Source organism: Haemaphysalis longicornis, unplaced genomic scaffold (genome assembly GCF_048455015.1).
Source record: "Haemaphysalis longicornis isolate Haplotype H1 unplaced genomic scaffold, Haemaphysalis longicornis Haplotype H1 scaffold_16, whole genome shotgun sequence".
In the NCBI taxonomy this organism is placed as follows: domain Eukaryota; kingdom Metazoa; phylum Arthropoda; class Arachnida; order Ixodida; family Ixodidae; genus Haemaphysalis; species Haemaphysalis longicornis.
In genome coordinates this window covers 1,009,559-1,139,045 of record NW_027526266.1, presented here as the reverse complement: position 1 = coordinate 1,139,045, position 129,487 = coordinate 1,009,559, and the positions used below count along the sequence as shown (strand labels likewise).

Sequence of the window (129,487 nt, the reverse complement as noted above, 5' to 3'; positions counted from 1 at the left end):
TTTTTGCCTTTTCAGCATGCTCTTTTTTTCGCATTAGGGCCAGCTTCCTTTTATTATTGTTTATCAATTTTTATGGGTGGGGGGCTCACTTAGACAAAAAAGAGCCACATTTCTGCTTCAGTAGATTGCCAATAAAGCCTAGAAAGACAACCACAGATGCAGTAAAACAAGTATAAACGTCGTAATTGTTTTACTTTGTTTTTTTCATTTCAGCATTCTATCCTAACCATTAACTTTCACTTTGCATGTTTTGTTGCGTTTTGAATAGTGGGGCTTTATGTCCTGTCGCTGTTACTTTGTCTTTGAGTGTAACTTTTCATAATGTCAAAGATAAACTGGGTTTCCAGCGTGACGCGTTCCACGTAACTACCTGCAAGACCATGGCGAAAGTGTCAATTAAATAATAAATGCTAAAAACATGACCATGTATGCTTCGAATTTTTAGGAACGTGACGGCGATGGCCGTGTTTGGCTGAGCGGTGAACGTAGCGAGATATACAAGACGAATAACAATTGAAATTTATTGTCGCTTGACAAGCGACAATAAAAGGGGAAGACAGGAACATGTGACTTAAAAGACTTAAAACTCCACAAAAATGACAAAAAGACAATACAAGTACCATAAAAAGTACTGACCTTCATTCTTAAAAAACGGTCGACGCACTTACTAACAGAACACTAACCAGTTACTTGTCCCAGTATTGACTAGGTACTTAGTTGCTTTTACTTACTGGTCCTGCATAACCTAGCAGAAAGCTATGCGTAACAATGTGGATCTGCTGAGTGCACAGCGCGACATGGACACATTATTCACGCACAGATCACACGTGACAATCAACAAATGAATTAAGCAAGAAATCCAACGGGATGCACGGGGACAGCCAGTATTCCTTACTTACCTTAGAAATACATTTGCTCTTCTTGATTTTATAAATAGCAGCGCAAAGTCCCCTGAGAGAGTCGGTGGGCTTGTCGTAAAAATCAAATATTTTTGCGATAATTTTAGAATGATGCATTTTAATGTGAGCATATACAAGCCAGCATGTGGATTTGCAAAAACTGTTTAATCGCGATTTTGTATGGAAGCAGAGCTATACTTATTAATATTCCATAATTCATAGAATTTGTTATTTCAGTGATTGTTAGTGTCAAACCAGCTGAAGTTACTAAGTGCACGGTCTAGACTATCAACGGTTTTCACACTTAGTGGCAGGACCTACGTACCGTAATTCCGTAGAGAGTTAGTAAATACAACCGTTACTACCCTTTTACGAGCTTTTTTGTTAAGAGTGTTCGACACGGGCGCCACGGCACCTGTAGCGCCTGTGTGCGCGCCCTGCGCATGCGCTAGGAGTTCGCAAATAATAAAGGACGTTCACTCCAAAGCAACGCATTTCACTTCTCTTCCGTCTCTGCCGCCGGTAACGTCGCCTCCGTGAATGCAGCAGAGACGGAGTAAAAGTGAGATCGTCTAACATCAGGTTTGAGCTTGCGTTAATTTTATAGAAACAGTTGCCACTCATGTGCTTAAACAATACAACTCACCCAATCACCATTCAGAGACCATGCATTCATATAACCTGAGCAAAAGAATATTTCTTTGAAGTAATAAAGGTTGTGGTCAAGTACATTTCACTTGTCTGGTTTCAGTCTGTGTAGAGCCACGTGTGTGAATTCAAGTTACGTGGCATGGGTAATCGTTGCGGTGTCGTTTCAGCTTCTCTTTCAGACCAACTTGACACGGTGGATTGGCAAGCATTTTTCCCTTCCGCTCAAAACCAAAATTTTACTGTCTATAAAATATTGAAATTAGTATCTTCACGGAAGCAAAGTTCAGAATCTTGTTTTGTGCTAAGTCACGTTGTCCAACATCAAACTTTCCAAAGCCCATCGTGTACAAGATTTCCCGTAGAGTTGTCTGTACACTGCCATCTTGAAACCCTTTTATAAACGATGTTATCAAGCGTGATTTTAAAGCTATTATGTCCTAATATGCTTCAATCACAGAAACGACTATTTACAGTGTTCCAGGCTACTATGGTGCCTTCGGGAATGACGTGACAGATTTAATGGCAGCTAGTACTGCACGGAAAGACAAAGTGAATACAACGGTACAATATCTGACCTCAAACCGCACATGAGACTACTTCGTAAAACATGGCAGGCAGGCCGTTATAAACAGACATATAGACAGCAAACTACAGGTTACAAAAGGACCCTTCGGAGGATACAGAAGTGGGCCCCACAAGCCGTAATGGCGGAAGCCAGGTTACGGATTTCTATACTCAAGCAACACACTCCAACTTACTCTCTAGGGCTTTGATACCAGTGTGTTGCAGGTGTGGAGACGGCATCTGAGTAGCTCCCATTATATTTAAATGTAAAGCAACTGGCACAACACGACGCAAACCCTGCAGTACAAGCAACATATTCCACTACAATATCTTATTGTTATCTTAGATAATATATTAGATAATGCTGTTAAGCTTTAGACAAAGGTTTTGCGCCTCATTTCGTTCTCTCACATCACAACCAGACACTTTACGCCAGCCGTCCTCATTGCTTTTAGTTCATTTCACATTTTTTTTACTTACAGACTTTAGTATAGGCTTTCACGCAACTCTTATGAATTAATTTTGGACGCACTTTCCCCATACTCGGAATCGAGCTACAACCAGTCATGACCATCATCATTGATCCCAACTGTGTAATCGCAGCATAAATATAGTAGCACCATAACAGCTTGACAGGCGATAATTCACTAACATTCGGGGTACGTAGCCATCAAAATACTTCGTGGAGTTGAACCGCGAAACGTAAGTGTAGAGTAAGGCCGGGTTCAGACTGTTGCCGTAACTGCCGTAATAACGTTTAAGAATGACGTCATTTCACGTCTTAGCCAAGCGAACTGCGTGACACGCCGTTTTTTTACCTCCATAGATCCCGATATGGCTTTTGCGTCAGTAGTCTGAACATAGCCTGACGCACAACCACGTAGGCGCTTATCCAGATAACAATAAATCAGTTTTCTGGAGGTGTTTGTTTGTCGTTCTGCTGGTCATTTGACCTTCTTGTACGGAAACCTACAGAAATATACAACTTATTTATATTTAGTACATTCCATTGGAACAAACTTTGGATTTACTTATTTGAAGAGGTGCACTAAATAAGTATTTTTCCAGTATTCCAACATAATTCCGCGAGAAATAAGGGCGTCGTAATTTTTTCGCAAAAAAAGTTAACTTATTTTGGGTTGGTAACTTTGAACTTTCAAAAGATTGTTTTCAAGGCCTTATTGCTCTTAATAGCACATTTTATTATAAAAAATGATGGTAAGCTTAAAATACATCTTGTTCCGCATAGAAACGGACTTTACAAAGGTAACATAAGTAGACCAGTAAACCACTGTGCGGGTTAGCCAAAATTAGAGGCCAAGTTCAGCGCTACTCACTAATATACAAATTGCACCTTCGCATGTTTTCTGTGCATCCACCACAGCCAAACGTCATTGGTTCTCGCTGTAGTGCAGAGAAAAATAGAATGCATCAGTGATTGGTTTAGTGCCGTTCATGCTATACAGGCAACGAGCATGTGTATTTATTTTGCTTTGCTGCCTTCCCAGCCAATAAAGCACTAGGGCTCACGCCACAAAGATTACTTTTGAGAAAGTTTCTTTCCCGAGAAAATAATAATTTGCTGTAAAGGATACTCGTTGCTTTGAAAGACGTCAGGTAACTGGTTTTTTAGCTTACCTTGTTCGCTACTGATAATGGTACTCTTCATATCTGACTTTGTAAAAGGCATCGGCTTGACGCCGCGACATTCCACAGTGCAGTGGAGTGTCTGGTTGTGCACGTGGGTTACCACTACGCAAATTATTCGGCCGATGCCCTGCAAAACTCCGGTATGTGCGCTTGAAATAAAACATTCGCGCTCTGTCAGGAGCACGACCGGCCATATAGATAGGGACCTGCCCATGGCTGTCCGCGACATTGGTAGCCAGCTTGCCAAAAAATCTGCCGTGTAGGGAAGGCGCACTCCGTCAGCTGGGGTGAAGTTTAATCCCCAACTTCAACTCACCGGCTTCGCTTCGCTCGCAGTGGGGCCTGCGACTGTTGGCATAAAATGTAGCGGTCGTACCAACCAATGCCGAATGTACCGATCACCACCTATAACACCGGCCAGCAACCAGAATTCAAGGTTACGTCTGGCCCTGTTTCTTAGCTATGAAAACGCCAACGTACACAAGAAACCCCGCTGCTACCATATGCCCCTGGTTGAATAGCGTTCTTTATTTTCGAGCATTTTGTACATTTAAACGTATAGAAACTTAGTCGACTTCGATTTACATCAACGAGCTTTCGACACGAACTTCGTCTATGCACCGACAAACGTTTACAGTGAATGCTGGAGTTTGTATAAACCCCCAAACAGCACCATCCTGTGCATGGAATCGCGGTCATTCTTGCGGGAAAGCAATGTTTTCCAGCTAAAGGAGCACAGATCGACAGCAACATTTTCAGCGGCGCTGCGGAGTTTGCTCCGTAACTGGAGCGCCACGTTTGTAAAAGGTCCGTCGGGGGGGCTTACAAGCCCAACAAATTGCAAAGTTGAGTATGGCAGCCGTCTTACGTCATTTGTTGGGGTGAGAAACACAGCTATGTTCGGAATATCTTTTTTAAGCAACTGCCCCTGTACCAAAGCGATCGGTACCCGATGAAAATAAATTACCTTTCCCGTGCGGCTGTCAGGCTTGCTCAGCTGCAAGCGACAATTACCATCGCGTACGATAGAATTCACGGAAAGTACGGTGCAAAAATATTGCATGATATTTCAGGATATTCTTTGCCGAACGCGTTTCTGTTCTCTAGGTTTGACGCCGAGCCTTGCCTAAGTCGACTATAACCTACAAACATTATGATCGAACAGCGCAAACTTAACGGCACAAGAAAAGGACACAACATGAGCACTCGTCTTGTATCCTGCATTCGCCCCGTTAAGTTTCCGCTGTCCCATCATAATGAATGCATACCAGCTATCCCGGTCCTCAACCTTGCTACAAGCTACAACCTCGGCATCACACTCAGTGCAGCTACTATTTCAAGTATTACTATTCACGCTGCTGCTGCATTGCCTCAAAAGCTGAGTGCCAAGACTGCACCCAAACTTTTCGACGCACGCTAGTTTTTTTTTTTTTATTGGGGCTATGCCTCGTAAGCAAATAATAATTATTCACGCCCCAAGTGCTTCTTCCTGTTTTCCTTTTCCTTTTTATTCACTATAAGCTACAGTCAGCGCATATTTCTTCCTCCTGTTGTTTTTTCTGTGGCATGCTGTTGAAAAAAAAACGTCTTAAATGTTTATTTGGTTTTAATTTGTCGGAAATACGCACGATATCAAATGAGTTGAATGCCATGGAACTCGTTATCAAAGGGTAAGCAGCTGTGGAGTATTTTTGCGGGTGATAGCCAGGTGGGTGCAAGCTTTCGCCAGCCTAGCCAGGCAGCAAATTCTCTTTGACAACATTTATTTTAGCGCATTGTCGAGCCCACGCAAGGTGTGAACTTCTCCCAATGTGACTCGTCAAACATTGATACCAATGGACAGAGAAAGACGAAAGACGAATAAACAAGGATGTCAGGCCAAGCAAGCGCGTATACAGCGGTGGATTGATGAATAAATGCAGCGCCAGCCAGTCTAGTGGTGTCGGAAAAGGGAACAATAACAAGCAATGATAAATTTGGCACGCGAAATCAACGAGCATGGTCAGGTCGGTATCTATAAAGTCGGTCGTGGTCCGGAGCAACAGCTTCGTTCGGGTGACCAGAATACTTACATAAATTATGGGGGCGAAAGGGCGCCTGAAGTGCCTTGTTTTAACCCCAATGCACATCCGAATCAATACAGGAACAGCGAAAATGTCTGAGTAGCCAAGCATGACTGTGGTTCCTCTAAGCACGTTTTTATTTCAGAATTCTAGCGGGAGGTGTTTCAGATCCAGATCTCTCGACTGAAAGCACGTTTAAAAGCCTACCTTGCCAATTAAGGGGCCTTAATCAGCTAATGTGAGCAGGCACTGCTGCCACTTTAATAGCATCAGCCCTATTTCTGGTTATCACGTACACATATTGACTGAACGCTTGGACAATATAAGTTTCGTGAATATCAAAATCTACTTGCCGACTTCATTCACCTCACACTCGCCAGAGTATGTTTGTGCGGCTGCTCACGGTTGCGACGAAACAGTTGAATACTTAATATATTGGACATTTAGCTTTGCAGCTGGTGCGGTGGTACAGTGGTTATGCTGCTAAACGCAAGGAGGGCGTTTCGATCTTGGTGCCAATGACTGCTTTTACAATGAAGGCGAGAACATAAAACACACGGATGTCATGATTTCCACGCAAGCAACATGTGCAGGTGGCCAAAATTATTCTGGAAGCTTCCGACACGGCACTTCTCCACGCCGGAAGGTAGCTTGGCTCTTTAAACGGAATTACATTTTTTGGGTTTGTTTTGACGTTGAACAGCATTGTCTACATCGTTTTCCGGAAGGCAGACGCAGGAGAACGCTGACCCTAGCAGGCAAGATTCTATTTATCTTGGTAAGCTTTTTTCTCTTATTTCATCACCGCCGGCTTGGAGCGCAAAGCATAACATGGTGGCATGGGGACTGCAAATCAATCCAACATGACTGTCATGTCTTCTGCACTTGGTGCAGCGATTGCTCCACGCAGAGGAAAATAACCTGTCAGCTAAAATTCGTTTGTTGCGCTTACGCATATCGGCACAGCTTCTTATTACGAATTTATTCTTTTCTGCAAGAACAATCGGCAATTGTTTAATAATCTCGTCAGACCATGTTCTTCGTAGTTCGTCCTTCACAAGGTCCCTGGAAATAGCAACGACGAAGTCTAGAAGCAACTGGCCTAACTTTCACTCGGAGCCTTACCTTCGAAAAAGAATTGCAGCGAGCACCAGCATTCTATAGAAGGAAATTTGAAAAACGGTATGGACGGGTTAGGCCCGAGAACTGGTGGCGCATTCATGATTGCACGGCCCAACGACACAATATCCAGTTAAAGTGCAAGGATTCAGTCGGCTTCTATGAGGGCGATGTCCATGCCAACGTAAAAACGTCAAGAAGTACATCTCGGGGTGACTTGCCTCGAAGGGTAACTCTCTACAGCATCCCCGCCTAAAATATTGTTATAGTGCCGTCGATGTTTGTTCATATTCAAAAGTTTAACTGCGCGAAAGACGAATACAAGAAAGGACACAGACGAGCGCTGTTTGTTCGAAGCGGGACGTCTCGGTGTTTGTTAGGTTGCAATGAACAAAATATAAGCTGCAGACCTTCTGCCTGCCATAAAATGTTTGATGCTGCTAGACAAGATGTCCGGGAAACTCAATATACTAATGTTTGTAACGCCTATGAAGATACCCTCTAATTGCCACAGTTGTTTAAGGGAGCGTGAACCTGCACACATATCGGAATTCCCGCTTGCTGTCATATATTTTGGAGGAGGAGAGGAGGGTGGTTTCAGAAACAGTGGGAGCAGCATCCTTTTCCGTAGGGTGATGATATATCTAAGCCATTTCTTGCTTCGTGGTTCCAAATCCTTCTCATTCAAGCTATTTACAAAAATGCCTGAAAATCTTGCTTGGGCGGTTCCATTTGATGAATCCAGAAAAGGGAGTAATTTACTGCAAATCTCAGCTATTTCTTCTCAATATTCCGAAAACATGTAATGATTTCTCCCTGTATCACAAGTGCATAATATAACTCGATTCGATTCGACGGTGCTTTATTCATCACAAAGAAACAACATGCAATGGGTATATACTGAAGGAGGACCCGAAGTCAAAGACTGCAGGGGAACCTCCTATAATACGAGCATCAAGAAATAAATGTTTCAACAGACAGTGGTTACAGTATCATGTTGAAACAGACAAAACAGATATCACAAAACTGAGATTACACAATTATAGTAAAAAAGCAAACAAAACTTGTGAAAAAAGCAAACAAAATAAACTCAGATTGATTGAAGATGACCACGTAAGCTATTCATGAAGGAATAAATATTGGAAGCACTTTTCGTAAGTGAGACAAACAGTTCCATTCGAAAGCAGCAGAAAAATCGACAGCTTGTTTACCATAATTATATTGAACTTTAGGAAGTAAAACAATGTTATGCAGGGCAAAACAAGTGCAGCTCTGAAAAGGAAGCTGGTTAACAATCATAATTTTGATATGGAGCCTACGCTTAAAAATTTAATTACTGTGATGCAAAGAGAATAATTCACCAAATTAGTAACCGACAAAATGTTATGCACACTAAGCGGAGGTAAATTAATGCAACGAAAATGACTATGAGTAATGATCCATATGGCTTGATTCTGGATATGTTGCAACGGGGACAGGGGCGTTGGATATGTATTTCAATTTAAAATCTTTAGACAGAGATGCTTGGGGGGGGGGGCGTTGGTATTTCCAGTTACGCTTTTTCCGTTCATTGGGCCGGTAATTTAGAAATACGTCCTTCTCTGATGTTTAGCGCCATCTTGTGGCGACATACCTAAAAGTATTTTTTCTATTAGTATGAGCGACACTTACCAGCAAAGACCAATTCTATGTATCAAGAGCTCTTAGAGTTATTGGAGAATAAGAAAAACGCGCAATATAATTCGAAATGCAGATTTGTGCCTAGCAGACGCAGATGCAGTTCATGAAGATTCAGATCAGTGCAGATTTATACGAAATGTTAATGCTCCCAAACATCCTAGGTGAGCATTTTGCGGGCTACATATTTAAGCAAAGATGTACTTAAATGTCCAAACGGATTCCTAATACAACATAAAATTTGGAAAAAGGCCGTTTCCTTGTTTTATATATCGGTAAATCTAGAGTTGGTGATCCCCTAGGCCATAGTGAAACAGTGCTCCCAAAATTTAGAGTCCCCTTTCAACAGGCACGGCTTGGATACAAGCCCTTCTTTGTACGTACAGACCTTTGCACTGCTCTGTTTAGCACGATGCAAATCAAAGGGATTGCTGCAGGCATTGTGACGATGAACTACACGGGCAGGAAGGTTCGGCATGTGGGGTGTAAGGTTCCTATGTGCGTGCTATAGATGCCTATCTATGCCCCGACCTCGTGCGAAATTATCTGACGCTTTATCGGTATGGCACAAATGGTCAAGTTGGCACAAATGGCCCCAACAGAAACAGCACCCCAGCGGTGGCAGAGATACGTTTCTGGGTGTGCGTCGTATTGGTGTACGTTTGTTGACTCGCTGCACACCCAACGCAGTGCCGTGCGGGGTGGCTGCAGGAAAGTACAGTTTTCTGTGCGTCTTAATAAGTGCTGTTATCAACCAAAGCACGCTGTAAAGTGACCACAGTTGTAGGCATTTTCGCTGCTTGGTTTGGCTAGATCTCGCATCAGTAAAGATTGACTTCCTTGCCGGACTGAAAGCGTTAAGGCTCAAATAACGCCGAGAATTTCCCTGCTGGCTCCACCTACGAGCACAAGCTGTGCTCGAACCGAAGTCGCTCCACAAAACATTGTCCTTTTATATGCAGGCAGCGTACGCAGAAATTCTGGCCACATTCCATCCATTGCTCGAATTCCTGACTGGCTCGTTTACCATAGATGGCGTTGACAGCCTTTTCTCCGACTTTGTTATAACAACTTTCTGACTTTCTGCGCTACAGGTGCGCCAAAGTGACGTCTTCCATTGGTTAGGTGGTTTGTCTTCACTTCCAGATGCTAAGTGGTTTTTGAAAACGCGTTATCTATTGTTCCCGAAAACAAAGAGCGTGCCTTGTGAAGGTGAACCTCGTCAAAGATGCTGTACGGTTGAGTTATTATAGTCACCTTGCAAGTCCGAGTCTTCAGAAGGACGCCTATCCTTTGCGATTGCATTGCCAGGTTTAGTTTGCTTCGCATTAAAATTTGCAAGCCATACTCTTTTTGGAGACCATTACACAACATGCACTGTAGGCAGAGAACGTCACTATCTGGGCAAATACGGAATATCTGGAAATCACTAAACATTCAGCCCAAAATTCTCTCCCGTGGGTAGAGCAGCTGGATAACCTGTGAGGACTCCGCTCTTTTGATACAAAAACCTCAAGTGCAACGCCGTAAAAATCACGACCAAATGCAAGTCTGAGGTGAATAACCGTCCCCCTTGACGGCACACCAATTCCGTAAAGGACACAAATCAGCATTCCTATACCCAGTCTTCAAAGCGACTATAGCCTTTTTCCTCAAGGAAGAGGAGCAAATCGTTCATGTGATTCATTGTTCACATAATGCGCCGCATAGCCAACAATGCCTCTGCGACAACAGATTCTATTTTCATAACACTTGCTCAATACCCTCCGCCTTACTTAATTCCCACCTCAGTGGAGAAGCGGCATCGAAGGAAAATCCTCAAGCGGACGGCTACTATGATTACTCTCATCCTTCGTCTCAGCACAAGTAACGGTGCGCTTCTTGAAGTCAAAGTTAACACGGAAAGGTCGTACATAAAACAAATGCGTAAAATGATCACTGTTCACGAAGCAAACTAATTTCAGCGGCTAGTGCTACGCCGCGAGGCCAACTAATTATATAAGTAGCACCAGCTACGCATCCTGTCCGTTGCCACACCTTATAACCCCCTTGAGATCCCATTTCACAGCTTCACGACAGGAATCTAATCGACAAGCCATGCTGCAACTGGCACAAAATGACTGTATTATCGACCATATTGGACAAATTCATGCATTCGACACTCGCGGTTGTAGAGATTTAGGTTATCCGAATCAATTGTGAGCGTTATTTTCTGCAGGGCTCTGCGTCTTCGCCACTTGTTCCCTTAATCACTCATTCGAAAGAGGCTTGTTGATGAGAGAATTCGAAAGAGGATTGTTCTCATGAAATTAAACACATACACTTTTAATGCACTAAATCAACATATAGCGGCAATACTTTATTATATTTGCACTACAAAGCACGTTACGAGTGGTGGTGGGGAAGTTGAAAAAAGTGTGAAAGTGCGGTGATTCCGTCGGCTATTGCCCTCCGGGAATATCACCGGCCAAATCTTCACCATCACAATTAGGAACAGCAGTTCGAAAAAACAGCGACGAAAGACTCTATAGACCTGCCATCTCCCCAGGGTTATTTAACGTGCTCTTGAGCTTTATACCATTCAACCTGATGTGCAAACATATGTGTCTGCAGATTATATTGCCTTTTCTGTTCTTAGCAGGATATTCATTCGCTGTTTCATTCTCTTCAGTCATATTTGAACGCCCTGGAGTTATGGCTGGACACTGAAATTTTCGTTATTATTATTAAGTGCGCAATTCTCGTGTTTCCCCTTACACAGCCAATATCTATCTAATTATCCTATCGAGAACAATTCTTTCGGCAGGTGAATTCGCTAACGTACCTTGGAATGATATATGACAGTAAATTGAATTGGTGCCTACACATTGATCACATTAAAGCAAAATGCTACCGCGCTTTCCCTCTTTTTAGGAATCTTAGTCATAAGCGAACAGGTCTGGGAGCCGATACGCTCTTGATGATTTACAGCATGTATGTTGGTTCACCCTTAAACTTTGGGTGAGTTTTGGTGTCTGGGTCTGCGAACTATACGCTAGTGCCTTTAGTGAAGCTTGAACAAGGGTTGCGCTTCTGCTTAGGCCTGCCCGGTTACGTCCCAATCAGGGTGTTGTACTTAGAAGTCGGAATCCAAAGGCTGAACTTCAGATTCAAACAGTCAATGCATTCGCAAAGTTCCTTGAGTCCCCGCTGGCCAGACCACTGGCTGTTTGTCGCCAGCATTCTATGTCGTTTTTTGTGCCCATTGGTCTCACCTCCGGCGCCCACAGGTCATTTTTGCAATTCGTTGCTTACTCCATTAAACACCACCCTCCTTTCAGTTCCCGCCTTGCAGTTACCATCCACAGTAGTAAAGGTTTCGTTCGCAATGATTTTTCTGAAAGTTTCTCCCGACTAACATAATTATTAACATTCTCAGGGCTCACCAGTCCGAATAAAACCGCTGATATGCTAGCCAAAACATCTTCGGCTTGAGGATTGTAGAGGTGCTTCCTCCGTTTGCTGCCATGTTGCTGGCACGTTATCCCAAGTAACCGTTGGCCCAAGACGCCTCTGATCACGGGCTGTACACTTCACCTCAACTCGAATATCAGGTTCCGCTGGAAAAGAAGTTTCTGCCATACTCGCTTGTGCGAAGTATCGCTTACCTCTTTTCGCTGTGGCGTGCCTCCATTTAAACAACATCTATATCGGGCAGATTTTCCAGCCTCCCCCTTGTACCAAGTTTGCCACGAAATTGAATCCAATGAACATTTCTTCCTTTTGTGCCACCGATGTTTTAATCATCGGAGAAGGCTGCTGGAGACTCCCCTGCGACGTCTTGCACTGCCACTGACTGTGGAAATGCTTCTGTCATTTCGGGGCACTATGCTGGGTCAGTGCCATGGGGACGTGCGCAACGCCATTCACTTCTTTATTTCGAAGACGGCTCGTCTGCCGCGCTAAAAGTTAGGCTTACTTTTACCGGGTTTTCCTACTCTTCTCCGTGTTTTTTTTTGTTTTTTTTATATCCCTCTCACCCTTACTCTAGAACTTACACTAATTTTTTTATTCTGCTCCACTATTATGCGTAATTCGATTGATTACCATGAAAAAAATAACTCTTCCTGGTCAATCCTCATAAGATAGTATGCGCCATTTTTGGGCCCCCACCACCACCACCTTTCTCCGCATTCTTCACGTAATTTATGTAACTAGGGTAGTTCTACTGTACAGATGGCGCAGGACGAATCACGTAGCACGAAGCTAAATTTATTGTATACCACACAACGGTCCCTGTCCGAAAGATGAAACGAAAATCATATCTATAAATAGGTCGGCCCAGGGAACCCGGTTAGAGAAAGCATCTGATTGTCGTACAGTGACTTTCGTCCGCAGGTGTATTAACTCATAAAAATCGTGCCATGCAGCTGTCTTTGTCCCAGGAAAACATCTGACTTCGCTACTTGGTGAGATGCAGATCGATTGACAGTGGGTTGCCCCAAATCCATTCATGAAGTTTACGCAGTTTTTGAACACTAGCTTTTAGAATACCTCAGTGAACTAACTGGGGAATCGAAGTCAACGACTGAGCCAAATAAACACCGATTGCTTTACGCTTCTCTACGATACACCAATACATGACATCAGTAAAAAGCGGACGTAGTCAAACAAGGTAATCTTAAAATGGAGGCAAGCCTTGCTTGTACATATGTCCGCAAGTCTTGCGTAAAGTGTTTACTCCTGCAGCATGCCCTGGAAGAAAGTGTGGCGACTATACTTTAGCGCGAGTCGTTGTAGGGCAGGGTGGTTGGTGTAAAACTTCGACGTAGGAAGCCGGTCTCTTTTTCTTCTGCTCTCATTGTCAGCTGAATCTGCTCTCATAATCACCATCCTCGTTGACTGCTGAAAGGAAATTTCTGCGGTCATGACGTGATTTCCGGATTTCTACCAAAGTTATTTCTAGTTTCTTGACGTGATTTTCGGATTTCTAGCCAATACACCTGATTCATTAGTACTTCGGACCCCAGAAACTCCTAGTACAGGTACTATGCTTCTTGTTTTAAAAAATGTGCTGTTTTAGAGAGCAAGTTGGTTTGCTACTTTGAATGCAGACAAATACCTTTGTGGTGGCAGCAATGCTCATATCCCGAATTCGTTCTTCTTAGACCAAACTCCACCTTTATCTATCTTTACAGCCTACCTGTGCGGGATGTATGTCTCGTGGTAATGCCAGGCCATTTCCGGAATTTCTCCTACACGGTTTGGCATGTCCCCTACAAAGGCCCCAAAACAAACCTTGAAATTGGTTTCGGGGCTTTTTTGTGCCGGCCTATGTAAGCCAGAAAGTACTGGCCATATCTACGAGCTGAAAAGTTAGCGAGAAACCCGACAAACGACGCAATTATACTAAAATTCCTAATAATAATGGAAGCTCGCTCCTGTCAAAAGTCTTGTAAAACGGGGTTTACACATGTATATATGGTTTTTGTACAATTACAATACCTGTTCAATGTCTAAAGGTGCATGCGATCAAAAACAGAAATTTGGAAAAAGATACTTTAGAACTTTTTTCCTTCCTTCAGCACCATAACTTTTTTTCAAAACTTAAGCCGTATATAGATCATACACCTTAATAGCAATGTACTCGTGAAATTTGAAGCCTCTAGAAACAGCACTCTGGCGGCACCAATTTCAAAAACAATTATTTCGCCTTTTAGCAGAGTCGGACGACGAAGTAATTAAAATTGGTTTTGTACGTTTTAGTACGTTTTGCTAATACGTAAGATGAATTAGACAAAACAATATGAATATATCAACCAGTAAAACATATTTTGGATATTCTTATGACACCCAATCCCCTCCAAAATATGGACTCGCACCATCAGTATTGAACAAAACAAAGCCTAAAACATATTTTTGAGATTCTTATGACACCCAATCCGCTCCAAAATATGGACTCACACCATCAGTATTGAGCAAAACAAAACCTAAACCATTTTTAGCGATTCTGACGTACTACATACATCCGCAATAGGAACATCGATATCTCAAGGACTGAGCCAAGTAACAGGAATTTACAACAACGCAATTTTTCTCTGTTCGTCTGTTAGGGGTATACATTCAAAAAATCGAGCCTTAGTGCGCCAGTACTACACGAAAGAAGTGTACTCCCGATATTTCACGTCCTTAGGTTTAGCAGTTTCGGCTGGGGGCCACGGCACGGTCGCCTAGACTGCTTCTCTTCGCTATGCAGGTGCCCGCAAGCATACTTGTGTTTGTGTTGGACCCTCTTCTGCTAGCTGCCTCGTCAGATGCTGTGATGGCTGATGCGGCCCCCTCTCTTGCTTGCAGCGCGTTTTATTGGTCACTGCTTCCAGCCTTAACGGCATTGCCATTCCCCGGACGGCGATTGCGGCAACAGGACATGCGATCGCCATCACTGCCCTGAAAGCGCCACCGTTTTTAACCACCACTAATGGAACACCTTTAAAAGAGCGACAGCCCAGCCGCGCTCCCTGTGTGCTCCGTTGCTTCGCCAAAGCACGGTCTCCCAATCTGCTTCTCTTCGCTACGTAGGGGCGTAAGCCATACGCCCGTTTTGCCAAGAGATCAAGCAATCACGTTTCGTTTGAGCTGCGCAGCCCTCAGGGTTCGCTTGATGTTGCCGTCGAGTGCTTTCATGCAATCTTCGATTTACTTTTGACATTTTCCGGAGATGCTAAAAATAATCCGGAGCCCAACACTGGTTTGCAGCTCCCCAGGATGTTGTTTTTATTAGTAGGCGACGTTGAAACCCATCCAAGTTCTAAACTCACCATCATTTTTATTGAACCTAACTAAATCGCTGACGACATCAAAGGAATCAAATAAGAGCGGTTGTTGGACGCTGAAAAAAAAGGTGGAACTTGATCAAAGCTTGGAACTGAACTGGCACGTTGCCAAGTTGCGGCTACGTCCATGCATAATGGAACACGAGTACTGTAAAATAGAGTCGATGAACTTGAAAACATAAGCAGAATATCAAATGTAATCCTTTTATGGCCTACCAGAGCTTAAAGACGAAACAAGCGAAATATTCGAAAAATTGTCAACCAAGAAACTTATGACGCGCTTGGGTTGAGTTCGAACGAATCCATCGTCTAGGCAGGCAAGCTCTCCAAAAAAAGGCGGCCTGTCATCTTCAAACTTTGGGATTCGCGACAAAAAGCTCCAATGCTAAAGGAATGCAAGTTTAAAGATACCAGGTACTCCATCGGACAAGACTTCTAGAGCAGAATTAGGGACGTAAAAAGAAACTTTGGGACAGCGCAAAAGAAAACCGGGATAAAAGAAAGAGTGTCATTGCCCTTAGTTGAATTGTATATAAATAACCACGCCTTTAACTGCAGTGAAGAAAAAAGAGAGAGGGAGCGACAAGACAAAGAAACGACGAAATACGACAGCGACCAACAAACCAGCTGCGCAGCAACGCGCACAACAAAGAAATAGCCTTGCTGAACCTGAAAGCATGAACTATTGTTAACAAAGTACAGCCGCTTGAAAATGCTTTGCTGCTTTATGAACCGGCCATCGTAGCTATGCTCAAGGTTGGCTATCACCAATTGTCCACAATACCAAATTATTGCCACAAAACTACGCGGTTACTAGAAAAGATAGGCCATCGCATGGGGGAGGCCTGGCATTGATGATTCGACAACCTATTTTACAGACTCGTATTCCGGCAGTTTCTAACACTAGAGGCAATTTTTTGCAAAACAATGTGCAACAGGGTGACAACAGTGGCCATTTTTGTCTATCGAAGCCCCTCTTCTGACTGCGAGTGCACGACAACAATTCACGGTTTCCTTCAACATCACCTCCGAGGCAGCAGTCATCCTTATGGGCCCAGATATACTCCTCATTGCAATCAAGTGCGCTCATTGATTTCTTGCTAATTATTAACCTACGTCAGGTTATACAGCAATCTAATAATGTTCAAGTGACATCATGTACGTAAATCTTTAAAGAAAAATGGCGCAAGCGCTTTGGACTCGTCTGCCCTGACACGTGCAATAGCAAACTTTATATAAAAATCAAAAGAAACAAAACAAACTGCTTGAAACAAACGCTGCCTTCCTTCAAAAACATAGCCCGGGTAGATTGTGGAAACATAGGTGCAGCCCAAAAACTGACACCAGCGATTTCTCACCTGAAGAAAAAAAGCTAAAGCTAATCCCTAGAAAACTTCACAAAAAATAGCGCAAAAACTACCAACAACCCATCTGTTGGCAGCGTTACGATGGACTCATTAACTTTTAATGATAAGGAAATTCCTAGCCTCTTGCAAAACGTTGACCCTAAAAAGCTTGCGGGCCATACAATATACCAAATAATTCTCTCAGGCGATATGGGGAATGTTGTAGCAGGTATTTAAAACTGGTTTACCGTTAATCTATTTCATTATCAAAGGTTTGTGATGGCTGTAAAAAACAAAGATAAAACCTGTATATAACACAGGCGACAGTACAGGGCCTTCTAACGTCAGGCCTAACTCTCTCACCAGGACATCTTGTAAAATACTCGAACACATCATTCTAAAGCATATAACATTGCTCCTAGCGGCTACTTGCCCATTATCACCTAGACAACACGGCTTTAGAAGTGTACTGTCAACGACTACGCAGATCACAGAAGTCTTACACGACCTCGCTTTTCCTATCAACAGCTGCACACAAACAGAACTAATGCTGCTCGACGTTTCTAAAGCCCGTTCTACATGGGGCGAAGTTCGCCTGCGAATTCGCAGTTGCAGCGCCGCCCGTGCGGTAAAACGATTTAATTTCCTATTTTGACTGCTGCCACGTATTGCCAAATGCTAAGCGGCGTTCACAAGAGAAGCTTGACTCTTCTAAACATTTGGAAATTCGCCACATCAACGGGAATAGGAAGGATTGAATACGTACCATCAGAGAGCCACGCTCTCACGTCCAGTGGTCCCCCAGAGCTCCGTTCTTAGCCCACTTCTTTTCCTTGCATTTACTAACGGCATATCGGTCAATATTTCATGTGACATCAAACGTTTCTCAGACGATTGTATTATCTGCCAGGAAATTAACAGTCCCAGAATCCTCTCGCCCTTAATCATTTTTTAAAAACAGCTTGCCAACTGGTGCAACATATGGCAAATACGTATTTATGTTAAGAAAACCGTGCCTTTAGTGAAGAAAACAGTGCCTATGACAATAACAAGAAAAACCGAACCCATGGATTTCTCTGCCCACATGAATAAGATGCAACTGATCAAACTAAATGAACACAAATATTTAAGGGTAATTCTTACATCTGATCTTAAATGCGACTCGCACATCGCAAACAATGCATCCGCTGCTTTGCGCAAGCTGTTTTATATTGGAAGATTTTTGTGGCTTGCGCCTAAATCGACCAAACTCATAGCTTACCCCACATACATAAGATCAGTACTAGAATACGCCAACGCCGTATGGTTCGCGTATACTTCTTCTAATAATAAAAAACTGGAAAGGTTCACAGACAACACCCCAGATTTATCTGGAATAAGTATATGCGTACGAACCCACTAACTAATATGGTATCTGATCGTGGGCTTTCCTTCTTGAATTAGAGCCAAACAAGGGTGAATAAGTACCTGTTCTAACTCTTGCATGGTACTTTCAGATAAGAGCAACAATGTGTGGCGGGTTGACCTCTTCAATTTGCTTGAAACCTTTTTATATCATTCCCTGATTTTCGCAACGAGCCAGTGCAGCCTGTCGTATGCTTTTCAAGTTTACAGACAAACTGTTAGGCCAATAATATCGGAGACATCGCTGGAAATAAGGAACAAATCGAAAGATGAATACGTCAAATGCCCCCGCACAGAATGTGAATGGACTGCTGTTGCAAGAGGTTTTCTGCAACGGTGGAATATTCCAAACTGCATGCTGCCTACTTTTTGCTGCCTACTTTGCTGCCTACTTTTTGTGCACACACAAAATACGCAACCAGTTCATGCTTCCGCAAGTTCTTTTACCACTGTTTTCTACGCTCCTGCAGGCATTAAGGTTGTGAATACTAACAAAACTTTTTTTTCAGGGAGCGCAGACGGAAAACACGTTACAATCAAGGCTCCCAGCAACTATGGCTTTGAAAAGTTTAAGTTTAACTATAAAAGGAGCTTCCGCAACCTTCTGCTGGTCACGTGCGATTCGGCACATAAATTCCTTTACGGTGTGGGGTGAGAGCTACGGACTGGTTTTCGGCAGAAGTGCACCCCATCATGCCTTGAAATGGGGAGAACTCAGAGTTCCTCAACCCTCCCAACTTCCTGGGGGTGGCGTTGCACCTTACATCATCCTTAGGCACGACGATTTTCTCCTAAAGCCTTACGTCAAGCGGCCGTATCCCAGACGAGCCCTAAAAGGTGACGAGGAACGAGCTTACAATCACAGGTTGTCCCGTGGGGGGCACGTAATAGACAATGCTTTTGTCGTTCTCACAAGCCGGTGGCGGATCTGAGGCGGCAGTTCAAGGCGACAGATGAAAATGTGACTAGATATGTGCATGCATCAGTAGCTCTCCGCAACTGTCTAATCGCTACTGACGAGGAGAAAGTGCGACATTCTCCTCAACGGTTTGTAGACGCAGAAGCCTGGAATGGAGATGTGATAGATGGGGAGTGGCCCAAAGAAGGTGAAACTGTTCCCAAGTTTTCTGAGGCAACATACATGGGATCAAACAGACCAAGTCGCTTTGCTGCCGTTGTTCGCAATCGTCTTATAAGTATTTTATAAGCCCTGAACAAGTTGAATGGTAGAAGGGTTTATCCACCAAAACAAGCCCAGGTACAGAAAATAATGGGGGTATCTAAGAGCTTGCACGAACCGGTTATTTTTATGAACACTGAAATGACTTTTGTTGCCGTCCGCTATCCACTCCTTCAAACTGTGGCGCATTGTATAACATTCTGTGTGCCATTGTTGCCATTTTTAAGTGCGAAGCACTTCTTAGTCGGGCCTACTCCTGCTTCCACCGCCGTCCTCCGTCCGCAGCCTAGCAACGGAGCTAGCTACCGTGCCTAGCAACGGCGCCGGATTTCCGACGCGTGAGGGCGCTCTCATAGCGCCTCCTCTCCCCCCTCGCCTACTCTCCTAAAGCCCCTTTACTACTCTCCAGCTCGCAACACCCTCTCTCGGCGCGCCAGCCAGGCCACTACACTATATAAAAAAAAAACAGCATCCGGCGCCAGGTTTCGATCCGAGGACTTTGCGGCCGCAGCGCGACGCTCTACCGACTAAGCCACGGACGCGACTTTTTTTTTTTTTCTTAACAAAACCAGGTTTATTTACATCATAAATATGTACAGGGCAAGACACAGGGCAAATATGTACTGGGCAAGACACACTACTATACATGCTGCTGCCTTTGTTACATTGTTGATGCCACGTTCCTGACTGGCGTGTTACGCTGTTCAATAGAAATCACACTCATACACTATAGAGAGCGCATTTACGGGTGAAAAAGGAAAAAGGGGGAGTTGTGTTTCGTTGCGGCCTAGTCTGTTGCTGGCTTCATATCCACTTAAAGTGTTCCAGCTCCTTTGTTTTAAAAGCTACCGTCGCACGGCAGCAGCGCGCAAGGGCTTGTCCTAGTTCTGAGTCTGAGTCGGGTGCCCCGAGCGCACTGACGGTCCACTCCATCTTGTGGACGAAATGCCTCCACGCTGGCTTCGGGGTGGGGGTACACTCCACCGCATCCACTCGCGCACGCCACAGTGAGTGTAGGCCAAGTGTAATGACGCATTCGCACAGCTCCGAGTGTTCTACCGGTACGTCCAGGTAACGGAGACCTGCCCAGTCAATGTCCCAGTGGACGCCCAGAAAACACTGCACCTCGTCCCAGAAATAACGTGCAGTGTTGCATTCTAGGAACACGTGCTCCGCCGTCTCCAACCTCCCGCACAGGAAGCAGCCCGCACCGCGCGGCAGAAAGAAGCCACGTTCTTCCTGTCGTGATCCCACCGGTAGCACCCCGAAGTGGAAACGGCAGAAAAAGTTTTTCGTCCCAGTCGGAATCGGCAGGCACATGATTCGCTTTAGTACGCCCCGCTTAGCCGCCTCGACTGGTGGCTGTCGGTACAGGGGTGGGGGAAGGAGCTTTGCGAGAAGGTCGCGGTATAGCCGGCGGGGCTTAACTGCTAGGAGGTAGTCCCATGAAAACTGCTGTTCCAGTAGGGTGATGGCGCCAGCGATTTCTCTATAGAAAGGGGCGGCTCGCGCGCCATGGTGCAGTTGGACAGTTGTGACCTGCCACTTTGATATGTGGGCAGAGCCGATTGACTGGAGTGCTCCACGGAGAAAAGGGTCGGACTGGTCTCGGAAATATATAAAACGTTGGACTGTCAGCTTAATCTCCACGTGGACCAGACCTAGGCCGCCGGCATCTACTCCCCAAAAGAGATTTGTGCGTCTCATAGGCTCGTACGAGGAGCGCCAGACGAAGACCGCCCACTGTCGGTGCAACTTGTTCACCGATTTCTTGTCGATGGAGGTGACTCGCGCCGAGTATAGGGTAGCCGGGTACGCGACGCTGATAACAGTGTTAGTAACGCGCCTTATATCTTTAACGCATTCAAACTACGTCGTCAGCGGGTGCTGAAATAAATACTGTCGTTTCACTTTACTTTGCGTGTGTGTGTGTGTGTGCGTGATTACATTCCCTCTCGAACATCTCTCGAACATACACGTTAATCCACCAAGATTTCCGCAGAGGGACAAACGAGGCGTGTTAAGCCGAACGTGATCACGAGGGGGTGTTAATGTAACTAACGGGCAAAATGCCACCAAACTTCAACAAACTCCCCCTCATAGCATCACCCCGTGCTTCGCACTTCCTCATACTCCCCTTCGGGGAAATGCGGGGGAATTTTTTTTTCTACACTATGCGTACGTTTGTTGGTCGCCTTTTGTGTTCTTTGGCGAGTACAAAAACTCTGGCTTTCCTCTTATTTGACATTTTCGCGTCACGAACTTCCGAAATCCTTCGACAGCCTCCGGCAGGGGGATAGCAGCTCTTTTAAAACAAATAAATAAACCAGTGCAATGCAGCTCCTCCCTTTAAGCTACACAGGAATGAAAGTCAAAATGTGCTTACCTTAAACTTTCGTGAGCAACTTTCACTTTGAGTGGACGAGAAATGCAGCCTCTCCAAAATCCGTTTTGTTTCATCTTACAGTTTTTGCTGGCGCTTGGGTCATGCGCGGTCAACCCAGAGGATGGCCTGTCCCGGATGTGGGCGCACAAACGGTGTGCGCATGCGCGTTGCTGGCACGAGCGTTGTCGGGGGCGATGGCGGTCACTATCAGCGACTCTCCTCACCCCTTGCGTAGAATATAAATGTGTGCAGCGCGGCGAAATGGGGGCTGCTCGGCGCAGCCACGAAGACGCACTGGACTTGCCGCCGCTCGAGTGAGATGGATTAAATATCTTTACGTTCCTTGCCCTTTCGGGTGTCGTTTTGAAGGCACGAATTCCCACACGGACAAGGCGAGTTCGGCTGCACTGGATTTGCGCCCCTCAACGACCGATCCTGCATAGCCTTTCACGCGCCAAGCATCAACGCACCTATCACCACACTACCACGGTGTCTTCGTGACCACGCGCAGTGCCCTCAGTCGCTTCCGTCATCTATGCCACGCCTGCTTCCCGTTATAGACAACGTACTCTCGGCTACAATGCCTTCACTTCCTGACGACTACATAAGAACCCGGCCGACGTGTTGTCAGTTTACTGGGCCTGGGAGAGACGCAGAAATACAGCCTCTCCAAAATTCGTTTTGTTTCATCTTACAGGTTGGTACCGCTCCATCCTAGCATTGTAAACGATCAAACATTCTTTCTGCTTCTGTTCCCATGCCCACCAGTGTTATGCATACATATTTGTGATTGTGTGGATACTATGAACTATTAGTCTTATGTGGGGATGTCGAGCTTAATCCTGGGCCTAACGAACACGTCAGCTGCAACTTACTATCACAAGAGCTGGCTACCGTAGTTAAGGCCATCAATGAGCATGTTGACTCGCGTCATGACGAGTTCAAACGCATGCTGGATGATTTAAAGTCCAGCCACGTAAAGCTAGGAAAAGTGTTCAAGACATCACCACGAGAGTAGTTAACGTTGAATCCCGTGTTAACCTGATTGAAAAGTCTAACAGTACTGAGCTTCAGCAAGCGGTCGCGCAAGCGGCGCAGAGGGAGAGCATAGAGATGAACTCCCGATTAGACGACCTAAAGGATCAGTCTCGCAGAGAAAATCTATTTTATGGCCTGGCTGACACTTCGACCAAATCATGAGCAGAATCTGAAGAAGCAATTAGAAATTTCGCGTCCTCTACACGTGAGGTTGAAATACCCTCGGACAGCATTGCAAGGGCGCATAGACTGGGCATTTACATTGAAACCAAATGTCAGCCTATAGTCAAATGTTTGTCTTCAAAGATTAGAAACCACGCTTTTTCGAGCAAAAGTAAACTAAAAGGTACGGGTAAAGGGATTGGGAGGATTTTTGGAAATCATCGCGCAATTCAAGAAAACGCTTCTGGACTACGGCAAAACGAGAGGTCAGCAATACTCGCTCCGTTATAACAAGCTCTATTTTACCAAAAATGTTTCGCCTACTGTTCAAAGGCTGATAAAGTGTACGACTTTAGCCAGGTCACTGAACCTTCTGATTCCCGGACATCAAGGGCTCTCGGAGCGTATATCAGGCCTTCGACTGTATAGCAATCACATTGTAGTAATGCTGGTACTACTGCAAACACAGTCATTTCTATTTACCAATATCCGTAGCATTCTGAAAAAGCGTGACGGTCTTCCTTCCGTAATCGATGACTGCGCCACCGACATTGTAATTCTCAGGGAGACATGGTTGTTCAGCAGGATAAAAGATAGTGAAATTTTTCAAACCGCACAGGAGTATATAATTTACAGATACGAACGCGTGACAAGAGTCGTTGGTGGCGTCTTAATCGCTGTTTCTGCACAATTGCATTCTCATACCATTCCCATTAGTTGTCCTCTCGAGCTTGTTTGTACATGCATTCATTTCGGCCCACAAAGAAGTGGTTTTATGTGCCTGCTAACGCGCGCCAAACTCATCATCCACGTTTTGCGACACATTGTACGACGCGTTCCACAGTTTAGTCGTTCCGATATCCCACCTCCCAAATCTTCGTCCTGGGTGATTATAACTTTGCTGGTATTTCCTGGAAGGGAACTAGTAACCCACCTGTGCCCGTTCATCTGAAGGCACAAGTTTCATTAGCCTTTGTGAGGATCTCCACCTAACCCAACTCGTAATAAAACCTACACGCGCTACGCCTACTTCTTCCAATGTGCTTGACCTAATCCTCACCACTACCCCCGACACCATTTCCCCTGTGACCTACCTAAGTGGTCTAAGCGACCGTTGTATACTAGTTTGCTTAGAGTACCAAATTTCCTAGTAAAGAACAAAGCACAAAGATTATGCAGGGGCGATTTTGCTGCTACCAATGTAGAACTTAAAGCGTTTACAGGTTCTTTCACCAGCAGTTTCGGAAATCGCACAGTATCAGAAAACTGGAATGCATTCAAAACCAAACCTGTATCACTGATCCACAAATTCATACCCGCCCCTACCATACGTTCTAATTTCAAGTCTCCGTGGTTTACGTCTAACCTAAACAGGCCCTGCAACAAGAAAAAGCGCCTGTACCGGCACGCTGTGTTGACAGATAAGGCAGACAGATGGTGCGCTTATCGCTGTTTTTGAATAAAAACGGGCACTTAAAGAGAGGATATCGAAGTTTTTCGCAACCATCTTGCCGTCTTTGCTTCAAACTAACCCGCGTAAGTTCTGGAATTTATTTAATGGCTCTAAAAAAACTACTCAACCTTTGCCATGAACAAGGCACTGCCATTCCTTCTAACCAGTGTTGCGATGTTTTACAGGATGCATTTACTGTCTCATTTCATAATAATTCTTGTACCGTTTTTTTTGTCCAACACTTACAACGTGTCTTTGCCGCCAAATGATTTCATTGTTATTGACTAGGTAGGAATTGAGTCGCTCATTATTATGAAGAATTCATCCCCTGGAACTATTGGAATTTCTGCGCAAATTTTGAAGAACACTGTAACGTATTCTTGTATAATTTTGTCTCGCATCTTCACACAGTCCTTGCAATGCTCTACTCTTCAGAGTGATTGGAAGGCGGGAAAGGAGGTTCTAGTGCCCAGGCAAGGCAACACTTCTGAGCCCTTTGAACTACAGACCCATTTCACTAATTAGTAAATCGTGCCAAATTCCAGAACACATTGTAGTCCCATCTCAGCACTTTCTTTTTATTAAACAACTTTTTTACTAAATTCCAGCATGGGTTTGCAAAGCACTACTCTTGCGAAAGACAGCTTCTACTTTTCACTAACGATCTGTACTCCACCTGTGATCAGCCTTCTGTCACCGACTGCATCTTTCCCGACTTCCGCAAAGCATTTAATTCTGTGCCGCACCACCTTCTTCTTTATAAACCGAGCAAGCTTAACCTAGACTACAGCCAACCTAAATGAATAGAAGCTTTTCTAGCAAATCGAACGCAGTATGTCACTGCCAATAACTGCAATTCACGCATGCGCCATGTACCATCCGGGGTTCCCCAAGGCTGTGTATTGGGCCCCTTTCTTTTTCTTATTTATATTAATGACCTTGCTGACCACGTTTCCTCTTCAGTTCGACTTTTCTCGGATGATTGTGTTATCTATCATTAATTAACCAACCCTGTAGACTCCTCTTTACTACAGCCTGACCTCAATACGTATCCTCGTGGTGCAACTGGCTCATGAACCTTAACCCAAACAAGTCCAAATATATGAGGGTTTCTAACACTACTAATCGCCATAACCTGCCTGAATACTTTCTTAACTCAACACAATTCGACACCGTGCTCCCCGACAAATACCTTGGTGTTCACATAACTAACGATCTATCACGGCATAAGCATACTGATTACATCACTAACAACGCTGGTCGAAATTTTTCGCCAGCTCCAGTGTCCTTAAAGGGACACTGAAGTGATATGTAAACATTGCGGGATTACTAGCGCAAATTGTAGTCCGGAGTCCCCAGGCCATGTTTCGACCACTCTAGGCGCGTTTACGCGATTTTATTTAGTAGAAAAACTAATTCGAAAATGCTGTCCTCCTCTCTTTACGCTCGCCCATTTTCTGTGGCGTTTTCGTGTGACGTCAGGAGGGGATGAGGTGGCAATTGGCTGGCTGCGCTACTGCACGGCTCCCCGGCCTTCAGACAGAGTTAGTCGGCCCAGCGTTTCGTCCGCCGGCCGCCGGCGGGTCGCCGCAATCAAGGAGGTTAAAAAAAATTGCTTGGTCGCAATTCGTTCGCTTAGTTGAAACGAAGCCAGGACACGTTTGTGAATGGAAGAATGTGCCTTTCTTTACTTGGTTTGTTTGTACACTGTATCTAGCTCCAAGTCAAGGTCGCTTCACACAGGCGCTGCACAAGCGCACATGCGACGCTTCGCTGACTGGTACGCCAGTAGGAAAATATAAGGCCTCTTGAAGGCGGGAGAAGAGTCAGCGAAGTTAATATAGGTACTAAATAAATAAAATCAACTGATATTTTTACCGTACAGCGTAAAACTAGGGCGCGGGAAGCACTTTTTCGCGCTGGGCGAACAAGAACAGCGGTCAGCAGCACGACTACGCATCTGCGAACGCTTTTCCGTCTACGAAATGCAATTGCTAGACGTGAGCTACTGTGGAAACTCGGGCGACGCTTACTGCACGAGCGCAGTACAACAAATAGCCACCTAAGCTGCTTGAAATGCCAAAACTAAATAAAAGTGTAAACCGGTTGTGCAATATATACCCTATATTAGGAAAGCCTGCGGATCCGGCTTCGTGGCGGAGTGGACTGAGGCGTTATGTAGTTCACCGCAAATGTTTTGCAAGTCACGAGTTCGAATCCCCGCGGGTACGTGCTTTTTTTTTTTGTAAGTTAACTTTTATGTTTTCCGCCGATGTTTTCTATATTGAGTTCACCTTTTATTGGGCCGCAACGTTCATGTCTACACGAACTAGTTCACAAAACACGCGCAGGCTGGCACTGGCGCGCTAGCGACTTCTCGTTGGCGTGCTGTTGCCATAAGCACCGACTGCTTGCAGGCAGTGGGCACAGGCCAGAATGAACAGACCCTTGGCCTAGTGCGAACACGCTTTTTACGATACAGGCATGAGGGAGGCAAGCTCCAAATATGGGGGAAAAGCGCATGACATTTGGGCGTCTGCGGGTACGCGGAGGGCGTTCATGCACTGCGTAGGTCTCGGCTAGTGAATGCTACGACTACAAGCCGTCCTGGGAGGCTTATCTTGTGCATTTTACAGCCGCCAACATGGCAGAAGCGCGGTACGATGATTACTGAGATATTGAGAATGCCCATCCAACAACACCATTGGTTATGTTTTACAGAACCGAAACCGAAACTTGTTTGATTGCTAACCTTGGGCATCGTCCAATCACGGCGCCCCTCCTCTCAACGTCACAGCCTTAGTTGGTGCGGCCGCCGCAAACCGCGCATGGTAGTTTTTCTTCTTTCGCGCTTTGTAAAATAATTACCGATTTGTCAACCGGATAAACGATGAAAAGTGTGCTAATTTGAGCCAGTCTACGCAGTGCAAGCAAAAACGGCAGCTTGACAAATTCACTTCAGTGTCCCTTTAAAACTGCTTCTTTATAAGGCTCTTGTCAGAAGTAAGCTCGACTATGCTTCAGCGATTTGGGACCCTCACCAGCTATATCTTTCTTTTATAAATGAATCGATCCAGAACCACTCAGCTCCTTTTATTGTCTCCAACTGCTCCCGAACCCTCGGCGTATCCCTTAATAAATTTAACCTTGGGCTTCCTAACCTATCTATCAGAAGAAAAGTATCTCGCACCTGCCTCTTCCACAAAATGTATTTAACCAGTCCTGATACTAAACAGGACCTTCCCTCACCACCTGCTTATATTTCTGAACGTATTGACCACATATTTCAAGTTAGCATGCTGAGCTCTCGAAGAAACGTGCACTTCAATTCATTCTTACCAAGGACAGCCACCGACTGGAACCCCCTTCCGCCTCCATTACGAGCAACCTTGACCCATCATGGTTACGGCCATATTAAACTGTATACATTTTACCCTCTCTTCCCCTTAAGTATTGTAATAAATAAAAATCCAGTTCACTTAGCTTCCTTTTATACAGCACCCCCCTCTTTTTCTTTCTCTTTTCGTGTTACAAATGGTTACATACACTGATGTTTGGCTTCAGTGCATTATCATTTTTTGTGGTTGCTGTTCCTAAATGTTGCTGCGATTAAAATACAAAAGGTTACAAAAAATTGCTTCAGTGCAATATGCATGTTTTTTGGTTCCTGTTCCTCATTGTTGCTGTGATTTCCTTTCTCATTTACACGTGTTTTTTTAGGTCCTGGTTCATTGCAAGTAAAAAATTAAAAAAAAATACACATTCGTTTTCTGTAACCAAGATTACTTACCTTTTATAACAAATAAAAAAACCTGTGCAGTAAACTGGTTTCATAACTGTGCCATATTTTACGCTGTACAAACTCATGCACCCCTCCATTTAACTACGACGATGGTTAAATGTTTTCTTTTCTTCTGACTGTTCATGGAATGCACATGTGGAGTATGTTGTCGCGAAAGCTGCGAGAGTGTTAAACTTTATTCAGCGTAACTTAAAGGAGCCATGAAGACAAAATACAAGTTGAGTTTATTAGAAAGACTGCTTAGTCCCGGTAACAATGATACCAATATCGCCGCAATCTTCGAACAAATAACGGAGATATTAAAGAAACCGTGTGAAGCAGTCGCGACCCCCTAGCCAATTTCCCGCAACTTTTCTATGACGTCACGGAACCTTGTTTGTGCGATTGGCGGCCGCATAACTGACTTGTCGCAACGACACATGACTGGACGTCTGTAATGGGGCCTCTAGTTCCATTTGACCGCATCACTTGAATGCTAACGTGCAGTTAACGCACTGAAAATTATGTTTTATTGTTGGCCCGTATGACGTCATTCTTGCTCATAACACGTCACTGTGGCGCAAAATTTGAAAGTTTTTAAATACTTCTTGCTTTTTCTCGTTAAAAAAAACATCTTTTGGGGCTGTAATGGAGCTGAGTGCGATACTGAATCCTAGTTCTTTCAAATTACACGAAGTTGTATTTTCTCTTCATGGCTCCTTTAAGATGTTCGCATTAGCGACCTAAAGAATGTTCCTATTTGACGTGTGTACGACCAGTCTTGGAATACGCCCGCGCTGTCTGGGATCCGGCGCAGGTATCAGTGATTAGATAGAAAAAATACCGAACAGGGCGGCAAGGTTCGTCCTGGGGCGGTATTAATGGCGGGAAAGCTGTACCGCTATGAAACAAGAATTGAATTGGGAGCTGCTTCCATCAAGTAGAAGAAAATTGCGATTAAAACTTCTATATTTATTATTTAATAATAAGACTGGAATCAACAAGAATATGTATTTACAGACGCCGTATGATCTGTCAAATCGAATTGATCATCCTTTAAACTCAGGGAATACCGTCCCAGGACAGGACTTTTTGGAAATTCATTTTTTGTCAAAACGATACATGAGTCGAATGGGCTCTCAAATGTCCAAGTGTATGCTGTGAAGGAAAAGTTGTTTTTTTCTCACCTGTAACCCCCTGCTATAACGCCTTCGGGCGCTGCAGGTATACGTTGAATAAAAAAAAAAGAATAAAGGATGCGAATCTTTCTCCCGACGAATTCATTGGTTACCGTCTGAGCTTTCCAAATCGCATCAGCCATATTGAAATGGAGCAATCAGACAGACACCCGCTTCACAACGTGAGGGTCTCTGGTTCGATTGCGGCCACTGAAACGCTTTTTTCTGTCACTTCAACCTCGATCATTTATCCTTATCGTCAGCGAATGTTGACTATCCTGCAGGGCGGTTTCACGTTAAGCACACCACCAGTGATAACACCAAAACTTCGCTTTACGGGCAGTACGATACATGCGACAGCAAAGGTGTGAAATTTGGGGTGGCCAGCCCTTTATTTTAAGAGGAGGTACGTTAAGTTCCAATATGTTCAGAAAATTCCCTCCATAAAGTGGAATGATACAATGCAGCAACCACAAATAAAGGCTTGAAAGTAGCAACGCACATTAAACGGTTTCTTCACATTTCAATTGAACATACAGAAAGCGTGACCGAACAAACATTTTCTTGTAAGCAGAAAAAAACTTTTAAAAAGTAGCGAACTAGTCGGAAGACAAGCACGAAGTAAGATGGTGAGGTGTACCACAATCAGACGAAATGGCCACAATTTTTCGCTCAGCTACAATGAAATATCCACACAAAAAAGCATGATAAAGACAAACACAGAAGTGATTCCTCGGACTTGGAAATGCAAAAGACATTCAACTGATTTTACATTTTCAATACTTCGTACATTTTGGTATTGTACAAGAAGGGTAAAAACAAGGTCTACAGTTAGCAGCTGTGCTGCAAAATATGCATGCCTGGTTAAAAATATTCTTCAAATCAAGAAGCAAACATGCCGAAAAACATAAACCGAGAATCGCACATATAAACGAGAAAAAAATTTATTGCCCAAAAATCTGGAATATATTAGAAACAGGATAATTCGTATCCATTCTTAAAGAAAAGCACTGAAAATGCATAGAAATCTCAAGGTAGACAAACCGGTGGTAGGTAGCAATCTCACTGCGACACATCTGCAGTTGCGCAACTTCTATCGGTGCATTATTACTACTGCAAGATTTCTTGCTTCAATAGGTTTTCATGCCTGTTGAAGTTCAATGAGCGAAACGTAGGATTTCTGCATGAGAAGGCTTGCTTTTCAACTGGTCAACAGACTCTACCAAAAAATGAAAGAAAAGGTTGCACCTGTTCCGGGGCTGATGTTCTTGCTGCAACACGGAATGCATCGCCTCAATGTACGCATCCTTTACTGGTTCCGTATCACCACAGGTAGCCGTGAACCTTTTCCTACAGGTATTCTAATGAGATATTAGTGACATCTGCTCATAAAGACCACCGTCTCGAGAACATGTCGAAAGAGCGCGGCATTTATTTTTTCTGTTTAGGCTGGCCATTGGAGCATTGCTTTGTTGTGGCCGCCGTCGGCGGTTCCAATGGAGTAGCTTCTGGTAGAACCTCCTCCACTTCACACTGCTGCACGCTGTGAAAAGAAAAACCTCCACGTTTTGGAACTGAAGCAGTACAACAAAAAGAATTTAACATTAAAAATACGGCCCCTTCAAGCGAAATATTCGGGAGTTGTGCACATTTTTTTTTTACATTTTGTTTTCTGCAGTGTCGCACCTATTCATTCACATACCTGCCGTAAATGTCGTCATAGTATTCAAAGTCCGTTTCTTTTGAAACATTTAACACAAACTATTTTGTTACAATACCATAAATTACATGAGCTGCAAAGAAAGCATGTAAGCAATACTTACTGGCCACATTTGGTATTGCTGTATATTTCTAATGACCGACATACAAAGAGCGTGAATGCTTGTTCTGCTTATAAATGCATAAATACCGGCAAATATGTTCCAGCGCTACATGCACATGTTTCACTGATCTGCTTATTCATTGTACCAAGTGTACCAAATGGAGGCTCAGACCTACAAGTGTAGTAAATTTACTTGATTTTAGCATGGAAATGAAACTTCCTGCATCAATCTAAGATCACTTCAATGTGGGCAGGCCGCACGTACTCTACAACGAAAATAGTAACAAAGCTAGGGGGAACACGAAAGGTATTTGGGACACAGATAACACAGCAGGGCGCGGCCGGGCACTAAAACAAAAAGAAACCAACAAACCCAATGCCTAGTTCGCGGCAATATGTAAAATGTTTTTTCCCGTATTGTAGGTTGTGCCAAGAACAGCAAAGGTCTAGCGACCAGCGTGCACAAATTGCATAACATAAAACCCGACTTTTCAGTTGGGCCGTTACTCCTCGTAAAACTGCAAGGTAACTCCCGATATATGGTGGCGCACATCTCGTTCTTTGCGAATAAACGTTCTCTAAAGAGGTTTGTTTAAACAGGGGGCAGTGTTGAATAAATGACGAGGAGCTTTTACATCCTCATGTTGGCAAATTGTTTTGAAAAGGTAAGTACATACTCTACGCGAACTCCTTGAGGTCTGGTGACATCTGTAAAGTTTGTACTAGAAAGGTAGGCAGGACGCACTATGATTTCTCAACATGTTGAATTCTTCCAGACAGATGTACTTATAATTGATTAAAGAAATGGAACTTAACAAAGTTTCCAAAAGAAGTATTACAGCGAGCAATATTTCATTGAGGGGGGCGGGGGGTCGATACACTACCGAAACAATTTCTTGATTGCACTTACGTGTTAGTATCCCATAGTCCCATTTGATTCGCAGAAATCAGGTAAAAGTTCGACGTGATGACAGGCTTCCACCTAAACTGCCACACCACCACCTGGGCGGGTTTGCGCGATTAATGAAGCAATGTTTCCATCCGTCAAGATGTCACATCGCGCAGTAGTGATGATTCCATGCTTCGGTAAACAATAATTTTAAAGTGAAATGAGAACTAGCTCAGGAACTGCGCAATGCTATTTTCTTTGTTCAGTGCGGAACGTGTATTAGGGTGTAGGACAGAATAACTCAGTGATTGCTTGGTATTTACATATTGGGGAAGGTTGAGTTCGTGAAAGCGCATTCTTAAGGGCGGGCATTTACTTGGGCTGCGAGTTGTCAGTCGATTGTGCGCATATTTTCCGAGGTCACTATCGTCAGCAATAACCACATAATCTGAGTTTTCATGTTGCCGCACATATCTCCTGGCATTGTACGACCACACCGACTTCCATCTGTGTTTGTACTTGCGTTTCGTGGGCATTGCGATGAGTCTTTTCAACGTTGGCCACAGGTGCTCCTTAATAAAAACGGGGGCCGAATCGTTGAGCCCGATAGCGGTGTTCGTTAGCCTTATCTACTTTGGCTTCTTCAGCGTCGCTTCCCGCTTCGCTCGGAATTTCAACTGAACAATGATGTTCAACACGTCAAAATTCAGCGTAGGAACACTATGGCAGGTCACAGTGTCCGATTCCGAGATAGGCTTTTGAACAGCCGTGGAAATTTTGGGAACAATTTTCATTACGTTTTCACCGCTAGTTTTGGCACTGACCTTGATCTCGATGTTTGCGTTACGCGAATATTCTTCTACTAAAAGCAGCCTCTTTTCGTGGTCAGCTGATTTGCACTGCAAAGTTGCGCACTCCGCAAGAAGAGCCTCTTTTTCCTTTTTTAGTTAAGCACTGTTTTCGCGTTCGCGTTCAAGCTGTTTCTGTAATTCGTCGATACTTCTGTCAAAAAACTGATTGATTATAGCGTTTAACGCGCCGACGTAACGCAGGCGATGAGGCACGCCGTAGTTGAGGGGTCCGGATTTATTTTGACCAACTGGGGATCTTTACCTGCGCCAAAATCTTGGCACACGGGCGTTTTTGCTTTTAGTCTCCATCAAAAAAGCGGACGCCGCGGCCGGTAGTTTTGTCTGAAAATTCTATATTTTCACTCACAGTTTGTTCCTCATTGCGAATTTTGCGCCTACCATCCCAAAGTACTCTTTTAAGCGACTGACGCCAAATCTCGGTTTATCCTCATACTTCATTCAGTTTCAGTTCACCCTGATAATTACGGAAGAACTTTTTATACTGACAGTTCATCATTTGAGATTTTATTTCATCCTTTCATTTGCCAAACTCTTTCGCCATTTCTATCAATAAACACGCTCAACTTGGCACTGAACTCTCCCCCACGGCTGCCGCTTTTCTCATGGAAGCGAAAAGCAAGACCTCCCAAGCGTTCGCGACTTCCGCACACGTTCAAGTTGATCAGGTGGTCAAAATATTCCGTAGCCGTCCACTACGCCCCGCCTTGTCGCCTGTGTAGCGTCGGCGCGTTAGAACGCCTCAACAGCGAAGGAGAACAGAAACAAGTTGACGAGACCAGGAAATATGGTTGACACCAACCTGCAGCAAAAGGCAGAAGAATGCTTAAACAATGCGCGCGAAGTGCCGTCGCCACTGCCAAGTGAAGCTACGGACGGTGCAGGCTGCTTTTGTAGGCCCCAGCAATGCGCAAGTGCCGCAGTTGCAAGTCGTCAGCTTCCAATCGCGCCTCCCTGGTCGCAGCCCGATGACCTCATAGATCGTGCCAGCACGTGCGACGATCAAGAGCGACGTATATGGACCGGACAATTATCAGTTATGATTCTCCGTAAATAGTTGCGGGTGTACTTAAGAGAGAGAGAGAGAGATAGAGAGAGAGAGAGAGGAATTTTATTGGTATAAAAAAACAGAGAAAGGTCGGCCTGATGGTAGTGTATCTGGACAGCTATTCTGTGTGTGGGAAGGGAAAGGGGAGGGAAGAGCGTGGATAGAAGACAAGAGAGGTAAATATGGCGGAGAAATGAATAAATGGCTATGTACAGAAGATGCATACACTTATACTGTTCATGTGTTATTAAAGTTCAGCTGGAGGGACCTCAACTACAATATCTCTGAGAGGCCGCTGCTGCGCAGAAATGTCAGCACAGCTTTAAATGCCTTGTGGGAACGCTGCCCGTCTGGCCAAGGTCCCAGCAGTAGTTCCTCCGACACCACACGACGTAAGTGAATACTCCATTTCACAGTCTCAATACCTCACAAGGGGAGGAAGTTGCGGGACAGCAGCTTATGGCAATACTAGAGTGTTTTTTCTAGCCATCGGTTGGTGTTTTCAACCCAGATGGCCAACGAGGTCCTTAGCAGCGTCTTGATAACGAGTTCACATAAATTTTCACAGCGGTACGTGTCACTGGAAGTGGAACACCGCATTAAAAGGTAGCTTAAAATGTGGGTACAAGCGAGTTGGTAATTAATTATAACTTTCTTGAGCGCAGTAGAGTCCTTGTATCCCTCGTCCTGTGTTCTCTCTACTGCACTCAACAAAGTTATAAAGGGTAGCTGGTGAGTTGCAAAAGTACCGAACTCGAAGAGTACCTCGCATATTTTTCCACAACGACAGATCTCTGCTGACTGTAGGGCTTTCTTGACGAATGTATAGACCAGGTTACCCAGCATGAACTAGTACGCCCCCTAGTACGCCCCCTGAAGCTTTTCCTTTAAGTTTCCTCTGAAATTCTCGCTTGCGTGTATCTCTAATGCGCACAAAGCAAAGTTTTGCGCTCCTTCGAACGAGACAGCAGCATGTTTTTTCGGTAGAACCGGGACTGCGGTGGAACGGCTTCTGGAAGAACCTTGCGTTTGATTCCTACCTTTTATTCGACTGCTGTGAAGTGAAGCAAACCCACGATGGCCCTGAAGCTTGCCTCGCGCTGGCTGCCGTTGTTGGGAAAGGTTTCGCAGTCAGGCATTCCGGAGGTTTTTTTTACCTAAGCTAGTAGTAACACAGTTTTTTTGTTTCGTGAAGGATTACACTTTCAAAGCGGCACACGAACTTGTAGGCATTACCTGCACTGTAATTTGTCCACAGGATAGTAAACCTAACAGCAGCCACCAAGTCCAATATAACATCGATGGTGCATGCTGACCAGACGGCGTCAGGGTGAACGTCTCCCAGAGTAGAGAGGATACCACCTTCGCACGAGATGCGCCCCCATCTCCCACCGTGTGTGGGGAGTTCCCTATTCTCGCGAGATCTTTTGGGAGCGAACGAATCGCACCCCATATCAAACGGGGAATCTACTGGCCTTGCTTCAGAGTGCATCAAATTAACTGAAAGGATGACACTTCACTAAATCTTCATGAACTCACATCTAGCTAGCAGCAGCCGCAAGTGACTGCAATAAAGCATGATGGTGGACGAAGGGGTGCATACTTAATGGGAGGCTCAGTACAAAGATGACGACGGTTCATTGCGAGTCATTTTCTTCATTCAGTATCCTGAGTGTATCGCAAATAGGAAATATCAGTTGTACCGACGTCTTGCCGCCGAAACCAGAGAATTCTGGTAGAGGTCAATATTCGTTCTGCCGCCATAGACAACTGGAAAAGAAGCGGGCGGAGGTGGAATCTTCAAATTATTCGGTGATGTCCAAGTCCCCGACAAGATAGCTGGAAGTGTTTTCAAAAATAACCAAGGTACTGCGCCGAGAAGATGATGCCTGCGGATTCACTGCTTTCTCTTAATAATAGAGTGACCGTAAAAGTCCAGGCCAAAGACGGCGACATTTGACTCGAGGGTGCCCACAATCTTCTCCGCACCGCCCAACCTACCCGAGAACGACGTCGCCGGTTAGAGGCCAGGATCAACTATTTCGTGGTAAACGATTTGAGGCTACTACAAAGCGACAAGTTTTAAAAGACGTTTGGTGGCTATGGCCGCTGGAACGTTCAACGATAAAACTACACTCGCCGTCAACAAGAACTTTCTTCTGCCTTTCGTGAGTGCTGCAAAGCTGACGAGTAAGGCCACTTGTATGTAGTTGTCTGTAAATAGTCTTGTGCAAAATCTTTCAGCAAGCGAAACTTTCAAAGGGCAGTGGCGAAGACGGGCTCACCACAAGTTTAAAGCTTTTTTTCTTTTTTCGCCACCAAACCCACCACGGTTGGGGATCCCTTCAGTTATATAGTGAGCGAAAGGGACACGTGGCAATCACTTTTCAGTGGCTACATGGTAGTCACTGTGTTCTGAAGTCATTCTTTTTGAAAAAGGAGACGATACTTGCCGTTCGGTCATGCCTCCTCGAGTGGTTGGGGCGGTTATTGGTTGTGTTCAACAGACAGTCCACGCCGTCCAAGAGCCGAAACATTTTAGAGGCCTACCATACAAGAAAGAAGGGAGAAGGATGCGTGAGTGACCCATCGGTGTTTCTTCATAAACCAGAGATTGTATATCTTGACATGTGTCTGTAGCGTTGTGATAGAGCTGTCTGTAAAGATTGCAATAATTGTAGGAATGCGCATGAGTGACCAGGTAATAGTGTACTTCTATTTGTGTGATCCGTCCAATAAAGTTTGGTTGAGAGTTTGCGCTCGTCCTGTTCTTCCTGTGTGTGTTGTCTTTTTCGCGCAAAGCCCACGTTTATTAACCATGCCTTTACCATATGTTTACCCTTTATCTTCTATTGACAATTTTTCACAATGACAATGTTCTTTTCAAACACTCCTTCTAGTTGGAATGCGCATCTTGCTGAGAGGTCGCACCTGCACTTTTCCATCCGTTTTTGTGTGTCTCACCACAAGAACCACCTTGCTTATGCTTGTATGTGTTCTTTAGTGCATACTCTCCACACTACTTCAGCGCTGTTGTTGTTCAGAAAATGTTTTTCTTTCTGTGATGACTCTTCTCTTTTGTAAAAATCTACACACTTATTTTTGCCCATTTTTTGTTTCCCTACCTATATGTTGTCTTTTGCACACATATTCATGTACTCCGTGCAACCCCGAGAAGGCCTGCACTGTTAGTGAGCCATTCTAATAAATAAATAAATAAATAAATCAAGAGGCTCGAAATATTTTTTCATCTGGCCACTGTCATTTGCTACAATTACGAATTTTTTGCACAACCGGCCTTTTCATTTCTACAAGAGTTACACGCACAAATTCCTCACACACTGTTTGTAGTTGTGCATTTGTAACAAATCCCATCCGTCTTCAGCAAAAACACCGGCATGCTCATCTTACCCAGCACTTTTTGTAGGAGAATTCACCCTCCAGAAAAAAAGACATCGTTTTGAAGTCTCAGCAGTGGCTATTCGCTGCCACTGTGTCTTTCTTAACTCCCCTTGATATCGGAGTCACACGTCCGTTACCGTTTTCACTTTTCGGTTAGAAATTGTCGTAATCATCTCAGCCTTGGCAAAAGGCATGCCTCAAAAAACTCCGAGACTGTTGTCTTTACCACGCTGCTGGCGTGTAACAAAAAATATTTTTCTCCTTGAAACAAGCGAGTTGACTCAACTGGCACAGCATTGTTCCCTGAACAACGAAGTTGCTTTTTTACGCTTCATATGCGTGCAACCAAGTTGCCTGAACGAAGTACTGTAAAATGCTTTAGAAACGAGGCAAATTTCCTACAGAGCGTCATGTGTGTCCGGCAAATGCTCCTCAGCGATCAAACTTTCCGGTTGTGCAGTGGTCTGAGTCATGCTTTTTTCAGAGGGCCAGCGAACTCAGCGGGCTCTTGGTAGTTCCCGCAACTATATTTGAATTTGGACAGAAACACGTGATGTATGCGGTAAAGTTGCTCAGTGCTATGGCAAAAGCAGTATAAAGCCCATTGAGTCGCAAAGCCGAAGTAGGCGTCAGTGTGCGAATCGCAGAAAAGGCCTCCGTTTACATGCCAAACATTCTATACTAAGAATCTCGCACCAGAAAACAAAAGTCGTGAACCGCGCCGGGAACTGAGCAGAGTCACAGGAAAAGTGCCAATTGCATCAATGAGCGTAATTACGGCCTTTGGCAATCCAACAAAATCAACCCCGCTGAACTCTCCCAGAATCGCTACAGCCACAATTACTTGGGGCACGAACCTTGACTGAACAATCAGGAGCGTTAAATTTGCGAGTTATTTCTTCGCCATTGTAACTCATGAAAGCTTGTATGTTTCAAGTAAAACTTCTCGAAAACACAGGAGATTGAGAAAGGCGAGAGGACAAAGAAAATAACGGGAAAATAGGCACGTTGTTACGGTTTCACCTCATCAGAAACAGCGCAACCGGCGTAGTACAGAGAAGGAGGCACAGGGCACGGCGCTGACGGCGGTATATCGGTGACAGACAGTATACTCCAGAATCGCAACTGGACTTTCTCTTCCGCTTCGCTGTCCCGTCTTTGTGCGGAGTATTGCGTCTAAATATACAAAACAGACAATCCCAAAAGCATGCTTTACTTTGCTTACGTTTCTTTGCAGTTTTTCCTAAAATGACTTTTAACAAATATTTTCCTACAGTTCAAAAAAGTCTAATTAAGGGGGAAACTGCATCTTAAGGACTACCCAAAATAAATAAAAAGTGTGCTGTGGAACGCAACTTATTTGCCTTATAATAGGAGGGTATGGGCAGAGGTTGCCAGGACATCAATCAAAGAAATTGTTCAAAAGTAGAACGCAAAGACGTGGTACGTCTCTAATTCACAGGCCATTTTATCGCAACAAAAGCATAAAATTGGGGGACAAGTACGCTAGCAGAACCATATTTATGCACGAAGGATGGCACACCTTGTACCACAACCAAACTTTGTTTTCTTACAGAAAAACCTGGTAAATTATCGATGTTGTATGCAGTGTATAGGAATTCCTTCATGGCTTCAAAAAGGTTGCGATCGTACAGACAATTTGGTTGCTTAAATTTTGTATCGCAAATTTTCAAGGAGTTCATGAATAGGTTGCAATTTTTTAGCAAAGGCATTAGGTGCGGGCTATGTGACTCACGGTGCTTGAATATTGCCGAATTCGAATTTTCCTTTGAGCAGAAAACAATACTTTTATTCAAAAATTCTAAGCATCATACAAAAATTACCAATTTTTGCTAAAAAATTTTATCCTAAGAGCGACATTTAGGTATGCACTTCAAAGAAAAAAAACTCGGGTTGTTCAAGTAACGTCTGTTGCTCGTTTGTGAACAATACTTGTCAAAATGACAGCCACGTATGTCTTCTCTGATGCATTGGTTTCTATCGTTTTCGGTGAAGCACCTTTTATCCTTTCACTCATTTGTCTTCGGGAGACATGCTTTATATGTGGCCGTGCATGTGACATCTTCCGCTGCATTCAGAATGAAGAAAATATGAAGAAATTGGCACTACTTATCTTTTTCTCCATCGTTTCTGCTCTGCTGTGAGTACTTATTATACCTATAATTCTTGTTGATGCGAAAACTCAAAACGTGAAATGAGCACCTGATAACTATACAACTTTACACATCCAGATCCTAGCCGCTTCATCTCGTTCGCAATGCATGAACCCCTGCACCACATTACGTCACCCATTAAAATCACGAAGTTCAGCAGCCCGCATTTATCTTCTATTGCGCTGGGCCCAGCTAAAACGTAAGGACCCTTAAAATTTTTGATCGGCAATACCGAGTATCGTAATATTTTATTTACGCACAGAGTACGTGCATTATATATATATATATATATATATATATATATATATATTGTAATGAACAATTGCAGCAGGGAACGGTATGTGCGGAACCATGGCCAATCTACGCGCGGGTATGTGCTGCGGACCTGCAACAGTCATCATCAGTGCCTGTCTGTGCGTCTTGCAAGGTTATCTCTGGCTTCGCCGTTTTTTGAAGAGACTGCTCTTCCTCGCCTCTCGCTTGGACAACTGATCGAATTAAACACCATTGGAAGTGGTGGAGGTGCGGGGTAGCTGGGTGACACATTCAGCATACGTCAGGGGACCGGTTAATGCAGCCGGTGAAGCCAGGGGAAGAGCAACAGTAGCTACCTGGGGAACAGTAAGGGGAGCAGGAGCTGCTACCACTTGGCGCTTAGTTGGCAGGGCCTCGGTGACCTGTTCCCGGATGGTGCGCTGAAGAGACGAAGGAAGGCATGAAGGCGGTGCCTCCGTCCGCTGGCGTGGCTCTTGAACGAACGGCACAATCGATAGTTGGCGTGCTACTTCCTCGCGGACGAAGTCCTTTATCTTTGTCTCAAGTGAAGAGTGCTCGGAAGTGAAAGTCAAAGCGGAGAGTTCTGCATTTGTCCCCAGAGATCGCCGGACCAGCACTCGTTGCCTGCGCAGCTCATCAAAGCTTTGGCAGAGGCTAACGACCTCCGTCACGGTCTTCGGGTCCTTGGCAAGCAACATAGTGAAAGCATCATCATCGATGCCTTTTAAAATATGCTTCACCCTATCTGCTTCAGACATGGCCACGTCGACGCGCCTGCACAGATCTACAACTTCTTCGCTGTAGCTGATGAAATTCTCCCCCTGCGTCTGAGCTCTTCTGCGGAGGCGTTGTTCTGCTTGTAGTCTGCGTACGGCCGGGCTGCCAAATGCTTGAAGGAAGCGGGTCTTAAAATCGCCCCATATTTTGAAGTCACGTGCGTTGTTCAAAAACCACGTCTGAGCCAATTGCGTGAGATAGAACTCGACGTTGCTTACCTTGGCGGGATCATCCCACTTGTTGTGAGCACTCACCCGCTCGTATGTCGACAGCCAATCCTCAGCATCATGATCGCCCTCGCCATTGAAGAATGGGGGATCGCGCTGACGGATGGAACCAGCGCAGATGATCTGTGGCATCGCTGGTGCTTGTTGATCAACAGCGTCAACAGGGGTAGTGGGCATTGGGAGCCTGCGGCTTCGAAGCTCCAGGATTCGTGCTGGTTGACGTTGAAACCGCACCTCCACCCTGTGTTGGTTGTCGTCCCTAAAGGATCCCACGTGACGACTGGCCCGTTGGGCCCTCCGCTTACAAGAATATGACATTCGTGTTATCTATCGGTCTGGACGCAAGCATTCTGATGCCGACGCACTCTCGCGCTCCCCTGTGCCTGTTGATGCTACATGCATTCACACAACAGATCCCCCATTGTCATCGCTGACCCTCACAGACATGGCCTCCCAACAAAGGAAGGATCCATGGATTGCTGCAATCGTTGACTTCTTGTCGCCAGCTTCAAAACGAAGTCCGTCTAGGTCCATCCGTCGCCAACCTGCCCACTTCTCTATTCGAGACAACCTCCTCTACCGACGGAACTACATGTCAGACGGTCGGAAGTGGTTGCTAGTGGTGCCACGTAGCTTACGAAAAGAGGTGTGTTTCGCCCACCATGCGGATCCGCAGTGCGCCCATGCAGGAGTCCTGAAGACTTATACTAGGCTGCGCCACAGGTATTACTGGAGGGGAATGTACGCCTTCGTGCGCAAGTACGTTCGCGCATGCCCCGAGTGTCAACAACGCAAGACACCTGCTCCGAAGCCAGCTGGCACACTGCAGCCCTTGCCGTGCCCCGTTCGTCCATTCCAGCGAGTCGGTATCGACCTCTACGGCCCTTTACCACACACCCCTTCTGGCAATCGCTGGATCATCAGGCTGTAGATCACCTCACGCGCTACGCTGAAACAGCCGCGTTGCCCGCTGCCGCTGCGCGCGACGACGGGGGATTTATCCTCCGTTCTCTTGTTCTACGCCACGGTGCACCCCGGGAACTGCTCAGTGACCGGGGGCGGGTATTCCTCTCTGAGGCTGTTAAAGCGCTTCTGACCGAATACAACATTGTGCATCGCACAACGACCGCATATCATCCGCAAACGAACGGGCTCGCCGAAAGGTTCAACCGTACGTTGGGGGACATGCTTGCGATGGACATCGCTTCAGACCATTCGAACTGGGACGTGGTACTCCCCTTTGTGACGTACGCATACAACACGGCGGTACAGAGCACAACGCGTTTTTCCCCTTTCTTTTTACTTTACGGCCGCAAACCTTCTTGTACCATGGACACTATCCTACCATACAGCCCTGACGCTTCCGAACGCCGCCATCTTTCCGAAGTGAGGCATCATGCCGAGGAATGCCGACAGCTTGCCCGTTCGTTCACGGCAAATGACCAGGGCCGTCAGAAGCAGCATCATGACCAGAGCCACTCCTCGCCCACTTTTCATGCTGGTGATCTAGTTTGGCTATGGATACCTTCTACAACGCCAGGTCTTTCTACGAAGCTGCTTTGCAAATACCACGGCCCTTACCGTGTCATCAGTTCTCCATCACCTGTAAACTACGTGGTTGAACCGTTAACTCCGTCAGCCGATCTCCGCCGTCGTGGTCGCGAAACTGTTCATGTCAGCCGTTTAAAGCGATACTACGACCCTCTCGTCCTGGACTCGCTGTAAGTCACCAGGATGGCTCCTTCTTCGGTGGGGGGTGATTGTAATGAACAATTGGAGCAGGGAACGGTATGTGCGGAACCATGGCCAATCTACGCGCGGGTATGTGCTGCGGACCTGCAACAGTCATCATCAGTGCCTGTCTGTGCGTCTTGCAAGGTTATCTCTGGCTTCGCCGTTTTTTGAAGAGACTGCTCTTCCTCGCCTCTCGCTTGGACAACTGATCGAATTAAACACCATTGGAAGATATATATATATATATATATATATATATATATATATATATATATATATATATTGTTGCGTCCTGTCAAACAGGGGCGCAGAGAGGTTGTCTTGGCGAAGACGCAGGGGCAAAGTATTTATTAGGCGAGGTGCCTAACTTGCCAGAGGAAACACACAAAGAGCACCGGTTGGTGGCTAGCAAAATGGTGACCAAGAACCGAGCACAGGAGCCGCTAGCTAATGCGCTCCTTCGTCGTCCTCTGCTGTGCCCATCACACGGCACGTACCCACGCGAGGGATTAGCATGTCTGTCCTACTTAATGCTCTCATCCCACAGACTGGCACGTGACATTACCCCCTCTCCTCAAAAGCATCGACTCGATGCTACGGTTATGCGCGGAAAATGTAGTCCGCTGCTAGATGCATTGCGTGATCTTCCCGAGAAGTACTGCTTCATGCGGACCACATGCACAATTTCTGGGCGAGATCGGGAACGTCCTGCGGCGCTTGGGCTGGCTGGAGCGACTTCGTAGGTAACATCGCTGAGCTGTCGTAACACCGTGTACGGGCCAAAGTAACGCCGCATAAGCTTTTCCGAGAGTCCCCGGCGCCTAACTGGAGTCCACACCCAGACCTGGTCCCCAGGGGAGAAGGTTGCATGTCGGTGGCGAAGATTGTAGCGAGCGGCGTCACAACGCTGGTGCTGTTGTATTCGCTGGCGTGCCAGCGCGCGTGCTTCTTCGGCGCTACGCACAAACTCGTGAAGGGAGCCGGCTTGGTCGTCGTGGGTATCGGGTAGCAGCATGGCGTCAAGCATTGTGGAAGGTTCCCTTCCGTAGACAAGTGCAAATGGCGTCATTTGCGTCGTCTCTTGTTGGGCCGTATTATACGCGAACGTTACGTAAGGCAAAACTGCATCCCACGTCTTGTGTTCCGCATCGGCGTACATACTGAGCATGTCGGCTATTGTTCGGTTCAGACGTTCTGTTAAGCCGTTGGTTTGGGGGTGGTACGCGCTGGCCTTTCGGTGGGACGTGCCGCTCAATCTCAACACTTCTTGCAGCAGTTGCGCCGTGAAGGCCGTTCCACGGTCTGTAATCAGCACTGCCGGTGCGCCATGCCGCAGCACAATTCTTGTTAGAAAAAACTGCGCAACCTCAAGCGCTGTAGCCCGTGGTAGCGCCTTCGTTTCGGCATACCTGGTTAGGTAATCCGTGGCGACTACTATCCATTTGTTCCCAGTTGTGGAAGTTGGAAAGGGGCCGAGCAAGTCCATGCCAACTTGTTCAAAAGGCGTTCTAGGAACCTGAACGGGCTGCAGAAGTCCGGCTGGCCGGCCGGGTGGTGCTTTCCGTCGCTGGCAGTCCCGGCAAGTTCGTACATACTGCCGTACGGTGGCCGATAGCTTCGGCCAGTAGTACTTCTGCTTGATCCGTGCCAGCGTACGTGTGTAACCGAAGTGACCGGCGCTAGGCTCGTCGTGACAGGCCAGCAAGATTTCATTCCTGAGAAGGTTGGGTACGACAAGCAGGTAGTTACTCCCACTCGACGCGAAATTTCTCTTATAGAGAACGTTGCTCCGCAGACAGAATGAGGACAGTCCTCTGGCAAATGCCTTCGGCACGACGGTAGTGTGGCCTTGTAAAAAATCAAACAGCGATCGTAGTTCCGGATCTGCGCGCTGCTGTTCCGAAATGGTGGGTGCGTCCAGAACTCCGATTAGCGCGGCATCGTCGCTGTCGTCGTCATCGGCGGGGGCAAGGCCAACAGGAGCTCTTGAAAGGCAGTCTGCGTCTGAATGCCGCTTGCCGGATTTATGTATGATGGTCATGTCGAATTCCTGGAGTCTTAGGCTCCATCGCGCAAGACGGCCAGTAGGATTCTTAAGATTCGTGAGCCAGCAGAGGGAATGGTGGTCGCTGACGATGGTAAAATGACGCCCATAAAGGTATGGTCGGAATTTGAGGAGGGCCCAAACAACAGCAAGGCACTCTTTCTCGGTGGCCGAGTAGTTACTTTCGGCCCGTGATAGTGTCCGGCTGGCGTAAGCGATGACTTTTTCGGCGCCGTCTTGCCACTGGACGAGAACAGCGCCGAGCCCCACATTGCTGGCATCCGTGTGAACCATAGTTGCGGCATCCTCATCGAAATGAGCCAGCACAGGTGGTGTCTGTAAGCGCCGTCGGAGCTCGTCAAACGCCTCTTGCTGTTCATCACTCCAGATGAAAGCTACGTCGTCACGTGTGAGGCGAGTGAGTGGGGCCGCAATGTGGGAGAAGTTCGCTATGAATCTCCGGTAATAAGAGCACAGCCCCAGAAAACGCCGAATGCTCTTTTTGTCGGTAGGCGTGCAGAACTTCGACACGGCATCAAGTTTATCAGGATCCGGGCGTACGCCAGCTCGACTGACAACGTGACCGAGAAATAGTAGTTCTTCATAACCGAAGTGGCATTTTTCTGGTTTCAGTGTCAGTGCGGCAGATCGGATAGCCTGAAGAACGGACGTCAATCGCTCCAAGTGCTCTTGAAAGGTCCTGGAAAACACGACGACGTCGTCTAGGTATACTAAACACGTTTGCCACTTCAATCCAGACAGAACCGTGTCCATCATTCTTTGAAATGTTGCAGGTGCTGAGCACAAACCAAAAGGAAGAACTTTGAACTCATAAAGCCCGTCGGGAGTAACAAATGCGGTCTTTTCACGGTCACGCTCATCGACTTCGATTTGCCAGTATCCGCTCTTTAAGTCCATTGACGAAAAGTAGCGGGCATGTCGTAATCGATCGAGTGAGTCGTCTATTCTCGGCAGAGGATATACGTCTTTTTTGGTGACTTGGTTCAGTTTGCGATAATCGACACAGAATCTCAAGCTACCATCCTTCTTTTTGACCATGACGACGGGTGACGCCCAGGGGCTTGTCGATGGCTGAATGACGTCGTCGTCTAGCATCTGGTCCACCTGCTGCCTTATCGCATCGCGTTCTTTCGCGGACACTCGGTAGGGGTTCTGCCGAACCGGTCTTTCATTTGCGGCAGTAATTATTCGGTGTTTAACCAACTGGGTTTGGCGGACGCCCGACGTCGACGAAAAGCAGTCCCGGAAACTGTTTAAGAGCTCAGAAAGCTGGCGTTGCTCTGTCGGCGGGAGGTTGCGGTTAACGTCGATTTCGAGCTTATTTGGCACGACGGCTGACGCTTTACACTGTAGAACGAAGCAGTCCATTGCGTTGTCGATGTCTTCGAAGACGGCAACCGCCGTTCCCTTGGCGACTTGTCGACGTTCATTGGTGAAGTTTGTCAGCAGTACCTCCGCTTCGCCGCACGCTAGCATCAACAGGCCCCTAGCAATGGCGATCCCACTTTCCAGAAGAAGGGGACTCAAGACCTCGGCAATACCAGGGCCGCTTAATAGGTTATCACACCTAACGGAAACAAGCATGCAGGATCTTGGTGGTAGGCTAACTTCGTCACCGACAATTCGCAGGTGTATGGGTCGGTTGCCGGTACGTTCTGGTGTGTTATTTTTCGTAGAAAAACTCACAAAGCCTTCGCCGACGTCGATTACCGCATCATGATCGCGCAAGAAGTCCATTCCTATAATAAGCTCTCTGCAGCACTCCGGAAGGACGACGAACGTACCGACGAAGTCAGAGTCACCAATGCGTACCCTCGCGGTACATTTTCCGACAGGCGTCATTAGGTGACCCCCGGCAGTCCGAATCTGAGGTCCATCCCATGGGGTCTTGACCTTTCTGAGCCTGTCAGAGAGTTCCCGACTAATTATCGAGTAGTCCGCCCCGGTGTCCACTAACGCGGTCATTTCGTGTCCGTCGAGAAAAACTGTAAGTTCGGGCCGCGCGTTCACGTCGACGTCGAAGTTTTGGGCTGCCGGTTCCCCAACTGCCGGCGGTAGAGGGAGGCCTTCGGAGCTTCGACTACTGGCAACCTTGCCTCCCAAGGTTGCGTCATCTAGTTTCCCCGCGGTGGCGTTGCAGACCGCCGGATAGGTGGCCCTCCAGGAGTGCGGCGGCCGGGCGAACCTTGGGGAGCTGGGGACGGCGAACGCGATCGGCGGAGTGGTGCTGTAGCTCGACGCTCGGCGAGGTAGTCAGAAATGCGGACCGGTCTTTCTCCGAATTGGGGCCGAACAGCGTTGGGTGGGAATCCAGGCAGTCCAATTTCACGGTAGGGGCACCGGCGATAAATGTGCCCTGGTTCGCCACAGTGATAGCAGAGCGGCTGGTTGTCGGGAGTTCGCCAAAGGTCGGTCTTGCGTACTTGGGGACGATAGTACTGTTGCGGACGTACCGAAGAGTTATTACGAAACTGCTGTTGGGCAGTAAGAGGGACTGTTTGCTGTGGCCAGCATTCGGCTGGGTGCGGCGGGTGGTATGGGAGAAGCGGCGCGGCAGGTCTAGTGGTTGCGGCGGGAGCCTGGACAGTGAGAGCCGTGGCGTAGGAAACTGGGCATGGTGACGCTGGCTGCGCTGCTGGTAGGGAAATCGCGTTGCGAATTTCATGGCGCACTATGTCGGCGACGGAGGCCTGTATGGGCCCCGATGGGATGATGCCGCACTTAGCGAGCTCTTCTCTCAACACCGCGCGGATGAGATCCCGAAGGCGGTTGTCGTCATCCGTGGCTATGACAGCAGAGATGCTCGACGATGTTTTGGCGCCCATGCGGTCGTATTGTCGGGAGCGTTGTTGTAGTGCCCGCTCAATGGCAGTAGCCTCGCGGATGAATTCTTGGACCGTTCGTGGCGGATTTCGGACGAGGCCGGCGAAAAGCTGTTCTTTTACGCCATGCATAAGATGGCGTAATTTTTTACATTCTGCCATGTCTGGGTCGGCTCGCTTGAACAGTCGGGCCATGTCCTCCGCGAACATAGCCACACTCTCGCTAGGTTTCTGAGTCCGTGCTTCCAGGAGACGCTGTGCTTGTTCGCGGCGGTCGGCATTGGCGAATTTCGCTTGAACCTCGCGACGAAAGTCCTCCCAAGTGCGCAGGCTCGCTTCCCAATTCTCGAACCACGTCCTTGCACCGTCCTCAAGAGCAAAATAGGCTTGTTGGAGCTTTTGGGTGGCACTCCACTGGTTGAATGCAGCCACACGCTCGAACTGTTCAAGCCAGTCCTCAACGTCTTCGTAATCCTCTCCGTGGAAGTGGGCGGGTTCGCGCGGCTGCTGAAAAGTCACCGTAGTAGGCATTGCCTGCGCCATTACCTCTGGCTGAGAAGCGTGCCTTCTTGATGTAGACTCCAAGAGAGGGCCCTCTTCTGGAGGAAGGCCGAGTTTCCGGCGGCTACACCGATGAACCGGAGTGTGGACGGGCGAAGGTCTCTCGGGGCTAACGTCCGGGGGCGTACGGGGCATCGGAAGCACCCTCCACCAGTGTTGCGTCCTGTCAAACAGGGGCGCAGAGAGGTTGTCTTGGCGAAGACGCAGGGGCAAAGTATTTATTAGGCGAGGTGCCTAACTTGCCAGAGGAAACACACAAAGAGCACCGGTTGGTGGCTAGCAAAATGGCGACCAAGAACCGAGCACACGAGCCGCTAGCTAATGCGCTCCTTCGTCGTCCTCTGCTGTGCCCATCACACGGCACGTACCCACGCGAGGGATTAGCATGTCTGTCCTACTTAATGCTCTCATCCCACAGACTGGCACGTGACAATATATATATATATATATACATATATATATATATTATCACGAAGCCAAAAACGACGCAGTTGTCTTCAAGGAAAACAAGTTTATTGGAGCGAACTTATGTGCTCTCCTAATACTCATGCGGCGAAGCAGTAGTCAGCAAGTGACGTGCGCAAGCAAGCGTCGGGGTTTTGAATGCCGCCGCGTCTCCTCTGCAGGCTTTTATCTTTCGGCGAGAGTGTTTCTGGAACCGTTCATTTACATCGAGAACATTGTAAATCAAAGAAGATTATTCTGGGCTAGTGACATTAGGGCGAAACAGTCTGCTTATCTGAAAGAGATAGCCCGTACGGCATAAAAAATACGGAATGGAATAAATAAAAATAAATAGAAAGGATAACAAGAAACCACAGTCACGCGGCAGAGCATGAGAAAAAAGAGCCAAACAAGAAACAATCAGAAGAAAAATATTTTAAAAACTTTAAACTAACAAGGTAATTCCCCCATCCCCCCTGGCAACAGGGGTGAAAGAGTGGTCAAAATAAGATATGCCCATGCACGTGTTTGACATCGGCAAAAAAATGAGTCACGCGGAACGAAGAAGAGAAGGTCCAAAGAAGATATGCCCATGCACACAAAGGGCGAACGCCTGCCCATACACACCCGTTCTAAGAATCAGGGTCATGTAATTGAAACATGAGACACTTGGCTTCTGTTGGTGGGAGGCAATTGTCAGCGAGGTATTACTGCCGCAACAGCCCGAGAACCAGCAGCTGCCACTGCGGAGACGCCGCGTTCAGTTCCGTCGTCCGCATCATAAGAATACTCTGCGGTCTCACCTGACGCCGATACGCACGTGACCGGCCATTCACGTCCACGGAACCGTCGATACCGCCAAGTAGCTAAGCAGTTTTGGTGAGTTTTGCGTGCCGTGGCAGATAACACTGACGTTTTCAGGCACAATTCCTACCTTCAACTACATCCATTTTACGCCAAAGATGTCGAGGTATGGCTGGCTCAGGCCGAAGCATTTTTCGCCGTCAGCGGCATTGCCAGAGACGTTCTCTAGTGCAAACTGCTGATTTTAGCCCTGCCGACGGACCGCATATTCAGCATTCGCCAAACACTGCTCGCTGCTCCGTCGGTCCAGTATTTCCTGCTGAAGCAAGCGATTCTCTCGCCCTCTAGCATCCGGCAACATACCTCAGTACCTGGGCCGGCGAACTCATCGTCGACTCGCATCCCAGCAACCCTGACTACCCCTAAAATGTACGTGCGTGATCTGGTTCTAATTCGTCTCTCGATCCCGTACGCCGAAGAAGTCAGGCATGCATTCCCCGCTCTGCCCCGGCCACATTCCCGACCACACCCACGGGCGAGGTTTCTCCATATAAGCGCCCACCACAAGTGGACACATCCCAGCCAGGCTCCCTACCCGGCTCACACCTAGGGCCTAACAACATGCCCAGTGCGCCCCCCAGTCATGACAGTGTGCCATCACCGTCGTCGGAGACATCGGCATCTGTTCTCTGTTCCGCATCGCCTGCTAATTCCATCATCACAGCACCCACTGGGACACGCGCCCGGAACGCTGACCACTGTATCTCCGCTGATGCACCAGAGCGCGCGACGTCCTCCACCGAGGAGAGACGTTTTGTGTGCTGCCATCTCGAATCCAACTCGTCGCCATTCACCGCAACGAACAAGCAGCCCGTCAGCAGTCAGTGATAGCTGGTGGGGAATAACTTCCTGAGGGCACGACCTACGGACAGAAAGCAGACTCCAACATCTCAAGGATTGATAACTTCACTGCACCTGCAAAGTTTCCACCTGTTCTCCAACGCACTTGCCTACTCAAGCCTGTCGGAACGGCTATGACACAAACAAGAACGACGGCTAGGACGGCGCACCAGCGAGTAATCTGCCGCGATCGCAAACAACCACTGGCAGGTGGCTGCGGTCATCAGTGCCGACACAAACACACGACAAAGCAGCACCACGTCAGGCACGGCGGCCAAACGACAACCCTTCACTACGACCGTCCTCTACTGAAGGCTCGTGTTAAGATGTACCGATGTCCCCCCCAGGGTGTTCTAAAATCAGTAGCATCAATGTATTGCGGTACGAAGCACCCGGCACCCAAACAGTCACGTTTTATCACCGGAGACCCGTCAGTGCTTCTGTGCGACACCCTGTTCAACCAGAAGACCCTGCTTTCCCTCCTCGACTAGTCCTGCGTCCGGTGACTCGTCCACCACTCAGCACCCTGGGAAAACCACCCGAAGTAACGACAAACCACCGGAGAGGTTAAACGGCCTAACCAAGACTTGACACAACTTTCAAATAGTTTACAGCATGCCGTTCTACTCTCTCTGGGACTGTGACTTGAATGAACTTGTATATAATGTACAGTGTACATAGGACATTTTTGTTCGGAATATTTTTCTCATTTCTTGCTCGTTCTCTCGCGTCTCAATACCGCCAGCCAACTGGAGGTGGGGTAGGTGCAGCAGCTGAGCCGCGGCAGCCGAGCTCGCGCCGCCGGAACACTCCATCGCGTGACCTCAGATCCTGCCCCGAGCCGGGAGCCACGAGGAACGAGTCACGCTGCCGGCAGTTGGAATCGAGACACCTAGCTGGCAGCACCGCGCTCGCACTGGACCACGCAGTACCACCACCGGCGCCATGGCTCGCCCGTCTCCACTGCTGTTCGCCTTCTGCTCTTCGCTCGGCACTCCTCAATAAATGAAGGCGGAACGTCTCTTGACGTCCCTTTCAAGTCTATAGTGCACCTGCAAACCTGTAAAGACATTGTAATTATTCAGCAAATAAAGGCGCGCAGTCGTGTTACTAAATAAAATTTACGACAGTCCTGAGACTTCGTTATACGCGATGATAAACATTTGTCATTCTGTTTGACGCGTATGAGTACTGTAATTGAGATGCAAGCAACCATGGTGTTGCCGAATATTGGTCCGGGCAAAATAATACGCGTGAAAAATGAATTTGAATCTTGAAGTCGCTAACCGAAAATCCGTTTAGCTCAAAATAGACGAGCGATTTTTCACGTCGAAGAGTAAAATCATACAAGGCTTCGTTCACTGGTTACCGTGATCGTGGTACTTACAATTCCACTACACTAGCGAACTATTAGCCACAGCATCACTTGAAAAGAAATAGTATTTCTAACACTTTATACCCCCATTAACCTTCTAGACAACAAAACACGGGTAGTTTTTGAATGCACTCACTGCTGTCTAGGGTAGAGTGTTGAGTCATTACTTTTGCCCCTACGCCGTCTTCTTCAAGATACACAAGCGCACTCGCTGTCCATGCCTTGTTTAGTTGGTTTCAGCCTCAAGAATGTTGAATCTTGATGTTATTGATGTATATCCAATTTTGCCTAGCGAGTATCGGTACTAATAATTCCCGTTCATTTTATGTATTTCAATTAAACATATATCTGTTCATCACACGTGTTGCAAAGATTGACTTCCATGCCGTGGGCTAAATTGACGCAAACTGCGCGTACAGTGAATACGTTTGTATGGAGATACGTCAACACCTTCATATCGCGCAAGTTAAACGCCGCAAAAAAACTCTTCGCACTCTAAAGTCTCTCGCACACATATGGCTTACGACCGTGTATAGGTGAAAGAGGCCACTTGTATAAACAACGAAATATCGTCATTTCGACATTCATATCAAAAATAGATGCCAAGAACACAGTCATTCTGTTTACTGGCGAATGAAGGAATCCAGGTGGCGGCATAAGAAATCTGTAAACAATTCAGCCTGCTGCATTGTTAAATCGCAGTGTAAAAAACTACTAAAATTGTATCACTCAACACAAATAATTCAAGTTAAAAATGACAGTCACTTCAAGAAATCCCGAATTCTTTTTTGTGTCAGTTCTTTACCTCGAGGTACAAAGGTAACTTGTGCAGGCTTCGGCCACTAGTACACCAAGACAGTTTGCGTAGAATTCCTTGTCTGATTTGTGGGACTGCAAACCGCATAATAAAAACCGGTATATTTTTTCGCAACATCAACCACACAAAATTGTTCCGGTTTACGAATAGGGCGCCCGAGCGTCATTTATATCAATCCACCTATCTCAATTTCATCATCGTTCAATAAATTTATTAACACCTTTTACGACGGTTCTCACCTTCTAAAACGTTGCTGTTTCTTGAGTTGGGTTTTCCTGCTGGACAATCCACTGATTTTTCTCTCGTGTCGTTTACAGATAAAATAACACGATTGATTCTGCAAGATGCGCTGGATCCGTACATCTGCTCAAAGTGTTTATTTTTTAATACTTGTAACAATTTAGTAGCTTCAATGCAATCAGTTGTAATCGCAGGACCAACATTAGCACATGTAGCACTTATTTCCTCCGGTCAACAATCTAGTTTTTTACGAAGGTTAACTAAGGCGTACCACAAAGTTCTATTTTAGTCCTCCTTCTTTATATGCATCAGCGACGTAACTAGAAGGCCTCATTTAAGACCATTCTCTCTAGAAGGCCTCATTAGAGCGAAGCCAATAATTAGGACTTCGTCAAAAAGTAAAAAACATCTAATGTCGGCTATCTACATTACGCCTAGTAGCTAAAATACAGCAAGCATGTACTGTATATAGAAGAAATAAGGTGCCATGGAATACAGGAACAAATAACGCCCGCAGATGTTATAATTATAAACGATAGTATCTCCCAATACACCTGCTTTCACAGTTACTTCGATTGTTTCTTTGCGTTCCGGTGTAATACCTGTATAACTTATACCGCTCCATTAATCACGTTCAAAGTCAGACAACACAAACATTAACATAATAGAGTAGTAATGCTAATCTAGAGCTACACAAGGCTAATTTATATGCAGTAATGCTAATTCATTCCAAAGGAGGTACATTACACCAGTGTACCAATCAACTAAACACAAAGTGTGGTCACATTCACTTCGGAAGCACTGAATAAGAAAATAACGCAAGGTTCAGTTGAAACACTACCTTCCATCTACTAAAATTAGCAATAACTATACCAAACACACATCTTGTTTTAGGCAGTTGTAACCTGCAACAGCTTCCATAGTGAAATAAAAGTAGTGAGCTTTTTCAACACTAGGCTTCCAACGTTACGTTATGACGTTTACAGCCGTATACGTATTTTTTTGCTGTTTTGAGGCGGTACTTTCGTTTTTGCGCTCTTTTTTATACTATTCCACTTGCTCTCATCTATAATAAATAGTCACACTTTCTGCCATGGCCTTATTTTAACTGTATGCTTACGCCATGTGAGGGAAAGGGTTTTGGAAGGAGGGTTGGTTGGTACTGTGAGTGCAGTCATTACAAGTCCATTTAGCACAACGTTTACAGCTCCACCGGCGGTCTATCTTCGCAGGGCAGAGTCACCTTGTGATTTTTCGGAGTGCAAGAGAGGAAATTGCAGCTTCGCAGCAATTGTTTGTATTATCGTTATTTAAAAATACAATGGTTTTGAGGTACACCGATATGCAACGGAGACAAAATCTAATTGTGTTGAATACATTTTGCCGGTGGCTCAATTGGGGTAGTAACGAATTTTTGAATTTTAATAGAGACGATTTATCTGAAAGCTGTACCAAATGAAAACACCTTTTTCACACTTGCTTGTTTGCGTCACGTACTACGAAAACAAATAAGATAGCAGTGGTGTGATGATGTTTACCATTGCCACCTAGGAAAATCATAGACATTGATGTGGTCAGTCGTCAAAAAGAGAGACTAACGTTCACCTTGTGTATTGTGCTGCAGGTGTCTAATGAAATCGGCAGTTCTTTTCGCCGGTACTACTTATCTATTTGATCAAGACCATATAAATTTTCCGAAGCAATAACCCCCCAAATATTCATTGTTGTAAAGTATAATGTGCATTATATTTTTTTCTAATGGGAGTAGTGGTGTTTTTCTTATTGTTGTAGATGTTGAACTTGGAAACGCACGGCTCGGGTTCCGAAACAAAAGCATTGCGAACTACACTTTCAAAGATACTCTTAACAGAATTTTCGAATAGAAAGCCAAAATGAAGACGCCTATTACTTTGGGCTCTCAGTTCATAAATGCTTTATTTCCCATATGAAATGCGCTAAGAACACCTCTAGCACTACGTAAACCATTTGAAGAATGCAAAGTTAGCAGGTTGCTTTAAAATACAGTATCGTTTATTTTGGGAAGTATAAAGGGTTGCGAAGATACGCGGTAGTTTGCCCTCGATGATATTCTGCTGGTCGGGAAGATTTCATACAAATGCATTCCTTGCTGAGTATCATAAGCTTCAGTAGTAGCACATATAGGAAGGAAGCCACGACGTATTAAGACACGGTTTTTGACGCAAAATTGTGTTCTCTCTTATTTTGGGTAATACAGTAATTGGCAAAACATAGAAACTTTATTTGGTTAAATAGATTATATTTTTTCCTATTCAACACTTCGAAAAAGTTTTCGACATGTTTTAAAATACAAAAGTTTATCACTCTAAAAAACAAAGCGTGGAACTCAATAAATAAAAAACGTATTTGTGTAACTCAGAATAAAGGGGGGAAACTTTACGCCAACATTATATCGTGGGTACACTGTGTCCCTGTATAAAAACGCAATTCCACCAAAAATATGAAGCTCGGCGTCACTATGCGGAACCTACAAGAGACACTTGGATGAAGGGTCGATACAATTTAAATTTTTTGCTGCATATTGCAAATAGATCTGAAGACAACGATATTGAACAAATCAATGGGTGCATACGACGCAATACTGACAGCTTGTACGCATGGCGATATGTCTGTGAAAAATCAAGAATAACTGTGTTTTGACCCAACATACTGTGTCCTTTCTGCAGCGCTTATCAAGCAATGCCCACTCCACCACCACACGAATGTGGTAGTTTGGTAAGTACACCTGATAAAATATTTCACGGAAATATCATCTATGCTGTTTTCATACATCTAAATATGAATATTTAACCCTTTGATGGTCGAATTTTTTCGCCAAATGCGACCCCCCCCCCCCAGGGTCGATTCTTTTATTGCTGATTTAAATTCTTCGGATAAATCTATTTCGAGAAAAAATAATGATCGTAATTTTTTGGGGGGGTGGCCATAAAGTGACAAAAAAATTGTGTGTGTTGTTACATATATGTGGTTTATTCATAAGTAACACAAAAAAATTCAAAACAAAAACGAGAGAGTAACAAGCCGGCAGCTTTTGAGTGAATCAAAATCAGATAGACATCAGTTTCGCGGGCGCAAAAAGCGGGAAGCGCCCGGAGGACGATGCCGAAACCAGCCCTTGCGCACGCGCGGGCGCGTGCGGGCGAGCGCGGCCGGAGACGCGGGCGATAGACGGCCCACCGCTCATAAAATAAAAAAAAGGGGAAAAGAGGCTCTTTAGTTTCGCAAGCGACCTTGGTCAGTGACAGGCGCAAGAAGCGAGGGGCGCCCAGGCGCCCACCGGAGAAAAAAGGCTCATCAGTTTCGCAGGCGACCTTGGTCTGTGACAGGCGCAAGAAGCGAGAGGCGCCCAGGCGCCCGGTGGGCGATCCCCAGCGCGCCCCCTCGTTAGCGTATGCGCAAGCGGTACCCGGCGCGCCGCTGAAGTAAATCATCAAAAAAAAATAAAAAAAGGGCCATCGGCGCAAAAAAAATTGACGTATTTCCGAAAAGTGGCAGCAAATGGCAAGCAAGAGAAGTTGGCGGGAAAGGTGCGCTTTTTAAAGATACAAGCAATGCGGTACATGTACGTCATTGATCATTTTGAAGGTGCTGATGCCGTACATGTACGGCCGTGACCCTCAAAGGGTTAAGGCAATTAGAAGTGCGTGATTTTTCTCTTGCACGTATAATTTCCGCAACGAGAAACTGAAATTTCGTGTAGTTAACAACCGAAGGTGCTTCACTCCATTATCCAAAATTTAGAAAGCAGTATTCTTGTACTCCAACTTTCCTCTAAACACAGGGGTCGAAAGTGAATTACAATATTAATCATCACTAGGAAACGGTGCCATTACACTTAAAATCATTATACCAGAGTAAGCGTGAGGCCTAACGACAATTAAGAAACAAATAGCGTTATTAGAACAACCCTTGCAGTTTAGAATGCACGACACATATGTGTGATGCACATATATACAGAGCGCAACAGCCTTGTCTATAACACTCGAGCGGCGTGCCGCAGGCTGCACGGGCGACGCCTATCGGCGGCAACGATGTGATACGGGGTTCCAGATAGTGTGCATGAGCTCGTGCGCGGCCACCCTGACATGATCAGCTTGTCTTTGTAGGCGGTTTTGGCCGACGCTGTTACAGATGATGCTTTGGCCGCCGGGAGCGCTGTTGGCGGCACCGCTCGTGAGGCACCCGTCGCTGCTTCGTCATTGTTCCTGTCGTGCGTCTGCGCTCAGAAGAAAATGCCGCGTCATCGTTCTGTAAAACTGCAACGTGTAAGCGCGCGTTGCAGGCTGCGAGTTTATGCGCCGGTGTTGATAGTCCGTCGACGGCGGCGGCAGCTGCATTTCCTGGAGCGGCTTTTATCGTTCAAATGGCCCTGCTTGGAGGTGAATGACCGCACTGAACGCAGAGTGAGCGGATAGTTGTGCGCGATGACGGAGCGTATTTTATCGCAAACAGGGAAAGAGCTGCTGGAGACCAACACTGTTACCATGATAAATTGATGACAGGACGAAATGGAATATTGTGATTAGGATAACTATAAGATAAAATGAAAGTTTATGTCTTATCATTCCTTCGACCGTCACAGTCCTTGAGCGATGACCGGCAGTCAACATACGGCGTATAAAAAAGATCCTGGACGCCACCACGGAATTAAAGGCCATTAGAGCGAACCAGCGGAAGATTTCGATGAGATGACGACACTGCGAATTAAGGAGGATGAAAAAGATAATGAGGACTAATAATTGTAACTGAAGGGGAATGAAAGTGAAACAACAGGAACAATAAGGAATTGGAAGACAATAACAGGAATCACTGTGAGTTAAAAGCAAAATAGGTTAAACAAAGTGGATAAATGAGTGAATTAGGGTGACCTAAAGGGCATAAGGGTGAATGAACCTAATTGGGCGATATGTAGGTGTAGTAACATAAAACCAAGCGAATTACGATGAAAAACAACGCAAATGAAATTGAGAGGAATGAATGGAAAAGAAGTAAATTAGTGAAACAAGTTATTTTAAATGCATTAAACACGAACCAAACTGGGGTCGGATGAACCGAAGTGAATTACAAAGACAAAAAAAACGGAGAGGAATCACTGCTAATCAAGCCGAATCAGAGAAATGTCAATTGAATCAATGTAAATTGAGCTCAATCACTCAATTAACGTGTATCGAAGTGAAATAACAGGAATCAATGCATAAACACGAAACAAAATTGAACTGTTACTGTTTCACGGAAATCCCCAAGGGAGACAAGGAAATTTAAGATTAAATGTGAATTAAGAAAAGGGAGAGTAATTAAATAGCGTGGCGAATTGGCCCGGGTTAGTTGGGATGGGATTAACAAGTGGCAATGCGCATGATTCCGAGTCCGAGTTAATTAGGAAGGAAGGAACAGAAATTAAAAGAAATCATTTGAAATTGTAAGAAATCAAAGTAATTTGGAGGGAATGAATTGGCGAATTAGGACGGAAAGATGTGAATTAACTGGAACTCAGTTGTTGAAATTGAACCACAGGCAAGCACGACACAAAACAAAAAAATGAAGTGGGAATGCGAAATAATAGGAAATAAATGAGTGTGACCGATTTAAAGTGGATTAAAGCGGGTACTGAACGATTCAGGCTGTGTCAAACTAAACTGACATGAATAGAACTGATTCAAAGCAACCAAACTCTAGTTCAGCTGGATTTACGTAAATTAGGATGGAAGAAAAATCAAATAAAGACCGATCAATGTGAGTTAAGAATAATCAAGGGGAAATAAATCGCAGGACGAAGGGTCTTAGGTTATATCAAAATAAATTAAAATGAAATGAAGTGAGTAACAAGAGCAAACATGATGTAAGGTCCATCGAATTTAGGTAGGAGGGCAAAGTAGATTAAGAGGTGTCCAAGCGAAATTAAAAGAACCAACGTGAATCTAAGAATAAGACTAAGAGGCTAAACTTATATCAAAGTGAAATTGGAACAATAAATGTTAAATAACACGAATTAGGGCAGTCAGATAGTGTAAATGTGATCAAAATATTGGAGCGTATGTCAAAGTGAATTGGGAGTAATAACTGCGGGATAAACTGAATTAGGATGTCAGAGAGTGGAAGTGTGAGTGAAATCATTAAAATAAAAGTGATATTCGGTGTATGTGAGTGTTTGAAGTCGGTCACTCAGCAAATTAAAATACACTACCACAATATTGTAGTAGTCGAGTAAGCAAATAGATGCGTTAGTGGGCAATATAAGCGGAGGAATTCAAACGGGATGACTGAGCAAAATGTGGGGAACACTAAGTTCATCAGGGAATTTCATTAAGACGATGAAATAAATAATAGAAATAAAAGAAATACATTTTAATAACGAGAACTTGAGTACGTAAGCAGAACCGACAAACTATGTAGTAATTCAAAGAGAACCTGGCGCAATGTAAATCTTTTGCATGTCCTAGATGCATCGCTAGTCCGGCTGTTCCCGTAAATTTGCGTTTCTAATACCCTACGAGACGGTGCATTTTTAATACCCCTTTTATATTCATTAAAACACCGGACTGAGGAACACCTGGAATATTAAAAAGTATGAAAGTAATCCTTTTGGTTAGTGCCAAAACAATGTGCAATCGAGGACCAGTAACACACTGGGGACACCCTGTCTTCGGAGTGGTAACCTGGTCGACTCTTGCGAAGTGCTCTTGTTGCTGAAGACGCTTTCGCCGTGTCGCCACGTGCGTGTACAGCATACAAGAAAAGCTGAGGGAAACATTTCTTTATACTTTTGATCAACCCACTGCCTATGCAGACATTTCTTCTCGATGAAGAAAATAAATAATCAATAAATAAATAAATCGTTCAATCAATTCATCGATCAATCGCTCGACCGATCAATTACCCGATCGATTAATCAATTGATCTATTCATATCTGCTTCTTGAGCAGTCCTTTCCCCTCAACGGAGTTTACGGACAATGGTTTAATTTAACTAGCTCCTTGTTTCGCCCGTGTTGCTAGTAAGGACGGCGGTGTCTTGGAGAGTGTGGAGAGGGGGAGCCAGGTTTTTTTCAAACCGACAGTGCAAAATTCCCCACGATCAATTTTTGTGGCGTGGCAAAAACTTTACGCTGACGAAGACATCGAGAGTGGCAATTATTGTTTATATTCAGCTTCATGGAAAATGGGCAGCCCCCGTAATGACATCACTTACGGTAACGGTGTCGACAGTAAGCGCGTAGGCTTTGACTAGCCGCAACGTGATATCTTTAGGTACCCTCCCGAGCAAACCTTAGCTCCGACGCAGTTATCCGGGACGCATGCTCGTCCGTAGCCACGAAACTCATAGTATTGAAGACATGGGGCACAAAGGAGTGCCGTTTTGGTAGGTCGTTTCGTTGTTGTCTAGGGTCCTTCCATAAGCTGTCTTGTAAGCTGTCAGGGTCCTTCCATAAGTAGCCACAAAACTGCACCCTGACTTCATGCAGATTTGAAGAAGTTAACGCGCCACTGTAGGTGACACTAATGGTTTGCATCAACATAAGGGCGCTACCTTCTGCGTGTGTTTACATATGGTTGATGATTTGTGTGCGGTGATGGACCGTCAACCGTCTACATCAACGCCAGCTGCAAAACTTAGTGGCCCGCGGTCTTGCGGCCTTAAAGAGGTGAGTGAGTGGGCCCCCGCTGCGAAGGGAGCCAAACTAATGGGCTACCCAGCGATGTCACTTTCCCACCGCGAGCGAAAAAGCGAACATACAACAGCAGATACGGCGGGAACAGGGAACGAGGAGGCACGACGGCGAAGAATCCGAGGCTACCACGATGACGACGAGGCGTCTAAAGCGCTGGACACATGCACGATTTGTACACGCGATTCGCATGCGACGGATCGTTACGACTGTTGCCACGACTTGTCGTACACGTGAATTTGAGACACATGACCCGATGCGCGTGTACGATGCGTCGTCGGCGTCGCTCCGCCCACTGTTTTTGCTCTATGGTCAACTACGACGATCGCTAAGCTGAATTTGTAGATTCCCCTTATTTATTCACAAGAAATGGATGAAGAAGGCAATCGTGAAGCGTTTTCTGCCTTCGCAAACAGTCCGCGCACACGCCGGCCGCGCCTGCCAGCTCGGCACACTCAGCGGCTCGAACCGGCGCAGACCACGGTAGCAACCGCTTGACGCTGCTCTTCTGAATCAATCTGATTGTTAAAAAGAAGTTCCACATGCGAGAAAGTAGGTGTTAGTGTGGTGAAAAATTGTGCTTGGGATTGTTATCAGGGCTTATTTTAAAAGCGTCGATCAGATATCTGCCGCGATGCAAGCGTATACGCTGACCGACCCCCGCGGCGCGCGGCGGGCGGTGCGCCGACCGGTCGAGAGATGGCAATACCTGCGCGGAAGCATCGAAACAGGCTACGCAGATGTTCAACTACGACGACCGCTGAGCTGAATTTGTAGATTCCGCGCGTTTGTTCGCAAGAAATTGATAAAGCAGGCAATCGCGAAGTGTTTTCTGCCTTCGGAAACAGTCCGCGCACACGCCGGTCGCGCCTGCCAGCTCGGCACACTCAGCGGCTCGAACCGGCGCAGACCACGGTAGCAACCGCGCTTGTCGCTGCTCTTCTGAATCAATCTGATCGCTAAAAAGTTCCACATGCGAGAAAGTAGGTGTTAGTGTGGTGAAAAATTGTGCTTGGGATTGTTATCAGGGCTTATTTTAAAAGCGGCGATCAGATCGCGCGGCAGACGGTGCGCCGACCGGTCGCGGAAACATCGAAACAGGCTACGCAGATGTTCAACTACGACGATCGCTGAGCTGAATTTGTAGATTCCGCGCGTTTGTTGGCAAGAAATTGATAAAGCAGGCAATCGCGAAGTGTATTCTGCCTTCGGAAACAGTCCGCGCACACGCCGGTCGCGCCTGCCAGCTCGGCACACTCAGCGGCTCGAACCGGCGCAGACCACGGTAGCAACCGCGCTTGTCGCTGCTCTTCTGAATCAATCTCATCGCTAAAAAGTTCCACATGCGAGAAAGTAGGTGTTAGTGTGGTGAAAAATTGTGCTTGGGATTGTTATCAGGGCTTATTTTAAAAGCGGCGATCAGATATCTGCCGCGATGCAAGCGTATACGCTGACCGGCCCCCGCGGCGCGCGGCGGACGGTGCGCCGACCGGTCGAGAGATGGCAATACCTGCGCGGAAACATCGAAACAGGCTACGCAGATGTTCAACTACGACGATCGCTGAGCTGAATTTGTAGATTCCGCGCGTTTGTTCGCAAGGAATTGATAAAGCAGGCAATCGCGAAGTGTTTTCTGCCTTCGGAAACAGTCCGCGCACACGCCGGTCGCGCCTGCCAGCTCGGCACACTCAGCGGCTCGAACCGGCGCAGACCACGGTAGCAACCGCGCTTGTCGCTGCTCTTCTGAATCAATCTCATCGCTAAAAAGAAGTAGCTTATGCGAGAAAAGGGATGATAGTGTGGTGAAAAGTTGTGTTACGGATTGTCATTCGCAGTTACACAGATAGCGGCAATCAAATATCCGCCAGGATGCTAAGCCTAAACTTTCCAACACCCGAGCCGACCAGAGCAACGCACGCCGGTTGCGGGGGGTTGGGGCTCAGCGGGCTCTCATTGGCTGTGGCCTCACGACGATTGCAACGATGGCACGACTGCATCTGGCTTGCCAGACGCACGTCGTGAGCCTCCTCCGACCAGCGATCGACGCCAAAACGGGTCCTAACGATCAATCGTAACGATCAGTCGCATGCGAATCGCGTGCACTAGTCGTACATGTGTCCAGCGCTTAAATCATCAGCAGCTGTAAGACAACTGCGGTCGTACGGCGCTGCCCAAACAAGCGGCGTGATAAGCCAAGATGAAGGATACACCCCACGGTGTAACCCCCTATACGTCATACCAGCGCAAACAACACTGGCGTATCCCTTCTGGAATTAAACCGTAATGATGTCGCCTTTGCATACGTTCTTGGGTAGCCTACATATTTTGTAGGGGTGGAAGACAGCTAAGAACCGTGTGCACTTTGTAAGCCGGATCCAACGACATGCTAGGCCCACCAATTACGCTAGATTAGGCGGAATCATGTGGTCAACCACCACCCCCAGGTCTACAACCGCCCTCGCACACTTTCGAAGGGACCCGCCGCAGTGGCTCACTGGCTATGGCGTTGTGACGCTGAGCACAAGGACGCGGGTTCGATTCTAGGTCTCGGCGGCGGCGGCTGTAGAAATGGAGGCTAAAGGTGAAAACGGCCGTGTGGTCGAAATTTCGACGCACGGCAAAGATCCACAGGTTGTCAAAATTAATCCACAGAGCCCGCCACTGCAGCGCGCCTCATCGTCTGTGTAGCGTCGGCGCGTTAAACCTTCCAATGAATGAATGAATGAATGAATGAATGAATGAATGAATGAATCAATCAATCAATCAATCAATCAATCAATCAATCAACCAACCAATCATCAATCGATCGATCAATCAATCAATTGCTTGGGGCGGGGTCTTCAACGCTCTGGACACACAACTAGGTGTAAGTCCGCTGTCAGCACTCTCACAGGGGCGTGACGTATAAGGGGCAATGATACACCTCGCAACTAGAACAGTGTGGAAAAAAGACATCATTTCGAGTAATCTCGTTGTCAGCCCTGTCGCACGGAAAGGGGCGCCCAAGCACCAATCATAAACAACTGGGTGGAGCGGTGTTTGTGGAACTGGGTAGCACTGCACAGGCGGGGCTGTGAAGACGCCGGAAAAGCTAATAATGCGTCGCACCCCCTCCATACTCCTTCAAGCTCTGAATTCGCCGGGGTAGGGAGTGGCTCAACGACCATTAGTTCGTCCCACAGGCGGTTTCATTAGCGTTGCATAGCCTTCCACAATTGGTCTGGGCTGGCAGCTGTCAGGCCTGGTTCCTTGAAAAGGTTCTTCATACGTCCCCACACATTTTCAATCGTGTTCAAGTCAGAGCTCCGGGCAGGCCAGTCACAACCCTGGCAGTGTGGACGGATGCACCGTCTTGTTGAAAATGGTAAATGCCGTCTGTGAACGGTCCGTCCAGCACGTATGACAACAGGACAGTCTGTATGACTTCCGCGTACCCCTCTGCAGTCATCCGGCCGGTAACTGTGTGTAGTGGACCTTGGCCCTCGTAGCTCGGTGCTCCCCACACCGTGACAGATTTGCGGCCGCTGGAGCGCACATTGTAGATGTACTTTGGGTCATGCCTGCGTGGTAAGCGTAGTAGAAGTAATGATTGCGTGGAAGAACTTGCTTCTAAGCATAATGTTGAAGCCTTCAATTAAAAAGGCACGAAGGGAAGGTTAAACAGGTGTTACTCCCAACTTATCTTTCTCCTCTTAGGCACTTCGCAATGCCTTCCCCATTACGTCTCCAAAATCGCCCCTCCGCGTTCTAGCTTCCCTTCCTACCCACTCTCCCCCTCAATTCTGGATTCTCCCCTTTCCCCAACCCTGTGCGAGGTTAAACGTTTCTACTACCACATCTATGTTCCTCTCCCGGCATATCTCCTGTCTTCGGCATCTTGTTTGCTCCCCTCCTGTACTTTATTTTCCCCTTTCGAGCCCCCTTATCATCCCAGGTCCCACTTTCACATTTCCAATTGACTACTTCCACCATACAATTTCCGTCCCTCTCTCCTGTACGCGCCCCATCCGCTATACTAATTTCCCACTTTTCCTTCCCTCATTAATGTTTTTCCCTGAAACAATTTTTGCCCCTCCACGCTCTTCTGTTACACTGCTCTCCCCACACCCTCTCCATGCTCTAACCCCTTCATCAATGCAACTGGGATCTGCTCGCCCTCGTATTAAGTTACCCAATCGCACCCAATCGCATTCCCGGTTCATTTCTAGTTATTCCCGCCCCATCCCCTTCCCAATGCCTATTTTCACACTATCGTTTCGTTTTAGCTGTTCTGACTCTTTACGTGTCCTTCTTCCGTTCCGTTCTATTCCTTCTGCCTGCTACGCTCCGCTTCCCCTCACCACTTACCCACCCAGCAATTCCCAGTGGGTCAGTAGCCCGCCATTGAGCAGGATCACCACTAACGTTACTGCCTAATAGACCAAAATATAAATGTCGACTGTCAAGGTAGCGTTTAAGTATACTTGTCATCTTTCTGGCATGGAAATATCTTGCCATGGCAGCAGGAAGTTGCGTTGCAATGAAATAAATAGCATGTGTATTTTATAATGTAAAATATGCTCCTCAAAGGTCAGCATGCTGGGAAGATGCGTGAATATCGGTTCTTCGCACATAAGCTACACTTGCCTCCGGTACGGGCATACTACCGTGAATATTTCACTCTGCTTGTATTTTTGCATGAATGCAGACTTCACGCAATGTTGAATATAACACGCCATGAACGTTTCACCTACCGACTTCTGTCTGGGCGCCGCACTTGTGCTTGCTGGTCTAAGTACGTGCTGAAGCTCGATTCGTCGCTGAAGATTACGCACCTCCAATTCTCTGCCGTCCAATGTTCGACAACTGAAGCGAACTCCATGCGTTGCTCCCGGTGCGACCTTTCCAGGAGCGTCTTTTGCGCGGCTATTCGGCTCCTCATGTCCGTGTCGTACAGCCTACGCCGAAATGTTTGCCCGGAAACTTCTAGGTGCAGTAGATCCCGAATTTCCCTCGCACTTAGGAATGGGTCATCTACAGCAGCGGCGACGATTAAGATGTGCTCCTCATGAGTGGTAGCCCTTTGGTCACCGCGCACAGCATTTTATAAGTGGCCTTCTTCTTGAAACGCTCGTGCAATACAATTAACTGTGGCCAAAGGACGCCCTGTTGCCGCTGAAATTGCCCTCTGAGACATGGTCCGCCCCGTGTGCACGATGGCTTCGCGTTGCTGCAGTGTCAAGCGCGGCGCCATCTTCACAAGTTTTCTGAAACTCTTTCTTCGCGCGCAGCATATCAACATTTGTGCTAGTCATCTTGCTACGCGTTCGCCATAGGCGTATCGATGAGGTTGCATTGTGCTGAGTCATCTTATTGCGTGCTCCTGCCAGCTTACGTGCGGGACAGCGCACCCCGCCACACCGACGTCGTGTCCTACACGCATCCTTCGTTTAAACACGCAAATGAGCGGTCTCCTCAACCGCTGGAGCATGTGCCCTCTATGGGTTTTCGCAGAAAGCAAGAATATGTGAGCCCAACTACACCCAAAACGCTCTCTAACAAAATACAATCTAAGAAAACCCGATACAGCCAAAACTCCTGGCTTCGTCCCTCCCCAGGTTTCACGTTAGTAGAGATGGCCAGGGTTTTTGTTACGATGACTACCACTACTATCATTACTGCCTTTGCTGGTACAACCACTACAGCTCACACTAATTCTAGGGTATTATCATATTACCTATTATAACACTACTGCGACTGGTACTAGTACCAATAGTAATTCCACAACTACCATAAATACTGCCACTACGAGTGTTGTACGCAGGATTTCGTTTCGAAATGTCTAGCCATATCGACTAAAACACAGAGATACGTAAGACACTATCACGCCGGACAAGAAAGGTAAAATAAACCGTAAACTCTAATAATCTCTCCCAAATACAGTAACGTGTTGCAGAATTCAGCGTAGTGTCGGATGTCGCTCATTCAAGCGCACCCCATCGGACCTCTCTACCCACGGGAAGGCCGATTACCAACATGGAGACCAAGTAAGACTATAAAGCCACCCGCAACCTGACCCGCCAATTAGTTACCGTGCTCGCCAATTGCAGGCACGCTGTTCAATGCGCACCCGCATGTGGTAACAAGAGAAAACGAGAGAAGGGTAAACGTGCATGTTCGTGCTCACGCGTTCATAAAAACTAACACGGACGTGCATCTGTCTACGTAACAAAAGTATTTTGTGTGGTTCCGACCTTTATAGCGTCCTGCACAAGTTGAACAAGATCAAAACAGACGGAGGCAAGAAAAATTGTTTTCGTTTTTTTTTATTTTTTGCACTTTTTGTTTCGAGTGGGGTTCCGCCTTCATAAACTCCTTTTGAAATAAATATTAAGGCCATAGGGTCTTGTATGCTATCCCTGAGGAGACATGAAGGTAATTGCCTGAATAGTCATCGATGCAGTAAAGACAGATACAATACATTTTGTCTTGTGTTATCTTTTTTGTGCTACAGATTTTCACGTTTTTGTTATTTTTGCCTCTTTATCTAAAAACAGCCAATTTGTCTCTATATAAATATTCATTATTCGACTGAAATCTTTGCCTAGTAATTACTGAAATCACATCATAATCGACTGAGTCGCCCACGCACACCGCTCAGTTATCCATCCAAACTCACGTTGAAACATTTTCATTCAATTTTCAGTTAGTACCCATTTTATTTCGCTCGGTGGTTTTATTGGTTTTTACTAATTCACTTGGATGGCGAAATGGAATTCTTTTTTTCTTAAATTAACAGCTGAGATTTCAACGTTTTTACGGAATAAACATGGCTTCTTAAAAACGAAAATGTGCGCGTCAAAGAGAAGACAATAAGGAAGGGACAGCACGGGCGCAGTCTCAGAACTAGCTTTATTTGAAAAACGAACATGACTATATACCATCTATTACACATGTGCACAAAGCAGCCAAGTTTTCCTCTTTCTTATCAATGCATCAACATATTCAAAATTCAAGCTCACTTCCATACGACGTAACAGAGGCCTCGCTCACGCAATTTCCACGGTTTTTACAAATAAAAAATTGGCTGGCGATTACGATACTCTCTAATGCGATATTTAGGCGCAGCAGCATTGCGCTGAGGCAGCACTCACTCGTGGGTTCTCTCTACGGCAGCGTTGATGAGCTTATGGGTCGGCAGCGCGAAGTGAGTCGCAGGAAGGGGCCGCGAACTGCGCCCGAAGCGAACGCACATCATAGTCACGCGGACTCCCCCTCCCATTTTGCCAAGTGTCGCGCCGTCGAGCGCCTCCTGCGGGCACAGCATACTGCCTCCCCACCTCCCCCACCGCACACTTTCGGAGAGCGCTGGGTCGCGCTACCGCCATCACGAACCGCCCTTCCCTCCAAATTTCGCGGCACTCTCCTCCTTTGCTTTCTTTCATCGTTCTCTTTTTCTTTCACTTGACATCGTTCTCTCGCTTACGCCGACAACGCGGCTCAGCCAAGCCCAGAGACGGCCACCAAAGGGCTGGACTCTTTTTAAAAAGGCTTCTATCAACTCGCGGGCAACTCGTTCCGGGCTTCTGCTCAGCACTTTTGTTTCATTCAACAGCGGCTGACATAGCTTGTCTTCTGATTGAGGAGAACAGCAAAAACGGCCGTGTGTACGAAATTTCGGCGCCGCAAGTTAGAGATCCCCAGATTGTCAAAATTAATCCGGAGTCCTCCACTACGGCGCGCCTCATCGCCTTCGTTGCGTCGGCGCGTTAAACGCCACAATAAGGCTTGTCTTCGCATTCTCTTTTCTCCATTTCTTGTGTTGTGTCGTGCTTGCCTGTAATTCAGTTGGTTTCTTGGGTTCCAGTTAGTTCACATATTTCCGTCCTAATTCGCCAATTCATTCCCTCCAAATTACTTTGATTTCTTACAATTTCAAATGATTTCTTTTAATTTCTGTTCCTTCCTTCCTAATTAACTCGGACTCGGAATCATGCGCATTGCCACTTGTTAATCCCATCCCAACTAACCCGGGCCAATTCGCCACCCTATTTAATTAACTCTCCCTTTTCTTAATTCACATTTAATCTTAAATTTCCTTGTCTCCCTTGGGGATTTCCGTGAAACAGTAACAGTTCAATTTTGTTTCGTGTTTATGCATTGATTCCTGTTATTTCACTTCGGTACACGTTAATTGAGTGATTGAGCTCAATTTACATTGATTCAATTGACATTTCTCTGATTCGGCTTGATTAGCAGTGATTCCTCTCCGTTTTTTTGTCTTTGTAATTCACTTCGGTTCATCCGACCCCAGTTTGGTTCGTGTTTAATGCAAATAAAATAACTTGTTTCACTAATTTACTTCTTTTCCATTCATTCCTCTCAATTTCATTTGCGTTGTTTTTCATCGTAATTCGCTTGGTTTTATGTTACTACACCTACATATCACCCAATTAGGTTCATTCACCCTTATGCCCTTTAGGTCATCCTAATTCACTCATTTATCCACATTGTTTAACCTATTTTGCTTTTAACTCACAGTGATTCCTGTTATTGTCTTCCAATTCCTTATTGTTCCTGTTGTTTCACTTTCATTCCCCTTCAGTTACAATTATTAGTCCTCATTATCTTTTTCATCCTCCTTAATTCGCAGTGTCGTCATCTCATCGAAATCTTCCGCTGGTTCGCTCTAATGGCCTTTAATTCCGTGGTGGCGTCCAGGATCTTTTTTATACGCCGTATGTTGACTGCCGGTCATCGCTCAAGGACTGTGACGGTCGAAGGAATGATAAGACATAAACTTTCATTTTATCTTATAGTTATCCTAATCACAATATTCCATTTCGTCCTGTCATCAATTTATCATGGTAACAGTGTTGGTCTCCAGCAGCTCTTTCCCTGTTTGCGATAAAATACGCTCCGTCATCGCGCACAACTATCCGCTCACTCTGCGTTCAGTGCGGTCATTCACCTCCAAGCAGGGCCATTTGAACGATAAAAGCCGCTCCAGGAAATGCAGCTGCCGCCGCCGTCGACGGCCTATCAACACCGGCGCATAAACTCGCAGCCTGCAACGCGCGCTTACACGTTGCAGTTTTACAGAACGATGACGCGGCATTTTCTTCTGAGCGCAGACGCACGACAGGAACAATGACGAAGCAGCGACGGGTGCCTCACGAGCGGTGCCGCCAACAGCGCTCCCGGCGGCCAAAGCATCATCTGTAACAGCGTCGGCCAAAACCGCCTACAAAGACAAACTGATCATGTCAGGGTGGCCGCGCACGAGCACATGCACACTATCTGGAACCCCGTATCACATCGTTGCCGCCGATAGGCGTCGCCCGTGCAGCCTGCGGCACGCCGCTCGAGTGTTATAGACAAGGCTGTTGCGCTCTGTGCACAGAAACGCGCATACAAACTTGTGTTCCGATAGCTGGGCATGTGTCCAACAAAACTGGAAGCACTTACGTGAAATGGAAGCCATATCTTAAGGGTACACGCAAGTGAATTTGTGATTTTTCTGATTTTGTTTGCGTTGTTGAGGAACAGGACCAAAGGCCATGGTTCTGTAAGGATGCTCTTTTATTTATATTACTTCTCTACTAACTCATAATGATTTCCTCCTTGGCATGCCGTACTCCTTGTTTTTCGCAACATGCTCCCGCCGAGACAATAATGCTGACGCAAATACGCAGAGGGTACTTGCGGAGGAAACAGTCAAACGAAATGAAATAAGAATGCATTCCGCACTCTGGCTTATTCCGTTAATGTAGTAAGTCGCCAATAGTCAGGCGTTTTATTATCCAACCGTGCTTCGAGTAGCGATGTCCTTTCTAATTATTGTCGTGTTTAGGGCAGGCAACATACGTTCACCCAAATTGTGCGCGTAGGAAGGTGTAAAACACTTGGTCATTACAGGTCGGGGTGATTCACTACATCTGCGTGACCGAGTTCGCATATGCCGTGGCTGTCCCTTTCTTGCAAATATCACCTTCGATGCGTCGAATACGCAGTTGGTTTAGGCCAGACTGACAGTGTTTGTAGTCCAGTGAAATATAAAGGCCCGGCTCTCATCTTTGCCTTACGGTTCCATTTCTTTTACTTCAGCGCGGCATGTTGCTTTTCTTGTGCCCGTTCAAGTCCGTATTCTTGCAATTAGTCTTAGAGGTCGAGGTATTTTAACAGACTACACAGGTTCTCAAGAGGTTCTGCTGAGAGGTCATGCTCTCCACTTTGTGACAGTACGCAATCACTCTGAGACGACGACTACGCGGAATGGAGGGGTTACAGCTATTGCTGACAATGGGATGGGTTCTGCTGGTGCCATTTTCGTTGCGAGTTATCCCTCCGCATAATCTAATTCCTTATCACCGGCAGCTGTGGGTAGTCAAGGGGCTTCACGATATTGCGACAGGTACAACTTGCGGAGCGGTTGAAAAAGGCTGCATGTTAAGTTCTGTACAGATAAAGCTAATTTTCCATACCTTACAGACAGACCATGTTTCACACCCGCCTCACTACTCACCTTGAAGACAAGGACCTATTCCCTGACATCATGTTTGGCTTCCGCTCACACCTCTCAGCTCAAGATGTTCTCCAAATAATAAGAGAGCAAGTCATCAATCCCCTGAGCAAAATTCATCCCTCTGCTATGTTAGCCCTCGACGTAAAGGACGCTTTTGACAACGTCACACATCAGGCCATCTTAGGACTTCGAGAAACCCAGTGCGGTGTGTGTGCATACAACTACGTGCCGGCCTTTTTTACCGACCAAACTGCCACCCTTGGCACTAGACCACCTCGATCAGACACATTTCGCACACCTCCCAAAGGAAGCGCACAAGGATCAGTTATATCACCCCTCCTCTTCAACATCGCTCTCCTCAAGCTCCCACCTTTCCTTAAAACCAATCTGGGTCTCCACCATGCCATATACGCTGATAATTTAACTCTTTGGACCACCACCGGATCTCCTGACACACAACAAGATACCCTACAACAAGCCATTGACATCATTCTCGCTTATCTCCCATCTCGAGGCCTCATGTGTGCCCCCAGCAAGTTAGCACTCCCTGTCCTCCGCAACCGAACTCGTCGGCGATATCCAGTTCCCACACCCGATCCTGCTCCAACAAATCGGTTCCCCACCCATTCCTAAAGTGCACACCCTTCGTATAATCGGAGTCCAATTCCATCAAGATGGCTCTGGCGCTGCAGTTTTCAGCTTCAAGCCACTGTCACCCAACTCACCCATCTCATCAAACATATCACAGACCACGTCAGGGCCTCAAAGAAGCCGATACAATATGACTAATTCAAGCATTTTAATTAGTCGCATCACATATTCCACCCAATACGTCGCCCTCAAACCCAAAGAACGGGATAAAGTCGACACACTGATTCGAAAAGCTTTCAAAATTGGACTTGGCCTCCCCGCTCAAACCTCTACTTGTCGTTTCTTCCAACTCGGAATCCACAACACCCTTGAAGAACTCCTGGAAGCTCAACGCAGCAGCCACCTCACCAGACTCCTCCTTACCGCTACCGGCAGACAGGTCCTCCAGGTCCTCGGATACCTGACCCCACCTCCTCCGCAAGCCCTTCAGGGCATTCTATCTTCAATCCGGTCCAACATTACTTTATCCCAAATTCCTAACAATATGCACCCAGAACTAAACCACGGTAGAAAAGAAGTCTCTCCCGGGTTAAGCATCTTCGATCACAATTCAACTTTCACCCCGATACTCGCTACACCAACGCCACCCTTTACCCCTCACGCCAGGCTCATGCTCTGGCGGTTGTAAACTCAGGAGGCACACTTCTCACCTCCCTCACAACTGTCTCGACATCAACCACCACTTCCGAAGAAATTTCCATAGCCATCGCCGCTACAACTGGCTCCGAATACCTTACAATAACAGATTCTCAGCAAGCCTGCCGTATCATTCAACGTGGACGCATCTCACTTCCAGTGTTACGCATACTCGCATCGAGCAATCCCCTCCCCGAGCTGTACATCGTCTGGACTCCTGGCCACTCGTCCCTCGAGGGAAATTAGGCGGCTGACGCTGCTGCCCGAACCCTTCCACACCAGGCATTTCCGTCAATCCACGGTCCAGCCTTCTCCACCTCCCACTGTTCCATCACATTATCACGGCATACTGCACCGTTATCGCAACCTTCGCCTCACTTTGCCTCAACCTCACCATAAACTAACCAAGGAGGAAGCAAGCAGCTGGCGTCGATTACAAACAAATACCTATTAAAACGCACCCATCCTCCACCCTATCTCCCCTACCCAATACACCCTCACCTGTCACTTGTGCCCCTCTTAATATTACCTACCACATGGCGTGGGCCTGTCAAAACACCGCATCGCTTACCCCCAATCCCAACCCTTCCCCAGAGCAGTGGGAAGGCCTGCTGACCGGCTCCCATCACGCTGACCAGATCTTTCTGGTCACCCGTGCCAGGGCTGCAGCCAAGGCCCAAGGGTACCTGGACTGAGGCGAACCTACCCCACCGAGTGACGGCTCTACCAACACCGTTTCCTCTATTAAATATTTATTCTCTCTCTCTCCATATCTTAACTTAGAGTAACCACTTTACACGAAAAATGATGTGTAAGTATTTGTCTTACTTTTCATAATCCTTTTCATAGCCTTCAAAGTAGAGGAGATCTTGTATCTGTCGCTAAAGCTTATTTATGTCGTCGAGTGTTTCGTCAAGAGATTTAAGAAGCCGTTTAAGCATTCTTATTTTCGGAGTTGGTGATTCCCCTATGCAGTCTGTTGCTTTGGCGAGTTCCGATATCTCTGGTCGGAGATATCCCTCAGACCTTCCCGCTGGGCCGTGACCTTGCTGTCTTCGGTAGGCTCAACGTTGACAGGGAGAGTGTTCTGGCCACGATGCTGCTGCTGGACATCTCCGGGTTCCCGGAGGTCGGTGCGATGCATGGAGCAGCTAGATATGGCGGTGGCCGTTCTAAAGGATCAAGCAGTTTCCCAGGCCTCGCGTGGCTCGAAGTCGCGCACCGCCGTCATTAGGAGTCCACTGGTCCGTTGCTCCCGGGTCTCGCGGCACTAGAATGTTGAGTAACAGGACGCAAGGACATGGCTCTGCCCTGAGCGCGCTTTTATTCCACTTCCTTTACAACTAACTCGGGATAAAGGTTCCCCCTTGGCATGCCGTCTTCGTTCTTTTTTCCAACATGCATTGCATGTTCTGACTCAAACACACTTGCGTCGTTTATCCGGTCGATAATACAGTATTTTATTTATAAAGCATGAAAGAAGAAATAGTACCATGCGCAGTCTGCGGTAACCGCAACAACTAACAAGAGTGACGCGTATTCCATGTGAGATATGATTGGCAATGTCAAAGATTTGAATACAAAAAAGTTGCAGTTTTGTTTCCGTGCAACAGCGGCTCGCATGCGACATTATCTTTGGTAAGGAATTGTCGATATTCCATGAATCGGCACACCGCGCTACTGCAATGTTGTCGGCTGTACATTCGGTCAGATACGACCCTCAACGTCCACTAGCTCAAGCATACGTTGTGGCTGAGCGCCCTCCGCGTTATTGGACGCGCAGAACTGCACTTCGCTTCTCCCCCATCATTGCATGTTGCCTGGCTTGTACCGGTGTCGTAAGAGGCGTATGCTTCCCGGTCCGACAGCCGGCTCGTTCAACGCTGTGCCTTCAAGCTGTCAGTGCTTATGTCAGCACACTGCCAATGACAACTAGCCAGCACGGCAGTGTAGCCTGCGCATGGTCTTCGAACTTGCTCGTAGAGCAATAAATGTTGAGCGGAAAACCGTCAATGCCATATTAAAAGCACAAACAAATAAAAAGACATCTACTAAAACATCTAAAGTGTTATCGGGGATTCGAATCTCCACCGTGCGCCGTACTACATCCAGTGCTTCAGAACCGTCGGCCATAACCTCCACTCCGGCCGGGAAGTAAATTTTGAGTGTATGTCGTATAGGATGTTTGTTTACTTTCAGCACCCGCAGCATTTAAGATGAGTATTTCATAAATACCGCTTGTGGAGTAAGTGTCCCTCATATCTCCGCGAATATCTTATCGCCAGCAACTGCGTTCATTGCGCAAGAGAGGCGATCGCATATATGTGGTCGTGCTGCTGACCGCTGTGCTAGTTCACCCTGCGCAAAAAGTGATTTTAATTACTTCGTTTTACGCTTTAAATAAATCTTACGGTTGATTTCAATTCCTTATTACATCTTTTATCTTCGCTGACATTTCTCCCGCCTTCAATTATCTTATATTTTCTACTAGCGTACCAACCTCACGGGCATGAGGAGCTTACAGCTCCAGTAAAGCGACGTCAGCGAAGCTTGTGCAAAGCTTTGTTGACTTCAAGAAGACTTTCTTTAACTTTACGAAGACTAATACAGTACACACTCACATACGAAAGCCCCATTCTTGCGGAAACAAACCTTGTCGTGGATCAGTTTTCACTGAGCGAACAAATTGCGATGAATAGCGAGCGGCCGGCCGACTAGCTCTATCGGAGGGTCGGCAAGCAGTCAAGCCAAGCCTGCTCGAGTAAGCGTCACAGGAAACATCATAGGGAATGGGCAAGGATAATGCAGAAAGGAGAAAATCACTTTTACATTGATTATCTTAATAACTAAAGTCTCGTAAATGCACATAGAGTTGTCGAAACCAGGCCGAGGCACCGGCGCGTCACAAGTAATCTCACCATGTTACAAATCACCTAAATGCACCTTTAATGTGGGATATTGTAAATTTATACCGAGGACACAAAATGAGATCTGCAGTAGATACCAAAGCGTGAGCAGCAATGGGTGCTAGTCTGGGCGTGGTGCTACTAGCAACGCCTCGTGCTCCTAGACAAGATGTCCTAGGCTCGCTTGGTGGTCCTAGCAATGTGTGTGTGTTCGGCTATATGGAAACGCTGCGCGCAAGGGGCAACCGTATGATGCCGTGATGTTTCCACGTCCCAGTCCCGTAACGGATGAAGTAGCACGTTCTATCAACGACGGCATCCACCTGCGCGGGAAGGAATTGCGCCGACAGTATTCACGGAGGTCGGGAGCGCACAGGTTCGGTTCAGCTGTGGCTCTACCTTGGGGCACTGTTGCCATCGAACTCATGTTCAGGGGAAACTTTGGTCCTATGGAGGCTAGACCACTGGTACCCGCTGTGGCTCACCGTGGTTTGACAAAATGGCGGTTAAATTGCGGTGCGCCGATGCTTCTCAAACATGAATTGCCTTTTTGGTTCCCTCCCTCAGATGACCCCTTGGACCTTGATCGTTAAATTGTGGCCCCTCTTTTATAGATTCCCGCCTTACTAAACGTAGCACGTATGTTCTGAAGGTCGAAGAGGCAACAGGAATGCTCACTCGCCAGCCCAGGAAGCATGTATTTTGCTTTGGCTACCCACTGCTACCGAAACTTGGCAAAGTAACTGATGATGACGATCGCAAACCAATAGTCTAGTGATGATTGCGGTGCCCTACAATAAGTATGACCTACAATGAGTAGAACGGTGTCCTAAAATAAACAAATGTGAAGCCAGAAATTGGAATTCCAACGAAAAATCTGACTTGATAACAACTAAAGAATTCGAGCAATTATGCCACCACAAACTTACGAGATGTCTGAGCGCTGGTTGAATAACGAAATTAAAATGGTATTGACAATTACAAAAACGCGTTCAGGGAACAATATAGGTAAAAACTGGCTTTTGGACAAGATGAATGGAAGAAAAAAATTGGATGCCTATAATTCAAAATCTGAAAGCAAGAAATGTCCCGACCAAAAAATCGATTGAAGACGCAAACACGGTAGAAGCACTAAAACGCTTTTAGGAACATTTGAAACTATACGAAAAGACTACGGTAGAAAATTGCACTGACGATTACTACACTCCCTGATGCAAAACTTGGGAGCACCGCCACCTGCAGTCTTCCCGGCGCATATCTGCTGCGCCTGTGCTGTTACCTTGGTACTGTGCTGTTACCTTGCGGTACTGTGCTGTTACCTTGCACCGTGTCGCCGCCGCCGGCCAGCGTGCTGTAGCTAAGCATGTTGGTACCTCCCGCACAAATGTAACGTAGTTCCGGTTATCATGCGCAGGGAATCAGCGAGCGTGTTGTTGCAAATCGTGTTTGAACTGTCCTGCAAATGTCACGTGATTTGTATTAGCGGCGAGCAGGACTGGATCTAATGAGGGCGCCCTTTGGCGGTGCCGCATTAAACAAGAGTGAGGGGGGAGGCAGTGAGAGAAATGACACCATAGCTGGGCGTGTCGCCCTCCTCCTCACCTAGACGCTCGTCCGTATTCTTTCTGCCGTTGCTGCTGCGTTCGGTCACTAAGTTACGCGGTCGCCTCCGCCGCGAAAACCAGGTAACGACTGCGAGGAAGCTGCGCCCTAAAACACTCCGCATGTATAAATTCTTCGTGGAAGGTCACGTGGACATATTGAAACTGGGCAAGCGTGGGCGAACCCAATTGGGGAAGCACGACGCAGACACACCTCTAATCAAGGCAGTGGGCATCGCCTCATCTTCTGTTTCACCCCGCTACCACCCCCTGCCTGCACCTATTTTTATTTCCAAAACACTTCTCTCCCGCTAGGGAGGATAGTGGCCTTAATGTTTCGCCTCTGCACAGGATCCGTTATCAGGTCCAAGTGATCAAGCGGAGTTCAATATTTCCAGATTGTTTGCACCGACGCTGGTTAAACAGGTAGGCCTGCATCATGTGGGCCAGCAGCTTATCCTGAAGAGAGCACCACCCTATTCGTGTGTCGGGACCCGGATGGAAGAGTGCAATCCGAGGATGTTTGCGTTCTGCCCTAGTAGGAGTGCAAGCAGTGGCACTTTCTTTCCAATGAGCGGGAAGACCGTGACGAGCGCCAAGAACACAATTAGTGCAACCTTCTAACGCAACCACAACCTGCGTTGTTGCTGCTCAATGTAACCATCCTCTTCTAGAAGAGTTCGTGGTAAAGAATGATGCAGAGGGAATCCGTGATGCCTCAATGATGGCAGTTGTCGTCTGCCACGGGAGAAGGAAAGGGACCACCCCAGCTCCTACACAGGGGAGACGTTCGCTGCACAAGCACCATTACTGGTTCTTCCGGCACGTCCGCAGGATGACGTCCCGAAGCCTCTTGCTTCTCCCCGGGGCATCCAAACAGTCGGGTCCAGGTAGGGGTAGAAACAACCTGCGACCACACCTACTTATACCACGACTTGGACCTGGGATACTATGGGGTTGAATTGGCAGTGCCGGCACATGGCAGCGTTTCTGGAAGCCGCTAACATGCTCGTTCTTCAGGCATTTCTGCGGGAGCGCGGCCCGTTACCCCCTGTAGCCTCCCGGCCATACGGCCCAGGTAGCGGTAGAAAGACCATGCTGGCGCATCTGCCTCGACCGAGTCTTCAGCCTAGGATACTGGTGGTTGGAGTGGCAGTGCGGCCACATTGTAGCTTTTAGGGAACCGCTGCCAGTTTAACAGTACTGCAAGATCTCCTTGTCAAGGATAACGATGGCGACGACGTGTGGTGGTGGTGGTTGTTGTTATCTTGTATTAGGCGCGGTTAGCCTGGCTGGTTATGCCGGCAATTCCACCGCCCAAGCTCCTGCTAAGGGCCGAAAAACACTGCGGCCGACAAACATTCCGGCACTAAAAATTACACTATCATGGAATAATCTGCGAGATGATGTAACACAACGCCAGCAAATTTTATAAGGTTGGTTGTACAGTAAAGGGAATTTAATGTATACAGACAAAGGCGATTAAGCAGGTAATTCTTTATACAGGCCACCTGACGTTACGCCAACGCTGTAATGATAGGTATGGCAGGCGATAGGTATGGCAGGCATGATAGGTATGGCAGGTATGGCAGGCCAGTAATTCAGGTAGAGATTTTAAAAAACAAAATCTTAGGGGAACTCCGGAATGAACTTGGGCAACATAGAGGCTTCTATATGCAATTTTTTTGTGACCACACTTTGCACTCAAATCTCGAAAACTGAGAGTACAGCCTGATGGGTTCTTAAATATTTTACTATCTAGATATTTAATGCGCACATGATTACGGAACGAATTTCTCCAGAGTCGCCTGAAACTCCATTGATAACGATATTTCCCTGACGTTTTAGCGCTAAAGAAATTTGCAAATGCAGCTAAGTCACCCATTTGACAACGCCACGAATGCAGGCAACAGGTCAACATTAATCAAAAACGGCAAGAGGGATGCCTTTTGAACGGAAACAGGGATGCACTTCGGCAGCCGCTACCGTGGTTGGGCGGCGGCATCGTAACTGGGCGAATGATGGGAAGACGGAAGACTGCAAAGAAAGTTAACGAGAAGAGTGTCGCGAAAGTGAGAGGGGAAGCGCCGGCTTTCTGAGGCTGCGCGAGACACTCCTCCGAAACTGTAACGGAGAGGGCAGTATGTCGATCTCGCGCCAGAGACATGTATAGAAACCGCCATCGGCGAGTAGAGACGCCTGAGAGAGGAAACGCAAAACCAGGCATTCATGAAAGCAAGCATCTCGTTCTTTCAAGTTCACAAAAATGCCAGAAGTGCGGCACACACTGCGTGATCCACGTTCTTCGTCCTTCGGGTCATTCGTCTCCGTCCTGGTTGCGTGGTTCGTCCCATAGAGTTTCTTACAATATACACTAGAGAGGAATCAGGCGCTAGCGTCTATGCGGCTCACATCAAGGCCGTCTGTGTCGTCATGGGCCGCCATTACATCATGCCTTAGTATTATCACTGGCTTGTATCGAAACTTTTTAGTCACCGCAAATATAAGCAAAGTACCACAAAAAAGCGAAGAACCGTGTGCAATTACGTAAGGATAAAATAAAACAGGCTGTTTTGAAACTAAGGAACAGGGAATTAAAGCGTATTTTTGCCGGAACGGTTGAGCCTGCTATCCCGCAGCCAAGGTGGTAGTTACGAATAATCATAATATTTGGGGGAAACTCATTAGAGACTCCTAAGACTTTAAATAATGGTAAAATACAATATAAGTTGTTTGAAGAGTTTTGAACGTTTTTTGAGCATGCCTATGAAAACGGCGCCTTTGTGGTGAACCAGTGCACCGACCGTCACTATAATTTAACAAAACTTCCTGCTGAGCGAGTTGGTTTGTACTTGAAGAAAAAAAAACGTGGCGTTATACAGTCGTGGACGATGACAAGACAGGGCGGATACAGGCGCCCGGATCTGTCGTATCTTGTCTTCGTCGAAGTACGTTTTGTTTCTTTTTTTCGTCAGCTACAAATTTCGCGACGGCATATTACCCGATCAGTCATACGTCCTTCGAGTGCGGCATGACCAACGTCAGGTATGATCACGAACTGCCTGCTGTTTCACTGAACCCCGCTACCACAGAACAGGGAGGATTTCGGCTTTCTTTTAGCTTGTAGCCGTGGTAATGCATAGTGGAGGAAGCAAATCCCTAAAACGGCTTAATAATCCAATTGTCATGCCAAGCTCAAGTCATAAGCGGTGGTCTTGCCACAAACCCCTACGACATGGCTTACAAGGCACAGTTTCCTTTGTAGTATACTTAACTCTAACGTTCGTCCGAACCATGTGAAATTTGCGCGGGTGGTTCAAAGGATGCGGCAGCTTGAAAGTATCTGCGCGTGCGCTTTCAAACTTTGCGACCGCGATCACTTGACTTGTTCGTTGCATTTCTTAGAGGAACGCAACTCCAGCACCCTTGTTTAGATGCTTGTTGAAACTTTTTCCCACGGAGCCAGCTCGCACATCCAACGCTGCCCATATTGTGACGAGAAGTGTATCCCTAACCTGTACCATTTGATATGGCACTGTGAGCACTTCAAGACCGATCGCGAGCCACTATTGGACCTCAGTTCCCCACCCGGAGATGAAGAAGCGGACCTGCAACGCGTTCGAGAGGACCCCTCAGTGCTTGAGAAAGCTATTGAATACGCGCTAACCAGTGGTCTTTACATGCTGGTGTAATAACCTGGACCGACACCTTTAAAAATCGTCGCACCTATCTTTTCACGATTTCTGCGAACTATATGTTCACGGACTTTACAATGCTATCCACCATTTCAGGTGATTGAACCTCGAACATTGTTCTTTTTTCGATTATTCCCTCCCTTCCTTCATGTCCCTTTCCTTCCCCAACAGGGCATTCATGCCCCCTCTGATAACAAGGGTATTCCTCCTCCTCCCCGAGGACAAAGAAGTCATCTCAGATGTTGGTAGAAGAGGACGATGAGGAACAATTTCTGCGACCGGACGAGTTCTGCTTGTGATGTGATGTGAATACAGTTCTTTTCCCCTTATCGAAGGTGTTGTAGTCGCGACATAGTGGTGCCGGAACCCGCGATGAACGAACGATGGTATCTACCATGTACCTCAGCGGTTGCGACCAATGTCTGAAAAGAACTGAAACCGCTCTCACCATGACCGAATCCGGAACAAAGCCTACTAGCTGTACCGAAAACGAAGTGTTCAACGCTCTACTATAACGAGACTGATCTAACTAGCGAAGGCTGCCATTGTGAACACGAGTACAACGGATTAACCAATTTCTACCATTAGCGAACGCCTTAACTACGAGTCCAGCCAACTACGGAACATCGACAGCAAAATCGAACCACTTTTCACTGGTGCCCACGCTGAGCAAGAGTTTATGGACACTTTTGAGTTCCGTGACGCCATCGTAACTTGGCAACCCATACTGAAACAAGTGACGCAGTTCCCACGAGGTGAACTTTATGCAGTGTGTCGCAGGTATGAACGAGTCCCATCCGTAACAGCCCTGCTGCCGAACAACCAAACATCAGTTGGCGCGGTGACGCTTCTCAAGGTGACACGCCTCTTGAAACCACAATCATATATGTGACTTCCCCCACTGAATGCTATCGAAAACTCAAGCAACGACACTGATGTCCATAAAATTCCGCCGACAGCTACCGTCAAACCTGAACAGGAAGACTAGGATATGCGTGCGAAGAAGTGCCCGAATCCCAATGTTGTGTCGGACATCCCCAGACCAACCTACGGTGAAACAGCAAGTAGCAAGCGAAAGGAAGGATTCAACATTCAAGTTAACTTCTCGTCTTCCTGATAGCAAGAATGATAAAGTGGCCTGCGCGCAAATGATTCACTGGTTTAATCAAGATTCGTCAACGAGACACAACCGAGCCAGAATTGAAGCCATCTTTGCCAATGACGTGTCTCCAAGAAAGTTATAGTGTCCACCTGACACAAAGATATACGCATCGAAGGAAGCCTTAACTAACCGAAGGTGGAAGAACCAAATACTACAAGGGCCGACAAGACATAAAAACGGCATTAGCTCCATTGCAACATTTGTTCACAAGCTGTCTCCGCGCCGACACATGAACGTGGACCAAAATTCGCGTTACCCATGCCGTGATTGGCAGGCATCCGCAGAAACATGCAATCCGCGGCAGCATGCTATCTCCGGCGAAAGAACATTCCAGCGATGGCAACCGTAAAACGTATTTCCCTACGCTTACCCATACCTGGAAATACCGACGCAAAACCCGCTAGCGAGGCGACCGTTTGCCTGAAATGACTGGAAACGGACCATGACGGAAACGACCGCGCTGGTGGAAGTGCAGACCCAAAGGCCTGGGACTATCCCCTCCGCATCCTTGTTTTTTTCGCCGCGGGGGGAGGTTGTTGAAGCTTTTCCCCGAAGACAAAGTGATCTCAGATGTTGGTAGAAGAGAACGACGAGGAACAATTGCGGCGACCGCACGAGTTCTGGTTGTGATGTGTTGTAAATACAGTTCTTTTCCCCTTACCGAAGGCGTGGCAGTCACGGCCATGCTGGTACTCCACGGTGAAATTAGTGACCAAAACGTGCTTTTTTCTTTGCCCAAAGCGCGCAACGCCTCTTGCGACAGACAAGCAAACTTTAGTCACACTCTACGATAGCTTCGATGTCAGGAGCAGCATTCTCACAGTAGACGGTGACCATCAAGCTTGCGCGGGGTGGCAGACTGACGTGATCGTGCGCGATCCTTACAGCAGAACGGTGTTCGAGGTCCGGTACTGGCGTCATGGAGTGATCGGATAAAAAAGTTGTCCACCTTGTCTGCGGATCAATTATTGCACCATTGTCCATCAAAAAGTCCATTCCAAGAATTACATCGCGAGAGCAATTTGGAAAAATGACGAACGCAGCAGGGTACGTAATGCCGTCTATAGTGTCGCGCGATGTGCAGTTCCACGAGATGGCCTCTGGCTGCGCGTATGTGCGGACCGTCCCAACTTGTCGTAATTTTCTTCAGCTTAGACGCAAATTTCCCGCTCATTACTGAGTAGTCAGATCCCGTGTCGGTGATGGTGACTACGTCAAAGCCACCCGCCGCGGTGGCTCAGTGGCTAAGGCGTTGCGCTGCTGAGCACGAGGTCGCGGGTTCAATTCCCGGCCGCGGCGGCCGCTTTTCTGATGGAAGCGAAAAGCAAAAACGCCCGTTTGTACGAGATTTCGGCGCACGTTAAAGATCCCCAGGTGGTCAAAATTAATCCGGAGCCCTCCACTACGGCGCGACTCATCGCCTGCGTTGCGTCGGCGCGTTAAACCCTACAATCAATCAATCGACTACGTCAAAGCCGTCGATGGACAACTGGACGTCGGACGCCGCTTTCCTCGGGTTTCGGGTGCGTCGGAGCGTGGTATCTGTGCGTGTTGGCGGTCGGGCACTATGCGTCGTAATTGTCGATCATTTCTCAGCGTCAGGCTCTGTCCTTTTGGGTATGCGTCGCGTCGTATCGTTGTGGTCGTGTTCGGGAGTTACGTCCAGGTTGGAACGGGTCATCGGGTTGAGGACATGTCGTGAATCATGGTCTTCGGCGAGTCGTTGCGCCGTTGGATGATTTTCATTTGTCTGCCGTCATGCAACTTCACCTCCAAATGTTGCAGTTTTTAGTTTGCCCTACGTGGGCGTGGGCAACTCCCACGCGTGAAGTTTGCGTTGCTTCGACGGCTTGGCGATCGGTATGGGTAGGGTGACGTCGAACGGTTCTAGAACGCTGGAACTCGGTTGGCGTTGGACAGGCAATCTTTGATTTCAGTAGGGCGCTGGCCGGGATGGGGGCGTGGTGCATCGACGGAGAACCCTCGCAAACCCATCGTCTTGAAGGGGCAGCAACGGTAGATCTGGTCGGCCTCTCCGCAGTGGTAGCACAGCGGATGATTATCTGGCATTCGCCACACGTCGGGCTTCCTCGGAGAGGGGGTTGCACCACAGGTGGTCGGGCCGGCGACAGCGGACGACTGTATTTAGCCTCGGGAGGATAGGGAGCAGGCGGACGCGGTCGACGGACAGCAGCCGCGTAAGCCATGGCTTCCGGCTCGAAGGGTGCTTTTGGCGTCGTTGAAGTTCCCAGCGCTTGTTTCACTTCTTTCTTAATAAAACTCACTTTGACTTTGAGAAGTTTCCGCAGCTCCTCCTTTACTACTGCGCGGCTCGGGTAGGCCGTCTGCTGGAATAAGCATGGTGTCGAAATAGTTCGTCTTTGCCGCGCCAACCAAGTTTAGGTCATACTGCTTAGCACGCATTTCGAGGGAGTTCTCAGTTCTGGTTTCTGTCACAAATTCGGCGACGGTTTTGGGCGGATTGCGGACAAGTCCAGCAAACAGTTCCTTTTTCACAACGCGCATCAGGAACCGTAACTTCTTTTCTTCAGCCATGCAAGGGTCAGCATGCTTGAAAAGCCTCTACATCTCCTCGACGAACAAAACAATGCTTTCGTTAGATTGTTGTGTCCGCGTCTGCAGCTATACTCGGTCCGCTCTTTCCGTGCAACCGTGGTGAACGTCGTTAAAAGATGTGTTCTGAAATCGTTCTAAGACTCTTGGGAGCTCTCATGGTCTTCGAACCAGATCCGTGCTGAGTCGTGAACGTAGAACAACACTTGTCTCAGCGTCTCCGCGTCGTTCAATCAGTTAAACAGCCTGACCCGTTCGACCTGTTCCAACCAGTCTTCGGGTCTTCCGCACGTTACCCATGGAATGATGGGGCTCCGTGGGTTGTCGAAGAACGAGGGCAGCTTTAGAAGCGCTGGTCATTGTGCCTGCGTTGATCATGGTGGTCTTCACGACGTCTTCTTTCTTCACTTTATCCCGAAGCAGTCCAAACTCGCTGAGGACCTTGCTGTCGGCGGCTGACACGAGTTGGGCTTGCTGTCGGTTTTAAGAGGGCTAGGGTGCATGTGCATGGACCCAGCACCTCCACCAGATGTCACGAAGCCAAAGATGACGCAGTTTTCTTCGAGGAAAACAAGTTTATTGTAGCTAACTTGTGCTCCCCTAACAACTACAAGAATACACAGGCGGCGAAGCAGCAGTCAACAAAGTGACAGTGCCCACGCGAGCGTCGCCGACTCGAATGCCGGGCGTCCGACCTGCGGTCATTTATCTGTCGGCGCGAGGGCTTCTCGAACAGGCGAATTGCATGCAGAACACTGCAGATAATAGAAGATTATTGCGATCTGGTGACATTAGATCGCGACACTCTCCCTATCAAAGGAGATAACAAGTGCGGCATAAAGAATAGAACATGCGGTTCATATGGCCGACGGATAACACAGATAACATAGCCCGGCGCAGACGGTCGGCAAAAACAAAACATAAACAAACAAACCCAAAACATGGTTCATGGCAACATTTCTTGCTCAATTAACTTTTCTGCTCAACGTAAATGATTGTGGAACGCTTAAAGCTCAATGATAAAAAATTACCACTTACCCTACATTTTCTGGTAACTGCTACTTAGCATCTTGAATTTTTTAATCAACACAATAATACGGTTTCTTTGCGAAATGTAAAACGTTCTCGTTGTAGAGGAGTGTGAAAGGAAGAATTCACGCATATTGAAATATACGTGAGTCTACACGCACAGGTTTTCGATTGATTTCTTATTTTCAGCCTCCTATATCACCTCTACGTATTCTGTCGCTTGCGATGTTCATGGATCTAGATTTTTAAGCGCAAAATATTTGTGCGAAGGACATGAAGGACAGGTACATGCGCTTCGTCCAAATATGTTCGCGCTTAGAAGTCTTGGTCATGGAATACCAGCTGCTCGCACCCCATGTTCTCAGATGTTCTTCCAGGTACCAATTATTCTTCAACGAACCTCCAATGTTTAGCGGCCTAAACATTTGCATTAACATTATATGTGAGTTGCGTAGAACTAAGGGTACTTACAAAAGTTTAGAGAAGCCTTGGAATTCGTATAAAGTTGACAAATTGCAGCAGCTGCATTTGTACAAGTATTTATATTCCAGGAATTTATACAGTGACTAACAATACCTTTTGTTTCTGTTATAGTGCGGCCGTGGGACATGGCACCGTAAAAAATGTCCCAGCAGGTGCTCCTGCCACATGTGTGGTTCTACCTACTGGGGGTTTTGCGCTATTCAGAAGAAAGGGAAATAAAGTTAACGACACTATTTTCCCAACGGGAACGAAGGATTAGCAATAAAAAAAAATAATCGTATTGTTGTCTAAATTTCACCACACCCACCGACATTTTATCGTGTCGTCTAATGTTTAACAAATAAAGTATTCCCACTGATGAAATAAACGATTCCCAATGCACCGACGGCTCCGTAGGAATATTGAACATAGAGTTCCACTCAACGCTTGCAACACCGCCAGAATAGAACCGGATCCGTCTGGACACTGTCCTGATCATTACCGCGCTACATTTTCACTTGAAGCCGTGAACAGGCACTCATAAAGACACATGTTAAAGTGATGATGATGATGGTTCGTCTTTATTTGTGCAAGGCCAACAAGAAAAAGAGCGCCAGAAAAGAAGTTATTTTAATGGTTGATGACACCGTAATTACTAAAACCTGTTAGTAAAAGTAAGTGATGCAAAACCAAAGGCAACGGAGATGACCGGTGTATAGGGCCAGGATGATTACACGTGATATAACAAGAGCTCCCGACATTTTACAGAAGAAAAAAAAACATTGGTTCGTCGGCTAAGAAGCGCGATCGCTCGTGAGAGCACCAGCACCAGCCATTCAATCAGTGGTCTCATTGCCAGGGATCCCACAGTGACCTGGTACCCAGCATATAGTTATTTCAAAATTGGAGGCATATTCAGTCATTATAACCTTTAAAAGAACGTTGATTACATTGTTTTTAGACGACCTTGCTGATGACAGTGCCTGCACAACGCTTAGGGAATCTGTGTACACGATGAACTTGGGAATGTTGTTTGATGATGTGATTTGAAAAGTGTAAGATGCCATACGCTTCTGCCGTGTAAATTCAGTTATAAAAATTTATTCTTTTACTAACACTAACATTTCGTCCCTGCGCTGCACAAAAGAAAGTAGAAGCAGTGTTTTACGCGTCGCTGAAGAATTCTGCGTACCTCTGCAAAGTTCGGCACAATCGCACTTCGTGGTACCTTATTTTTTCTACTTGGATGAATAACAGTTCACATGATATAGGACGCAAATGCCACGATGAAATGAAACTATGGATGGCTGTTTTGTGCGTGTCTGAAAGGGGGCCCTTGAGTGCAGAAGCATTTTCCCTCACTGTAAAAGAGAAAGGTAGGGAAAGAGATGGCCTGTTTAAAAAGAGTCGTAAGTTTGATGTATGGTTTATGATAGAATTCATAGTATGGTTGGTGAGAGACACGGTCTTAGATAAATGCAGTAAGACAACAAACTCCAGGTGACACCCTAGGGACCATTTGAAACACTCGATATACAGACTTCTGAGAGGGCTAGAGCGGAAAGCGCCGCATGAGAGGCGAAGGCCAAGATGCAGCACTGGGTCGACCATTTTCATGCTGTTTTTGTTGCCGACCCCTACAGGACTAAAGAATTCACTGTACTAGGGAACATTAAACCGATACAAAATTAAAAAGGAGACTAAACACACGCTACATGTTTTGTGTGTTTCGGATGTGTCTCGTCTCCTCTTTACCTTTGCCTCTGTGTAATGTTCGTTAGTACGATGGATTCCTCAGTTAGTAGCCAGCTCGCCCCAATTACCGCCTTAGATTTCCATACACGACTTTGCCGTAGTCAATGATGATGATGATCGTTGGAGTTTTTTGGCGCAAGCCCAGCTGGGGCAAAGAGCGCCAAACAAAAGTATCTAAAAGAAAATAGTGGCTACTAAAGCCAGAATAACAATAAAATCAATTAACGGCAATGGTGATGGCTGGTGCATAGGGCCAGATTTGATTATGCGTGATAGGAAATCAGGTTTAAAAACTCGTCTGACAAGTACTCAAACACACGTTTCACTGAAAACATGGCATCGTCACCTAGAAACAGCGATGGATGTAGGGGAATATGTTGTCTGTAGAGTTCTCTGAAGTGTTTGTGTCGTGTTGTGCGAAGTGCCTTGCATGTGATTAGTATGTGCACTACGGATAGGGCCTCTCCGCACCTGCTGTACTAGGGTCTAGAAGATCCCGTCAGCAGATACGAGTGCGTTGCATGGGTGTGCCCTATCCGCAGCCTACCGAAGGCGACTTCTGTGTGGCTCTTGCGTGTGTCAGTGGTGTATGGTACCAAGCGTGGTTTTATAACATGTAACTTGTTATCTATTTCTCACTCCAGTGTGTTTGCCATCTGTTGCGAAGTTGGTGTCTGATGTGTGGCTTCATGTCTGTGTATGGGACTGTTGCTAGTCTGTTACTATGTTGCTATGTTGCTATGGACTGTTGCTATGTCTATGACTGTTGCTATGGGGCTGTTGCTATGGGAATGTTGGTATTGTATTCAAGAGTGTAGCTGCAGTGGCCATTCAATCTGCGGTTTTGTTCCAGCCACTTCCAGAGTGCCCTGGAACCCAACAGAAAGTTATTTGGAGGTTTGATGCATATGCAGACATGATAGCCTTAAAAAATGATTGATGACAAAGTTTTTAGAATGCTTTCTTGATGCAAGTGTTTCTACAACGCTCAGAGAGTCCGTGTACACGATGGATTTTAGTATTCGATTATGGACTATGCGATTTATTACCATTAAAATACCGTACGCTTCCGCTGTGAATATACTGCTACAAAGGTTCATTGTTTTACTGACGTGAAAGTTTGGCCCATGCGCAGCACAAGCCACAGCAGTTGCAGTCTTGGATGCATCACTGTAAAACTCTTCACAGCGGTACTTATACTGCACAAACAAGAATTGCTACAGAATCGCAATCCTTGGTGACCTGTTCTTGCTAAACTCCATAAAAGACAGGTCACATGACACAGGGCGGAGATGCCATGGTGGAATTGAATCAATGATGGGCGTCTTGTGAATGCCTGAGAACGAGACTTCTAGCTCAGAAGCTTCTTCTCGCACTTTTAGAGGAAATGGAATGGAGATTGATGGACGATTTAAAAAGAGTTGCTGTGAGGATGCATCAGTAAGGGTCGGAGTAAAAGGATGATTTGTCATAGACATTATTTTTGAGGCATATAAAACGTCCATGTACACCCTCTGGTGATTTGGGGAGCATTTATTGCATTCTACATAGTGACTTTGGACAGGGCTAGTGCGAAAAGCACCGCATGCGAGGCGTAGCCCTAAATGCAGCACCGGGTCCAGCATTTTTAGTGCCGTTTGTGTTGCACAACTATATACAACACTGCCGTAGCCCAAGCGGGATCCCACTAGGGCGCTATAAACCCGCAGAAGGAGTTGCCTGTCTGCACCATACGACTGGTAGGAGAGAACTTTGAGAATATTCATAGTTTTTAGTCATTTTTGCTTAAGATGTTTCAAGTGTGGAACAAATGTTAGCTTGTTATCGAATATTATGCCTAAAAACTTGTGCTCCTTTTTAACAGGAATTGAAACGCCATTCAGAGTATTATCTGGGTCCGAATGGATCCCGCGCTTTTTGGAGAACACAACACAAGAACGGTTTCCTGGATTGAGTTTAAAACCATTCTTGTCTGCCCAGCTGGCAAGTTTTTTACCACCAAGCTGGACCTGACGTTCGCATATTGACATATTACATGATTTAAAAGATATTTTCACGTCGTCTACATAAATAGAATAACAGATTGTTGGTGGCAGTGCCTTTCCAAGAGAGTTCATCTTTACTGTAAAGATAGTGCAACTCAACACGCCACCTTGTGGCACGCCATTTTCTTGGACGTGAACCTTTGAAAGTGCACAACCAACTCTTACTCTGAACGTTCTCTCCGACAAATAACTTACAAGGGTGTTCAAATATTACCCGCAACACCGAATGAGCTGAGGTCACTAAGGATCCCATAACGCCAAGCGGTGTCGTAGGCCTTCTCGAGATCAAAAAAGACAGTTAAACAGTACTGCTTATGCACGAAGGCATCCTTAATATACTATTCAAGAGCTACGAGTTGATCATTCGTGGATCGCACCGCCCTGAAGCCTGCCTGGCAGCTCTCGAGAAGACCGTTGTACTCAAGGAAGTACACGAGCCTGCGATTTATCATCTTCTCGAAGAGCTTGCACAGGCAGCTCGTCGCGGCAATAGGACGGTAACTTGAGGGGGACGACGGGTCCTTTCCCTCCTTCAGGAAAGCTACAACTATAGCCTCCTTCCAAAAGTTTGGAATGTGCCCCGAAAGCCAAATCTTGTTATATAGGTGTAAGAGTGTTAGAAGAGTGTCTGCATGCAGGTGTTGTATCATTGTGTATGTGATGTTGTCTGGGCCTGGAGCTGCGGGTTTACAGGCGGTCAAAGCAGCATATGTGGGCGCCAATGTGGTCGTGCGGCTGACCCTACATTTATTTACTGAGGAGGATTAGGTGGCAGCAGAAACCCCGCGAGACGGGGAGCGCCTGTGAAACGCGGCCGAGCAGCGCAGTAGCCTGAGTGTTCTCTTTTATGGCTCGTCGTGCCTCTCGTGGGCACGCGCGCTGCTGACGCTGGCACAGCGGCCCATGGTGATGACAGTGGGCTGTTGCTCTCGATGATGAAGTGGCCGCTACAGGGCTCCCCCCCCCCCCTAGCGCGCAGCGCGACACAAGAAAACAAGAACATGAGCAACTAGTGCTGGAACGGGCGTGACGAAGGCTACATAAGTATATGTACACGGTGTGTCCATGGTCAAGGTCCTTGAACAGTCCCCGTCGTCAGCTTAAGGGCTTTCGGAGGGCATTGTAGCCTCCGGTTGTCTGGGCTGAGAGTATAGCAGCGGACGGTGTTGAGCACGAATCGGCTGAACCGATGTCCGGCTGCCGCGGGTGTGCAAATTATTGCTGATGGTGGGACGGGTCTGGAAGGGTGGGCGCTGGAAGGGCAGCGTTCCACATCGTGAGTGTGTCGGTGTAAAAGCAGCACGACGGCGTTGAAGAAAGCAGCGCCGTTGAAGTTGGAGTGGAGGGAATGGTCTCAGACGCAGCGTCGGTTCGCATGCTCGACGCGGAAGCGGTAATTGACGCCGACAGTGACTGCGGCGTTTCCGTCTTGCAGAAGTCGAAAGCAGGTTGTGATGAGCCAGAAAACCACGACAGATCCAGCGCACGCGCCTCCGGCGTTGGCATAGTCGCAGCAGGCGGTCGACTTGAGATTCCTGCTGTTTTACCAGCGCAGCAGACCGCCTTCGGGGTGGGCGCTTGTGGCGTCGGCGGCGATGTTTACGCACGACGGCGCACATGAGTGCTGGTGGGGGCCGCTTCAAGACCGGATAGGGTGCGTTTTCGTCAGATGCGTTTCGGATAGGGTGCGTTTTCGTTTCTTTAACCTGTACGTGTCCAATGGATGTGTGGTGTAGTTTGGATGTCTCTGTAAATGTATTCCAGTTAGCTCTTGCTTCATTAAACCTGTTTTGGGAAGATGGACTGCATGGGCCTTTACTTATATACGTTAGTGACGTGTGGGGAAGGGCTCACTACCGTATGGGTCAGTGCCCACACCTCACTCCAGAAGAGGAAAGAGAACTGCGGAGCCAATCGCAAAGTCAAGATATGAGTATGTGTTATGTCCTATGTTATGGATGAAGGCTGTTTATTGCTGAAAAGGCATGCTCCTGAGGATGTAAGGAATTTCTCTATCAGGCGACCTCGGGCATCCGTGCGAGAAGAGCCCCGAAGAGAGTTGTGAGCATTAACGTCGCCTGTAAAGATATACGGTTCGGGCAGCTGGTCAACTAGCGCCTCCAAGTCAGAGCTCGAAAGTGAAACATCAGGAGGAATGTATATGGCACATACCGTTATCAACCTATTAAATATTATTGTTCGAATTGCTACAGCCTCAAGGACAGTGCTCAGAGTGACAGGGTGGCAGGCTAAGGATTTCCAGGCAATTATGGCCACACCGCCAGAAGAGTGCGTGCCGCCATCCCTGTCCTTTCTGTATATCAAGTACCTTCAAGAAATTTGTGTGTTTAGAATTCAAATGTGTTTCCTGAACACACATTACACTTGGCTGATAAGCATGCAGTATTTCGTATACATCGTCAAGATTATTCCGAAGGCTTCTGCAGTTCCATTGTATTATGTTTTCTCTTCTCATTATGATGTGTTCGGAGCTACTGGAGTGTGACTATTTATGTAGGGTCTTTCGGGGCCTGGACTCTTGGAAGGGGTTTTCTGGCCTTCTCTACTGACCTGTACGTCGCAGCCCTTTCCTTCCGCTGCGATGAAAGCCGGAAGGGCTCGACGTCCTTGTCGTCATCTGAAGGCAAAGGGGTGCCCAGCGGACTGGGCCCCCTTGACGTGGTACCCTTTCGGGTGTTCTTTGCCTGCGCTGCCAGTGCCGAAGGCGTGGGGAGCACCACAGGTGGCACAGGCAGTGAGGCGGGGGAGGGGGTCGCTGCGACTGCCTCCATCTCCATCTCCGTGCCCTTGCGTGTGCTTTGGGCCGGTGGAGAGGAAGCAGTGGATGCAGCGGCATCCCCAACAGACGTTGTTTGCACCACAGCCGCTGCTGGGTGAGCGAGTGGTGCGGAGGCGGGTTGGGCTGCCATAGGCAGCCGAGGGGGGGGGGGGCAGCGGCGGGACGAAGTCCGACTCACGGTACTGGGTCCCCGTCGAACCCAGACGCTGCTCCGCGCCCGGGCGAGCTGCGTCGGCGTACCTGCCCAGAAGGAAGGAGGCGAACCTCTTCCGCGCCTCTGGGCAGGTGATGTTTTCGTTGACTTTCAAGACAATGATCTGTTTTTCTTGTTTGAACTTTTCACAGCTCATAGAATAGGCAGCGTGTGGTCCCTGGCAGTTCGCACAGGTGAAGTTCTCGGATTTACAATTGTCAGTTAGATAATCATGTGCTGCACATTTTGCGCACATCAATTTACCACGACAAGACGTTGTGCCGTGCCCAAACCGCTGACACTTGATACAGCGGCGTGGGTTCGGCACGTAGGGTCGGATTGGACATCTCAAGAAACCTGCGTTGACCGACTCAGAAAGGTTTGAACGGTGAAGTATCAAGATTATGTGCTTGGCAGGAATTATTTCATCATTTCGGCGTATGGTGATTCGCCTCACTACTGTAACGCCCTGATCTCGGAGGTCCTCGAGCAGATCTGCTTCAGTCTCATTCATTAGATCCCGATCAGAGATCACGCCCTGGCAGCTATTGAGGCTGCGATGGGGCGTGATCTTGATGTCAACATCTACCATGCGCGTTTGCTTGAGTAGGTTAGAGGATTGTTGTTTGTTTTCTACTTCTATCAAAACTCCCGTTGGGAGTTTCTTAGCCTAGTACGACTTTCCGATAAGGCTTTCAAGAAACTTGGAGATTAGAAACACAGACTGGGAAGTGATGGGCTTTGCCTTGTCAACAGATTCCATGATCAAAAACTGCAACAAATTATCAGGCTTTGGGAGAGAGATCGATTGCAAAGGAGGAAAAGAAACTTCGGTGCGGCCCCTTTTCGGGGGCCGATCACATTTGGGGGGGGGGTTTAGAAAATGCCATATATCATAGTATAGAAGCAGGGGACGGGGGTAATTTCTTCTTTGACTTTACCCTGGTGGTCAAAGTGGTCCCGGAGCTATCTGCCTGGTGAACAGACAGGGCGCCCATCCGCCGGAGCTTCACCTGGGCTCCGACGGCCACCGTTCGTGGTTTCTAACCCTCCACCTATAAACACATCGCCACGGTTGGATCCAGCTTATGTTTGGGGGCTCGGGGTGCACGGTATCGCCAGTACCGTCACCAAGATTGCTCAAGGTGCCCCGTGCGGGGTTGCCGCAGTCAAGCCGAGACCCTGCCAAGGCAGTGTAGAGGCGCTGCAGGAGTGGTTTGTCGGCCCCATAGGATTGGTTTGAGAGGACCTTAATGATGTTCATTGTTTTTAATAATTTGCATTTAGGCTGTTTCATATGCGGAATGAATCGAAGCTTCCCGTAAAATAAAATACCTGAAAGCTTGTGCTCGTTGTTCACAGGAATCGACACGCCGTTAAGAGTGATGTCTGGGTCTGGTTGGACCCCACGCTTCCTGGAGAGCACAGCACAAGAGCAGTTTCCAGGATTAAGTTTAAAACCATTCTTGTCTGCCCATTCGGAAAGTTTCTTGACGCCAAACTCGACTTGACGTTCGCAGATTGACATATTGCATGATTTAAAAGTTATCTGGACGTTGTCTACATACACGGAATAAAAGATTGTAGGTGGCAATACCTTTCCAAGATAGTCTATCATAACTATGGAAAGAGGTCAGCTCAACACTCCACCACGTGGCAAGCCATTTTCTTGCACATGAACCTTTGACAGTGCACAACCAAATATGACGTGAAAGGTTCTCTCTGACAAGTAACAAGCAAAGGTATTAACAAATTTACTTGAAGGAGCGAATGACTTGAGGTCGCTGAGGATCCTATGCTGCCAAGCGGTGTCATAGGCCTTTTCGACGTCAGAAAACACACCTAAACAAAACTGTTTGTGAACGAAGGCATCATTGATGTGACTCTAGTGCCCCAAGTTCACCGTTTGTGGATCCCCCCAGCCTAAAGCCTACCTCTCAGCTCTCGACAAGACCGTTGTACACCAAAAAGTACGCGAACCTCCGGTTTATTATCTCCTCTACCCCGCACGGGGCACCTTGAGTAATCTTGGTGACGGTACTGGCGATACCGCGGACCCCGAGCCCCCAAACACAAGCTGGATCCAACCGTGGCGATGTGTTTATAGGTGGAGGGTTAGAAACCACGAACGGTGGCCGTCGGAGCCCAGGTCAAGCTCCGGCGGATGGGCTCCCTGTCTGTTCACCAGGCAGGGAGCTCCGGGACCTCTTTGACTACCAGGGTACGGTCAAAAAAGAAAGTACCCCCGTCTCCCTGCTTTTTCCAATGCCATATGGATAAATCAAACCCCCCCCCCAGACGTGATCGGCCCCCTAAAAGGGGCCGCACCGAAGTATCTTTTCCTTTGCCTTCTATCTCGCTCCCAAAGCCAGATAACTACCCTCGTTTTTTGATCATTGAATCTGTAGACAGAATCGAAGCCGGTTTCCTCTCAATCTGTATTTCTTGTTTCTAAATACCTTGAAGGTATCATCGGCAAAACATATGATGCCAAAAAGCTCAGAACTGGTGAAGTGCTAGTTGAAGTTAAAACTCAGCAGCAATCCACAATCCTCCTGAAACAAACCCGCATGGCAGATCTGGAGATCAGGGTCACACCCCACCGCAGCCTCAACAGCTGTCAAGGTGTGATCTCTGAGGCAGATCTAATGTCCGAGACCAAGGCCGACCTTTTGGAAGGCTTAAGGGATCAGGGCGTCACGGCTGTTAAGCGCATATCAATACGCCGAGATGATAAACAGGTAGCAACTAGACACATTATCTTGACCTTCGATCGATGCACCCTTCCAGAATTCATAAATGCCGGTTACATACATTGTTCTGTCCGCCCATACATCCCGAACCCACGGCGCTGCTTCAAGTGCCAACGGTTCGGGCATGGCACAAACTCCTGCCGCGCCCGCCTTACCTGTGCAAAATGCGGCCAACATGACCACCCATCCGAAAACTGTAACACCCAGAGTTTCACCTGTGCCAACTGCCAGGGGCCCCACGCAGCGTGGTCCCGCACTTGCGAGAAATTCCAACAAGAAAAGAAAATAATCAATGTCAAAGTAACAAAGAACATCACCTTCCCAGAGGCGCGAAAGAGGTTCGCGTCTTTCCCCCTGGGGAGGTACGCCGAAGCAGCTCGCCGGGGGGCGGAGCGACGTCTGGTTTCGGCGGGGACCCAGTACCGCGAATCGGACTTGGTCCCGCCCCCGCCCCCCCCCCCCCCCCCCCCCTGGGTTGCCTCTGGCAGCCCGACCCGCCTCCGCACTGCTCGCTGAGCCAGCAGCGGTTGTGGTGGCAACCTCTTCCGTCGGGACCGGTGCTGCTCCCGTCCCTGCCTCCCCGTCCTCCAGTGCGTTGGAGGGCGCCATGGACACCACGGGCCGCGCACCGGCTCCCACCGCCACCGCACCGCCCGTGCCACTTCTGGTGCCCCCGACACTTGCGGCGGTGGCGGTTCAAACGAAGGGCCCCCGAAGGGGGTCCATGTCCGGGGGGCCCGATTCGACGGGCACACCCAGGACATCGGACGATGAGATGGACGTCGGGCCGTTCTTGCCTGCGGTGCACCGCAAGGAACGCGTCCCGACGCCAAAGCCTCCCGACAAGCCAAGAAAGGCGAGAGTCACAGCCCCGAAAGACGACACATAACCAAATACACACACTCCAGTAGCTCTAACACTAAATAATGGGAAGAGAAAACATAATTCAATGGAACTGTAGAGGCCTTCTTAAAAATCTTGATGACGTGTATGAGATTCTCCATGCCAATCAGCCAAGTGTATTGTGTGTTCAGGAAACACACCTGAATTCCAAGAACACAAATTTCTTGAACAGTTACTTGATATACAGAAAGGACAGGGATGGCTGCACGCACTCTTCTGGGGGTGTGGCCATAATTGCTCGGAAATCCTTAGCATGCCACCCTGTCGCTCTGAACACTGTCCTTGAGGCTGTGGCAATTCGAACAATAATATTTAATAGGTTGATAACGGTATGCTCCATATACATTCCTCCTGATGTTGCACTTTCAAGCTCTGACTTCGAGGCACTGGTTGACCAGCTGCCCGAACCATACATTCTTACAGGCGACCTTAATGCTCACAACTCTCTTTGGGGCTCCTCCAGAACGGATGCCCGAAGTCGCCTGATAGAGAAATTTCTTACATCTTCAGGAGCATGCCTTTCAACAATTCAACAATAAACAGCCTACATACCATAACATAGGACACAACACATACTCATGTCTTGACTTGGCGATTGGCTCCGCAGTTCTCTTTCCTCTCCTCGAGTGGGGTGTGGGCACTGACCCATACGGTAGTGACCACTTCCCCACCTCACTCACATACATAGGTAAAGGCCCATGCAGTCCATCTTCCCATAGTAGGTTCAATGAAGCACGAGCTAACTGGAATACATTTACAGAGACATCCAAACTACACCACACATCCATAGGACACCTACACGTCGAAGAAGCTACCCAACTCCTCACGGCGCACATCCTCGACGCCGCCGAAAAGTCCATTCCCCACGCCTCTGGTGCCCCGCGCAACCAGCGGAGGCCATGGTGGAATGAGGACTGTAGGCGGGCGCGAGAGGCCCAGAACAAGGCGTGGGGTATCCTTCGTCGGTACCCCACGTCGGGAAACCTCCTCTTGTTCAAACGGGCCAAGGCGCTAGGAAAACGTGTGCGCCGTGAGGCAAAACGAGAGAGTTGGCGTACATTCATAACATCAATAAACTCCTACACAGACACACGGAAAGTATGGACACGTATACGCAAGCTAAAAGGACAAAAGACACACAGCCTGCCCCTGGTTAGCACAACAGGGGACACTCTGGAAGACCAGGCTGACACACTCGCACAACACTTCCAGCACGTGTCCAGTTCAGCACACTACACGAACACTTTCCTGAAACATAAAGCCTGTTGTGAAAAGAAGTCCCTACGCGACAACAACAAATCACAGACTTCTTACAACTCCCTGTTTGCACTACATGAGCTGAGGGCTGCTCTGAGCACGTGTAAACCCTCAGCTCCAGGCCCAGACAACATCACATACACAATGTTACAACGCTTACACGCAGACACACTCGAAGCACTTCTTCATCTATATAATAAAATATGGCTTTCGGGGCACATTCCAAAGTCTTGGAGGGAGGCCGTAGTAGTGGCTTTTTTGAAGGAGGGAAAGGACCCGTCGTCCCCCTCAAGTTACCGCCCTATAGCCCTGACTAGCTGCCTGTGCAAGCTTTTCGAGAAGATGATCAATCGCAGGCTCGTGTACTTCCTTGAGTACAACGGTCTTCTCGAGAGCTGCCAGGCAGGCTTCAGGGCGGGGCGCTCCACCAATGATCAGCTTGTTGCGTTGGAATCCTACATAAAAGATGCCTTCATTCACAAACAGTTCTCTATAACAGTCTTCTTTGATATGGAAAAGGCCTACGACACGGCATGGCGATACGGCATCTTGAGTGACTTGAAGTCATTCGGTGTTTCGGGCAACATGCTCAGCACACTTTCTAGCTACATGTCTGAACGAACTTTCCGTGTAAGAATTGGTAGTGCACTTTATAATGTACATGTTCAGGAAAATGGCGTGCCTCAGGGAGGTGTTTTGAGCTGCACACTCTTCATAGTTAAGATGAACTCACTCCGTAAGGTATTGCCACCAACCATTTCTTGTTCAGTTTATGTAGATGATGTCCAAATATCTTTTAAATCATGTAATATGTCAATCTGTGAACGTCAAGTCCAGCTCGGCGTGAACAAACTTGCTGGCTGGGCGGACACAAACGGCTTTAAGCTGAACCCCATAAAAAGTACTTGTGTTGTGTTCACCCGTGTTCGTGGGATCCATGTGGACCCTGACATTACTCTAAACGGCGTGTCGATTCCTGTAGAAAAGGAGCACAAGTTTTTAGGCCTAATATTCGACAACAAACTAACATTTCTTCCTCATCTGAAAATGCTTAAACAAAAATGCCTAAAAACTATGAATATCCTTAAAGTCGTCTCTCACCAATCGTACGGTGCAGAGAAGCAGCTACTCCTGCGTCTGTATACTGCACTGGTAGGATCTCGCTTGGACTACGGCAGCGTCGTATATGGGTCTGCAACGAAAACGGCACTTAAAATGCTTGACCCAGTTCTGCATTTGGGGCTTCGCCTTGCTTGTGGCGCCTTTCGCACCAGCCCTGTCGAAAGCCTCTATGCAGAGTGCCACAAATGGTCCCTGTATCACCAGAGGATATACACTGACCTTTTGTATTCCTCTAAAATCATGTCTCTGACAAATCATCCTCTTAACTCGACCATTCATGATGCATCCTCACAGCAGCTCTTGTTAAACCGTCCATCTATTCCCATGCCGTTCCCTCTCAGAGTGAGAGCAGAAGCTTCTGAGCTAGCAGTGTCATTCTCATATATCCACAAGACACCGATCATTGATTTTATTGCACCATGGCAGGCCAGGGATGTTTCCTGTGACCTGTCTTTTGTGCAGTTCGACAAAAACCGGGCACCTAGGGCAGCTATTGTGCAGCATTTCCTCTTCCTGCAGGATAGGTACCAGTGTGCAGAGTTTTACTCCGACGCATCAAAGACAGCTGATGCTGTGTCTTGTGCTGCCCATGGACTGAACTTTAACATGGCAAAAAGAATGAACTCCAACAACAGCATTTTTACAGCTGAAGCACACGGCATTTTACTTATTTTAGACCACATTGTCCAACATCAAATTCCAAAGTCCATAGTTTTTACAGATTCTCTTAGTGTTGTACGTGCACGTTTGTCCAGAAAACGCTCAAAAAATTATGTAATCAATCTTGTTTTTAAGGCCCTTATGGCGGCATACGCATCAAGTCTTGAAATAACAATATGTTGGGTTCCTGGCCATTGTGGAATAGCCGGGAATGAAACCGCAGATGAAATGGCCACTGCTGCTACACTCTTGAATTTAGTGGGCATAGCAACACTGCCGTACACAGATATGAAGCCACACATCGTTTTTGTCAATAAACAAACAAACAAACATCAGACACCAACTTCACAGCACATGGCAAACACACTGGAGTGAACAGACAGATAACAAGTTACACGTAATAAAACCACACTTGGGACCATACGCTTCTGACTCACACAACAGACACATTGAAGTTACCTTAGCTAGGTTGCGGATAGGCCACACACATGTAACACACTCACACCTGCTCACTAGCTCTCCAAGACCTGTGTATAGGAGGTGTGGGGACGGCCTATCCGTAGTCCACATCCTAATAACATGCAAGGCACTCGACACAACAAGACACAGACACTTCAAGGAACTATACAGACAACACTTTCCGCTACACCTTTCCTTGTTTTTGGGTGACAATGCCATGGTCTCTGTGCAACGCGTTTTTAAATATTTGTCTGATGTTAAGTTTTTAAACCTCATTTCCTATCATGCGTAATCAAAACTGGCCCTATACACCAGCCATCACCATTGCCGTTGATTGATTTTACTGCTGTTATTTTGGCTTCAGTAGCCACTATTTTCTTTTACATACTTTTGTTTGGCGCTCTTTGCCCCAGGTGGCCTTGCGCCAAAAAACTCCAACCATCATCATCATCATATTATCTCCTCTACAATTTTGCACAGGCAGCATGTCACGGAGATTGGTAGAACCTGGTAGGAGAGGATGGGTCCTTCCCCTCCTTCAGGAAGGCCACTACAGTGCCCTCCCTTCAAAACATTAGAAGCTGCCCCTGAAGCCATTATTTTCTGTATAGGTGGTTGATCTGTCGTTGTCACGGAAAGGCTTCTTTACGGCCGACAGTTTGTGTTTCACGAAAATGTTTGTGTAGTGTGCTGAACTGGACCTGTATTGGAAGTGTGGCAGTGCGTCCCCTGTGTGTCTCCTGTTGTACTAACCAGGGGCAGGCTGCGCGTCTGATGTCCTTTGAGTTTTCGTATACGTGTCCAGACTCCTCGCGCATCTGAGTAGAAGTTTACTGATGTTATGAATGAACGCCAACTCTCTCGTTTTGCCTCACGGCACACAAATTTTCCTAACGCCTTTGCCCTTTTGAACAAAAGCAGGTTACCCAAGGTGACTGTCGACGAAGGATACCCCACGCCTTGTTCTGGGCCTCTCACGCCCGCCTACTGTCATCATTCCGCCACGGACTCCTCTGATTATGCGGTGCACCAGAGGCGTGGGGAATGGACTTTTCGGCGGCGTCGAGGATATTCGCCTTGAATAGTGGGGTAGCTCCTTCAATGTGTAGCTGTCTTATGAATGTGTAATATAGTTTAGATGTCTCTGTAAATGTATTGCAGTGAGCTCTTGCTTCACTGAACCTGTTCTGGGAAGATAGACTGTGTGGGCATTTACCTACATATGTTTGTGAGGTGGGGAAGTGGTCACTACCATATGGGTCCGGGCCCACACCCCAGTCAAGACATGGAAAGAGAACTGCAGAACTAATAGGCCAAGTCAAGATGTGCGTATTTATTGTTCCTTAAGTTATGGTATGTAGGCTGTTTTTGTTGAAAAGGCATGCTCCAGAGGATTTATGAAGCTTCTTTATCAGGCAACCTCGGGCATCCGTGCGAGAAGAGCCCCAAAGAAAATTGTGCGCATTCAGGTCCCCTGTGAGGATGTATAGTTAGGGCAGCTGGTCAACCAGCGAATCGAAGTCAGAGCTCGAGAGTGCAAAATCAAGAGGTATGTAAATAGGCATACCATTATGAACCTTTTAAATATTTGAATGGAATAAAAACAAGCGGTAAACACAGGTCACAGTAGAAAACGACGGGACAAGCTGGCACTAACAACTAAACGTACAAGGCACTTAAACGCCTAGAAATACCCGACGAAAGATACCGACGAAGGATACTCCACGCCTTGTTCTGGGCATCTCGCGCCCGCCTCCAGTCTTCATTCCACCACGGCCTCCTCTGGTTGCGCGGGGCACCAGAGGTGTGGGGAATGGACGTTTCGGCGGCGTCGAGGATGTGCGCCTTGAGTAGTTGGGTAGCTTCTCACAGGAGTAGATGTTTTATGGATGTGCGGTGTAGTTTAGGCCTCGAATTGTAACTCATTTTCTTCCATTGATTTATCATTGCATGATCACTTATGTCTTTTCAATGTGGAGCTTGCATTGTGCCTTAAGCTCTGCGGTTCAGATCAATTAATCACTTCCTAATATTTACACTGTCACCGCACCTTTGCATCTGCGCCCTAAAAAATGTGTATCTCGTTTTATGTTGACGTAACATTTGAGTTTAAATCTCATGTTAACAGTGCGGAGCGAAGACTGCTGGGGTGACTTTGAATGAGATAGGTGACTTTGAATGAGATAAAATTTGAATTCAACTCGTATAAACGCCTAAATATATTTATTACGCACACTGTTGGCGAGGCCTACTCAGAGTGTATTAGAACAGCGTTAGTATTAATCCAGTCGAACCTAGTTATAACGAAGTTGTGTCGGGGCAGTAAATTAGTTCGTTATATCCGATATCCGTTGTCAACGTACAGAAAAAAATTCGCGTTCAAAATTTGGAAATCTAGCTAAAGCAAAGATTTCACATACAAAAACACTCTATGCTGGGCCTCGAGCCCATTTTAAACGACGCAATCGTTACCTGCCTACTTGTATTATCACGAGGTTCAACTGTGCATAAAGAGTTAAAAATAAATTTGTTGTTGCTGGAGTTTTAGTAGTTTGGCATTACAGGCATTTTCAGGTTTGTGAGGTAGCCGCTGTCGCATGGTGTGCCCGTTATTGGGACTTTTATTACCGCGTTTCAGGCCGACGCACGGATCCACTGCTACACCAAACTTTAAAATCAAAGCAGCATGCGCAAGTGTAGGACCTTCCTACTGGTGCTGCAGAAGCGAACGTGTCGTCCTGGCCTTTTTTGAAGTTCTCTGGGCGCAGGAGTATCGTTTTTTCAATGCTCAATTGGCCTGGCATGACAACAGAATTTCGTAATTAAATAAACAGCCCACAGACCACAGACCCTCTCAAGAGCACCAGCACACCTCCGCCCTCCTCTCTCTCCCCCGCCCCCAAACATACGGGTGTGCGCTCATATGATTTTTCCTGGATCCACAACTTTAACGTATACATTTTAAAATGTTGCTTGAAGAAAATTTTAAACAATCTTCAGCGTTGCTTAAATACCCAAAATGACGGCCGAATAACCACTGTAAACAACTTAACAATTTTCAAAATCTTTCATGTCCTTGCCTGAAGTCATACTTCAGTTTGAACATCACGGTCGCTCTCAATCAAGGTAATACTGTAACTGGGTCATTACTGTCCGTTTCTTGCTGAAACACGGTAGTCGGTAGCGTTTATGTATGAGGGGCCATGCCATTGATGATGTTTTCTTGGTGGGCTGCGGGAAACAAAATCCTGACTTGCTTCGATCATCGCACCACGTGCGAAGGTCATGCTGGCTCTGTACAAATGCCCAATGCTCGGATTTATGGTGGACGAGGAGCTTCCCAACATAATTCCCGCGTCTCTAACGAAAACTACAAGCTCCCTGTGCGTCCTATACATTACAGATCCGCCCATACAATGCAGACTGTTTTATTGCTTAGCTTTAAAACCGGCAGTGTGTAATCGGCTGAACAACGGCAGCGCACGAGTGAGCTAAAAAGTATACCGCCCTACTAACTGTCCCCAACCTACACACTTCTGCATACGCCGATGACATCACCCTCTGGATGACCAGTGGCAGTGATGCTCACATAGAAGAGACGCTGCAGCTAGGAGCAGAAACTGTGAGTACAGTCGCCCGCACAATCGGTCTACCATGTTCACCGCACAAATCAGAGCTTCTCATCCTACATCCCACCCGTTCACGCCCACCCACTGCGCCCCCCATCACCGGATTGACAACACACGAGTGCCTATCGTCCCCTCCATACGTATACTTGGCATCACTATACAAGCTAACCGCGGCAATACGCTCACCTTTCAACGACTCTGCTCACACACACTTCAGACCATAGGATTCCTCAGACGTATTATATCTCGGCACCACGGCCTCACGGAGCCCGAGCGACTTCGGCTGCTCCAAGCTTTCGTAATTAGCAGGTTCACGTACCACCTCCCATACTGCAGGCTCACCGTATCAGACAAAGCAAAATCGGACTGCCTTCTCCGCAAAGTCTTTAGGGCTGCTCTTTTGCTTCCACCAAATGCCCCTACCGACCACCTCGTTCACCTTGGCGTACATAACACCACGTCTGAACTCATCGAAGCCCACCGCACGGCCCAAATCCACCGACTGGCCCGCACCCACACAGGGCGTTCCATACTCGCTCGACTCTCCATCTCAACCCCTATCCTCCCCCCATCCTCCGTCCCCATCCCTAGAGAATTTCGCCAACTCATAAGAATTAAGCCACTACCTCGCAACTCACCCCACATTACATGCGGCCAGACGTGCAGCACGCGCAGCGAACCTGCAACGCCTGCACCCCCTCACCTCATACCATCTACGTAGACGCTGCTAGCTACCCCTCCCGAGCTGCATTCTCCATAGTAGCGCTCTCCGAGGTTAGCACACCTCAGGACTCCCTCACTGTCCTCACGAGTTCAGCCACAGCGGCGGAGGAGGCGGCCATATTCCTCGCCCTAGCCCAAGACCCCTGTCCAGACACCATCCTGTCAGATTCACAATCCGCAATCAGAAATTTCTAAGCTGGCCGGATATACAAAGTTGCCCTCCAAATTCTACCCCTAAAACCCCCTCCTCACCCCGTGGTCTTGTTGTGGGTCCCCGCCCATACGGGAATAGGTGCCAACGAGACGGCCAACCGAGAAGATCAAGCTATGACCACCCGAGCAGGCCCTTCGTTGGAGACCAACCACGGTCTTCCCAGCTCCTGGGACATTCTCATCTCGTACCGGGAAATCACACAACATTACCGCCTCCTCCGCCGCCACTATCCCACCCCCGCACCCCAGCCTCACACAGGAGGAGTCCAGAACCTGGCGCCTCCTCCAAACGCACTCCTTCCCCTGCAGAGCCTGCCTCTCCCACTCACACCCTTCCCTGTTCCCCTCCTCATTCTGCCCACTCTGCGGCGCCCGGGACTCTCAACTACACTCTCTCTGTGACTTCCCGCGCTCCCATTTTCCCCCTTTCCCCACACCCACTCAGTGCGAGCAGGCCCTGCGGAGCTCGACCCTGGAGACCCAGACCACCCTCGTCTCCAGGGCCCAACAGGTCGCGGAGGCCCTCTGGGCCACCGCCACCTCCTGCCCCTGACCCACCCGTGAAATAAAGTGGTTCTCAATCTCTCTCTCTCTCTCGAACGGAAGTTTGAAATCAAAATGGTAGGACCTCATAACTTCTTGCTCAAATCTCAGGTCAAAATTCCCAACACAGCAATATTATGCTCAGCTTGCATAGAACATGCCTAACAGCAGAGTATAGCCAGACACCGCCTTCTTTGCGGTATTATTTTTTCTTGCTGAATTTAAAGCTCGATAGAGCATTTAACGCTGAACTTCACATTGACTTCTCCTACTTTATCCAGGAGTGGTACCTACACGTAAGGGGGATGGCCGCCCCAGAAAGGTTACTGGATAGCACGCGCCTCCAGGCAGACTATATGGCAATTACGCACCAAGCATTGAAAACTTGACAGAGAATAATGAACTATTTCAGAACGCCAAGGGGGACCTTATTACAGCAGACTACATTTTGGCTTTGCCGAAATGTCAACCAGATTCCCTATGCTACAAAGCACAAGCTTCTCATATCCGCTCAGAGTCCCGATAAAAATACGAGATGGACTGCTTAGAGACCCAAGACATAGACGGAAATTTTAATTGGCATGGCTTAACAAATACCGATGGCTGCATTACTCCGCTCTGTGTGAGGGCTAATCCTGCAATGTTTGTGTAATTTTCGCTGTTAACAGCGCTGTTCTTCTGCATGATGTCTGTGTGTTTATATGGGGTTAGTGTTTGATCAAATTTTTGCTAGTGATATGTTTCTTGTATGCTTCTTGTATATAACGCTTCTTGTATTTTATTGGCGATGTTCACATTCATCATACTCCACACGTTGAAATAAAGCCACATGTCAAGTAACCACATGAAACTATGGCTATTCAATGCAATGCCTGCACAAGGTGCCCGTGCGTGCAGTGTACGTCCGGTATCACGGGCACAGATTTGCACCACGTGGTCTGCGGATTTTCACCCAGTTTACAACTTCACCTAGAACTAAAATGCGCTCATAATCAACGCGAATGTCATGAGAGAGACCCTAAGTGGTCATATGAATACAAAATACAACCTTGTTCAATTTGATGGAAGCAGCTTTGGTAACTCACACACTCACTTCCAGTCACAGATGTGTTTCAACCGAAGCAATGCAACAAATATGAAAAACTACCATATTTAGCGCTGCAGTGACGTAATATGGGCAGGCGTGATGTTATAGGCGAGCACTAAAAAGCCGTTCGCGTTAATATTCAAATGATAGGATCAATGGATTGGCCCCTCTACAATAGCGCAATCATGTTCCTTGGCGGCGGTTTAGGTAGTTGGGGCCAATCGTACAAACACGATCCTGTGATGTCAGAGACGTCGTCGGAAAGTGGGCGGGAGTCCCCAGTGCTTCGTGTTTCATTTAATACCTCGATTATTCCTTTGAAGTTGGCTATAAAACTAGTATCATTGTCATCGGGTCTTTTTAATGAACAAACATGTATTTCATCTTCATGGCCTGTAAGGGCACTTGCAAACTACCGCGCTTTATTTTCTTTCGGGCCGGTTGGGGGGGATGGCGGCTGATTGAGAACAACCTTAGCCCAGCTCTTCCCCGACGAAAAAAAATCTTCGCTACGCGCCGGCCTTGTCCGTAACCCTCCTAAGACGGTGGCCGAATTCGCGTCTGAGGCGGCGGCGATGGAGAAGACGCTTGAAGTTCGAACGAGGCAGTACGACCTCACAGTCAATGCGCGGGTTTCGGATCCGATCGCTGACGGGGCTTACAGCTCCGACACACTACGCGAGACCATCCGTGCAATGGTAATGAGGGAGGAGCTGCGGAAAATTTTCCCGACGACACCACCACCCCAAGTCGCTTCTTTGACTGACGTGATCCGGTAACAACTTTAACACGCTTTGTGGGCTCCTACGCCATCCGAAGCACCCCGCTAGCCAGAAGCTTTCACCTACTCCGCAGCTGTTCATCGACCCCACCCTGCTCCAACACGTCGTCAATTGGTCCCGCCGTACCGCCGCCCACTGTCGCCCTCCCGACCCTCCATAGTCCAAAACCAGACGCCGATGAAGGCGAACGTAGGGCGAACGCCTGATAATCGTCCCCTCTGCTACCACTGCGGAGGATCCGACCATATCTGCCGTCGCAGGCCCTACAAGAGACTCGGACTGCGCGGTTTTCTGACGACGAACCTCACCCTCTCTCTGGCCAACGACCACGTGAGATCGACGAGTATCTATTTGAAACCAGCCGTGGTCCAGCCCATTTCAACCGTTCGCCGTCGCCCTACCCATACTAGTCGCCCAACCGCCGAAGAAATGCTCACTTCACACGTTGAAGGTGCCCCGGCCCATGCAGGGGAATCTAAAAGTGGCAACTTCTGGAGGTGAAGTTGCACAACGGCGGAAAAACGAAAACTTTCCTACGACGCAAGGACGCACCCAACACCGTGATTAACGATATGCCCTCAGCCCGACGAACCGATGATGATGATCATTTGTGTTTATTGGCGCAAGGCATGGAGGAAGAAAAAATGTTAGGAGGGAGCATGACGTCAGGCGGCACAGCTTTGGCAAGCCAACCTCCTCTGACGCCGCATTCTCCTCTCCTCGGGCTCTTCCCGCGCAATGCATTACGGAAGATGCACCACTCTCAGGCCCGCGGTAGCATTTAGTGGCTCGGGCTGGCTGCCGGTGGAGGTGGAGGCGAGTGGCGTTGCCGAAGGCGCCGTACGATATTTTCAGTGCGAATGCACTTCTTAAGCGAGCCTGAATCGTCCGCCGCCGTCGTCCGCATAGCAACAGCTGCGGGTGCGCGCGCTCCTCGTCTTCCCTAGCAACGGGGGGAGATGGGCGCGCGCTACTCTCCTCCTCCTCTCTCCGCTCAGTGACTGCGGGTGTTGGGCGCCTCCTCTCCACTTCGGGCGGGAGAGCTCTCGCTCGCGTAGCGGGCGCTCCGCATTCCGACGCGTGAGGGCGCTCGTGTAGCTCGCCGTAACGGCGGGCGCTACTCTCCTCCTCCTCTCTCCGCTCAGTGACTGCGGGTGTTGGGCGCCTCCTCTCCACTTCGGGCGGGAGAGCTCTCGCTCGCGTAGCGGGCGCTCCGCATTCCGACGCATGAGGGCGCTCGTGTAGCGGCCGCGTGGCGCGGGAGGGTATTAGTCGAGCGCGCGCCGTCGTCGAGAGCGGTCGCTGGTCCTGCATCTCGATAACGATGATGGCGGACCGGGCAACGGTACCAGCAATAACGAGTGAAATAGCTTTCTTTGTAGTTGTGTGCGTGTGTGTAATCTCTCGACTACTCATTAAAATCACGATATCCACCGTAATCGCGCAATCAAAAACCGTGCATTCGCACTTACACACTCTCCCCCTCGGGGAAGTGCGAGGGAATTTTTTTCGCCAGCGTTGCGCTCCCACCCTCGTATCGTGGAAGTACTGTCGCTGTTCAAAGCGACACGAAACGTAGATCCCATGCTCAGGGAGCACCTTCACGAGCTGCGAGCCGAATTTGACGCTTACCGCTGGAACCACGACCGGATTTGCTCGAACGCGCCGCTGTAAACATTTACAAGCACGGAGCGGCCAACGGGTGCGTGGTGTGCTTTGACGATTGCGCTTCGAATTTTGCTGGGAGTTATCGCGCCACCTTCCCTTTACATCATAGCGCTGTCACGAGTGTCACATCAGCTGAGAGGTGGTGCGAAAAGCTTGGGTTTCGCTCGCGTGCGCATTTGCATACATTCGCCGTATCGACCGCTCCGGCATGGTGGCACGTTGTACGTGCCACAATTGTTGTGACAACGTCTGTTTTGCGTTGCTGTCTTCTTCAGTGCATTAGAAAACAAAAGGTGCAGAACCACTGATGTTGGGTGCGGGCGCTGGAAGAACAAATCATTTTCCGCCTCGCGTCGAAGACAGAACGCGGGCTGGTTGTCCGAGTACTGCTCAATCCGTGAGATAGGTATATGGGTAACGAACGCTAAATTACGCCTGGGAGGTAAAAAGATAAAATGACCAGAACCAAGGAAGTGAGGTGTGTTTTGTGAAATAAAATGTGAGGCACGGCTGTCGTACTCTGACACCTCCACTTTTGCACTGCGGCGGAGCACGACACGACGGATCCCAGAGCTCAATAAATAAAGATGTTTTCTGCCTCTCCCGTCCGAACACTTTGCCTGCACGATCAGCCCGCTGCGCGTTTGGGGTTGCAGGCAACGCTCCGCGCACCCCGAATACCCGGACGGCGCGGCAACCAAACGGAACCACACAGAATAGCGCGGGCAGGCGGGCGGCCGCGTGAGGCGCAAAGAACTACCGCTTGCCTATCACTTGAGGTGGGGCATCTCCCATCAGTTTTTCCTTTTTATTTTTTATGAATAGGCTTCACGATAGTCACGTGACGCTCCCTCCTAAACTTTCCTTTCGTCCATGGCGCAAGGCCAGCTAGGGCAAAGAGCGCCAAATACATGCTTATTCATAATACACTAAAATAAATTATTGCACTAAAAACATAACAAAAGTGAAGTGAAATAAAATCCAATGGAGATTGCTGGTGTATAGGGCCAGCTGGTGATTACACATGATATTACACATGACATGATTACACGCAGGGGGTAGATCAGGAAAAAGAAAGATGACGGAGCCTTTTCTGCGCTCTTGTTTTTTCGCCTTTTATTGAGCAGAATGGGTGCGACTAGGGACTCCAAATCACGCCCACTAAGTCTCCTCATATTTCGCTTCAAATTCCCAAAATGTGAGCCCAAGCAGTTGACTATTGTTGAAAGTATGTCTTCAATCGGAACGTCCTCGAACTAAGCGTCATTGCGGTATAAACGGCTTCCGTAACGGCGGCGAATGCATCCGGTTTCGCTTCTGAGGGCCATGTCCATAGCAAGAGGCATGAAATTGCCGACACCAATCAAAAATTGAACACCGAGATCACATCGGAGACCACGCCGGCTGATTATGGCGTACATTAAGAAGAGGCTGCTGTTGAGTGGGTTACAAAGTACCGGACACGCCGCGCTTTGCCCCGTTACAATGGCTTCGCCCGTTCTAGTATGTCTAAGCAAAAGTTTAATGTGCTATTCGAACTCTCAACAATGTGCGCGTTGGTGACATTACTAGTAGGGCGCTCTCATGACTCCTATCAATGATCGCACCGGAATACTACGGATACTACGAACGGGCTCACCTCGACACCGATAAACCATCGTGCAAATTCCATCGCAATCACGTTTTACAGTGCAGCTCAGGCTGCTTAACAGACCCAAATGATCATTGGAGACCGCACCATTCTATTCCAGCCGCAGGTTTCGCGACCCAAAGGTACATCCCCTGGCGTTATTAGTATTTATTCTCGAGACTCAAACGCAGATCTCCGTAGTCACACAACATGTGAGTCAGCTAATATTTTTTACAATGCCATGGTTTCTGTGAAACGCGTATTCAAGTATTTTTCAGATGTTAAGTTTTTAAACCTCATCTCCTATCATGCATAATCAAATCTGGCCCTATACACCAGCCATCATCATTATCTTTATTGATTTTACTATGTGTAGTTTACACGTTTTATACCTACCTTTTGTGGTAATCACTTCTTTTCATTAAATAACTTATCTGGCGCTCTTTACCCTCGTCGGCCTTGCGCCAATAAACACCAACCATCATCATCATCATCATTTTTTTACATCCGCCGTGTCGATAAAAGAAATTGGGCCTTGGTGACTTTCGATACTGCTATCCCGCCAAGAGCCGTGCGAACTTTCGCCGAACTCTGCCCCGTATAGCCTTTTGTTCCGCGAACCCTGGATGGTTACCGCTGTTATCGCGACGGGCACCTCCAGAAGTACTGTCCCAAAGCCGCAGTGTGCTCCCGCTGTGGTCAAATTCATGGTGGTGACACCTATGCGCAGGAGGTGCCCTAATACAAAATCTTATTGATTGATTGTACGGTTTATCGCGCCGACGCAACGCAGGCGATGAGGCGCGCCGTAGTGGAGGGCTCCGGAATAATTTTGACCACCTGGAAATCTTTAACGTGCGCCGAAATCTTGTACACACGGGCGTTCTTGCTTTTCGCCTCTATCAGAAAAGCGTCCGCCGCGGCGGAAATCTAGCCCGCGAATTCGTGCTCAGTAGCGCAACGCCTTAGCCATTGAGCCACTGCGTCGGGTACTGCAAAATCTGCAAAGCGAATGGTCAGACTACGGTTGGTAGCTATTGTAGAACCTAGGTAGCCCGAATACAGCGCTGATAAGACAATCATAACGTTCGCGTTTCCAAGGGGCGCGTGATCAACCGCCAACCACGCGTCGTCGAACGCTCAAGGTTGCCCCTTCTTCCACCATGGCAACATTCCAGCTCCATCGACCTATGACCCGACCATCAAGGACTCTGGGACGGCACGACTGTTACAACAGCTGCCTTCAGAAAGCTTCAGCCACTGCGATAGGCCGGCGTACTCTGCCGTTCTCCCAAGACAGCAACGCAGACAGACCGCAAACCATCGAGAAAAAAGTGACCACGCCCGGCGGCAATGAACTCCTTCCTACTGTTTAACCCGATCACATTCGTGCACTAGGTGACCAGCTGGTTGTGCTGCAGCGCCAGTAGAAGGAGGCCCTTGCTGATTATCAGAATTAGGAGGACGAGCGCCTCGACATGATAGAGGAGCGCCAGCGAAAAATTCCTGCCCACCTCAAGTCCCGCCTTCCCACTCGTCGCCTGGATCCGACACCTGTGACTAAAAAAGATGTGGAGGATAGTGTTACCAAAGTAATCCAGAAATTTCTACTCTACCCTCCTGGCGTACCAGACATACGTTCAGTCACGTCATTGCAAGAGATCGCTGTCTAAAGGCTCCACGGCGCCGACCCACCACTATGGCCAATAACTTGACTCAGACACCACTGCTGCTGCAGTTGAAGTATCGCGGCCTACGCGCAAATGCTTATGAAGTAGATACACGCCTGCACGGTATGGCAAACAAGCCGATTGTTATTAAGGTGAAAGAGACGCGTGGAAGTGGCCCTGAGGTACGCGGTTACCGGCAATACGCCGCTCCGGCCATCCGACGGGTCCTTCCCCGGAGATCGGGATTAATGGAAGTGACGCAAGAGGTTGCCGTTTACGTCAGGCAAGGCGTTCTCCACTGCCAAGTGCCTACGATGGCATTTGGTATCGATTTACCGGAAGTCGTGGAAGTGAGTATTTCCATGGCCCGTCAAAAACTCTTATTGGCGTCAGCTCACGTTGGACCTGCTGCTGGAGGTGCGGATTTCGACTGGATTCGACACCTCCGTAGCCTCTACCCTAATGACATGGCAGTGTTTGGAGGTGATTTAAAAAATGCGTTAAGCCCAACAAGGGGCTACCGCTGCTCATCTATTCAGGGTCGTACAATGGAAAAAGCATCCGAGGATGGCGACTTAATACTGGTAAATTAGCAGTGGCAACCCGTCTAGGCTCAGGCCCGCGTCAACAAGACACAATTCCTGATTTGGCATAGGCCACTACTAGTCACTTGGAGGCGGGAAACCTGTCTTTGGGGTAGTGATCACTACCCTCTATGGATTCAGTTCAGTAGTTCCCCTCGTGCTATACTGCGTACGAAGCAAACTCAGGTTTACAGATTGAAAACATTTACGAATCCTTCTGGCCGAACACCATCCCAGCTATTCCATCAGCTAGGCGAGCTGGCTACCCGCATTGTTGAGGCAGCGAAAGGAGCTACTTAAACTTTACAGACTGAGCCTGACACAGCAGCTGCAGACCGGCACCTCATTACTTGTGGCGTATTCCAGACACCTTACAAGAGCACTGCTGTGCTGGAAGGTGAACTTATTCAGACCTTGTGCGAATCCGCCAACACAATGCCTACATTCCGTACCACACCACGCACCTTCCGAGGAACCACTGGGAAGAGCACTGTACACATTTTTTTAACCGAACCGGAGCTCGGAAGTTGTGGGAAAGGCTCTGGGCCATAACTTGTTGCACGAGCTCGCAGGCGCCAGTCCCGGATGTGCTTCTGCCCGTCGGAGCCACTCACAATGCTTTCGAGAGAGAAGCTGCAAGGACGTTCTTCCCGCAGCCATTTTCTACGCCACCCCAGAACATTTAATTCTTAGAGCTGGTAGACGAAAAGGACCCCCTTGAGGCGCCCTTTACTATTACTGAACTTATAACTGCACTGTAGCAAGTGAATCTGCGCAGTGTGCCTGGCAAAGACGGCGTGATAAACTAGATACGACACATTAGAATTATTGAATTCTATTTGAGCCTCAGGACATCTTCCTGAATCTTTCAAGCACGCTGTCGTGACACCCATGCCTAAGCCTAGAGAAGATTCATCCGCGACGTCTTATCTACGTCCACTCTCCTGACGTCGGCATAGTGCAAATTGCTTTAATGGATGGCCGCTACCCGACTTATCCCCAACCTCGAAGAGAAGGCTTCGGTGGGTACTCCGGCGTACACGGTGTCATAAACCGCACATCTTGGTGGCCGTAGACCTTCACAAGGCTCTTGACACCGTCTCTAACCAAGCGGTACTACTCGCTCTTTGCGACGCATACCCGGGTAAAATAGTGAGGACGTTCGTGCGGGTCTTCCTTGCAGACACGACATTTGAAAAACGCTCGGGACGTGTGAATACCCAACATTTCAATAAGACCTACGGGGTACCACAAGGCGGCATAATGCCCGCGATATTATTCAATATCGTAATGGCAAAGGTAGTCAAGGAAGCTGCTGCCATCACAGGGGTTCATGTCACGGCTTATGCTGACGACGTGACAATGTGAACGCAGGCCAACGATCACCCCACGACTAATGCCGCCGTAGAGTGCTTGCAAACAGCTTTGGACACTCACGGCCCTTCTGATACCCCCTGGCATGGAGCTATCAGCAGCAAGAACAAATTACTTAGCTGTGCGCGGCGAAGCCACTAATCGCGATCGTATTTATTTTATCTATCGTAGGGCAACCCCTCCACATATGAGTCCTAAAAGTGAATCTGTCAAAAATTTAACAGTATGTTTAACTGAAAACATGGTGTTATCTCCTAGAAAGCATTCTGAATGCATGGGAAAGTTGTATCTGTATAGCTCTGTAAAGTGTTTATGTCGTGTTGTGTCTAGTGCTTTGCATTGTGGGAGGATGTGTGTTACAGATAGGCCCTCACCGCACCTGCTACACCACGGTCTCGAGGACCCAGTGAGCAGGTGAGTGTGGGTGGGGTGGTGGTGGTTTATTAAGAAAGAAGGGAAGAGAAAAGAGCTGGGGATATTGTTGAACTCAGTCGGGGAGTTCACCCTCATACAACCCATTCCAGGGAAGGGAAGGGGGGATTCAAAGGATAGGAAGAGAGAAAGAGGAAGGAAGGAAGAGAGTGGGGCACAGTCTATGTAGCGTTCGTTTCGTCCAAGGGGCGACAAGGTGAGTGTGTTACATGTGCGCGGCAACTTTAGAGTGTCTGTTGCGCGTCTCGGTGGTGTATGCTCCCAAGAGTGGCTTTGTTACGTATAGTTTGTTTTCCGTATGTTCATTCCCGTGTACTTGCCATGTTCTACAAAGGTGTTGTTCGATGCGTGGTTTCAGGTCGGTGTACGATAAATTTCTAATGTTCACGGTATTTGTAAGTGCAGCAGCAGTCGCCTTTAGATCTGCCGCCTCATTAACGGCTATCCCGGAGTGGCCTGGGAACAAGCAAAGAAGCACATCAAGTTTTTTTGGGGAATATGCAGACATGATGGCGTTGAAAGAAGATTGTAACATGATTCTTGGAAGGCTTTGGGGATGCCGATGCCCGCACAACACTAAGGGATTAGACAATAGGTTGGAGTCTGTACTCGGGGCTATTTGATCGTTGGGGTTAATGCTGAATTCTGAAAAGTGCCGCTTCGCGTACGAGCTCAGGTTTTTGGTCCAAGCCGTTAACGCCACGGGAGTCGTGCCTGACCGGGCGAAAACTTCAGCCATAGCGAACTTCCCAACAACGAAATACAAAAGGCATGCGAAGATTTCTCGGACTGTGCGCATACTACACGTGCTGCGTCGCAAACTTCGCCCGCATAGCCGAGCCACTCACGCGCTTCACCAAAAATAGCGTCCCTTCAGCTGGTACAACGCCCAAGGAAAATTATTCTGCGAGCTGCAACAACGCCTGAAAAAACCACCTGTGCTCGCTCATTTTGACAAAAACACCGAAAAGGAAGTTTGTTTGTTTATTTATTTATTTATTTATTTATTTATTTATCCGTCGCTTGAGGCTCATAACATGGAGGGAGCACAATAGCCAGTACGAACACAAAATAAAAAAGAGCAAAGGCAATGACAAGGCAATGCACACAGGAACAGAATTGGCATGACTAAAATAAGCATCAATAAGGCTATCAAAAGTTTGCACATCTGTGCTATTAACAATAAGGTGCAGTAAACGATTTGATTGTTCTATATCATCTGAAAAAAAAATGACAACCGAAAATTATCAGTGCGAGTCTTGAAAGGTTTAATGGGAGCTTCATGATTCAATCTCGCTCTGCGTTTTCCTGGAAGGCGTATGCACTCGTCTTAACGTATTTTTAATGGCCCTTGGATTATACGAAATAATGTTTTGAGTTCTGTTTTCTTCTTCTAATTTCCAGTGAGTGTAAATTGCACGAATTGAGCACATCCGTAACTGAATACAGCCTGCTATATCTACAGCAAAAAATCGCGCTGCAAGCCTCTAAATTCGTTCTGACTTGGTGACCAAGTGTTTCGGGCGGGGGCTCCAAACCACGGAGGCATACTCTGATAAACAGCGACTATAAAAGTTCCCTCAGCTTTCTCGCATTTTCGAAACTTACTAAACTATCTAGTTTAAATTGGTATAAGTCGGAATCACTCAGCTCACATGCCGAATTGTTTCTGTGTTTGCGCTTGTGTCGCGCGGTGGTGTAGCCCCGGGCTAGCACATCAGGATGGCTAGGTTCCGCTTTCTCCCCCTTCTAAAGATGCTCCTCTCCGTTTTCTTTCTGGCAACGCACTGCCGGGCTACTGCGACGGCGGCTTCCACCGCTCTAGCCCCACTATGGCCGACGCTGCTGCGTTTGGGACATCGCTCCCGCGAATTTTAAGTAACGGCTGGCAGAATCTCGGATTTCACTCTTTGTAGAGCCACGTGTGTGAATTCAAGTGACGTCGCATGGGCAATTGTTTGGGTGTCGTTGAAATATTTGCTTTCCAACCACTTTAACAGCGTGGATTGGAGCCAATATTTCATTACGTTTAGGGTTCGACGCTCATTTTGATCCCTTTATGATGATGATGGTTTGTGTTTAACGGCGCAAGCCGACGAGGGCAAAGAGCGCCAGAGAAGTTATTTAATGAAAAGGAGTGATTACCACAAAAGGTAGGTATAAAACGTGTAAACTGGACATAGTAAGATCAATAAAGATGATGGTGATGACTGGTGTATAGGGCCAGATTTGATTATGCATGATAGGAAATGAGGTTTGAAAACTTAAAATCTGACAAATACTTAAACACGCGTTTCACAGAAACCATGGCATCATCACCCAGAAACAACGATGGGTGTAGGGGAATATGTTGTCTGTAGAGTTCTCTGAAGTGTTTGCGTCGTGTAGTGTTGAGTGCCTTGCATTCAATGAGGATGTGTATCACGAATAGGCCCTCCCCACACCTACTACACAGGGGTCTTGGAGATCCCGTGAGAAGGTGCGAGTGCGTTACATGCGTATTGCCTATCCGTAACCTAGCTAAGGTAACTTCAATGTGGCTGTTGTGTGAGTCAGTAGTGTATTGTCCCAAGTGTGGTTTTATTATGTGTAGTTTGTTGTCTGTCTGTTCGCTCCAGTCTGCTTGCCAAGTTTTACGGAGTTGTCTAATGTGCGGCTTGAGGTCTGTGTAAGGTAGTGTTGCAATGTCTACTGTGTTTCGGAGTGCAGCATTGGCGGCCATTTCATGCGCCACTTCATTACCGCCAATGCCAGAGTGGCCTGGCACCCAACACACAGTCACCCCAAGGTTTGAGGAATAAGCTACCATAATTGTTTTGAAGACAAGATTAATGACATGGTTTTTTGATGATTTCCGGATGATAATGCACGGACGACGCTCAGCGAATCTGTATAAATGATGGATGTAGGAATATGATGTTCAACTATGTGACATGCAACCAAAAATATGCTATATGCTTCTGCCGTAAAAATCCTTTTCTTGGAAAAATACTTGGATGTCTCTGTACATGCTTCGAAATTGGGACCATGCGCAGTACAAGACACTGCAGTGAACGTTTTAGATGCATCGCTGAACAACTCTGCAGCCCTGTATTTATTCTGCAGATGCATGAAATGCTGCAAAATCCCACTTCTTGGTGTCCTGTTCTTATTGTATTGTATGAAAGACAAGTCACATGCCACAGGACTAAGATGACATGGTGCTACAAGATCAGTGTGAGATGATTTGAATGTGTCAAAGAGGGAGACGTCATGAATAGTCACCTCGTCTCTCACTCTCTGCGAGAAAGGAACAGGAATGAATGGGCGGCTTAAAAAGAGTTGTTTGTAGACGTATCATTAACAACCGGTTTAAAGGGATGGTTATTCATTGATGAGATTTTCGAGGCATATAGGAGGTCAACATAAGTTCGCTGGTACGCTAAGCACCATTTGTCGCACTTTGCATAAAGACTGTGGACAAGACTAGTACGGAACGCCCCACAAGACAGGCGAAGCCCCAAGTGAAGCACTGGGTCGAGGATTTTAAGTGCTGTTTTTGTGGCTGACCCATACACAACCCTTCCGTAGTCCAACCGTGACCCTACCAACGCGGCATAAAGTCGAAGCAGGAGTTGTTTGTCTGCACCGTATGATTGGTGAGACTGGACTTTTAGAATATTCATTGTTTTTAGGCATTTTTGTTTGAGTCGTTTTATGTGGGCTATGAATGTGAGTTTTTCGTCAAACACCACACCCAAAAACTCGTGTTCTGTTTTTACTGGAATCGAGTCACCAAAGTGTTTTACGTCGGGATCGGGCAAGATGCCCCGCCTTTTTGAGAATACAACGCAGGTACTTTTAGAAGGATTACGTTTAAATCCATTTTCATCTGCCCGGCGAGAAAGTTTGTTTAGCCCAAGCTGGACCTGACTTTCACCAATGGATATGTTACATGATTTGAAAGATATTTGAACGTCATCTACATACATCAAGCAGAATATGGTTGGCGGCAGTGCCTTTCGGAGAGAGTTCATCTTAACTATAAACAAGGTGCAGCTCAATACGGCACCTTGAGGCACGCCATTCTCCTGCACGTGGACGTTTGAAAGTGCCGAACCGACGCTGACACGAAATGTTCGTTCAGACAGGTAACTTGAAAGAGTATTCAGCATGTTACCTGTTACACCACAGGATAATAGGTCCGCAAGAATGCCATAACGCCATGCCGTATCATAAGCTTTCTCGATATCAAAAAATAGTGCCATGCAGTACTGTTTGTGTATACGGTCATGTGTATGATTGGTGAGACAGGACTTTTAGAATATTCATTGTTTTTAGGCATTTTTGTTTGAGCCGTTTTGTGTGGGCTATGAATGTGAGTTTCTCGTCAAACACCACACCCAAAAACTTGTGTTCTGTTTTTACTGGAATCGAGTCACCAAAGAGTTTTACGTCGGGATCGGGAAGGATGCCCCGCCTTTTTGAGAATACAACGCAGGTACTTTTAGAAGAATTACGTTTAAATCCATTTTCATCTGCCCAGCGAGAAAATGTGTTTACCCCAAGCTCGACCTGACTTTCACAAATGGATATGTTACATGATTTGAAAGATATTTCAACGTCATCTACATACATCAAGCAGGATATGATTGGCGGCAGTGCCTTCCGGAGAGAGTTCATCTTAACTATAAACAAGGTGCAGCTCAATACGCCACCTTGAGGCACGCCATTCTCCTGCACGTGGACGTTTGAAACTGCCGAACCGACCCTGACACGAAATGTTCGTTCAGACAGGTAACTTGAAAGAGTATTCAGCATGTTACCTGTTACACCATAGGAATTTAGGTCCGCAAGAATGCCATAACGCCATTCCGTATCATAAGCTTTCTCGATATCAAAAAATACGGTCATCCAGTACTGTTTGTGTATAAAGGCATCCTTTATAGAAACCTCTCTATCAGGCGACCCCGGGTATCCCTACGAGAAAAGCCCCAAAGACAATTGTGCGCATTAAGGTCGCCTGTTAAAATGTATGGTTCGGGCAGCTGGTCAACCAGCGCCTCGAAGTGATGATGATGATGGTTGGTGTTCAATGGCGCAAGGCCGACGAGGGCAAAGAGCGCCAGAGAAGTTATTTAATGGAAAGAAGTGATTACCACAAAAGGTAGGTATAAAACGTGTAAACTGGACATAGTAAGATCAATAAAGATAATGGTGATGGCTGGTGTATAGGGCCAGATTTGATTATGCATGATAGAAAATGAGGTTTAAAAACTCAACATCTGACAAATACTTAAACACGCGTTTCACAGAAACCATGGCATCGTCACCCAGAAACAACGATGGGTGTAGGGGAACATGTTGTCTGTAGAGTTCTCTGAAGTGTTTGTGTCGTGTTGTGTCAAGTGCCTTGCATTGTATGAGTATGTGGACTACGGATAGGCCCTCCCCACACCTGCTACACAGGGGTCCTGGAGATCCCGTGAGCAGGTGCGAGTGCGTTACATGCGTATGGCCTATCCGTAACCTAGCTAAGGTAACTTCAATGTGCCTGTTGTGTGATTCAGTAGTGTATTGTCCCAAGTGTGATTTTATTACGTGTAGTTTGTTGTCTGTCTGTTCGCTCCAGTCTGCTTGCCAAGTTTTACGGAGTTGTTGTCTAATGTGTGGCTTGAGGTCTGTGTAAGGTAGTGTTGCCATGTCTACTGCGTTGCAGAGTGCAGCATTGGCGGCCATTTCATCCGCCACTTCATTACCGCCAAGTCCAGAGTGGCCTGGCACCCAACACAGTCACCCCAAGGTTTCTGGAATAAGCTACCATAATTGTTTTGAATACAAGATTAATGACATGGTTTTTCGATGACTTTCCGGATGATAATACATGGACGACGCTCAGCGAATCTGTATAAATGATGGATGTAGGAATATGATGTTCAACTATGTGACTTACAACCAGAAATATGCCATATGCTTCTGCCGTAAAAATACTTGTATTAACGTTCATTGTCCTACATGCTTCGAAATTGGAACCATGCGCAGCACAAGACACCGCAGTGGAGGTTTTAGATGCATCGCTGAAAAACTCTGCAGCCCTGTATTTATCCTGCAGATACATGAAATGCTGCAAAATCCCACTTCTCGGTGTCTTGTTCTTATTGTATCGTATGAAAGACAGATCACATGACACAGGACGGAGATGCCATGGTGCTACAAGATCAGTGTGAGATAATTTGATTGTGTCTAAGAAGGACACCTCGTGCATAGTCATCTCGTCCCTCACTCTGTGAGAAGGGAACGGAAATTGATGGGCGGTTTAAAAAGAGTTTAGTTGTGGACGTATCATTAAAAACCGGCTTAAAGGGATGGTTATTCATTGATGAGATTTTCGTGGCATATAGGAGGTCAACATAGGTTCGCTGGTACGCTAAGCACCATTTGTCGCACTTTGCATAAAGGCTGTGGACAGGAATGGTACGGAATGCCCCACAAGAGAGGCGAAGCCCCAAGTGAAGCACTGGGTCAAGCATTTTAAGTGCTGTTTTTGTGGCTGACCCATACACAACGCTTCCGTAGTCCAACCGTGACCCTACCAACGCGGCATAAAGTCGAAGCAGGAGTTGTTTGTCTGCACCGTATGATTGGTGAGACTGGACTTTTAGAATATTCATTGTTTTTAGGCATTTTTGTTTGAGTCGTTTTATGTGGGCTATGAATTTGAGTTTCTCGTCAAACACCACACCCAAAAACTCGTGTTCTATTTTTACTGGAATTGAGTCACCAAAGTGTTTTACATCGGGATCGGGCAGGATGCCCCGCCTTTTTGAGAATACAACGCAGGTACTTTTAGAAGGATTAAGTTTAAATCCATTTTCATCTGCCCAGCGAGAAAGTTTGTTTACCCCAAGCTGGACCTGACGTTCACAAATGGATATGTTACATGATTTGAAAGATATTTGAACGTCATCTACATACATCAAGCAGGATATGGTTGGCGGCAGTGCCTTTCGGAGATAGTTCATCTTAACTATTAACAAGGTGCAGCTCAATACGCCACCTTGAGGCACGCCATTCTCCTGCACGTGAACGTTGGAAAGTGCCGAACCGACTGTGACACGAAATGTTCGTTCAGACAGGTAACTGGAAAGAGTGTTCAGCATGTTACCTGTTACACCGTAGGATTTTAGGTCTGCAAGAATGCCATAACGCCATGCCGTATCATAAGCTTTCTCGATGTCAAAAAATACGGTCATGCAGTATTGTTTGTGTATAAAGGCATCCTTAATGTAAGATTCCAGTGCAACTAATTCATCGTTTGTGGATCGCCCAGCCCGGAAGCCTGCCTGGCAGCTCGCGAGAACACCATTGTACTCAAGAAAGTACACGAGCCTACGGTTTATCATCTTCTCGAAGAGCTTGCACAGGCAGCTCGTCAAGGCTATATGACGGTAGCTTGAGGGGGACGACGGGTCCTTTCCCTCTTTAAGAAAGCCACTACTATGGCCTCCCTTCAAGAGCGAGGAATGTGCCCCGAAAGCCAAATCTTGTTATATAGGTGGAGGAGTGTTAGAAGAGTGTCTGAGTGTAGGTGCTGTATCATTGTATATGTGATGTTGTCTGGACCTGGAGCTGAAGGTTTACAAGGGCTCAGGGCGGCCCTCAGCTCATGAAGTGAAAACTGCGAGTTATAAGAGGAGGTTGACTTATCATTATCAAGTAGACTTCTTTTCAGCCAATTGTGTTTCATGAAAGTGCTAGTGTAGTGTGCTGAACTGGACACGTGTTGAAAGTGTTGTGCGAGTGTGTCAGCCTGATCTAGTGTGTCACCTGCTGTTCTGACCAGGGGCAGGCTGTGTGTCTGTTGTCCTTTGAGTTTGCGTATACGTGTCCATACCTTGCGTGTGTCTGTGTATGAGTTTATAGATGTTATGAATGAGCACCAACTATCTCTTTTTGCCTCACGGCGCACACGTTTTCCCAACGCCTTGGCCCGTTTGAACAAGAGGAGGTTTCCCGACGTGCGGTACCGACGAAGGATACCCCACGCCTTGTTCTGGGCCTCTCGCGCCCGCCAACAGTCCTCATTCCACCACGGCCTCCGCTGGTTGCGCGGGGCTCCAGAGGCGTGGGGAATGGACTTTTCGACGGCGTCGAGGATGTGCGCCGTGAGGAGTTGGGTAGCTTCTTCAACGTGTAGGTGTCCTATGGATGTGTGGTGTAGTTTGAATGTCTGTGTTAATGTATTCCAGTTAGCTCGTGCTTCATTGATCCTATTATGGGAAGTTGGACTGCTTGGGCCTTTACCTATGTATGTGAGTGAGGTGGGGAAGTGGTCACTGCCAGATGCGTCAGTGCCCACACCCCACTCGAGAAGAGGAAAGAGAACTGCAGAGCCAATAGCCAAATCACGATATGAGTATGTGTTGTGTCCTATGTTATGTTATGTAGGCTGTTTATTGTTGACAAGGCATGCTCCAGAGGATGTAAGAAACCTCTCTATCAGGTGACCCCGCCCATCCGTACGAGAAGAGCCCCATAGAGAATTGTGAGCATTAAGGTCGTCTGTTAAGATGTATGGTTCGGGCAGCTGGTCAACCAACGCCTCGAAGTCAGAGCTCGAAAGTGCAAGATCAGGAGGAATATATATTGACCATTCCGTTATCAACCTATTAAATAATATTGTTCGAATTGCTACAGCCTCAAGGACAGTGTTCAAAGTGACAGGGTGGCAGGCTAAAGATTTCCGGGTAATTATGGCCACACCGCCAGAAGAGTGTTTGCAGCCATCCCTGTCCTTTCTATACCATGTAACTATTCAAACAATTTGTGCTTGGAATTCAAATGTGTTTCCTGAACACACATTACACTTGGCTGATTAGCATGCAGTATTTCGTATACATCGTCAAGATTTTTAAGAAGGCCTCTACAGTTCCATTGAATTGTGTTTTCTCTTCCCATTATTTCGTGTGAGAGCTACTGGAGTGTGTGTGTTTTTTTATGTGTCGTCTTTCGGGCTGTGACTCTCGCCTTTTTTGGCTTGTCGGGAGGCTTTGGCGTCGGGACGCGTTCCTTGCGGTGCACCGCAGGCAAGAACGCCACTTCGTCCATCTCATCGACCGATGTACTGGGTGTGCCCGTCGAACCGGGCCCCCTGGACTTGGCCCCCCTTCGCGGGCCCTTCGTTTGACCCGCCACCGCCGCAGGTGTCGGGGGCACCAGAAGTGGCACGGGCGGTGCAGTGGCGGTGGAAGTCGGTGCGGGGCCCGTGGTGTGCATGGCACTCTCCAACGCACTGGAGGCCGGGGAAGCAGGGACGGGAGCGGCACCGGTCCCAACGGAAGAGGTTGCCACCACAACCGCTGCTGCCTCAGCAAGCGGCGTGGTGGCGGGTTGGGCTTCCAGAGGCAACCCAGGGGGGGAGCGACCAGGTCAGACTCGCTGAACTGGGTCCCTGTGGAAACCAGATGCCGCTCCGCCCCCTGGCGACCTGCGTCGGCGTACCTCCCCAGAGGGAAAGATGCGGACCTCTTCCGCGCCTCTGGGAAGGTAATGTTTTCTGTTACCTTGAGATTGATTATTTTCTTTTCTATTTGGAACTTTTAGCATTTCCTGGAGTAGGCCGCATGTGGTGCCCTGCAGTTTGCGCAAGTGAGGATGTCAGAATTACAGTTGTCGGTGGGGTGGTCCTGCGCGCCGCATTTCGCAAACGTTGTTTTGCCACGGCAAGAGGTTGTACCGTGCCCGAACCGCTGGCACTTGAAGCAACGGCGCGGATTCGGAATGTAAGGACGAATGGAGCATCGAACGAAGCCTGCGTTGATATGTTCAGGAAGTGAGGACCGGTTAAAGGTCAGGATAATATGTTTCGTGGGGATTATGTTATCATCCCTGCGCATCGTGATGCGGCGCACAGCTGTGACGCCCTGATCCTTTAAACCTTCAAGCAGGTCGGCATCTGTTTCCGTAAGAAGATCTGCCTCAGAAATCACACCCTGGGAGCTGTTGATGCTCCGGTGGGGTGTGACCCTGATGTCCAGATCATGGATGCGGGTTTGTTCAAGAAGAGTGCGGGCTTGTTGTTCGGCATGGAGTTTTACAAGGATTTCTCCCGTCCTAAGCATTTTAGCTTGATACTTTCCACCTATTGTGTTTTGCAGGAATTTCGAAACCAGGAATACAGACAGGGAAGCGAAGGGTCTTGCTGAGTCAGCTGACTCTATCACAAGGAAACGAGCATAGTTATTCGCAGTTGTTGGAAGAGGTGTTAATGAAACTTCGGTGCGGCCCCTTTTCAGGGACCGATCACGTTAGGGGGGGGTTTGAAAATGCCATATAGCATAGTATAAAAGCGGGGAGACGGGGGAACTTTCTTCTTTGACCTTGCCCTGGTAGTCAAAGAGGTCCCGGAGGTCCATGCCTTGTAGACAGGCAGGAGCCCATCGGCCGGAGCTTGACCAAGGCTCCGACGGCCACCGTTCACGGCTTCTAACCCTTGACCTTTCAACTTCTAGCCACGGTAGGTGACAGCTTAAGTATGGGGGGCTCGGGGTACGCGGTGTCGCCACTCACCGTCACCAAGAATACTCAAGGTGCCCCGTGCGGGGAGCGCCTCGAAGTCAGAGCTCGAAAGTGCAAGATCAGGAGGAATGTATATGGAGCATACCGTTATATTACGCTGTATGTTAATTTACGCTGTATGTTAACAGAGAGATTTGGGATGCCAGGCATGTCCTGTTTGTAGAGATGTTTTCGCTTTCAAGTTGTGGGGAGCGCCTTGGCACGACACACCTTCTGTCCTAGAGAGTGTTGCCCGGAGCCCCTCGCTGCGAGCTCCCTTCCCTTGCCCTCCTCGTCTGCCGTGCGGCTACCGGGCCGCAAGACTTGGAGACGCCGGCGCCCGAGGGATGGCGCTAGGGGGGTGAAGGAGCGGGCGGTGGTGAAGAAGAACCGCGCGCGGGGACTGGGGGTCGAGACGCACAGTGTTTTGGTGCTGGTGTCCGTGTGTATGGCCGGAGGGGCGACAGCGAGGTGATGCAAGTAAAGAGTTCTTTCACGCAACCGCAGTGCGCCTCATTCCTTGGCATGCCGTAGAAAGCAGGCCCACATCTGGCGCAAAGTAAAATCTGTGCACTTTTTTGTTTCTTTTCTAGAGACCACACATTGCTTCTTATTCTGTGTCTGCACCCCATGCAAAGCTCTTGGGCGTGTTTATTGTGGCTTATCCTCCGCATTTCAAACGCACTTGGGACGGCGAGATTCATTGACAATAATCATTCAGTTTCTTGAGACCATTTCGATAATTCCGCCCCCAGTAAATACATTTGGGCTGCTACCCGACAGGCTCAGTGCAGCCGCACTATTTTTGCAGTTAACTGTAGCACACCCATGTGATTCTGGGAACGGACATGGTGGGTATGTAACTCATAATGCTACGATGACGCATCTAGATTCCGGTGGCGTACTTCATGATTCCCGCTCTCACGCAGCGGGCTTCTGAATTTAATCGATTCGCCTACATTGTAGGGCGCTCACAGACACAGACAAACACGCAAGCACACACTAGCACGTACGCGAACGCACAGACGCGCGCACCCACGCACATACACAGACGTATCCACAAACACATTGTATTTACTGCAAACTCTTGACTCCTTTCTTTTAGAATTGCGAGATCATTTTACGAATTCCCACCCGGAACACATAAGAGTGCTACCCCAAAATTGCTGATCACCTTGGTAGCAAAATCCTGGGCTTTGCCTGTATCTGGAAATACTTCGTAAAATTAGTAGGCAGCATTTTCATTCCACGCCAGGAAGCCGCGAATACAGTGTTGGGACGGCGAGATTCATTGACAATAATCATTCAGTTTCTTGAGACCATTTCGATAATTCCGACCCCAGTAAATACATTTGGGCTGCTACCCGACAGGCTCAGTGCAGCCGCACTATTTTTGCAGTTAACTGTAGCACACCCATGTGATTCTGGGAACGGACATGGTGGGTATGTAACTCATAATGCTACGATGACGCATCTAGATTCCGGTGGCCCACTTCATGATTCCCGCTCTCACGCAGCGGGCTTCTGAATTTAATCGATTCGCCTACATTGTAGGGCGCTCACAGACACAGACAAACACGCAAGCACACACTAGCACGTACGCGAACGCACAGACGCGCGCACCCACGCACGTACACAGACGTATCCACAAACACATTGTATTTCCTGCAAACTCTTGACTCCTTTCTTTTAGAATTGCGAGATCATTTTACGAATTCCCACCCGGAACACATAAGAGTGCTACCCCAAAATTGCTGATCACCTTGGTAGCAAAATCCTGGGCTTTGCCTGTTTCTGGAAATACTTCATAAAATTAGTAGGCAGCATTCTCGTTCCACGCCAGGAAGCCGCGAATACAGTGTGGCTAAGGAGCCTAGAGAAGCGACAGGAAATGCGTGTCCCTTGCTCAGTGTAAGACCGCCGTGATTTTCAGGGTTGCGGGCAGCAAAAAACAGAACTATAGCCTCTACACAACAGTGATGCAAAGCTTCAGCAATATAAAAAAACGAAAAGCAAGAAGTCGTAATGATTTTCTCAGCAACAACTACCCGTTCAGAGCCAGACAGCCTAAACTAATATATCCAGTTACCCGCTACTGCGGGGCACGACAAAAGCGCAGCGAAGACGCCGGTGCTATCCCGGTCGCGGTGGCCGCTCTTCAGATGGAGGCGAGAAGCAACAACGGTCGCATGTTGAGATTTCGCAGAACAGTAATGATATCCAGGTGGTTGTAATTCATATGGAGTCCACCACCATCGCGCCCCTTATAACCCAGGTGTAGCTGCAGCGTGCTAGTCCCAATATTTGTTTTTTTTTAAAGCGCACTGAGCGTGCAGTGCAGGTCGCGTTGACGTGATGCATATATATGGTACACCGCGGAAGACGCCGAGTAGTCACAGCCATAGTTACTAAGAAACTTTATGGTACCAGCTTCAGCAGGCGCGGATGCGTTATCTCGCCGCTACCTCAGCTCGCTGCGATGCGCGCCTTTCGCAGCCACCTGAACTTGATAACGAATGGGTCATGTAGTCTTGGGCAATGCGTGAGACTGTCCAGTTTGTGCTGTGTCTTACAGTAAAAGGGCCATTTTTTTTCTTTCACGTTCTCAACGGAACGTTGAAAGTCAGTTTCAAGGAAGTGACAGAAAATCTTTCATTCGTGGCAGGCATTCAATTCATCTGCATGCATGGGTCTTTCCAGGATTCCGAAGAAAGCGAGAGCGCATCAGATACAAGTATACAAACACTTGCAGAAGTGTTTGTCAAGTTCTTCTCGTGTTCCGACTGATGCGCTTTTTTGTTTTAAACTTATGTGTAGATCAGCGCAACTTTCTTCTCTTGTTTCGTGCGTTTTTTTTCTGGTAATTACTGATGCCATTGCTGGAAGTTCTTTTTACCAAGTTTTTAAAGTTTTTCTGAAGTGTAAATTTCGAATAAGGCGCAATCGAATATTTTTTCGTATTTACTTTTTCAGCACGTTTTAACATTGAAGCTCCTGTTTCACAGCGCAAAAAGTGTCCAAACACATTGATAAATGATCATACATATGTGAAAAATGTTCTTTGTTAGATTATTTTTTCTGTTTTCTGTTATGTTTGGTTTATTGAGGAAGGCCGCTACATTGACGGCTACGAAGGCGTCCAACCACGCACTATTTGATTTATTTATTTGAATGTTCACCAACACCGCTGTGCCATTTTGATTGAGGCGCTGGGTAATGAGGAATACAAGGCATACAGAGCGACAACATATAAGTATGGGTAGTAAATAAAAATCAGTTAAATAAATGTGTTTGTACACAAGTGTTTCAGGGAGACAAGTAATTTTAAAAAATGGGCTTTTTTGAAGTTCAATTGTTTTTCTTGCACTAAGCGATCAGGGGCCGTGGCGGGTGCGATAATACGGTTCCAATTGCTGTTTAGAGCAATATTTAACTAGACTTTATTCATTACATTTTTACTTATTCTAAGTTGGGTGTTTGGATGTAACGAGGAAATTGTAGAGGATCATGAGCACATCCAGTATCAAATATTAGATTTCCTATATTTTAATTGCGTGCAGAGGTAGAGTAGGGATCAATTTGGAAGTGATCATGGTAGCATCGATTAACTGGCCTTCCAAACTACACCGCGGCCGTTTTCAGAACTTTGGAGATACAGGTAGCAGTGCCTTTTCCTCTCGTTGACTATTTCATGATACCGCCCTAATTAAACCCGTAACACGGCGCTGCTGCTTTATCTGCCCCCGAGCGATCACCTTCAATTTGATCCAGATTGTGCAGCGCTCAGAACATCAGCTCCCAGTTTGCGCGCAAAGGGCTGCGGGCGGAAGCTCAGCGCCGCAAAGCCGCACCCACAAGCTATGGGCCTCGTGCGCTGGTATGGTGGCGCTTCGTTTTGGAACTGGTGGCGCCATCTAGTAGGTACGCGGTAAGTTTTCCTGAATGAAAGAATAAAGCTTTATTGTAAAACTACCAGCCGGGGGGGTTAGGTACCCTCAGTTCAGGGCACCTCTAACAACTTTTTTTACGAAATCTGCAAGGCGGCGTTGGTCGTTTAGGGCTGGTGATTGGAGTGCTGCTCGCCCTGCGGGGAACGGGATGCATTCTTCGAAGATGTGGTCTTGGTTGAGGGCCTTGGAGCACTTTGGGCAGGTGGGGTTGGCGTTCCGTTGTAGAGAGCCACTCTGGCTGGAGTTAGGAGGGTACCCGTTTGCGCTTGCCTAAAAAGTACTTGTTCGTGTTTCGATAGTTGTGGATGCGGGCGAACGCACGGGTTAGGGTGATTGCGGAGGTCTTGGAGAGTAATGGGTTTTGGGGGCGTAGGTTCCTGGGGCTGGCTGCGGTTGCAGGGAGCCCGGAGAGCGGTGTCACGGGCGAGCTGGTTTACTCCTTCATTGCCCTGCAGCCCGGCATGACCAGGCACCCAGTAAATCCTTACGTCTCCTTTGATGTTTTGAAAGAGGCTGTGTGCGCTAAGTGGAATGTTATTGTGTAGTATGCAAGTTTTTTTTTTTTTGAAGCAGACGACAGCGGCGAACCGGCGGCACTGGCGCAGACATGAGCGTACAAGATCAGCAGGTGCTTTTTTGCGGATTTCGGACCGTAGAAAACTTAGAGAAACATTTTAAATCGAAAAGCGTGGCTCGCAGTATAAAGTTGTACCGCGGTCAACTGGTTTTCGGAGTTAGAGAAGTGATTTATAGTGCACGGCATCCTCCCATGTCATCGGAAGATGCGCGGCGCAAACGAAACCTGCGGACTACGATGTGTGGTTGGAGGTGGGTTAAATGTTCTTGCCTTGCGTATTCAATAAGCGGCGAGGGCATATATTTATAGTAGGCGTTACCTTTCAGCTGTCGGCTGAACCAGGACGCATCATCCAAACCACCTGCAGCTGCAAGGCTGGGTGCTGCGGATGGTGTAAGCACGCTGGAGCCGTGGCTGTGTACATAAACCAACACAAACATGAATCGTGCACAGATACACCGTGCGCCTGTGGTATGCCATCCTCACGTCCAACTTTGGATACCAAAAAATCTGTCAAGGATCTTTTCATCACTAAGCTGTACGCATATATGACGACCACGAAAGCGTGAATTAAAAAAAGAAAACGTCTTAAATATTTTGTGTAGCTC

At 47.4% G+C, this 129,487-nt stretch overlaps 1 long non-coding RNA gene across 1 annotated transcript; it reads left to right on the top strand.

Moving 5' to 3' along the window:
- The first annotated feature begins 39,196 nt into the window (after positions 1 to 39,196).
- On the top strand, positions 39,197 to 85,936 carry LOC144166078 (uncharacterized). The gene is made up of 3 exons (XR_013321554.1): positions 39,197 to 39,554; positions 55,315 to 55,363; positions 85,667 to 85,936. It is a non-coding gene; the product is annotated as an uncharacterized LOC144166078 (long non-coding RNA).
- Positions 85,937 to 129,487: the final 43,551 nt, after the last annotated feature.